The 133,064-nt window shown below is 41.9% G+C and overlaps 3 protein-coding genes and 143 non-coding genes across 151 annotated transcripts; all 146 read right to left on the reverse strand.

Moving 5' to 3' along the window:
• Nucleotides 1-13,516: 13,516 nt before the first annotated feature.
• On the reverse strand, nt 13,517-15,948 carry LOC124123462. Its single transcript, XM_046486662.2, has 2 exons — nt 15,579-15,948; nt 13,517-15,225 (listed from the first exon to the last, which is right to left on the reverse strand). Exon 2 carries the CDS (start codon nt 14,650-14,652, stop codon nt 13,882-13,884), a length of 771 nt encoding a protein of 256 aa, XP_046342618.1. The 5' UTR covers nt 14,653-15,225; nt 15,579-15,948; the 3' UTR covers nt 13,517-13,881.
• Nucleotides 15,949-22,239: 6,291 nt separating this feature from the next.
• Nucleotides 22,240-22,311, reverse strand: Trnaa-cgc. Its single transcript has one exon. It is a non-coding gene; the product is annotated as a tRNA-Ala (tRNA).
• A 205-nt stretch (nt 22,312-22,516) lies between these two features.
• On the reverse strand, nt 22,517-22,588 carry Trnaa-ugc. Its single transcript has one exon. It is a non-coding gene; the product is annotated as a tRNA-Ala (tRNA).
• A 375-nt stretch (nt 22,589-22,963) lies between these two features.
• On the reverse strand, nt 22,964-23,035 carry Trnaa-cgc. Its single transcript has one exon. It is a non-coding gene; the product is annotated as a tRNA-Ala (tRNA).
• A 205-nt stretch (nt 23,036-23,240) lies between these two features.
• Nucleotides 23,241-23,312, reverse strand: Trnaa-ugc. The gene has a single exon. It is a non-coding gene; the product is annotated as a tRNA-Ala (tRNA).
• Nucleotides 23,313-23,687: 375 nt separating this feature from the next.
• On the reverse strand, nt 23,688-23,759 carry Trnaa-cgc. Its single transcript has one exon. It is a non-coding gene; the product is annotated as a tRNA-Ala (tRNA).
• Nucleotides 23,760-24,410: 651 nt separating this feature from the next.
• Trnaa-ugc lies at nt 24,411-24,482 on the reverse strand. Its single transcript has one exon. It is a non-coding gene; the product is annotated as a tRNA-Ala (tRNA).
• Nucleotides 24,483-24,687: 205 nt separating this feature from the next.
• On the reverse strand, nt 24,688-24,759 carry Trnaa-ugc. Its single transcript has one exon. It is a non-coding gene; the product is annotated as a tRNA-Ala (tRNA).
• A 375-nt stretch (nt 24,760-25,134) lies between these two features.
• On the reverse strand, nt 25,135-25,206 carry Trnaa-cgc. The gene has a single exon. It is a non-coding gene; the product is annotated as a tRNA-Ala (tRNA).
• A 205-nt stretch (nt 25,207-25,411) lies between these two features.
• On the reverse strand, nt 25,412-25,483 carry Trnaa-ugc. Its single transcript has one exon. It is a non-coding gene; the product is annotated as a tRNA-Ala (tRNA).
• Nucleotides 25,484-25,858: 375 nt separating this feature from the next.
• On the reverse strand, nt 25,859-25,930 carry Trnaa-cgc. Its single transcript has one exon. It is a non-coding gene; the product is annotated as a tRNA-Ala (tRNA).
• A 205-nt stretch (nt 25,931-26,135) lies between these two features.
• On the reverse strand, nt 26,136-26,207 carry Trnaa-ugc. Its single transcript has one exon. It is a non-coding gene; the product is annotated as a tRNA-Ala (tRNA).
• A 375-nt stretch (nt 26,208-26,582) lies between these two features.
• On the reverse strand, nt 26,583-26,654 carry Trnaa-cgc. The gene has a single exon. It is a non-coding gene; the product is annotated as a tRNA-Ala (tRNA).
• Nucleotides 26,655-26,859: 205 nt separating this feature from the next.
• On the reverse strand, nt 26,860-26,931 carry Trnaa-ugc. Its single transcript has one exon. It is a non-coding gene; the product is annotated as a tRNA-Ala (tRNA).
• A 375-nt stretch (nt 26,932-27,306) lies between these two features.
• On the reverse strand, nt 27,307-27,378 carry Trnaa-cgc. The gene has a single exon. It is a non-coding gene; the product is annotated as a tRNA-Ala (tRNA).
• Nucleotides 27,379-27,583: 205 nt separating this feature from the next.
• On the reverse strand, nt 27,584-27,655 carry Trnaa-ugc. Its single transcript has one exon. It is a non-coding gene; the product is annotated as a tRNA-Ala (tRNA).
• A 375-nt stretch (nt 27,656-28,030) lies between these two features.
• On the reverse strand, nt 28,031-28,102 carry Trnaa-cgc. The gene has a single exon. It is a non-coding gene; the product is annotated as a tRNA-Ala (tRNA).
• A 205-nt stretch (nt 28,103-28,307) lies between these two features.
• On the reverse strand, nt 28,308-28,379 carry Trnaa-ugc. Its single transcript has one exon. It is a non-coding gene; the product is annotated as a tRNA-Ala (tRNA).
• Nucleotides 28,380-28,754: 375 nt separating this feature from the next.
• Trnaa-cgc lies at nt 28,755-28,826 on the reverse strand. The gene has a single exon. It is a non-coding gene; the product is annotated as a tRNA-Ala (tRNA).
• A 205-nt stretch (nt 28,827-29,031) lies between these two features.
• Trnaa-ugc lies at nt 29,032-29,103 on the reverse strand. The gene has a single exon. It is a non-coding gene; the product is annotated as a tRNA-Ala (tRNA).
• A 375-nt stretch (nt 29,104-29,478) lies between these two features.
• Nucleotides 29,479-29,550, reverse strand: Trnaa-cgc. Its single transcript has one exon. It is a non-coding gene; the product is annotated as a tRNA-Ala (tRNA).
• Nucleotides 29,551-29,755: 205 nt separating this feature from the next.
• On the reverse strand, nt 29,756-29,827 carry Trnaa-ugc. Its single transcript has one exon. It is a non-coding gene; the product is annotated as a tRNA-Ala (tRNA).
• A 375-nt stretch (nt 29,828-30,202) lies between these two features.
• Nucleotides 30,203-30,274, reverse strand: Trnaa-cgc. Its single transcript has one exon. It is a non-coding gene; the product is annotated as a tRNA-Ala (tRNA).
• Nucleotides 30,275-30,479: 205 nt separating this feature from the next.
• Trnaa-ugc lies at nt 30,480-30,551 on the reverse strand. The gene has a single exon. It is a non-coding gene; the product is annotated as a tRNA-Ala (tRNA).
• A 375-nt stretch (nt 30,552-30,926) lies between these two features.
• Trnaa-cgc lies at nt 30,927-30,998 on the reverse strand. Its single transcript has one exon. It is a non-coding gene; the product is annotated as a tRNA-Ala (tRNA).
• Nucleotides 30,999-31,203: 205 nt separating this feature from the next.
• Trnaa-ugc lies at nt 31,204-31,275 on the reverse strand. The gene has a single exon. It is a non-coding gene; the product is annotated as a tRNA-Ala (tRNA).
• Nucleotides 31,276-31,650: 375 nt separating this feature from the next.
• On the reverse strand, nt 31,651-31,722 carry Trnaa-cgc. The gene has a single exon. It is a non-coding gene; the product is annotated as a tRNA-Ala (tRNA).
• Nucleotides 31,723-31,927: 205 nt separating this feature from the next.
• On the reverse strand, nt 31,928-31,999 carry Trnaa-ugc. Its single transcript has one exon. It is a non-coding gene; the product is annotated as a tRNA-Ala (tRNA).
• A 375-nt stretch (nt 32,000-32,374) lies between these two features.
• Nucleotides 32,375-32,446, reverse strand: Trnaa-cgc. The gene has a single exon. It is a non-coding gene; the product is annotated as a tRNA-Ala (tRNA).
• Nucleotides 32,447-32,651: 205 nt separating this feature from the next.
• Trnaa-ugc lies at nt 32,652-32,723 on the reverse strand. Its single transcript has one exon. It is a non-coding gene; the product is annotated as a tRNA-Ala (tRNA).
• Nucleotides 32,724-33,098: 375 nt separating this feature from the next.
• Nucleotides 33,099-33,170, reverse strand: Trnaa-ugc. Its single transcript has one exon. It is a non-coding gene; the product is annotated as a tRNA-Ala (tRNA).
• Nucleotides 33,171-33,375: 205 nt separating this feature from the next.
• Nucleotides 33,376-33,447, reverse strand: Trnaa-ugc. Its single transcript has one exon. It is a non-coding gene; the product is annotated as a tRNA-Ala (tRNA).
• Nucleotides 33,448-33,822: 375 nt separating this feature from the next.
• Nucleotides 33,823-33,894, reverse strand: Trnaa-cgc. Its single transcript has one exon. It is a non-coding gene; the product is annotated as a tRNA-Ala (tRNA).
• Nucleotides 33,895-34,099: 205 nt separating this feature from the next.
• On the reverse strand, nt 34,100-34,171 carry Trnaa-ugc. Its single transcript has one exon. It is a non-coding gene; the product is annotated as a tRNA-Ala (tRNA).
• A 375-nt stretch (nt 34,172-34,546) lies between these two features.
• Trnaa-cgc lies at nt 34,547-34,618 on the reverse strand. Its single transcript has one exon. It is a non-coding gene; the product is annotated as a tRNA-Ala (tRNA).
• Nucleotides 34,619-34,823: 205 nt separating this feature from the next.
• On the reverse strand, nt 34,824-34,895 carry Trnaa-ugc. Its single transcript has one exon. It is a non-coding gene; the product is annotated as a tRNA-Ala (tRNA).
• Nucleotides 34,896-35,270: 375 nt separating this feature from the next.
• Nucleotides 35,271-35,342, reverse strand: Trnaa-cgc. The gene has a single exon. It is a non-coding gene; the product is annotated as a tRNA-Ala (tRNA).
• Nucleotides 35,343-35,547: 205 nt separating this feature from the next.
• Trnaa-ugc lies at nt 35,548-35,619 on the reverse strand. The gene has a single exon. It is a non-coding gene; the product is annotated as a tRNA-Ala (tRNA).
• A 375-nt stretch (nt 35,620-35,994) lies between these two features.
• On the reverse strand, nt 35,995-36,066 carry Trnaa-ugc. Its single transcript has one exon. It is a non-coding gene; the product is annotated as a tRNA-Ala (tRNA).
• A 205-nt stretch (nt 36,067-36,271) lies between these two features.
• On the reverse strand, nt 36,272-36,343 carry Trnaa-ugc. The gene has a single exon. It is a non-coding gene; the product is annotated as a tRNA-Ala (tRNA).
• A 375-nt stretch (nt 36,344-36,718) lies between these two features.
• On the reverse strand, nt 36,719-36,790 carry Trnaa-cgc. Its single transcript has one exon. It is a non-coding gene; the product is annotated as a tRNA-Ala (tRNA).
• A 205-nt stretch (nt 36,791-36,995) lies between these two features.
• Nucleotides 36,996-37,067, reverse strand: Trnaa-ugc. The gene has a single exon. It is a non-coding gene; the product is annotated as a tRNA-Ala (tRNA).
• Nucleotides 37,068-37,442: 375 nt separating this feature from the next.
• Trnaa-cgc lies at nt 37,443-37,514 on the reverse strand. Its single transcript has one exon. It is a non-coding gene; the product is annotated as a tRNA-Ala (tRNA).
• A 205-nt stretch (nt 37,515-37,719) lies between these two features.
• Nucleotides 37,720-37,791, reverse strand: Trnaa-ugc. Its single transcript has one exon. It is a non-coding gene; the product is annotated as a tRNA-Ala (tRNA).
• Nucleotides 37,792-38,166: 375 nt separating this feature from the next.
• Trnaa-cgc lies at nt 38,167-38,238 on the reverse strand. The gene has a single exon. It is a non-coding gene; the product is annotated as a tRNA-Ala (tRNA).
• A 205-nt stretch (nt 38,239-38,443) lies between these two features.
• On the reverse strand, nt 38,444-38,515 carry Trnaa-cgc. Its single transcript has one exon. It is a non-coding gene; the product is annotated as a tRNA-Ala (tRNA).
• A 205-nt stretch (nt 38,516-38,720) lies between these two features.
• On the reverse strand, nt 38,721-38,792 carry Trnaa-ugc. The gene has a single exon. It is a non-coding gene; the product is annotated as a tRNA-Ala (tRNA).
• Nucleotides 38,793-38,997: 205 nt separating this feature from the next.
• Nucleotides 38,998-39,069, reverse strand: Trnaa-ugc. The gene has a single exon. It is a non-coding gene; the product is annotated as a tRNA-Ala (tRNA).
• A 375-nt stretch (nt 39,070-39,444) lies between these two features.
• Trnaa-cgc lies at nt 39,445-39,516 on the reverse strand. Its single transcript has one exon. It is a non-coding gene; the product is annotated as a tRNA-Ala (tRNA).
• A 205-nt stretch (nt 39,517-39,721) lies between these two features.
• Nucleotides 39,722-39,793, reverse strand: Trnaa-ugc. The gene has a single exon. It is a non-coding gene; the product is annotated as a tRNA-Ala (tRNA).
• Nucleotides 39,794-40,168: 375 nt separating this feature from the next.
• On the reverse strand, nt 40,169-40,240 carry Trnaa-cgc. Its single transcript has one exon. It is a non-coding gene; the product is annotated as a tRNA-Ala (tRNA).
• Nucleotides 40,241-40,445: 205 nt separating this feature from the next.
• Nucleotides 40,446-40,517, reverse strand: Trnaa-ugc. Its single transcript has one exon. It is a non-coding gene; the product is annotated as a tRNA-Ala (tRNA).
• A 375-nt stretch (nt 40,518-40,892) lies between these two features.
• On the reverse strand, nt 40,893-40,964 carry Trnaa-cgc. The gene has a single exon. It is a non-coding gene; the product is annotated as a tRNA-Ala (tRNA).
• A 205-nt stretch (nt 40,965-41,169) lies between these two features.
• Trnaa-ugc lies at nt 41,170-41,241 on the reverse strand. Its single transcript has one exon. It is a non-coding gene; the product is annotated as a tRNA-Ala (tRNA).
• Nucleotides 41,242-41,616: 375 nt separating this feature from the next.
• Trnaa-cgc lies at nt 41,617-41,688 on the reverse strand. The gene has a single exon. It is a non-coding gene; the product is annotated as a tRNA-Ala (tRNA).
• A 205-nt stretch (nt 41,689-41,893) lies between these two features.
• Trnaa-ugc lies at nt 41,894-41,965 on the reverse strand. The gene has a single exon. It is a non-coding gene; the product is annotated as a tRNA-Ala (tRNA).
• A 375-nt stretch (nt 41,966-42,340) lies between these two features.
• Nucleotides 42,341-42,412, reverse strand: Trnaa-cgc. Its single transcript has one exon. It is a non-coding gene; the product is annotated as a tRNA-Ala (tRNA).
• Nucleotides 42,413-42,617: 205 nt separating this feature from the next.
• Nucleotides 42,618-42,689, reverse strand: Trnaa-ugc. Its single transcript has one exon. It is a non-coding gene; the product is annotated as a tRNA-Ala (tRNA).
• Nucleotides 42,690-43,064: 375 nt separating this feature from the next.
• Trnaa-cgc lies at nt 43,065-43,136 on the reverse strand. The gene has a single exon. It is a non-coding gene; the product is annotated as a tRNA-Ala (tRNA).
• Nucleotides 43,137-43,341: 205 nt separating this feature from the next.
• Trnaa-ugc lies at nt 43,342-43,413 on the reverse strand. The gene has a single exon. It is a non-coding gene; the product is annotated as a tRNA-Ala (tRNA).
• A 375-nt stretch (nt 43,414-43,788) lies between these two features.
• On the reverse strand, nt 43,789-43,860 carry Trnaa-cgc. The gene has a single exon. It is a non-coding gene; the product is annotated as a tRNA-Ala (tRNA).
• A 205-nt stretch (nt 43,861-44,065) lies between these two features.
• Trnaa-ugc lies at nt 44,066-44,137 on the reverse strand. Its single transcript has one exon. It is a non-coding gene; the product is annotated as a tRNA-Ala (tRNA).
• Nucleotides 44,138-44,512: 375 nt separating this feature from the next.
• On the reverse strand, nt 44,513-44,584 carry Trnaa-ugc. The gene has a single exon. It is a non-coding gene; the product is annotated as a tRNA-Ala (tRNA).
• Nucleotides 44,585-44,789: 205 nt separating this feature from the next.
• Trnac-gca lies at nt 44,790-44,860 on the reverse strand. The gene has a single exon. It is a non-coding gene; the product is annotated as a tRNA-Cys (tRNA).
• Nucleotides 44,861-45,235: 375 nt separating this feature from the next.
• Trnaa-cgc lies at nt 45,236-45,307 on the reverse strand. Its single transcript has one exon. It is a non-coding gene; the product is annotated as a tRNA-Ala (tRNA).
• Nucleotides 45,308-45,512: 205 nt separating this feature from the next.
• Nucleotides 45,513-45,584, reverse strand: Trnaa-ugc. Its single transcript has one exon. It is a non-coding gene; the product is annotated as a tRNA-Ala (tRNA).
• A 375-nt stretch (nt 45,585-45,959) lies between these two features.
• Nucleotides 45,960-46,031, reverse strand: Trnaa-cgc. Its single transcript has one exon. It is a non-coding gene; the product is annotated as a tRNA-Ala (tRNA).
• Nucleotides 46,032-46,236: 205 nt separating this feature from the next.
• Trnaa-ugc lies at nt 46,237-46,308 on the reverse strand. Its single transcript has one exon. It is a non-coding gene; the product is annotated as a tRNA-Ala (tRNA).
• Nucleotides 46,309-46,683: 375 nt separating this feature from the next.
• Trnaa-cgc lies at nt 46,684-46,755 on the reverse strand. The gene has a single exon. It is a non-coding gene; the product is annotated as a tRNA-Ala (tRNA).
• A 205-nt stretch (nt 46,756-46,960) lies between these two features.
• Nucleotides 46,961-47,032, reverse strand: Trnaa-ugc. The gene has a single exon. It is a non-coding gene; the product is annotated as a tRNA-Ala (tRNA).
• Nucleotides 47,033-47,407: 375 nt separating this feature from the next.
• Trnaa-cgc lies at nt 47,408-47,479 on the reverse strand. Its single transcript has one exon. It is a non-coding gene; the product is annotated as a tRNA-Ala (tRNA).
• Nucleotides 47,480-47,684: 205 nt separating this feature from the next.
• On the reverse strand, nt 47,685-47,756 carry Trnaa-ugc. The gene has a single exon. It is a non-coding gene; the product is annotated as a tRNA-Ala (tRNA).
• A 375-nt stretch (nt 47,757-48,131) lies between these two features.
• Nucleotides 48,132-48,203, reverse strand: Trnaa-cgc. The gene has a single exon. It is a non-coding gene; the product is annotated as a tRNA-Ala (tRNA).
• Nucleotides 48,204-48,408: 205 nt separating this feature from the next.
• Nucleotides 48,409-48,480, reverse strand: Trnaa-ugc. Its single transcript has one exon. It is a non-coding gene; the product is annotated as a tRNA-Ala (tRNA).
• Nucleotides 48,481-48,855: 375 nt separating this feature from the next.
• Trnaa-cgc lies at nt 48,856-48,927 on the reverse strand. The gene has a single exon. It is a non-coding gene; the product is annotated as a tRNA-Ala (tRNA).
• A 205-nt stretch (nt 48,928-49,132) lies between these two features.
• On the reverse strand, nt 49,133-49,204 carry Trnaa-ugc. The gene has a single exon. It is a non-coding gene; the product is annotated as a tRNA-Ala (tRNA).
• Nucleotides 49,205-49,579: 375 nt separating this feature from the next.
• On the reverse strand, nt 49,580-49,651 carry Trnaa-cgc. Its single transcript has one exon. It is a non-coding gene; the product is annotated as a tRNA-Ala (tRNA).
• Nucleotides 49,652-49,856: 205 nt separating this feature from the next.
• On the reverse strand, nt 49,857-49,928 carry Trnaa-ugc. Its single transcript has one exon. It is a non-coding gene; the product is annotated as a tRNA-Ala (tRNA).
• A 375-nt stretch (nt 49,929-50,303) lies between these two features.
• On the reverse strand, nt 50,304-50,375 carry Trnaa-ugc. The gene has a single exon. It is a non-coding gene; the product is annotated as a tRNA-Ala (tRNA).
• A 205-nt stretch (nt 50,376-50,580) lies between these two features.
• Nucleotides 50,581-50,652, reverse strand: Trnaa-ugc. The gene has a single exon. It is a non-coding gene; the product is annotated as a tRNA-Ala (tRNA).
• A 375-nt stretch (nt 50,653-51,027) lies between these two features.
• Trnaa-cgc lies at nt 51,028-51,099 on the reverse strand. Its single transcript has one exon. It is a non-coding gene; the product is annotated as a tRNA-Ala (tRNA).
• A 205-nt stretch (nt 51,100-51,304) lies between these two features.
• Nucleotides 51,305-51,376, reverse strand: Trnaa-ugc. The gene has a single exon. It is a non-coding gene; the product is annotated as a tRNA-Ala (tRNA).
• A 375-nt stretch (nt 51,377-51,751) lies between these two features.
• On the reverse strand, nt 51,752-51,823 carry Trnaa-cgc. Its single transcript has one exon. It is a non-coding gene; the product is annotated as a tRNA-Ala (tRNA).
• A 205-nt stretch (nt 51,824-52,028) lies between these two features.
• Trnaa-ugc lies at nt 52,029-52,100 on the reverse strand. Its single transcript has one exon. It is a non-coding gene; the product is annotated as a tRNA-Ala (tRNA).
• A 375-nt stretch (nt 52,101-52,475) lies between these two features.
• Trnaa-cgc lies at nt 52,476-52,547 on the reverse strand. The gene has a single exon. It is a non-coding gene; the product is annotated as a tRNA-Ala (tRNA).
• Nucleotides 52,548-52,752: 205 nt separating this feature from the next.
• Trnaa-ugc lies at nt 52,753-52,824 on the reverse strand. The gene has a single exon. It is a non-coding gene; the product is annotated as a tRNA-Ala (tRNA).
• Nucleotides 52,825-53,199: 375 nt separating this feature from the next.
• Trnaa-cgc lies at nt 53,200-53,271 on the reverse strand. The gene has a single exon. It is a non-coding gene; the product is annotated as a tRNA-Ala (tRNA).
• A 205-nt stretch (nt 53,272-53,476) lies between these two features.
• Trnaa-ugc lies at nt 53,477-53,548 on the reverse strand. The gene has a single exon. It is a non-coding gene; the product is annotated as a tRNA-Ala (tRNA).
• Nucleotides 53,549-53,923: 375 nt separating this feature from the next.
• Trnaa-cgc lies at nt 53,924-53,995 on the reverse strand. The gene has a single exon. It is a non-coding gene; the product is annotated as a tRNA-Ala (tRNA).
• A 205-nt stretch (nt 53,996-54,200) lies between these two features.
• Nucleotides 54,201-54,272, reverse strand: Trnaa-ugc. Its single transcript has one exon. It is a non-coding gene; the product is annotated as a tRNA-Ala (tRNA).
• A 375-nt stretch (nt 54,273-54,647) lies between these two features.
• Trnaa-cgc lies at nt 54,648-54,719 on the reverse strand. The gene has a single exon. It is a non-coding gene; the product is annotated as a tRNA-Ala (tRNA).
• A 205-nt stretch (nt 54,720-54,924) lies between these two features.
• Nucleotides 54,925-54,996, reverse strand: Trnaa-ugc. Its single transcript has one exon. It is a non-coding gene; the product is annotated as a tRNA-Ala (tRNA).
• Nucleotides 54,997-55,371: 375 nt separating this feature from the next.
• On the reverse strand, nt 55,372-55,443 carry Trnaa-cgc. The gene has a single exon. It is a non-coding gene; the product is annotated as a tRNA-Ala (tRNA).
• A 205-nt stretch (nt 55,444-55,648) lies between these two features.
• Trnaa-ugc lies at nt 55,649-55,720 on the reverse strand. The gene has a single exon. It is a non-coding gene; the product is annotated as a tRNA-Ala (tRNA).
• Nucleotides 55,721-55,925: 205 nt separating this feature from the next.
• On the reverse strand, nt 55,926-55,997 carry Trnaa-ugc. The gene has a single exon. It is a non-coding gene; the product is annotated as a tRNA-Ala (tRNA).
• Nucleotides 55,998-56,372: 375 nt separating this feature from the next.
• Nucleotides 56,373-56,444, reverse strand: Trnaa-cgc. The gene has a single exon. It is a non-coding gene; the product is annotated as a tRNA-Ala (tRNA).
• A 205-nt stretch (nt 56,445-56,649) lies between these two features.
• On the reverse strand, nt 56,650-56,721 carry Trnaa-ugc. The gene has a single exon. It is a non-coding gene; the product is annotated as a tRNA-Ala (tRNA).
• A 375-nt stretch (nt 56,722-57,096) lies between these two features.
• Nucleotides 57,097-57,168, reverse strand: Trnaa-cgc. The gene has a single exon. It is a non-coding gene; the product is annotated as a tRNA-Ala (tRNA).
• A 205-nt stretch (nt 57,169-57,373) lies between these two features.
• Trnaa-ugc lies at nt 57,374-57,445 on the reverse strand. The gene has a single exon. It is a non-coding gene; the product is annotated as a tRNA-Ala (tRNA).
• Nucleotides 57,446-57,820: 375 nt separating this feature from the next.
• On the reverse strand, nt 57,821-57,892 carry Trnaa-cgc. The gene has a single exon. It is a non-coding gene; the product is annotated as a tRNA-Ala (tRNA).
• Nucleotides 57,893-58,097: 205 nt separating this feature from the next.
• Trnaa-cgc lies at nt 58,098-58,169 on the reverse strand. Its single transcript has one exon. It is a non-coding gene; the product is annotated as a tRNA-Ala (tRNA).
• A 205-nt stretch (nt 58,170-58,374) lies between these two features.
• On the reverse strand, nt 58,375-58,446 carry Trnaa-ugc. The gene has a single exon. It is a non-coding gene; the product is annotated as a tRNA-Ala (tRNA).
• Nucleotides 58,447-58,651: 205 nt separating this feature from the next.
• Nucleotides 58,652-58,723, reverse strand: Trnaa-ugc. The gene has a single exon. It is a non-coding gene; the product is annotated as a tRNA-Ala (tRNA).
• Nucleotides 58,724-59,098: 375 nt separating this feature from the next.
• Nucleotides 59,099-59,170, reverse strand: Trnaa-cgc. The gene has a single exon. It is a non-coding gene; the product is annotated as a tRNA-Ala (tRNA).
• Nucleotides 59,171-59,375: 205 nt separating this feature from the next.
• Trnaa-ugc lies at nt 59,376-59,447 on the reverse strand. Its single transcript has one exon. It is a non-coding gene; the product is annotated as a tRNA-Ala (tRNA).
• A 375-nt stretch (nt 59,448-59,822) lies between these two features.
• Nucleotides 59,823-59,894, reverse strand: Trnaa-cgc. The gene has a single exon. It is a non-coding gene; the product is annotated as a tRNA-Ala (tRNA).
• A 205-nt stretch (nt 59,895-60,099) lies between these two features.
• Trnaa-ugc lies at nt 60,100-60,171 on the reverse strand. Its single transcript has one exon. It is a non-coding gene; the product is annotated as a tRNA-Ala (tRNA).
• A 375-nt stretch (nt 60,172-60,546) lies between these two features.
• Nucleotides 60,547-60,618, reverse strand: Trnaa-cgc. The gene has a single exon. It is a non-coding gene; the product is annotated as a tRNA-Ala (tRNA).
• A 205-nt stretch (nt 60,619-60,823) lies between these two features.
• On the reverse strand, nt 60,824-60,895 carry Trnaa-ugc. The gene has a single exon. It is a non-coding gene; the product is annotated as a tRNA-Ala (tRNA).
• Nucleotides 60,896-61,270: 375 nt separating this feature from the next.
• On the reverse strand, nt 61,271-61,342 carry Trnaa-ugc. The gene has a single exon. It is a non-coding gene; the product is annotated as a tRNA-Ala (tRNA).
• A 205-nt stretch (nt 61,343-61,547) lies between these two features.
• Nucleotides 61,548-61,619, reverse strand: Trnaa-ugc. Its single transcript has one exon. It is a non-coding gene; the product is annotated as a tRNA-Ala (tRNA).
• Nucleotides 61,620-61,994: 375 nt separating this feature from the next.
• Nucleotides 61,995-62,066, reverse strand: Trnaa-ugc. The gene has a single exon. It is a non-coding gene; the product is annotated as a tRNA-Ala (tRNA).
• A 205-nt stretch (nt 62,067-62,271) lies between these two features.
• On the reverse strand, nt 62,272-62,337 carry Trnaa-ugc. The gene has a single exon. It is a non-coding gene; the product is annotated as a tRNA-Ala (tRNA).
• A 3,174-nt stretch (nt 62,338-65,511) lies between these two features.
• Trnaa-ugc lies at nt 65,512-65,583 on the reverse strand. Its single transcript has one exon. It is a non-coding gene; the product is annotated as a tRNA-Ala (tRNA).
• Nucleotides 65,584-65,788: 205 nt separating this feature from the next.
• Trnaa-ugc lies at nt 65,789-65,860 on the reverse strand. Its single transcript has one exon. It is a non-coding gene; the product is annotated as a tRNA-Ala (tRNA).
• Nucleotides 65,861-66,235: 375 nt separating this feature from the next.
• Nucleotides 66,236-66,307, reverse strand: Trnaa-cgc. Its single transcript has one exon. It is a non-coding gene; the product is annotated as a tRNA-Ala (tRNA).
• Nucleotides 66,308-66,682: 375 nt separating this feature from the next.
• Trnaa-ugc lies at nt 66,683-66,754 on the reverse strand. The gene has a single exon. It is a non-coding gene; the product is annotated as a tRNA-Ala (tRNA).
• Nucleotides 66,755-66,959: 205 nt separating this feature from the next.
• Trnaa-ugc lies at nt 66,960-67,031 on the reverse strand. The gene has a single exon. It is a non-coding gene; the product is annotated as a tRNA-Ala (tRNA).
• A 375-nt stretch (nt 67,032-67,406) lies between these two features.
• Trnaa-ugc lies at nt 67,407-67,478 on the reverse strand. Its single transcript has one exon. It is a non-coding gene; the product is annotated as a tRNA-Ala (tRNA).
• Nucleotides 67,479-67,683: 205 nt separating this feature from the next.
• Trnaa-ugc lies at nt 67,684-67,755 on the reverse strand. The gene has a single exon. It is a non-coding gene; the product is annotated as a tRNA-Ala (tRNA).
• A 205-nt stretch (nt 67,756-67,960) lies between these two features.
• On the reverse strand, nt 67,961-68,032 carry Trnaa-ugc. The gene has a single exon. It is a non-coding gene; the product is annotated as a tRNA-Ala (tRNA).
• A 375-nt stretch (nt 68,033-68,407) lies between these two features.
• Nucleotides 68,408-68,479, reverse strand: Trnaa-cgc. The gene has a single exon. It is a non-coding gene; the product is annotated as a tRNA-Ala (tRNA).
• Nucleotides 68,480-68,684: 205 nt separating this feature from the next.
• On the reverse strand, nt 68,685-68,756 carry Trnaa-ugc. Its single transcript has one exon. It is a non-coding gene; the product is annotated as a tRNA-Ala (tRNA).
• A 205-nt stretch (nt 68,757-68,961) lies between these two features.
• Nucleotides 68,962-69,033, reverse strand: Trnaa-ugc. Its single transcript has one exon. It is a non-coding gene; the product is annotated as a tRNA-Ala (tRNA).
• Nucleotides 69,034-69,408: 375 nt separating this feature from the next.
• Nucleotides 69,409-69,480, reverse strand: Trnaa-cgc. The gene has a single exon. It is a non-coding gene; the product is annotated as a tRNA-Ala (tRNA).
• Nucleotides 69,481-69,685: 205 nt separating this feature from the next.
• Nucleotides 69,686-69,757, reverse strand: Trnaa-ugc. Its single transcript has one exon. It is a non-coding gene; the product is annotated as a tRNA-Ala (tRNA).
• A 375-nt stretch (nt 69,758-70,132) lies between these two features.
• Nucleotides 70,133-70,204, reverse strand: Trnaa-cgc. Its single transcript has one exon. It is a non-coding gene; the product is annotated as a tRNA-Ala (tRNA).
• A 205-nt stretch (nt 70,205-70,409) lies between these two features.
• Nucleotides 70,410-70,481, reverse strand: Trnaa-ugc. Its single transcript has one exon. It is a non-coding gene; the product is annotated as a tRNA-Ala (tRNA).
• Nucleotides 70,482-70,686: 205 nt separating this feature from the next.
• On the reverse strand, nt 70,687-70,758 carry Trnaa-ugc. Its single transcript has one exon. It is a non-coding gene; the product is annotated as a tRNA-Ala (tRNA).
• A 375-nt stretch (nt 70,759-71,133) lies between these two features.
• Nucleotides 71,134-71,205, reverse strand: Trnaa-cgc. The gene has a single exon. It is a non-coding gene; the product is annotated as a tRNA-Ala (tRNA).
• Nucleotides 71,206-71,410: 205 nt separating this feature from the next.
• On the reverse strand, nt 71,411-71,482 carry Trnaa-ugc. Its single transcript has one exon. It is a non-coding gene; the product is annotated as a tRNA-Ala (tRNA).
• Nucleotides 71,483-71,857: 375 nt separating this feature from the next.
• Trnaa-cgc lies at nt 71,858-71,929 on the reverse strand. Its single transcript has one exon. It is a non-coding gene; the product is annotated as a tRNA-Ala (tRNA).
• A 375-nt stretch (nt 71,930-72,304) lies between these two features.
• On the reverse strand, nt 72,305-72,376 carry Trnaa-ugc. The gene has a single exon. It is a non-coding gene; the product is annotated as a tRNA-Ala (tRNA).
• A 205-nt stretch (nt 72,377-72,581) lies between these two features.
• Nucleotides 72,582-72,653, reverse strand: Trnaa-ugc. Its single transcript has one exon. It is a non-coding gene; the product is annotated as a tRNA-Ala (tRNA).
• A 375-nt stretch (nt 72,654-73,028) lies between these two features.
• Nucleotides 73,029-73,100, reverse strand: Trnaa-ugc. The gene has a single exon. It is a non-coding gene; the product is annotated as a tRNA-Ala (tRNA).
• A 205-nt stretch (nt 73,101-73,305) lies between these two features.
• Trnaa-ugc lies at nt 73,306-73,377 on the reverse strand. Its single transcript has one exon. It is a non-coding gene; the product is annotated as a tRNA-Ala (tRNA).
• Nucleotides 73,378-73,582: 205 nt separating this feature from the next.
• Nucleotides 73,583-73,654, reverse strand: Trnaa-ugc. The gene has a single exon. It is a non-coding gene; the product is annotated as a tRNA-Ala (tRNA).
• Nucleotides 73,655-74,029: 375 nt separating this feature from the next.
• On the reverse strand, nt 74,030-74,101 carry Trnaa-cgc. Its single transcript has one exon. It is a non-coding gene; the product is annotated as a tRNA-Ala (tRNA).
• A 205-nt stretch (nt 74,102-74,306) lies between these two features.
• Nucleotides 74,307-74,378, reverse strand: Trnaa-ugc. Its single transcript has one exon. It is a non-coding gene; the product is annotated as a tRNA-Ala (tRNA).
• Nucleotides 74,379-74,583: 205 nt separating this feature from the next.
• Trnaa-ugc lies at nt 74,584-74,655 on the reverse strand. Its single transcript has one exon. It is a non-coding gene; the product is annotated as a tRNA-Ala (tRNA).
• A 375-nt stretch (nt 74,656-75,030) lies between these two features.
• Trnaa-cgc lies at nt 75,031-75,102 on the reverse strand. The gene has a single exon. It is a non-coding gene; the product is annotated as a tRNA-Ala (tRNA).
• A 205-nt stretch (nt 75,103-75,307) lies between these two features.
• Nucleotides 75,308-75,379, reverse strand: Trnaa-ugc. The gene has a single exon. It is a non-coding gene; the product is annotated as a tRNA-Ala (tRNA).
• Nucleotides 75,380-75,754: 375 nt separating this feature from the next.
• On the reverse strand, nt 75,755-75,826 carry Trnaa-cgc. Its single transcript has one exon. It is a non-coding gene; the product is annotated as a tRNA-Ala (tRNA).
• A 205-nt stretch (nt 75,827-76,031) lies between these two features.
• On the reverse strand, nt 76,032-76,103 carry Trnaa-ugc. Its single transcript has one exon. It is a non-coding gene; the product is annotated as a tRNA-Ala (tRNA).
• Nucleotides 76,104-84,461: 8,358 nt separating this feature from the next.
• LOC124121937 lies at nt 84,462-89,712 on the reverse strand. The gene is made up of 2 exons (XM_046485075.2): nt 89,402-89,712; nt 84,462-86,965 (listed from the first exon to the last, which is right to left on the reverse strand). The coding sequence occupies exon 2, from the start codon at nt 86,961-86,963 to the stop codon at nt 85,242-85,244; it is 1,722 nt and encodes a 573-aa protein (XP_046341031.1). The 5' UTR covers nt 86,964-86,965; nt 89,402-89,712; the 3' UTR covers nt 84,462-85,241.
• A 12,453-nt stretch (nt 89,713-102,165) lies between these two features.
• Nucleotides 102,166-119,294, reverse strand: LOC124121932. 6 transcript variants are annotated; one of them, XM_048385153.1, is made up of 2 exons: nt 119,196-119,294; nt 102,166-105,246 (listed from the first exon to the last, which is right to left on the reverse strand). In XM_048385153.1, the coding sequence occupies exon 2, from the start codon at nt 105,194-105,196 to the stop codon at nt 104,063-104,065; it is 1,134 nt and encodes a 377-aa protein (XP_048241110.1). In that variant the 5' UTR covers nt 105,197-105,246; nt 119,196-119,294; the 3' UTR covers nt 102,166-104,062. The 6 variants fall into 6 exon arrangements, with proteins under 6 accessions (XP_048241110.1, XP_046341024.1, XP_046341022.1 ...); XM_046485068.2 differs by lacking the exon at nt 119,196-119,294 and adding an exon at nt 119,091-119,187; XM_046485066.2 differs by lacking the exon at nt 119,196-119,294 and adding an exon at nt 115,315-115,526.
• Between the last annotated feature and the right edge of the window lie 13,770 nt (nt 119,295-133,064).

A 133,064-nucleotide genomic window follows, 5' to 3' on the forward strand; every position in this document is an offset into this window, starting at 1 on the left:
ACATGGTCACGTGTACATATGACACATTCAATGCATTTGTGGTTAAATTGTATTGTGGTGTATATATTTACGACAGAACAACAGCACAACAACAGTAACGATATGTAAATAGGAAATTGACGTCAGTCACACACGTATTAGTGACAAGATTCTTTCAGTTCAATCCGAATATGGCACATATATTTGGATAGCTTATATGTTTAGTTTTGGCCACTTACATTCAATAATTATACCACATAATAATCAGATCATATTTTTAATACTTAAATTATTACACAGATTGTAGTGCTGTAAATGTTGTTTAAAGGTGTATGTCAGTGCTGCAAATGTTGTTTATGGGTGTATGGCGGTGCTGTAAATGTTGTTTGTGGGTGTATGTCAGTGCTGTAAATGTTGTTTAAGGATGCATGGCAGTGCTGTAACTATTGTTTGTGGATGTATGTCAGTGCTGTAAATGTTGTTTAAGGGTGCATGGCAGTGCTGTAACTGTTGTTTGTGGATGTATGTCAGTGCTGTAAATGTTGTTTAAGGGTGCATGGCAGTGCTGTAACTGTTGTTTGTGGGTGTATGTCAGTGCTGTAAATGTTGTTTAAGGGTGCATGGCAGTGCTGTAACTGTTGTTTGTGGGTGTATGTCAGTGCTGTAAATGTTGTTTAAGGGTGTATGGCGGTACTGTAACTGTTGTTTGTGGGTGTATGGCGGTACTGTAACTGTTGTTTGTGGGTGTATGGCGGTACTGTAACTGTTGTTTGTGGGTGTATGGCGGTGCTGTAAATGTTGTTTAAGGTTGTATGGCGGTGCTGTAAATGTTGTTTGTGGGTGTATGGCGGTGCTGTAAATGTTGTTTTTGGGTGTATGGCGGTGCTGTTAATGTTGTTTGTGGGTGTATGGCGGTGCTGTAAATGTTGTTTGTGGGTGTATAGCGGTGCTGTAAATGTTATTTGAGGGTGTTTGGCGGTGCTGTAAATGTTGTTTGTGGGTGTATGGCGGTGCTGTAAATGTTGTTTGAGGGTGTATGGCGATGCTGTAAATGTTGTTTGATGGTGTATGGCGGTGCTGTAAATGTTGTTTGTGGGTGTATGGCGGTACTGTAATTGTTGTTTATGGGTGTATGGCGGTGCTGTAAATGTTGTTTAAGGGTGTATGGCGGTGCTGTAAATGTTGTTTGTGGGTGTATAGCGGTGCTGTAAATGTTGTTTGAGGGTGTATGTCTGTGCTGTAAATGTTGTTTAAGGGTGTATAGCAGTGCTGTGCTGTAAATGTTGTTTGAGGGTGTATGGCGATGCTGTAAATGTTTTTTGAGGGTGTATGTCAGTGCTGTGCTGTGAATGTTGTTTGAGGGTGTATGTCAGTGCTGTGCTGTGAATGTTGTTTGTGGGAGTGCTGTAAATGTTGTTTAAGGGCGTATGTCAGTGCTGTAAATGTTGTTTAAGGGTGTATGTCAGTGCTGTAAATGTTGTTTCAGGGCGTATGTCAGTGCTGTAAATGTTGTTTAAGGGTGTATGGCAGTGCTGTAAATGTTGTTTAAGGGTGTATGGCAGTGCTGTAAATGTTGCTTCAGGGTGTATGTCAGAGCTGTAAATGTTGTTTAGGGGGTTTGGCGGCGCTGTAAATGTTGTTTGTGGGCGTATGGCAGTGCTGTAAATGTTGTTTAAGGGTGATTTACAGTGCTATAAATGCTGGATAAGGGTGTATGTCAGTGCTGTAAATGTTGTTTAAGGGTGTATGACAGTGCTATAAATGTTGGATAAGGGTGTATGTCAGTGCTGTAAATGTTGTTTAAGGGTGTATGACAGTGCTATAAATGTTGGTTAAGGGTGTATGACAGTGCTATAAATGTTGGTTAAGGGTGTATGTCAGTGCTGTAAATGTTAGTTAAGGGTGTATGACAGTGCTATAAATGTTGGTTAAGGGTGTATGACAGTGCTGTAAATGTTGGTTAAGGGTGTATGACAGTGCTATAAATGTTGGTTAAGGGTGTATGACAGTGCTATAAATGCTGGATAAGGGTGTATGTCAGTGCTATAAATGTTGGTTAAGGGTGTATGTCAGTGCTGTAAATGTTGGTTAAGGGTGTATTGCAGTGCTATAAATGTTGGTTAAGGGTGTATGGCAGTGCTGTAAATGTTGTTTAAGGGTGTATGGCAGTGCTGTAAATGTTGGTTAAGGGTGTATGGCAGTGCTATAAATGTTGGTTAAGGGTGTATGACAGTGCTGTAAATGTTGTTTAAGGGTGTATGACAGTGCTATAAATGTTGGTTAAGGGTGTATGACAGTGCTGTAAATGTTGGTTAAGGGTGTATGACAGTGCTATAAATGTTGGTTAAGGGTGTATGACAGTGCTATAAATGCTGGATAAGGGTGTATGACAGTGCTGAAAATGTTGGTTAAGGGTGTATGGCAGTGCTATAAATGTTGGTTAAGGGTGTATGGCAGTGCTGTAAATGTTGTTTAAGGGTGTATGGCAGTGCTGTAAATGTTGGTTAAGGGTGTATGACAGTGCTATAAATGCTGGATAAGGGTGTATGTCAGTGCTATAAATGTTGGTTAAGGGTGTATGACAGTGCTGTAAATGTTGGTTAAGGGTGTATGACAGTGCTGTAAATGTTGGTTAAGGGTGTATGGCAGTGCTGTAAATGCTGTATAAGAAGGTAAGGCGGTGCAGTTAATGTTGTTTAAGCAGTGATGGATGTACACTATGATGTTTTCCACTATATGGCAGTACTGCATGTCTTTGTTTAAATATATAGGCAAAGGTATTAGTGTGCTAGATACTGATAATACTGTATAACTATATATGACACTGCTGTAAATGTTATATAACTACATATAGTTATGACACTACTTTTATTTAACAAGCTATGACACTGCTGTAGATGTTATATAACTACATGTAGTTATGACACTACTTTAGCTTTTATTTAACAAGCTATGACACTGCTGTAGATGTTATTTAACTAGTAATGACACTGTTGTAGATGTCATATAACTAGTTATGACACATCTGTAGATGTTACAAATTATGACACTACTGTAGATACTATTTAACAAGTAATGGCACTGCTGTAGATGTTAGTGAACAAGTTAAAACACAGTTGTAGATGTTATTTAACTACTTATAACACTGCTTAAGATGTCATTTAACAGGTTATGAACAGCTGTAGATATTACTTAACTTGTTATGATGGATGTAATTTTATAAGTTATAACACTTCTTAAGATGTCATTTACCAAGTTATGACACTGCTGTATATGTAATTTAACAAAATATGACATCGGTGAATATGTTCTAGTTATGAAAGGTCTGTAGCTGTTACCAAACAAACAAGTTATGACACTACTGTAGATGTTATTGAACAAGTTATGACACTGCTTTAGATGTTATTTAACAAGTTATGACAATGCTGTATATGTTATTGAACAAGCTATGACACTGCTGTATATGTTATTGAACACGTTATGACACTGCTGTATATGTTATTGAACAAAGTATGACACTACTGTAGATGATATTTAGCAAGATATGACACTGCTGTATATGTTATTTAGCAAGATATGACACTGCTGTAGATGTTAGTAAAAATGTCTGACACAGCTGTAGAAGTGATCTAACAATAGATCTATGTTATTGAACAAGTTATGACACTCCTGCATATGTTATTGAACAAGTTATGACGCTGCGGTATATGTTAATTAACATGTTATGACACTGCTGTAGATGATATTTAACAAGTTATGACACTGCTGTAGATGATATTTAACTAGTTATGACACTGCTGTATATGTTATTTAGCAAGATATGACACTGCTGTAGATGATATTTAACAAGTTATGACACTGCTGTAGATGATATTAAACTAGTTATGGCACTGCTGTAGATGTTATTTAGCAAGATATGACACTGCTGTAGATGATATTTAACAAGTTATGACACTGCTGTAGATGATATTAAACTAGTTATGACACTGCTGTAGATGTTATTTAGCAAGATATGACACTGCTGTAGATGTTATTTAACAAGATATGACACTGCTGTAGATGATATTAAACTAGTTATGACACTGCTGTAGATGTTATTTAGCAAGATATGACACTGCTGTAGATGTTATTTAACAAGATATGACACTGCTGTAGATGTTATTTAGCAAGATATGACACTGCTGTAGATGCTATTTAGCAAGATATGACACTGCTGTAGATGATATTTAACAAGTTATGACACTGCTGTAGATGATATTAAACTAGTTATGACACTGCTGTAGATGTTATTTAGCAAGATATGACACTGCTGTAGATGTTATTTAACAAGATATGACACTGCTGTAGATGATATTAAACTAGTTATGACACTGCTGTAGATGTTATTTAGCAAGATATGACACTGCTGTAGATGTTATTTAACAAGATATGACACTGCTGTAGATGTTATTTAGCAAGATATGACACTGCTGTAGATGTTATTTAGCAAGATATGACACTGCTGTAGATGTTATTTAACAAGATATGACACTGCTGTAGATGATATTAAACTAGTTATGACACTGCTGTAGATGTTATTTAGCAAGATATGACACTGCTGTAGATGTTATTTAACAAGATATGACACTGCTGTAGATGTTATTTAACAAGATATGACACTGCTGTAGATATTAGTGAAAAAGGTCCGACACAGATGTAGAAGTGATCTAACAATAGATCTATGTTATTTAATAAGTTATAAAACTGCGTAAGATGTAATTTAACAACTTATGACACTGTCGTTATTTAACTAGTTGTGACACTGCTGTGCATGCTATTTAACAAGATATGACACTGATGAATGTGTCATATAACTAGTTATGACACATCTGTATATGTTACCAAACAAACAAGTTATGGCACTGTTGTAGATGTTACTTAACAAGTTATGACACTGCTGTTGATGTTATATAAGTAGTTATGACACAGCGATAGATGTTATTACAAGTTATGACACTGCTTAAGATGTCATTTAACAAGTTATGACAATGTCGTAGATGTTATTCAACTAGTTATGACACATCTGTAGATGTTACTAAATAAACAAGTTATGACACTACAGTAGATATTATTTAACTTGTTATGACACTGCTGTAGATGTTATTTAACAAATTATGACACTGCTGTAGATGTTATATAAGTAGTTATGACATAGCTGTAGATGTTACTTAACTAGTTATGACACAGTGATGGATGTTATTTTATAAGATATAACACTGCTTTAGATGTCATTTGACAAGTTATGACACAGATCGGGTTATAGCGAAAACGGCACCTCAGCAAAACGTCACCAGGCGAAAACGGCACCGATGTATATGTTATATAACTAGTTATGAAACGTCTGTAGATTTTACCAAACAAACAAACTATGACACTATTGTAGATATTATTTAACAAGTTATGACACTGCTGTAGATAATATTGAACAAGTTATGACACTGCTGTAGATGTTATTGAACAGGTTATGACACTGCTGTAGATGTTATTGAACAAGTTATGACACTGCTGTAGATGTTATTGAACAATGACACTGCTGTAGATGTTATTGAACAGGTTATGACACTGCTGTAGATGTTATGTAACAAGTTGTGACACTTCTGTAGATGTTATTTAATAATTTGTGACACTTCTGTAGATGTTATTTAATAAGTTATAACACTGTTTTAAATGCTTTTTACAAGTTATGACACTGCTGTAGATGTTATTGAACAAGTTATGACACTGCTGTAGATGTTATTGAACAAGTAATGACACAGCTGTATATATTATTGAACAAGTTGGGACACTACTGTATATGTTATTGAACAAGTTATGACACTGCTGTAGATGTTATTGAACAAGTTGTGACACTGCTGTAGATGTTATAGAACAGATTATGACACTGCTGTATATGTTATTGAACAAGCTATGACACTGTTGTAGACGTTATTGAACAAGTTATGACACTTCTGTAGATGTTATATAACAAGTTATGACACTGCTGTATATGTTATTGAACTAGTAATGACACTGCTGTATATGTTATTTAACAAGATATGACACTGCTGTATATGCTATTGAACAAGTTATGACACTGCTGTATATGTTATTGAACAAGGTATGACACTGCTGTATATGCTATTGAACAAGTTATGACACTGCTGTATATGTTATTGAACAAGTTATGACACTGCTGTAGATGTTATTGAACAAGTTGTGACACTTCTGTAGATGTTATTTAATAAGTTATAACGCTGCTTTAAATGCAATTTACAAGTTATGACACTGCTGTAGATGTTAGTGTACAAGTTATGACACTGCTGTAGATGTTATAGAACAGATTATGACACTGCTGTATATGTTATTGAACAGGTTATGACACTCTTGTAGACGTTATTGAACAAGTTATGACACAGCTGTATATGTTATATAACAAGTTATGACACTGCTGTATATGTTATATAACAAGTTATGACACTTCTGTAGATGTTATGGAACTAGTAATGACACTGCTGTATATGTTATTGAACTAGTTATGACACTGCTGTATATGTTATTTAACAAGATATGACACTGCTGTATATGTTATTGAACAAGTAATGACACTCCTGTATATGTTATTGAACAAGGTATGACACTGCTGTATATGTTATTTAACAAGTTAAGACAATGCTGTATATGTTATATAACAAGTTATGACACTGCTGTAGATGTTATTTAACTAGTAATGACACTGCTGTAGATGTTATTGAACACGTTATGACACTACTGTATATGTTATATAACAAGACTGCTGTATATGTTATTGAACTAGTAATGACACTGCTGAAGATGTTATTTAACAAAATATGACGCTGCTGTATATGTTATTGAACACGTTACGACACTACTGTATATGTTATTGAACTAGTAATGACACTGATGTATATGTTATTAAACACGTTATGACACTGCTGTATATGTTATTGAACACGTTATGACACTGCTGTATATGTTATTGAACAAGGTATGACACTGCTGTATATGTTAATGAACATGTTTTTGCACTGCTGTTTATGTTATTGAACACGTTATGACACTGCTTTATATGTTATTGAACAAGGTTTGACACTGCTGTATATGTTATTGAACAAGTTATGACACTGCTGTATATGTTATTGAACAAGGTTTGACACTGCTGTATATGTTATTGAACAAGGTTTGACACTGCTGTATATGTTAATTAACATGTTATGGCACTGCTGTATATGTTATTGAACAAGTTATGACACTGCTGTATATGTTATTGAACAAGGTTTGACACTGCTGTATATGTTATTGAACAAGGTTTGACACTGCTGTATATGTTATTTAACAAGTTATGACACTGCTGTTTATGTTATTGAACAAGTTATGACACTCCTGTATATGTTAATTAACATGTTATGGCACTGCTGTTTATGTTATTGACGAGTTATGACACTCCTGTATATGTTATTGAACAAGGTTTGACACTGCTGTATATGTTATTGAACAAGGTTTGACACTGCTGTATATGTTAATTAACATGTTATGGCACTGCTGTATATGTTATTGAACAAGTTATGACACTGCTGTATATGTTATTGAACAAGGTTTGACACTGCTGTATATGTTATTGAACAAGGTTTGACACTGCTGTATATGTTAATTAACATGTTATGGCACTGCTGTATATGTTATTGAACAAGTTATGACACTGCTGTATATGTTATTGAACAAGGTTTGACACTGCTGTATATGTTATTGAACAAGGTTTGACACTGCTGTATATGTTATTGAACACGTTATGACACTGCTGTATATGTTATTGACCAAGGTTTGACACTGCTGTATATGTAAAATAACATGTTATGACACTGCTGTATATGTTATTGAACAAGGTTTTACACTGCTGTATATGTTATTGAACACGTTATGACACTGCTGTATATGTTATTGAACAAGGTTTTACACTGCTGTATATGTTATTGAACACGCTATGACACTGCTGTATATGTTATTGAACAAGGTTTGACACTGCTGTATATGTTAATTAACATGTTATGACACTGCTGTATATTTTATTGAACACGTTACGACACTGCTGTATATGTTATTGAACTAGCAATGACACTGCTGTATATGTTTTTAACAAGATATGACACTGCTGTATATGTTATTTAACAAGTTATGACACTGCTGTTTATGTTATTGACGAGTTATGACACTCCTGTATATGTTATTGAACAAGTTATGACACTGCTGTATATGCTAATTAACATTTTATGACACTGCTGTAGATGATATTTAACTAGTTATGACACTGCTGTATAGGTTATTTAACAAGATATGACACTGCTGTAGATATTATTGAAAAAGGTCGACACAGATGTAGAAGTGATCTAACAATAGATCTATGTTATTTAATAAGATATAACACTGCTTAAGATGTCATTTAACAAGTTATGACACTGCTGTAGATGTTATTTAACCTGTAGTGTCACTGCTGTTGATGTTATTGAACAAGCTATGACACTGCTGTATATGTTATTGAACACGTTATGACACTGCTGTAGATGTTATTGAACAAGGTTTGACACTGCTGTATATGTTAATTAACATGTTATGGCACTGCTGTATATGTTATTGAACAAGTTATGACACTGCTGTATATGTTATTGAACAAGGTTTGACACTGCTGTATATGTTATTGAACAAGGTTTGACACTGTTGTATATGTTATTGAACACGTTATGACACTGCTGAATATGTTATTGAACAAGGTTTGACACTGCTGTATATGTTAAATAACATGTTATGACACTACTGTATATGTTATTGAACAAGGTTTGACACTGCTGTATATGTTATTGAACTAGTAATGACACTGCTGTATATGTTATTTAACAAGATATGACACTGCTGTATATGTTATTTAACAAGTTATGACACTGCTGTTTATGTTATTGAACAAGTTATGACACTCCTGTATATGTTAATTAACATGTTATGGCACTGCTGTATATGTAATTGAACAAGTTATGACACTGCTGTATATGTTATTGAACAAGGTTTGACACTGCTGTATATGTTATTGAACAAGGTTTTACACTGCTGTATATGTTATTTAACAAGTTATGACACTGCTGTTTATGTTATTGACGAGTTATGACACTCCTGTATATGTTATTGAACAAGTTATGACACTGCTGTATATGCTAATTAACATTTTATGACACTGCTGTAGATGATATTTAACTAGTTATGACACTGCTGTATAGGTTATTTAACAAGATATGACACTGCTGTAGATATTATTGAAAAAGGTCGACACAGATGTAGAAGTGATCTAACAATAGATCTATGTTATTTAATAAGATATAACACTGCTTAAGATGTCATTTAACAAGTTATGACACTGCTGTAGATGTTATTTAACCTGTAGTGTCACTGCTGTTGATGTTATTGAACAAGCTATGACACTGCTGTATATGTTATTGAACACGTTATGACACTGCTGTAGATGTTATTGAACAAGGTTTGACACTGCTGTATATGTTAATTAACATGTTATGGCACTGCTGTATATGTTATTGAACAAGTTATGACACTGCTGTATATGTTATTGAACAAGGTTTGACACTGCTGTATATGTTATTGAACAAGGTTTGACACTGTTGTATATGTTATTGAACACGTTATGACACTGCTGAATATGTTATTGAACAAGGTTTGACACTGCTGTATATGTTAAATAACATGTTATGACACTGCTGTATATGTTATTGAACAAGGTTTGACACTGCTGTATATGTTATTGAACTAGTAATGACACTGCTGTATATGTTATTTAACAAGATATGACACTGCTGTATAAGTTATTTAACAAGTTATGACACTGCTGTTTATGTTATTGAACAAGTTATGACACTCCTGTATATGTTATTGAACAAGTTATGACACTGCTGTATATGCTAACTCACATTTTATGACACTGCTGTAGATGATATTTAACTAGTTATGACACTGCTGTGTAGGTTATTTAACAAGATATGACACTGCTGTAGATATTAGTGGAAAAGGTCCGACACAGATGTAGAAGTGATCTAACAATAGATATATGTTATTTAATAAGATATAACACTGCTTAAGATGTCATTTAACAAGTTATGACACTGCTGTAGATGTTATTTAACCTGTAGTGTCACTGCTGTTGATGTTATTTAACAAGATGTATATGTTTTATAACTAGTTATGACACATCTGTAGATGTTACCAAACAAACAAGTTATGGCACAATTGTAGATATTATTTAACAAGTTATGCCACTGCTGTAGCTGTTATGTTACTGAACAAGTTATGACACTGCTGTAAATGTTAGTGAACAAGTAATAACAGAGCTGTATATGTTATTTAACTAGTTATAACACTACTTAAGATGTCATTTAACAAGTTATGACACTGCTTTAGATGTTATTTAACAAGATATGGCACTGCTGTAGTTGTTAGTGAACAAGTTATAACACAGCTGTATATGTTATTTAACAAGTTATGACACTGCTGTATATGTTATTTAACAAGTTATGACACTGCTGTAGAAGTTATCTAACAAACAAGTTATAACGCTGCTTTAGATAGTATTTAACAAGATATGGCACTGTTGTAGATGTTATTTAACGAGTAATGGTACTGCTGTAGATGTTGGACAAGTAATAACACAGCTGTAGATGTTATATAACTAGTTATAACACAGCTGTAGATGCTGTTTAATCTAGTTATGACACTTCAAGTTGTTTTCTTCTATAACTAAATTTAGGGTGTAAGTGAACTGTTACCTAAATTTAGGGTGTAAGTGAACAATATATATACATATATACCTGTGATGTTCGATTATATGTACAAAAATACACATTACATTCGTACATGATAACTGACTGTTTTGGTTGATTGCACTGTAAGTCTCTGTCTCACATTCCCCAGTAAATGGTCTCCATGGTCTAGTGGATAAAGCCTTTACTCGGAGACCTGTGGTTCTATACCGGCCAACTGAACTTGTTGTTGTCCTGTCTGGTGCTCAGCATTAAGGTGGATATAACAAAAACTGGTCAGCTCGGTATCAGTATATTGTGTCAATGTTAAAACTGTGGTATCTCAGTGGGCTGGCAGTATAAACATGTCTCACATCCAAATAACAGTCTCCAGTCAGTCACTGGTGTGTCTGTAATGTCAGTCAGATGTGTGTGTACAGTGTCAGGAAGATGTGTACAGTGTCAGGAAGATGTGTACAGTGTCCGAAGATGTGTACAGTGTCAGGAAGATGTGTGTAATGTCAGTCAGGTGTGTACAGTGTCAGTCAGGTGTTTGCAGTGTCAGTCAGATGTGTGTGTAGTGTCAGTCAGATGTGTGTAGTGTCAGCTAGATGTGTTCAGTGTCAGTCAGATGTGTGTAGTGTCAGCTAGATGTGTGTGTATTATCAGTCAGACGTGTGTAGTGTCAGCTAGATGTGTGTGTATTATCAGTCAGATGTGTACAGTGTCAGTTGGGTGTGTGTAGTGTCAGTCAGATGTGTACAGTGTCAGTCGGGTGTGTGTAGTGTCATTCAGTTGTGTGTAGTGTCAGCTAGATGTGTGTGTATTATCAGTCAGATGTGTACAGTGTCAGTCGGGTGTGTGTACTGTCAGTCAGATGTGTGTGTATTATCAGTCAGATGTGTGCAGTGTCAGTCAGAAGTGTGTAGTGTCAGTCAGATGTGTGTAGTGTCAGCTAGATGTGTGTGTATTTTCAGTCAGATGTGTACAGTGTCAGTCTGGTGTGTGTAGTGTGTGTATTATTAGTCAGATGTGTGCAGTGTAAGTCAGATGTGTATAGTGTAAGTCAGGTGTGTGTGCAGTGTAAGTCAGATGTGTATAGTGTAAGTCAGGTCTGTGTGCAGTGTAAGTCAGATGTGTATAGTGTAAGTCAGGTGTGTGTGCAGTGTCAGTCAGATGTGTGCAGTGTAAGTCAGATGTGTATAGTGTAAGTCAGGTCTGTGTGCAGTGTAAGTCAGATGTGTATAGTGTCAGTCTGGTGTGTGTAGTGTGTGTATTATTAGTCAGATATGTGCAGTGTAAGTCAGATGTGTATAGTGTAAGTCAGGTGTGTGTGCAGTGTCAGTCAGATGTGTATAGTGTAAGTCAGGTGTGTGTGCAGTGTAAGTCAGATGTGTATAGTGTAAGCCAGGTGTGTGTGCAGTGTCAGTCAGATGTGTATAGTGTAAGTCAGGTCTGAGTGCAGTGTAAGTCAGATGTGTATAGTGTAAGTCAGGTGTGTGTGCAGTGTCAGTCAGATGTGTATAGTGTCAGTCAGATGTGTATAGTATAAGTCAGATGTGTATAGTGTAAGTCAGGTGTGTGTGCAGTGTCAGTCAGATGTGTATAGTGTAAGTCAGATGTGTGTGTGTATTATCAGTCAGACGTGTGCAGTGCCAGTCAGATGTGTGTGTATTATCAGTCAGATGTGTGCAATGTCAGTCAGATGTGTGCAGTGTAGGCCAGGTGTACACTGTCAGTCAGATGTGTGTAGTGTCGGCTAGATGCGTGTGCATTATCAGTCAGATGTGTGCAGTGTCACTCAAATGTGTGTAGTGTCAGCTAGATGTGTGTGTAGTGTCAGTCAGATGTGTGTAGTGTAAGTCAGGTGTGTGTGCAGTGTCAGTCAGATGTGTACACTGTCAGTCAGATGTGTGTGTATTGTCAGTCAGATGTGTGCACTGTCAGTCAGATGTGTGTAGTGTCGGCTAGATGCGTGTGCATTATCAGTCAGATTTGTGTGCATTATCAGTCAGATGTGTGTAGTGTCAGTCAGATGTGTGTGTATTATCAGTCAGATGTGTGTATGTGTGTATTATCAGTCAGATGTGTGTGTAGTGTCAGTCAGATGTGTGTAGTGTCCGCTAGATGTGTGCAGTGTCAGTCAGATGTGTGCAGTGTCAGTCAGATGTGTACACTGTCATTCGAATGTATGTAGTGTCATTCAGTTGTGTGTAGTGTCAGTCAGAGGTGTGTGTGTGTGTGTGTGTGTGTGTATTATCAGTCAGATGTGTGTGTAGTGTCAGTCAGATGAGTGTAGTGTCTGCTAGATGTGTGCAGTGTCAGTCAGATGTGTGTAGTGTCGGCTAGATGTGTGTGTATTATCAGTCAGATGTGCAGTGTCAGTCGGGTGTGTGTAGTGTCAGTCAGATGTGTGTAGTTTCACCTTGATGTGTGTGTACTGTCAGGCAGATGTGTGTGTAGTGTCAGTCAGTTGTGCATATCAGTTAGAAATGCTTGTCACCCAATGAACCAGATGAAAGGAACCTAGGATTTGACCCGAGAGATTGCACAGTTAGATCAATTTATGAAATGTCACATTCATCCATAGTTATATTCATCTGTGATCAAGTGTAGTGAGTTAAGGGTGAAGGCTATCACAGTCACATCTGGGATGACAAAAGAATGAGATCCTTGTACTAGTCGATACAGAGAACAGTCAAATATTTACCTACTTTCAACTCAACGTTTTATTTTGGCTAAAATCCCCGATACTCTCCAACTGGGTTTCCCTTGATTTAGCAATATACATACCAAATGTATGACACAAACAGAGGAGATATTTGTTGACTTCTACCGGAGCAGACGACAGTCAGCAGACGATAGTCCTCAGTTTCTCAGTTCACAACGCTTTAGAGCAGAGGTGTCACTCAAACAGGGCCATACACCAGTAATCTCCAGTACCAAACACAAAGATGCACCACGGGGCGCCTGCTGTCTCGTTCACATCACTGTTTAAACCTTCAACACAACAAATATACATCCAATAACAGTGACAAAAATATATATTTTTACCCAGTTTTGCATAAGCAGAAAATCATTCAAGCCCCGTGTCTTCTGAGATTGGCAACGTTTTCTTTCTTATCAGTTTATCATGCATACAAGTTGATGAGGAGGATTTTAATAATTTATCCGTTCTCAGGGATTGGGGGGAACCAACCGATAGCCCTGGGACAAGGGTCTCTCGTGTGGGGTACGTCTCATACTCTTCCCCCTCGGAGCTGGACGCGCTGGTGTTGAAGGGGGGCCTGAGAGGCTCTCCATCCTCACTCCACCTCGTCTCCTCCGGAACCTCAACGTCCACCCCTTCCTCTCCCGCACCCTCGGTGTAAGCTATTTCATCTAAAGGCACACATTTTTCAATACTTTCCAACCAGATTTGACACCGACGAGCGTTCTCCTCTTTATAAGACCTATCGTCAAGCACCTGTCTATTTCGAAGCCCGAATTCTTGAGGTTTGGTTTCGGCAAGACTCATAGTCAATGCGCCATCAGGCAGATCCTCCTCGTCTATCACATGTTGACTACGGGTCCGGTGTATTTTGGCACGCACCCGCTTTAACCCTTTACATGTTCTGCTCCCACCCTGAGGATGAGGGGTGGGGATTTTGCTCTCCCCCGAATCATGCACACCTGACTTGGCACAGTATGTTTTACCCGAATCACCATGATCCTGTGTTTTATTCAAGTCTTTACTATGAGATGAAGGTGCTGGGTCGACGAAGTCCCTCCAACGAGGTGGTTTTGGCGGTTTCAGAATGCTAGCTCCGACCGCCATACTACTAGGTTTCATGGAGCTTCTTTGCATTCTATTTTCCGCTAATCTCTTGGGTTTGGGTAAAACAAACACTCAAGTCATAAATAAAATTTGCAAGAAAACTTTAAACTGTACACCAGAAGCCGTATGTATCCACGCGAATCAACCACCAACAGGCGACCTCGGAAGGCAAAGGTCATAACCTCTCGACCACATTTTGAAAAGCTCACCTTACTGCGATAATCGCTCACATTCTCGATAGCACCACTGAAACACAGACACGGTATCAACTTGGCAGGGAAGAACAATGTAGAGTGGGCGCCATGTTTCTGTACCACACAATAGATCCGTACAGTTGGAAGAAGCATCCGCCCCGCCGACGATGTGGTAAAACAATACGTGTTTCCTGACTGTTTCCTAACTGTCTAAATACGCCAAATCTGAGCAACACATGAGATGGTTGCGTCGCCTTGTCCCATTTACACACCCAGCACACATATATCCACCGTATCCTTCATTATATCCTGTGAGTGGCCGGGGTTGACCCCCCTGCCTTATAAAGGGGCACGTATGGCTACTTCAAAACATCTCTTCAAAGGCAGGCCACATCTCAGTCGGAGAAACCTGTAAGCAAAATGGCGAAAGGGATTTGGCAGATTCTCAACTTACAGACAGAGCTTGCGGTAAAAAAACGAGCTGTAAATATCAATTGTATATTTACCGTACTATTACCTAGAGTTTAATCTGACCTGGCGAGTTTATAAGCCCCTCGTATCGAGAATATCAACTGCTGGCATTTCTACTGAATAGGCGAAACGGTAGGGGAGCGTATGAGGTGCCGAGCGCACTGAAGTCCGAGGTCACTTATTTACAGCTATAGACTCAACTGTTCCACTGCCGATCAAACATTGGTAGATGTTCACAGTTGTCATAATCTACCCCGAATTCAAAAAAGGGCAAATGGAGAGCGGGCTTACCTTGTTTAAATGTGTTTAGTCCACGTAAACCAGACTTCCCACCACCTATCGGCAGTAACTGGAGTATATCAATTCAAGATGCGGTGCCTCCGAGAGTCGGAATTAGGTCATAATGGGAAGAGATGCGAGTTGATGGTCCTCCCTTAGTTCAGGCAAAGTGAGAGCGGCGACGGCACCGACACCTAATCTTGAGTGTACATCCCTACGGATTCATTTCTAGACAATTCTGGGAAGTACAATCACTCTGGAGCCACAGACAAAGCAGGCAAGCCCGACAGGTTCACACATGCGCACGCCAGTATTACAAGAACTAGGAGCAGAAGAAAGCTTGGCTCATCGGACCTATGCCTAAGCGGTGTCTATCTGTGGGGGGAGGGGAGGGGAAGGAGGGTGTGGGTGGGGGGAGGCACAGATAATTGACACCGAAATCTCTCCAGTTTCCGCTAACAGTGCCTATGTGGGCAGTAAGCGTTGTTTTCGTGTGGAGGGGGATTGTGATGGGGTTGATGGTGCAGCGTGCAAGCTTCGTGCACTTTAAGTAACGGTTCTCGTCGGGAGAAAATTGTGTCGTACTTTACGTAAGTCGAGACGCTCGTGTCATTTAGTACACCGAAGCTCAAGTAATAGAAAATATGATTAAATTCCAAAATCTTGACTGAGAGCGATTACTTCCGTTTCGCTGACGGAAGATTTATGACTGTGAAACGTCTTTAGAAATTTCAAAACACTAGCTGCGATTGTCTGTAGCCGAGAGATAGATACAATTATCAGTAAATAGGAAAAAGTATCGTGATATAAAGTGGGACTCAAAGAACTCTTTGGAAAGATTGTTTTGGCGTGTCGCTGGCGATAAGTCGCTTATTACATGTTTTGCAATTGTTTTGAATTAAAATAGATAATTATTTACAGTGGGAAAAGAAAGAGAATACACAATAGGGTCATTTTTTAAAGTTACTGTTTACGAAATATCTTTGTTCGGTATATCCGGTGTTGACTGCTGATCAATGCAGTGTGCAATGTTTTTGACACATATCATTAATCATACTGTATCAGTAACGTGTGACGCATGCAGCAATATGACATACCACGTGACATTCACACATCTTCTTCATGACAACTCGGATATTGGTGATGTGTCACGTGTAACAGTGCCAGATACAGACGTGACAACAAAACAACAAGTTCGGTATGCTCCGGTTATCAATAAAGAAGTGTCCGTATTTTAAAACATTTAGTTTCTTCCGGTTTGATTGTTTTGTACATGTCATTCGGAACACGCTTTCCAATATCGATGTCATGCTGTAAACATTCAGAGCGTTTCAACAATATTTGGGCCGTTATGCGGTGATGTTTCTTTTTCTCTGGTGGAGGTTTTGGGATGATTTTCGGAAAAATCATGAATTCGGCTCCATATTTGACCCCTAAAAACGTTCTTGTACAGAGAGACTTTCACAAGTTCACAGATGCTACCGATTTGGGGATGTCAATAATTTATTTTCTGATATCTTATGAATCGAATTACTGATATCAGTAAATACGAATCGAATTTGTGATGCCAAAAAAGCCTATTTGGTAATATAAAAAAGTGGTTTTGTGATATAAATATATAATTGATATAACAAAATAGGGAATAGATATTAAAACGGCGCCCTATACATGATTGTTCTGATGAGTTTTGCTGACCAGCTGATGGTTCGTGCAGGTCATCAAATCCTGGAAATGTCATAAAATCTTAGCTTGAGGTTTTCAGGTCCGGAATAGTTTTGAAAATAGAAAATTGTTATAGCGTCATGGAAAATAATATTTTTATAGCGGTAATTCTATTTGTGGTGATATATTAGTGGCAGGAAAAAATAGTAAACCTAGTACTACCCACGACTATGCATGAGTACTGCATGGTTTATTACTACAAACATCGGTGTATGTAGCTTTAGGGTCTTCTCTTGTTAGGTGATTTGTAGTTCTCTAATATCATGGAAAAGTGGCTTGGAAAAGTCATCACAGCTTGTCAGACAAATAGTCTGTGAACCCTTTTGGCGTAAAACGTCTGCTTTAATTTTATCGCTTATTTAAGCGCTAAACGGGCGAGAAAAACTGTAAACAGAATTAACTGCTTATCATGAAAGTTGGAAAACAAAAGGTGGGCGAAAACAGACTCGTTATTGGTCACTTTAAACCTAGTTACTAAATAACAACCATACGTTTTATTCCAACGTCATACGAGGCATTTTGGAGTGGGGGTAGTTTCCCCGATACAAATAGCCACCGAGAAACGCTGACGTCACAACAAGACAAACACAATACCCTCCCGCAAGACCGAGCCATCCGCTTCCGGAATCGGTGGCTTCGGCTGTACATTGCACTGCGAAATATTCAAATAATTCTACCGAGGAGAAACAAAATACACATTTTCCATTCCTGAGTGACGAACCATGTGCACACGATGTGAATAAAACACCCTGTTCTCAATGACGTTGTCGTCGTCGACGGCGGAGAATGTCGCTGTTTTGTCTGCGCAGGACCAGAAATCATTTACAGTTTGCGACACCTCAATCATTTAGGAGTGAGTAAGTGGGTATGGTTTTACACCGCTGTTAGCAATATTAGATCAGTATCACAGCGGGGAACACCTCAAATGGACTTAACACTTTGCACAAATGTGTAGGGAATCGAACCCTGGTCTTCGGCGTAATGAGCGAACGCTTGACAACCATTGGTCTACCCCACCGCGCCCTAACATTTAACATATTCTGAATGTATTTTTGGGATGGTAAATATCCTTTATTGGGACTAAACGTTGTATTTAGAAAGCCTTGGCGTCATACAGGATCTTTACCATCCCAAAACACACTCTTCTTCATAGGGTCCTTAAATCTCGTCATTGAAAAAAACCAAACTACTCTTATTTCTCACAAACGGTACCTCACCACACTCTTCAGACCATTATTTCATCAGTTTCGGGATATTTCCTCGTAAAATTGGAAGGGAAAGAATTGTATGTGATGCAATATCCCTATATGAGGAAGATCTCACTAAAGGGAGCATCTCGTCAGATACAGGTCCACACTTAAACTACATGTATGATCTACATTAGCACTAACTTAACCTAATCCTAGATATTGCATCCAGTACTATCTTAAGATACCTTCTAGACCTGTTATATCTAGACAAGGTTCTAAATGTGGGAGACATACCTTTGATGACAGACATGTATTTTTAGATTGTGAGTATTTTGTCAATGATGGAAATGAATCTTCTCCACCCTCACTGACAAACTGGATGTTGAAAGTTTTGTTCAATTTGAACTATTGGAAGAGAATCATATGCTTGCACTATTTTGGGGTCAGTTCTAATACAACCTGCAATTGTGAATCTGAGTACTTGGGAAAGCATATAATTAATGTATTGTGAACACATCTTAAGTTTGACCAATGTATCAGACTGTCCCCTGGTTGCATCTGTTGTATGGCAATAGCTCTCACTCTGTGTATATATCTGATGATGAATATATAGTTTATATTTATGTAAAAACTAGCGCTATACATTAGCTCTGGGAAGTATCGGAGGTATTGTAAATCTTCCCTTTAAATTCTGGGGGAGATTCATTCATTCATACTTTCAGTATATAATTGTTTCTTTTCGTGTTAAGATTAATAAAGTATATTTATTCTTAGTCGATTCATTACTATAAGTAATATTCCGTGAATTTTAAAAACGGTTTATATATATCCCACACGCCAAATGTTCAGTTTCTTGCTTCAGGTCCGTGTTATGAACAAATGAAAAGATATAACAAGATGATTCCCCTCAAAAGAAGATGTGATTAGGCTTACAGATAGAGACAGCGGACGTTTTCTTCATTTGCTGGACATCTATGTTTTAGCCTTGACTAACATTTTGTCCCTGAAAATATTTTAAGATGTCGTAAATATATGAAAAAGGAAGCCCAGACAATCTCTTCATTTCAACCGAAGAACTCTAGACTGTCCAAATCATTGTAGACTTGCTAGGGAAATTTCGGATATTTCGGATCCAGGGTTTATAGGCGATGTAGACTGTTCCACGTGAAAATGAATGATCTGCTAACATCACTAAGGAAGATACACCAAACAGTCTCCGCTGACAGACAATGGCAGGGGGATGTGTAGAAACACAACAGGTGAGCCTTCCGTCTTAAGTCGGCAGGGGAATACCATCACATGCGTGGGTGGATGCTTGCGGGTTCTCTTGGCGGCAGACAGCGTGCTGCGAAGACGCGCCAAAATCTTCTGATGGACGAAATGTCGGGAGTTGTGGTATGGAATCTTCACTCGCTGGGCGTGTCTTCGGCCATACGTAAAAAAACCGCGATCTACACAACATGTACGCTTACGCCTTGTTTGTTTTTCTGCTATTTATTTTCGTTGTAGCGCGTTACGATGGTATGTCAATGAGCGGTAACGCAGGGATCAGGCCTCGGCGTATTTGTGCGACCTCAGCAGATACAACCATGGCCCATCAAAGTGGTTTGTTTTGCCACAATGTCCATCCAGTATGGTTAATTCACAAAGAACGTACGTAACGCTGATTGCGTTGGTGTTGTGAAACATGTTTGACGTAGACACGTAACTGTGGCACCTACGCGTGTTTACTAAAGGAAGCGAAGGTCGGAAACTGACATTAGGCGCCTTGGCTTGTATATCACCGTGTCCTTGAATACCCGACTTGTTTCGTACACTGTTGCTGGGGGTTAAGATGGTGAATTGGTACTATTGAGGAACGTAATTTAAATTTTCTTCTTTTTCTTGCGACAATTGTCTTTTGGACTCTTTTGGAGAGACAAACAAAATTTCGGCTTCAAGACATACAATTGTCTCTCAAAGGTGACAATAATCATTTTGCAAAACATTTTTCAGGACATGTCCAGCCACAAAATAGGTATTGGTACCACCCCCTAGGTCCAACAGGCCACCCCTAGCTCCAGCAGGCCACCCCCTAGCTCCAGCAGACCACACCTAGCTCCAGCAGGCCAACCCCTAGCTCCAGCAGGCCACCCCCTAGCTCCAACAGGCCACACCTAGCTCCAGCAGGCCAACCCCTAGCTCCAGCAGGCCACACCTAGCTCCAACAGGCCACCCCCTAGCTTCAACAGGCCACCCCTAGCTCCAGCAGGCCACACCTAGCTCCCACAGGCCACACCTAGCTCCAACAAACCACCCCTAGCTCCAGCAGACCATCCCCTAGCTCCAGCAGGCCACCCCTAGCTCGAACAAAAAAACAACCCCTAGCTCCAGCAGGCCACCCCTTAGCTCTATCAGACCACCCCTTAGCTCAAGCAGACAACCTCCTTCCTCCACCAGAACAACCGTAGCTCCACCAGATCACCCTTGACACCTCAACACCAGCCCTAGGTCCACCTGACCACCAGTTCGACCCGACCACCCTTGACACCTCAACACCAGCCCTAGGTCCACCTGACCAACAGTTCCACCAGACCACCCTTGACACCTCAACACCAGCCCTAGGTCCACCTGACCACCAGTTCCACCAGACCACCCTTGACACCTCAACACCAGCCCTAGGTCCACCTGACCACCAGTTCCACCAGACCACCCTTGACACCTCAACACCAGCCCTAGGTCCACCTGACCACCAGTTCCACCAGACCACCCTTGACACCTCAACACCAGTCCTAGGTCCACCTGACCACCAGTACCACCAGACCACCCTTGACACCTCAACACCAACCCTAGGGCCACCTGACCACCCATAGCTAGGCCTCAGTCATACCATCCTTCAGCTTCGTCAGACCATTCCACACCCCGACCCCTATAAATACAAGGCTACCCATTAACCCTCGTCACACTCCCTCATCTCCCAATATGTGACACTTTGCCTCGAGCATCCCTTAAATATACCCTTTCACACACGGAAGCACACAAGACCTACACACCCACTCTGAGGGAGTCCATTCCCCTCGGCTAACTGTAAGCTTCAGAAACGTCTCAGCAGTCGCAGGTTAGGACAAAGACTCGGGGAACGCGGCCAGACGATGCCATGTGGTTGCTTTCTGTCGAAGATCGTTTATTTTGCCTCCCCATGTATTTATCAGCAAAGATGTCCAAGTTGGCCCTCGGGCTGACTGCTTGCTGACAGACTGCCTGAGCAGGTTCAGGTAAAGCCGACTGTTAAGATTAAAGATTCTGCCTGAAAGATTTGCGCCAGATTGTGCCAGGCTGCGGCTCAGGCTGCGGCGTGCCACGGTGAAGATAACTCGTAACAAGTTACTCGAGATAACTGTAACAAACTTTGTTGGCTTTCATATTGAATTATTTATTCACTATTTGGTAAATCACATTACCTGATGCATTACTTGCACAGGTATTTTCACAGTTGGAAATCTCTGTCTCATACACACACTCGAGTCCAACAAATAAACCTCCATATGTATGTGTAATATATATGTTTGGAATGCACGACAGATATACATTGTCGTGTATTTCGATCGATGTTTGGAGCAATCTAACTTGTTTGGCTACTTCCAAAAGCAGAAACCTTCGGGTAAGAAGAAAATATATAACAACAAAAAGGTTCATGGAGATGCCGGGGATCGATTACATAATCCGGGTGGGGCAGAAAAAGCTTGCAGCGTCATTAATTTCAGGTTCCTTCAGCAAAAACGTGGAGATGCCGGGGATCGAATCCGGGGCCTTTCACATGCGAAGCGAACGCTCTACCACTGAGCTACATCCCCTACTCCTACTGTGTTGATTACAGGAGTTGTTAGACTCATCTGTTGCATGCATTGAGTACCCGTGAAGGTGGAAAACGTAACTACTAGATGTAGACTATTTAGAAAGTCGTAATGATGACAACTGTATAGGTAGTGAAAATCCTTTGAATGCACGATATGGAATGTCATTGTCCCGTATGATAATGTAAAACACTAAAAAGATACATGGAGATGCCGGGGATCGAACCCGGGGCCTTTCACATGCAAAGCGAACGCTCTACCACTGAGCTACATCCCCAAGCTGACAGATGTGGCGGAAAGAATATGAATTGTTCCCTTGAACACTTGCACGGGCATTTTCACAGCCAGACATCATTGTCATACACACTCTCGAGCCCATCAAACGAACCTTCATACATATATCCGTGGCAAGACGACATTAGAATGTTCCACCCAACATGAAAAACGTGCTGTATTGGTTGTCAAGACGGCATATATTGCTTTTGAGCCCTTGAACAAAGGAAGGATTTTGTCAGGCCAATCTTCCCGATTGTGCTCAGCTTGGCATGTTGTAATGCGTCGTTATTTCCATGCAGTGTGGCTTCTTACATAATCCGGGTGGGGCAGAAAAAGCTTGCAGCGTCATTCATTTCAGGTTCCTTCAGCAAAAACGTGGAGATGCCGGGGATCGAACCCGGGGCCTTTCACATGCGAAGCGAACGCTCTACCACTGAGCTACATCCCCTACTCCTACTGTGTTGATTACAGGAGTTGTTAGACTCATCTGTTGCATGCATTGAGTACCCGTGAAGGTGGAAAACGTAACTACTAGATGTAGACTATTTAGAAAGTCGTAATGATGACAACTGTATAGGTAGTGTAAATCCTTTGAATGCACGATATGGAATGTCATTGTCCCGTATGATAATGTAAAACACTAAAAAGATACATGGAGATGCCGGGGATCGAACCCGGGGCCTTTCACATGCAAAGCGAACGCTCTACCACTGAGCTACATCCCCAAGCTGACAGATGTGGCGGAAAGAATATGAATTGTTCCCTTGAACACTTGCACGGGCATTTTCACAGCCAGACATCATTGTCATACACACTCTCGAGCCCATCAAACGAACCTTCACACATATATCCGTGGCAAGACGACATTAGAATGTTCCACCCAACATGAAAAACGTGCTGTATTGGTTGTCAAGACGGCATATATTGCTTTTTAGCCCTTGAACAAAGGAAGGATTTTGTCAGACCAATCTTCCCGATTGTGCTTAGCTTGGCATGTTGTAATGCGTCGTTATTTCCATGCAGTGTGGCTTCTTACATAATCCGGGTGGGGCAGAAAAAGCTTGCAGCGTCATTCATTTCAGGTTCCTTCAGCAAAAACGTGGAGATGCCGGGGATCGAACCCGGGGCCTTTCACATGCGAAGCGAACGCTCTACCACTGAGCTACATCCCCTACTCCTACTGTGTTGATTACAGGAGTTGTTAGACTCATCTGTTGCATGCATTGAGTACCCGTGAAGGTGGAAAACGTAACTACTAGATGTAGACTATTTAGAAAGTCGTAATGATGACAACTGTATAGGTAGTGTAAATCCTTTGAATGCACGATATGGAATGTCATTGTCCCGTATGATAATGTAAAACACTAAAAAGATACATGGAGATGCCGGGGATCGAACCCGGGGCCTTTCACATGCAAAGCGAACGCTCTACCACTGAGCTACATCCCAAGCTGACAGATGTGGCGGAAAGAATATGAATTGTTCCCTTGAACACTTGCACGGGCATTTTCACAGCCAGACATCATTGTCATACACACTCTCGAGCCCATCAAACGAACCTTCACACATATATCCGTGGCAAGACGACATTAGAATGTTCCACCCAACATGAAAAACGTGCTGTATTGGTTGTCAAGACGGCATATATTGCTTTTGAGCCCTTGAACAAAGGAAGGATTTTGTCAGACCAATCTTCCCGATTGTGCTTAGCTTGGCATGTTGTAATGCGTCGTTATTTCCATGCAGTGTGGCTTCTTACATAATCCGGGTGGGGCAGAAAAAGCGTGCAGCGTCATTCATTTCAGGCTCCTTCAGCAAAAACGTGGAGATGCCGGGGATCGAACCCGGGGCCTTTCACATGCGAAGCGAACGCTCTACCACTGAGCTACATCCCCTACTCCTACTGTGTTGATTACAGGAGTTGTTAGACTCATCTGTTGCATGCATTGAGTACCCGTGAAGGTGGAAAACGTAACTACTAGATGTAGACTATTTAGAAAGTCGTAATGATGACAACTGTATAGGTAGTGAAAATCCTTTGAATGCACGATATGGAATGTCATTGTCCCGTATGATAATGTAAAACACTAAAAAGATACATGGAGATGCCGGGGATCGAACCCGGGGCCTTTCACATGCAAAGCGAACGCTCTACCACTGAGCTACATCCCCAAGCTGACAGATGTGACGGAAAGAATATGAATTGTTCCCTTGAACACTTGCACGGGCATTTTCACAGCCAGACATCATTGTCATACACACTCTCGAGCCCATCAAACGAACCTTCACACATATATCCGTGGCAAGACGACATAAGAATGTTCCACCCAACATGAAAAACGTGCTGTATTGGTTGTCAAGACGGCATATATTGCTTTTGAGCCCTTGAACAAAGGAAGGATTTTGTCAGGCCAATCTTCCCGATTGTGCTCAGCTTGGCATGTTGTAATGCGTCGTTATTTCCATGCAGTGTGGCTTCTTACATAATCCGGGTGGGGCAGAAAAAGCTTGCAGCGTCATTCATTTCAGGTTCCTTCAGCAAAAACGTGGAGATGCCGGGGATCGAACCCGGGGCCTTTCACATGCGAAGCGAACGCTCTACCACTGAGCTACATCCCCTACTCCTACTGTGTTGATTACAGGAGTTGTTAGACTCATCTGTTGCATGCATTGAGTACCCGTGAAGGTGGAAAACGTAACTACTAGATGTAGACTATTTAGAAAGTCGTAATGATGACAACTGTATAGGTAGTGTAAATCCTTTGAATGCACGATATGGAATGTCATTGTCCCGTATGATAATGTAAAACACTAAAAAGATACATGGAGATGCCGGGGATCGAACCCGGGGCCTTTCACATGCAAAGCGAACGCTCTACCACTGAGCTACATCCCCAAGCTGACAGATGTGGCGGAAAGAATATGAATTGTTCCCTTGAACACTTGCACGGGCATTTTCACAGCCAGACATCATTGTCATACACACTCTAGAGCCCATCAAACGAACTTTCACACATATATCCGTGGCAAGACGACATTAGAATGTTCCACCCAACATGAAAAACGTGCTGTATTGGTTGTCAAGACGGCATATATTGCTTTTGAGCCCTTGAACAAAGGAAGGATTTTGTCAGACCAATCTTCCCGATTGTGCTTAGCTTGGCATGTTGTAATGCGTCGTTATTTCCATGCAGTGTGGCTTCTTACATAATCCGGGTGGGGCAGAAAAAGCTTGCAGCGTCATTCATTTCAGGTTCCTTCAGCAAAAACGTGGAGATGCCGGGGATCGAACCCGGGGCCTTTCACATGCGAAGCGAACGCTCTACCACTGAGCTACATCCCCTACTCCTACTGTGTTGATTACAGGAGTTGTTAGACTCATCTGTTGCATGCATTGAGTACCCGTGAAGGTGGAAAACGTAACTACTAGATGTAGACTATTTAGAAAGTCGTAATGATGACAACTGTATAGGTAGTGTAAATCCTTTGAATGCACGATATGGAATGTCATTGTCCCGTATGATAATGTAAAACACTAAAAAGATACATGGAGATGCCGGGGATCGAACCCGGGGCCTTTCACATGCAAAGCGAACGCTCTACCACTGAGCTACATCCCCAAGCTGACAGATGTGACGGAAAGAATATGAATTGTTCCCTTGAACACTTGCACGGGCATTTTCACAGCCAGACATCATTGTCATACACACTCTCGAGCCCATCAAACGAACCTTCACACATATATCCGTGGCAAGACGACATTAGAATGTTCCACCCAACATGAAAAACGTGCTGTATTGGTTGTCAAGACGGCATATATTGCTTTTGAGCCCTTGAACAAAGGAAGGATTTTGTCAGACCAATCTTCCCGATTGTGCTTAGCTTGGCATGTTGTAATGCGTCGTTATTTCCATGCAGTGTGGCTTCTTACATAATCCGGGTGGGGCAGAAAAAGCTTGCAGCGTCATTCATTTCAGGCTCCTTCAGCAAAAACGTGGAGATGCCGGGGATCGAACCCGGGGCCTTTCACATGCGAAGCGAACGCTCTACCACTGAGCTACATCCCCTACTCCTACTGTGTTGATTACAGGAGTTGTTAGACTCATCTGTTGCATGCATTGAGTACCCGTGAAGGTGGAAAACGTAACTACTAGATGTAGACTATTTAGAAAGTCGTAATGATGACAACTGTATAGGTAGTGTAAATCCTTTGAATGCACGATATGGAATGTCATTGTCACGTATGATAATGTAAAACACTAAAAAGATACATGGAGATGCCGGGGATCGAACCCGGGGCCTTTCACATGCAAAGCGAACGCTCTACCACTGAGCTACATCCCCAAGCTGACAGATGTGGCGGAAAGAATATGAATTGTTCCCTTGAACACTTGCACGGGCATTTTCACAGCCAGACATCATTGTCATACACACTCTCGAGCCCATCAAACGAACCTTCACACATATATCCGTGGCAAGACGACATTAGAATGTTCCACCCAACATGAAAAACGTGCTGTATTGGTTGTCAAGACGGCATATATTGCTTTTGAGCCCTTGAACAAAGGAAGGATTTTGTCAGGCCAATCTTCCCGATTGTGCTCAGCTTGGCATGTTGTAATGCGTCGTTATTTCCATGCAGTGTGGCTTCTTACATAATCCGGGTGGGGCAGAAAAAGCTTGCAGCGTCATTCATTTCAGGTTCCTTCAGCAAAAACGTGGAGATGCCGGGGATCGAACCCGGGGCCTTTCACATGCGAAGCGAACGCTCTACCACTGAGCTACATCCCCTACTCCTACTGTGTTGATTACAGGAGTTGTTAGACTCATCTGTTGCATGCATTGAGTACCCGTGAAGGTGGAAAACGTAACTACTAGATGTAGACTATTTAGAAAGTCGTAATGATGACAACTGTATAGGTAGTGAAAATCCTTTGAATGCACGATATGGAATGTCATTGTCCCGTATGATAATGTAAAACACTAAAAAGATATATGGAGATGCCGGGGATCGAACCCGGGGCCTTTCACATGCAAAGCGAACGCTCTACCACTGAGCTACATCCCCAAGCTGACAGATGTGACGGAAAGAATATGAATTGTTCCCTTGAACACTTGCACGGGCATTTTCACAGCCAGACATCATTGTCATACACACTCTCGAGCCCATCAAACGAACTTTCACACATATATCCGTGGCAAGACGACATTAGAATGTTCCACCCAACATGAAAAACGTGCTGTATTGGTTGTCAAGACGGCATATATTGCTTTTGAGCCCTTGAACAAAGGAAGGATTTTGTCAGGCCAATCTTCCCGATTGTGCTCAGCTTGGCATGTTGTAATGCGTCGTTATTTCCATGCAGTGTGGCTTCTTACATAATCCGGGTGGGGCAGAAAAAGCGTGCAGCGTCATTCATTTCAGGTTCCTTCAGCAAAAACGTGGAGATGCCGGGGATCGAACCCGGGGCCTTTCACATGCGAAGCGAACGCTCTACCACTGAGCTACATCCCCTACTCCTACTGTGTTGATTACAGGAGTTGTTAGACTCATCTGTTGCATGCATTGAGTACCCGTGAAGGTGGAAAACGTAACTACTAGATGTAGACTATTTAGAAAGTCGTAATGATGACAACTGTATAGGTAGTGAAAATCCTTTGAATGCACGATATGGAATGTCATTGTCCCGTATGATAATGTAAAACACTAAAAAGATATATGGAGATGCCGGGGATCGAACCCGGGGCCTTTCACATGCAAAGCGAACGCTCTACCACTGAGCTACATCCCCAAGCTGACAGATGTGACGGAAAGAATATGAATTGTTCCCTTGAACACTTGCACGGGCATTTTCACAGCCAGACATCATTGTCATACACACTCTCGAGCCCATCAAACGAACCTTCACACATATATCCGTGGCAAGACGACATTAGAATGTTCCACCCAACATGAAAAACGTGCTGTATTGGTTGTCAAGACGGCATATATTGCTTTTGAGCCCTTGAACAAAGGAAGGATTTTGTCAGACCAATCTTCCCGATTGTGCTTAGCTTGGCATGTTGTAATGCGTCGTTATTTCCATGCAGTGTGGCTTCTTACATAATCCGGGTGGGGCAGAAAAAGCTTGCAGCGTCATTCATTTCAGGCTCCTTCAGCAAAAACGTGGAGATGCCGGGGATCGAACCCGGGGCCTTTCACATGCGAAGCGAACGCTCTACCACTGAGCTACATCCCCTACTCCTACTGTGTTGATTACAGGAGTTGTTAGACTCATCTGTTGCATGCATTGAGTACCCGTGAAGGTGGAAAACGTAACTACTAGATGTAGACTATTTAGAAAGTCGTAATGATGACAACTGTATAGGTAGTGAAAATCCTTTGAATGCACGATATGGAATGTCATTGTCCCGTATGATAATGTAAAACACTAAAAAGATACATGGAGATGCCGGGGATCGAACCCGGGGCCTTTCACATGCAAAGCGAACGCTCTACCACTGAGCTACATCCCCAAGCTGACAGATGTGACGGAAAGAATATGAATTGTTCCCTTGAACACTTGCACGGGCATTTTCACAGCCAGACATCATTGTCATACACACTCTCGAGCCCATCAAACGAACCTTCACACATTTATCCGTGGCAAGACGACATAAGAATGTTCCACCCAACATGAAAAACGTGCTGTATTGGTTGTCAAGACGGCATATATTGCTTTTGAGCCCTTGAACAAAGGAAGGATTTTGTCAGGCCAATCTTCCCGATTGTGCTCAGCTTGGCATGTTGTAATGCGTCGTTATTTCCATGCAGTGTGGCTTCTTACATAATCCGGGTGGGGCAGAAAAAGCTTGCAGCGTCATTCATTTCAGGTTCCTTCAGCAAAAACGTGGAGATGCCGGGGATCGAACCCGGGGCCTTTCACATGCGAAGCGAACGCTCTACCACTGAGCTACATCCCCTACTCCTACTGTGTTGATTACAGGAGTTGTTAGACTCATCTGTTGCATGCATTGAGTACCCGTGAAGGTGGAAAACGTAACTACTAGATGTAGACTATTTAGAAAGTCGTAATGATGACAACTGTATAGGTAGTGTAAATCCTTTGAATGCACGATATGGAATGTCATTGTCCCGTATGATAATGTAAAACACTAAAAAGATACATGGAGATGCCGGGGATCGAACCCGGGGCCTTTCACATGCAAAGCGAACGCTCTACCACTGAGCTACATCCCCAAGCTGACAGATGTGGCGGAAAGAATATGAATTGTTCCCTTGAACACTTGCACGGGCATTTTCACAGCCAGACATCATTGTCATACACACTCTCGAGCCCATCAAACGAACTTTCACACATATATCCGTGGCAAGACGACATTAGAATGTTCCACCCAACATGAAAAACGTGCTGTATTGGTTGTCAAGACGGCATATATTGCTTTTGAGCCCTTGAACAAAGGAAGGATTTTGTCAGACCAATCTTCCCGATTGTGCTTAGCTTGGCATGTTGTAATGCGTCGTTATTTCCATGCAGTGTGGCTTCTTACATAATCCGGGTGGGGCAGAAAAAGCTTGCAGCGTCATTCATTTCAGGTTCCTTCAGCAAAAACGTGGAGATGCCGGGGATCGAACCCGGGGCCTTTCACATGCGAAGCGAACGCTCTACCACTGAGCTACATCCCCTACTCCTACTGTGTTGATTACAGGAGTTGTTAGACTCATCTGTTGCATGCATTGAGTACCCGTGAAGGTGGAAAACGTAACTACTAGATGTAGACTATTTAGAAAGTCGTAATGATGACAACTGTATAGGTAGTGAAAATCCTTTGAATGCACGATATGGAATGTCATTGTCCCGTATGATAATGTAAAACACTAAAAAGATACATGGAGATGCCGGGGATCGAACCCGGGGCCTTTCACATGCAAAGCGAACGCTCTACCACTGAGCTACATCCCCAAGCTGACAGATGTGACGGAAAGAATATGAATTGTTCCCTTGAACACTTGCACGGGCATTTTCACAGCCAGACATCATTGTCATACACACTCTCGAGCCCATCAAACGAACCTTCACACATTTATCCGTGGCAAGACGACATAAGAATGTTCCACCCAACATGAAAAACGTGCTGTATTGGTTGTCAAGACGGCATATATTGCTTTTGAGCCCTTGAACAAAGGAAGGATTTTGTCAGGCCAATCTTCCCGATTGTGCTCAGCTTGGCATGTTGTAATGCGTCGTTATTTCCATGCAGTGTGGCTTCTTACATAATCCGGGTGGGGCAGAAAAAGCTTGCAGCGTCATTCATTTCAGGTTCCTTCAGCAAAAACGTGGAGATGCCGGGGATCGAACCCGGGGCCTTTCACATGCGAAGCGAACGCTCTACCACTGAGCTACATCCCCTACTCCTACTGTGTTGATTACAGGAGTTGTTAGACTCATCTGTTGCATGCATTGAGTACCCGTGAAGGTGGAAAACGTAACTACTAGATGTAGACTATTTAGAAAGTCGTAATGATGACAACTGTATAGGTAGTGTAAATCCTTTGAATGCACGATATGGAATGTCATTGTCCCGTATGATAATGTAAAACACTAAAAAGATACATGGAGATGCCGGGGATCGAACCCGGGGCCTTTCACATGCAAAGCGAACGCTCTACCACTGAGCTACATCCCCAAGCTGACAGATGTGGCGGAAAGAATATGAATTGTTCCCTTGAACACTTGCACGGGCATTTTCACAGCCAGACATCATTGTCATACACACTCTCGAGCCCATCAAACGAACTTTCACACATATATCCGTGGCAAGACGACATTAGAATGTTCCACCCAACATGAAAAACGTGCTGTATTGGTTGTCAAGACGGCATATATTGCTTTTGAGCCCTTGAACAAAGGAAGGATTTTGTCAGACCAATCTTCCCGATTGTGCTTAGCTTGGCATGTTGTAATGCGTCGTTATTTCCATGCAGTGTGGCTTCTTACATAATCCGGGTGGGGCAGAAAAAGCTTGCAGCGTCATTCATTTCAGGTTCCTTCAGCAAAAACGTGGAGATGCCGGGGATCGAACCCGGGGCCTTTCACATGCGAAGCGAACGCTCTACCACTGAGCTACATCCCCTACTCCTACTGTGTTGATTACAGGAGTTGTTAGACTCATCTGTTGCATGCATTGAGTACCCGTGAAGGTGGAAAACGTAACTACTAGATGTAGACTATTTAGAAAGTCGTAATGATGACAACTGTATAGGTAGTGTAAATCCTTTGAATGCACGATATGGAATGTCATTGTCACGTATGATAATGTAAAACACTAAAAAGATACATGGAGATGCCGGGGATCGAACCCGGGGCCTTTCACATGCAAAGCGAACGCTCTACCACTGAGCTACATCCCCAAGCTGACAGATGTAGCGGAAAGAATATGAATTGTTCCCTTGAACACTTGCACGGGCATTTTCACAGCCAGACATCATTGTCATACACACTCTCGAGCCCATCAAACGAACCTTCACACATATATCCGTGGCAAGACGACATTAGAATGTTCCACCCAACATGAAAAACGTGCTGTATTGGTTGTCAAGACGGCATATATTGCTTTTGAGCCCTTGAACAAAGTAAGGATTTTGTCAGGCCAATCTTCCCGATTGTGCTCAGCTTGGCATATTGTAATGCGTCGTTATTTCCATGCAGTGTGGCTTCTTACATAATCCGGGTGGGGCAGAAAAAGCTTGCAGCGTCATTCATTTCAGGTTCCTTCAGCAAAAACGTGGAGATGCCGGGGATCGAACCCGGGGCCTTTCACATGCGAAGCGAACGCTCTACCACTGAGCTACATCCCCTACTCCTACTGTGTTGATTACAGGAGTTGTTAGACTCATCTGTTGCATGCATTGAGTACCCGTGAAGGTGGAAAACGTAACTACTAGATGTAGACTATTTAGAAAGTCGTAATGATGACAACTGTATAGGTAGTGTAAATCCTTTGAATGCACGATATGGAATGTCATTGTCACGTATGATAATGTAAAACACTAAAAAGATACATGGAGATGCCGGGGATCGAACCCGGGGCCTTTCACATGCAAAGCGAACGCTCTACCACTGAGCTACATCCCCAAGCTGACAGATGTGGCGGAAAGAATATGAATTGTTCCCTTGAACACTTGCACGGGCATTTTCACAGCCAGACATCATTGTCATACACACTCTCGAGCCCATCAAACGAACCTTCACACATATATCCGTGGCAAGACGACATTAGAATGTTCCACCCAACATGAAAAACGTGCTGTATTGGTTGTCAAGACGGCATATATTGCTTTTGAGCCCTTGAACAAAGGAAGGATTTTGTCAGGCCAATCTTCCCGATTGTGCTCAGCTTGGCATGTTGTAATGCGTCGTTATTTCCATGCAGTGTGGCTTCTTACATAATCCGGGTGGGGCAGAAAAAGTTTGCAGCGTCATTCATTTCAGGTTCCTTCAGCAAAAACGTGGAGATGCCGGGGATCGAACCCGGGACCTTTCACATGCAAAGCGAACGCTCTACCACTGAGCTACATCCCCTACTCCTACTGTGTAGATTACAGGAGTTGTTAGACTCATCTGTTGCATGCATTGAGTACCCGTGAAGGTGGAAAACGTAACTACTAGATGTAGACTATTTAGAAAGTCGTAATGATGACAACTGTATAGGTAGTGTAAATCCTTTGAATGCACGATATGGAATGTCATTGTCACGTATGATAATGTAAAACACTAAAAAGATACATGGAGATTCCGGGGATCGAACCCGGGGCCTTTCACATGCAAAGCGAACGCTCTACCACTGAGCTACATCCCCAAGCTGACAGATGTGGCGGAAAGAATATGAATTGTTCCCTTGAACACTTGCACGGGCATTTTCACAGCCAGACATCATTGTCATACACACTCTCGAGCCCATCAAACGAACCTTCACACATATATCCGTGGCAAGACGACATTAGAATGTTCCACCCAACATGAAAAACGTGCTGTATTGGTTGTCAAGACGGCATATATTGCTTTTGAGCCCTTGAACAAAGGAAGGATTTTGTCAGGCCAATCTTCCCGATTGTGCTCAGCTTGGCATGTTGTAATGCGTCGTTATTTCCATGCAGTGTGGCTTCTTACATAATCCGGGTGGGGCAGAAAAAGCTTGCAGCGTCATTCATTTCAGGTTCCTTCAGCAAAAACGTGGAGATGCCGGGGATCGAACCCGGGGCCTTTCACATGCGAAGCGAACGCTCTACCACTGAGCTACATCCCCTACTCCTACTGTGTTGATTACAGGAGTTGTTAGACTCATCTGTTGCATGCATTGAGTACCCGTGAAGGTGGAAAACGTAACTACTAGATGTAGACTATTTAGAAAGTCGTAATGATGACAACTGTATAGGTAGTGAAAATCCTTTGAATGCACGATATGGAATGTCATTGTCCCGTATGATAATGTAAAACACTAAAAAGATATATGGAGATGCCGGGGATCGAACCCGGGGCCTTTCACATGCAAAGCGAACGCTCTACCACTGAGCTACATCCCCAAGCTGACAGATGTGGCGGAAAGAATATGAATTGTTCCCTTGAACACTTGCACGGGCATTTTCACAGCCAGACATCATTGTCATACACACTCTCGAGCCCATCAAACGAACTTTCACACATATATCCGTGGCAAGACGACATTAGAATGTTCCACCCAACATGAAAAACGTGCTGTATTGGTTGTCAAGACGGCATATATTGCTTTTGAGCCCTTGAACAAAGGAAGGATTTTGTCAGACCAATCTTCCCGATTGTGCTTAGCTTGGCATGTTGTAATGCGTCGTTATTTCCATGCAGTGTGGCTTCTTACATAATCCGGGTGGGGCAGAAAAAGCTTGCAGCGTCATTCATTTCAGGTTCCTTCAGCAAAAACGTGGAGATGCCGGGGATCGAACCCGGGGCCTTTCACATGCGAAGCGAACGCTCTACCACTGAGCTACATCCCCTACTCCTACTGTGTTGATTACAGGAGTTGTTAGACTCATCTGTTGCATGCATTGAGTACCCGTGAAGGTGGAAAACGTAACTACTAGATGTAGACTATTTAGAAAGTCGTAATGATGACAACTGTATAGGTAGTGTAAATCCTTTGAATGCACGATATGGAATGTCATTGTCCCGTATGATAATGTAAAACACTAAAAAGATACATGGAGATGCCGGGGATCGAACCCGGGGCCTTTCACATGCAAAGCGAACGCTCTACCACTGAGCTACATCCCCAAGCTGACAGATGTAGCGGAAAGAATATGAATTGTTCCCTTGAACACTTGCACGGGCATTTTCACAGCCAGACATCATTGTCATACACACTCTCGAGCCCATCAAACGAACCTTCACACATATATCCGTGGCAAGACGACATTAGAATGTTCCACCCAACATGAAAAACGTGCTGTATTGGTTGTCAAGACGGCATATATTGCTTTTGAGCCCTTGAACAAAGTAAGGATTTTGTCAGGCCAATCTTCCCGATTGTGCTCAGCTTGGCATATTGTAATGCGTCGTTATTTCCATGCAGTGTGGCTTCTTACATAATCCGGGTGGGGCAGAAAAAGCTTGCAGCGTCATTCATTTCAGGTTCCTTCAGCAAAAACGTGGAGATGCCGGGGATCGAACCCGGGGCCTTTCACATGCGAAGCGAACGCTCTACCACTGAGCTACATCCCCTACTCCTACTGTGTTGATTACAGGAGTTGTTAGACTCATCTGTTGCATGCATTGAGTACCCGTGAAGGTGGAAAACGTAACTACTAGATGTAGACTATTTAGAAAGTCGTAATGATGACAACTGTATAGGTAGTGTAAATCCTTTGAATGCACGATATGGAATGTCATTGTCACGTATGATAATGTAAAACACTAAAAAGATACATGGAGATGCCGGGGATCGAACCCGGGGCCTTTCACATGCAAAGCGAACGCTCTACCACTGAGCTACATCCCCAAGCTGACAGATGTGGCGGAAAGAATATGAATTGTTCCCTTGAACACTTGCACGGGCATTTTCACAGCCAGACATCATTGTCATACACACTCTCGAGCCCATCAAACGAACCTTCACACATATATCCGTGGCAAGACGACATTAGAATGTTCCACCCAACATGAAAAACGTGCTGTATTGGTTGTCAAGACGGCATATATTGCTTTTGAGCCCTTGAACAAAGGAAGGATTTTGTCAGGCCAATCTTCCCGATTGTGCTCAGCTTGGCATGTTGTAATGCGTCGTTATTTCCATGCAGTGTGGCTTCTTACATAATCCGGGTGGGGCAGAAAAAGTTTGCAGCGTCATTCATTTCAGGTTCCTTCAGCAAAAACGTGGAGATGCCGGGGATCGAACCCGGGACCTTTCACATGCAAAGCGAACGCTCTACCACTGAGCTACATCCCCTACTCCTACTGTGTAGATTACAGGAGTTGTTAGACTCATCTGTTGCATGCATTGAGTACCCGTGAAGGTGGAAAACGTAACTACTAGATGTAGACTATTTAGAAAGTCGTAATGATGACAACTGTATAGGTAGTGTAAATCCTTTGAATGCACGATATGGAATGTCATTGTCACGTATGATAATGTAAAACACTAAAAAGATACATGGAGATTCCGGGGATCGAACCCGGGGCCTTTCACATGCAAAGCGAACGCTCTACCACTGAGCTACATCCCCAAGCTGACAGATGTGGCGGAAAGAATATGAATTGTTCCCTTGAACACTTGCACGGGCATTTTCACAGCCAGACATCATTGTCATACACACTCTCGAGCCCATCAAACGAACCTTCACACATATATCCGTGGCAAGACGACATTAGAATGTTCCACCCAACATGAAAAACGTGCTGTATTGGTTGTCAAGACGGCATATATTGCTTTTGAGCCCTTGAACAAAGGAAGGATTTTGTCAGGCCAATCTTCCCGATTGTGCTCAGCTTGGCATGTTGTAATGCGTCGTTATTTCCATGCAGTGTGGCTTCTTACATAATCCGGGTGGGGCAGAAAAAGCTTGCAGCGTCATTCATTTCAGGTTCCTTCAGCAAAAACGTGGAGATGCCGGGGATCGAACCCGGGGCCTTTCACATGCGAAGCGAACGCTCTACCACTGAGCTACATCCCCTACTCCTACTGTGTTGATTACAGGAGTTGTTAGACTCATCTGTTGCATGCATTGAGTACCCGTGAAGGTGGAAAACGTAACTACTAGATGTAGACTATTTAGAAAGTCGTAATGATGACAACTGTATAGGTAGTGAAAATCCTTTGAATGCACGATATGGAATGTCATTGTCCCGTATGATAATGTAAAACACTAAAAAGATATATGGAGATGCCGGGGATCGAACCCGGGGCCTTTCACATGCAAAGCGAACGCTCTACCACTGAGCTACATCCCCAAGCTGACAGATGTGACGGAAAGAATATGAATTGTTCCCTTGAACACTTGCACGGGCATTTTCACAGCCAGACATCATTGTCATACACACTCTCGAGCCCATCAAACGAACCTTCACACATATATCCGTGGCAAGACGACATTAGAATGTTCCACCCAACATGAAAAACGTGCTGTATTGGTTGTCAAGACGGCATATATTGCTTTTGAGCCCTTGAACAAAGTAAGGATTTTGTCAGGCCAATCTTCCCGATTGTGCTCAGCTTGGCATGTTGTAATGCGTCGTTATTTCCATGCAGTGTGGCTTCTTACATAATCCGGGTGGGGCAGAAAAAGCTTGCAGCGTCATTCATTTCAGGTTCCTTCAGCAAAAACGTGGAGATGCCGGGGATCGAACCCGGGGCCTTTCACATGCGAAGCGAACGCTCTACCACTGAGCTACATCCCCTACTCCTACTGTGTAGATTACAGGAGTTGTTAGACTCATCTGTTGCATGCATTGAGTACCCGTGAAGGTGGAAAACGTAACTACTAGATGTAGACTATTTAGAAAGTCGTAATGATGACAACTGTATAGGTAGTGTAAATCCTTTGAATGCACGATATGGAATGTCATTGTCACGTATGATAATGTAAAACACTAAAAAGATACATGGAGATGCCGGGGATCGAACCCGGGGCCTTTCACATGCAAAGCGAACGCTCTACCACTGAGCTACATCCCCAAGCTGACAGATGTGGCGGAAAGAATATGAATTGTTCCCTTGAACACTTGCACGGGCATTTTCACAGCCAGACATCATTGTCATACACACTCTCGAGCCCATCAAACGAACCTTCACACATATATCCGTGGCAAGACGACATTAGAATGTTCCACCCAACATGAAAAACGTGCTGTATTGGTTGTCAAGACGGCATATATTGCTTTTGAGCCCTTGAACAAAGGAAGGATTTTGTCAGGCCAATCTTCCCGATTGTGCTCAGCTTGGCATGTTGTAATGCGTCGTTATTTCCATGCAGTGTGGCTTCTTACATAATCCGGGTGGGGCAGAAAAAGCTTGCAGCGTCATTCATTTCAGGTTCCTTCAGCAAAAACGTGGAGATGCCGGGGATCGAACCCGGGGCCTTTCACATGCGAAGCGAACGCTCTACCACTGAGCTACATCCCCTACTCCTACTGTGTTGATTACAGGAGTTGTTAGACTCATCTGTTGCATGCATTGAGTACCCGTGAAGGTGGAAAACGTAACTACTAGATGTAGACTATTTAGAAAGTCGTAATGATGACAACTGTATAGGTAGTGTAAATCCTTTGAATGCACGATATGGAATGACATTGTCACGTATGATAATGTAAAACACTAAAAAGATACATGGAGATGCCGGGTATCGAACCCGGGGCCTTTCACATGCAAAGCGAACGCTCTACCACTGAGCTACATCCCCTACTCCTACTGTGTTGATTACAGGAGTTGTTAGACTCATCTGTTGCATGCATTGAGTACCCGTGAAGGTGGAAAACGTAACTACTAGATGTAGACTATTTAGAAAGTCGTAATGATGACAACTGTATAGGTAGTGTAAATCCTTTGAATGCACGATATGGAATGTCATTGTCCCGTATGATAATGTAAAACACTAAAAAGATACATGGAGATGCCGGGGATCGAACCCGGGGCCTTTCACATGCAAAGCGAACGCTCTACCACTGAGCTACATCCCCTACTCCTACTGTGTTGATTACAGGAGTTGTTAGACTCATCTGTTGCATGCATTGAGTACCCGTGAAGGTGGAAAACGTAACTACTAGATGTAGACTATTTAGAAAGTCGTAATGATGACAACTGTATAGGTAGTGTAAATCCTTTGAATGCACGATATGGAATGTCATTGTCCCGTATGATAATGTAAAACACTAAAAAGATACATGGAGATGCCGGGGATCGAACCCGGGGCCTTTCACATGCAAAGCGAACGCTCTACCACTGAGCTACATCCCCAAGCTGACAGATGTGGCGGAAAGAATATGAATTGTTCCCTTGAACACTTGCACGGGCATTTTCACAGCCAGACATCATTGTCATACACACTCTCGAGCCCATCAAACGAACCTTCACACATATATCCGTGGCAAGACGACATTAGAATGTTCCACCCAACATGAAAAACGTGCTGTATTGGTTGTCAAGACGGCATATATTGCTTTTGAGCCCTTGAACAAAGGAAGGATTTTGTCAGACCAATTTTCCCGATTGTGCTCAGCTTGGCATGTTGTAATGCGTCGTTATTTCCATGCAGTGTGGCTTCTTACATAATCCGGGTGGGGCAGAAAAAGCTTGCAGCGTCATTCATTTCAGGTTCCTTCAGCAAAAACGTGGAGATGCCGGGGATCGAACCCGGGGCCTTTCACATGCGAAGCGAACGCTCTACCACTGAGCTACATCCCCTACTCCTACTGTGTTGATTACAGGAGTTGTTAGACTCATCTGTTGCATGCATTGAGTACCCGTGAAGGTGGAAAACGTAACTACTAGATGTAGACTATTTAGAAAGTCGTAATGATGACAACTGTATAGGTAGTGTAAATCCTTTGAATGCACGATATGGAATGTCATTGTCCCGTATGATAATGTAAAACACTAAAAAGATACATGGAGATGCCGGGGATCGAACCCGGGGCCTTTCACATGCAAAGCGAACGCTCTACCACTGAGCTACATCCCCAAGCTGACAGATGTGACGGAAAGAATATGAATTGTTCCCTTGAACACTTGCACGGGCATTTTCACAGCCAGACATCATTGTCATACACACTCTAGAGCCCATCAAACGAACCGTCACACATATATCCGTGGCAAGACGACATTAGAATGTTCCACCCAACATGAAAAACGTGCTGTATTGGTTGTCAAGACGGCATATATTGCTTTTGAGCCCTTGAACAAAGGAAGGATTTTGTCAGGCCAATCTTCCCGATTGTGCTCAGCTTGGCATATTGTAATGCGTCGTTATTTCCATGCAGTGTGGCTTCTTACATAATCCGGGTGGGGCAGAAAAAGCTTGCAGCGTCATTCATTTCAGGTTCCTTCAGCAAAAACGTGGAGATGCCGGGGATCGAACCCGGGGCCTTTCACATGCGAAGCGAACGCTCTACCACTGAGCTACATCCCCTACTCCTACTGTGTTGATTACAGGAGTTGTTAGACTCATCTGTTGCATGCATTGAGTACCCGTGAAGGTGGAAAACGTAACTACTAGATGTAGACTATTTAGAAAGTCGTAATGATGACAACTGTATAGGTAGTGAAAATCCTTTGAATGCACGATATGGAATGTCATTGTCCCGTATGATAATGTAAAACACTAAAAAGATACATGGAGATGCCGGGGATCGAACCCGGGGCCTTTCACATGCAAAGCGAACGCTCTACCACTGAGCTACATCCCCAAGCTGACAGATGTGGCGGAAAGAATATGAATTGTTCCCTTGAACACTTGCACGGGCATTTTCACAGCCAGACATCATTGTCATACACACTCTCGAGCCCATCAAACGAACCTTCACACATATATCCGTGGCAAGACGACATTAGAATGTTCCACCCAACATGAAAAACGTGCTGTATTGGTTGTCAAGACGGCATATATTGCTTTTGAGCCCTTGAACAAAGGAAGGATTTTGTCAGGCCAATCTACCCGATTGTGCTCAGCTTGGCATGTTGTAATGCGTCGTTATTTCCATGCAGTGTGGCTTCTTACATAATCCGGGTGGGGCAGAAAAAGCTTGCAGCGTCATTCATTTCAGGTTCCTTCAGCAAAAACGTGGAGATGCCGGGGATCGAACCCGGGGCCTTTCACATGCGAAGCGAACGCTCTACCACTGAGCTACATCCCCTACTCCTACTGTGTTGATTACAGGAGTTGTTAGACTCATCTGTTGCATGCATTGAGTACCCGTGAAGGTGGAAAACGTAACTACTAGATGTAGACTATTTAGAAAGTCGTAATGATGACAACTGTATAGGTAGTGAAAATCCTTTGAATGCACGATATGGAATGTCATTGTCCCGTATGATAATGTAAAACACTAAAAAGATACATGGAGATGCCGGGGATCGAACCCGGGGCCTTTCACATGCAAAGCGAACGCTCTACCACTGAGCTACATCCCCAAGCTGACAGATGTGACGGAAAGAATATGAATTGTTCCCTTGAACACTTGCACGGGCATTTTCACAGCCAGACATCATTGTCATACACACTCTCGAGCCCATCAAACGAACCTTCACACATATATCCGTGGCAAGACGACATTAGAATGTTCCACCCAACATGAAAAACGTGCTGTATTGGTTGTCAAGACGGCATATATTGCTTTTGAGCCCTTGAACAAAGGAAGGATTTTGTCAGACCAATCTTCCCGATTGTGCTTAGCTTGGCATGTTGTAATGCGTCGTTATTTCCATGCAGTGTGGCTTCTTACATAATCCGGGTGGGGCAGAAAAAGCTTGCAGCGTCATTCATTTCAGGTTCCTTCAGCAAAAACGTGGAGATGCCGGGGATCGAACCCGGGGCCTTTCACATGCGAAGCGAACGCTCTACCACTGAGCTACATCCCCTACTCCTACTGTGTTGATTACAGGAGTTGTTAGACTCATCTGTTGCATGCATTGAGTACCCGTGAAGGTGGAAAACGTAACTACTAGATGTAGACTATTTAGAAAGTCGTAATGATGACAACTGTATAGGTAGTGAAAATCCTTTGAATGCACGATATGGAATGTCATTGTCCCGTATGATAATGTAAAACACTAAAAAGATACATGGAGATGCCGGGGATCGAACCCGGGGCCTTTCACATGCAAAGCGAACGCTCTACCACTGAGCTACATCCCCAAGCTGACAGATGTGGCGGAAAGAATATGAATTGTTCCCTTGAACACTTGCACGGGCATTTTCACAGCCAGACATCATTGTCATACACACTCTCGAGCCCATCAAACGAACCTTCACACATATATCCGTGGCAAGACGACATTAGAATGTTCCACCCAACATGAAAAACGTGCTGTATTGGTTGTCAAGACGGCATATATTGCTTTTGAGCCCTTGAACAAAGGAAGGATTTTGTCAGGCCAATCTACCCGATTGTGCTCAGCTTGGCATGTTGTAATGCGTCGTTATTTCCATGCAGTGTGGCTTCTTACATAATCCGGGTGGGGCAGAAAAAGCTTGCAGCGTCATTCATTTCAGGTTCCTTCAGCAAAAACGTGGAGATGCCGGGGATCGAACCCGGGGCCTTTCACATGCGAAGCGAACGCTCTACCACTGAGCTACATCCCCTACTCCCACTGTGTTGATTACAGGAGTTGTTAGACTCATCTGTTGCATGCATTGAGTACCCGTGAAGGTGGAAAACGTAACTACTAGATGTAGACTATTTAGAAAGTCGTAATGATGACAACTGTATAGGTAGTGAAAATCCTTTGAATGCACGATATGGAATGTCATTGTCCCGTATGATAATGTAAAACACTAAAAAGATACATGGAGATGCCGGGGATCGAACCCGGGGCCTTTCACATGCAAAGCGAACGCTCTACCACTGAGCTACATCCCCAAGCTGACAGATGTGGCGGAAAGAATATGAATTGTTCCCTTGAACACTTGCACGGGCATTTTCACAGCCAGACATCATTGTCATACACACTCTCGAGCCCATCAAACGAACCTTCACACATATATCCGTGGCAAGACGACATTAGAATGTTCCACCCAACATGAAAAACGTGCTGTATTGGTTGTCAAGACGGCATATATTGCTTTTGAGCCCTTGAACAAAGGAAGGATTTTGTCAGACCAATCTTCCCGATTGTGCTTAGCTTGGCATGTTGTAATGCGTCGTTATTTCCATGCAGTGTGGCTTCTTACATAATCCGGGTGGGGCAGAAAAAGCTTGCAGCGTCATTCATTTCAGGTTCCTTCAGCAAAAACGTGGAGATGCCGGGGATCGAACCCGGGGCCTTTCACATGCGAAGCGAACGCTCTACCACTGAGCTACATCCCCTACTCCTACTGTGTTGATTACAGGAGTTGTTAGACTCATCTGTTGCATGCATTGAGTACCCGTGAAGGTGGAAAACGTAACTACTAGATGTAGACTATTTAGAAAGTCGTAATGATGACAACTGTATAGGTAGTGTAAATCCTTTGAATGCACGATATGGAATGTCATTGTCACGTATGATAATGTAAAACACTAAAAAGATACATGGAGATGCCGGGGATCGAACCCGGGGCCTTTCACATGCAAAGCGAACGCTCTACCACTGAGCTACATCCCCAAGCTGACAGATGTGGCGGAAAGAATATGAATTGTTCCCTTGAACACTTGCACGGGCATTTTCACAGCCAGACATCATTGTCATACACACTCTCGAGCCCATCAAACGAACCTTCACACATATATCCGTGGCAAGACGACATTAGAATGTTCCACCCAACATGAAAAACGTGCTGTATTGGTTGTCAAGACGGCATATATTGCTTTTGAGCCCTTGAACAAAGGAAGGATTTTGTCAGGCCAATCTTCCCGATTGTGCTCCGCTTGGCATGTTGTAATGCGTCGTTATTTCCATGCAGTGTGGCTTCTTACATAATCCGGGTGGGGCAGAAAAAGCTTGCAGCGTCATTCATTTCAGGTTCCTTCAGCAAAAACGTGGAGATGCCGGGGATCGAACCCGGGGCCTTTCACATGCGAAGCGAACGCTCTACCACTGAGCTACATCCCCTACTCCTACTGTGTTGATTACAGGAGTTGTTAGACTCATCTGTTGCATGCATTGAGTACCCGTGAAGGTGGAAAACGTAACTACTAGATGTAGACTATTTAGAAAGTCGTAATGATGACAACTGTATAGGTAGTGTAAATCCTTTGAATGCACGATATGGAATGACATTGTCACGTATGATAATGTAAAACACTAAAAAGATACATGGAGATGCCGGGGATCGAACCCGGGGCCTTTCACATGCAAAGCGAACGCTCTACCACTGAGCTACATCCCCAAGCTGACAGATGTGGCGGAAAGAATATGAATTGTTCCCTTGAACACTTGCACGGGCATTTTCACAGCCAGACATCATTGTCATACACACTCTCGAGCCCATCAAACGAACCTTCACACATATATCCGTGGCAAGACGACATTAGAATGTTCCACCCAACATGAAAAACGTGCTGTATTGGTTGTCAAGACGGCATATATTGCTTTTGAGCCCTTGAACAAAGGAAGGATTTTGTCAGGCCAATCTTCCCGATTGTGCTTAGCTTGGCATGTTGTAATGCGTCGTTATTTCCATGCAGTGTGGCTTCTTACATAATCCGGGTGGGGCAGAAAAAGCTTGCAGCGTCATTCATTTCAGGTTCCTTCAGCAAAAACGTGGAGATGCCGGGGATCGAACCCGGGGCCTTTCACATGCGAAGCGAACGCTCTACCACTGAGCTACATCCCCTACTCCCACTGTGTTGATTACAGGAGTTGTTAGACTCATCTGTTGCATGCATTGAGTACCCGTGAAGGTGGAAAACGTAACTACTAGATGTAGACTATTTAGAAAGTCGTAATGATGACAACTGTATAGGTAGTGTAAATCCTTTGAATGCACGATATGGAATGTCATTGTCACGTATGATAATGTAAAACACTAAAAAGATACATGGAGATGCCGGGGATCGAACCCGGGGCCTTTCACATGCAATGATACGCTCTACCACTGAGCTACATCCCCAAGCTGACAGATGTGGCGGAAAGAATATGAATTGTTCCCTTGAACACTTGCACGGGCATTTTCACAGCCAGACATCATTGTCATACACACTCTCGAGCCCATCAAACGAACCTTCACACATATATCCGTGGCAAGACGACATTAGAATGTTCCACCCAACATGAAAAACGTGCTGTATTGGTTGTCAAGACGGCATATATTGCTTTTGAGCCCTTGAACAAAGGAAGGATTTTGTCAGGCCAATCTTCCCGATTGTGCTCAGCTTGGCATGTTGTAATGCGTCGTTATTTCCATGCAGTGTGGCTTCTTACATAATCCGGGTGGGGCAGAAAAAGCTTGCAGCGTCATTCATTTCAGGTTCCTTCAGCAAAAACGTGGAGATGCCGGGGATCGAACCCGGGGCCTTTCACATGCGAAGCGAACGCTCTACCACTGAGCTACATCCCCTACTCCTACTGTGTTGATTACAGGAGTTGTTAGACTCATCTGTTGCATGCATTGAGTACCCGTGAAGGTGGAAAACGTAACTACTAGATGTAGACTATTTAGAAAGTCGTAATGATGACAACTGTATAGGTAGTGTAAATCCTTTGAATGCACGATATGGAATGACATTGTCACGTATGATAATGTAAAACACTAAAAAGATACATGGAGATGCCGGGGATCGAACCCGGGGCCTTTCACATGCAAAGCGAACGCTCTACCACTGAGCTACATCCCCAAGCTGACAGATATGGCGGAAAGAATATGAATTGTTCCCTTGAACACTTGCACGGGCATTTTCACAGCCAGACATCATTGTCATACACACTCTCGAGCCCATCAAACGAACCTTCACACATATATCCGTGGCAAGACGACATTAGAATGTTCCACCCAACATGAAAAACGTGCTGTATTGGTTGTCAAGACGGCATATATTGCTTTTGAGCCCTTGAACAAAGGAAGGATTTTGTCAGGCCAATCTTCCCGATTGTGCTCAGCTTGGCATGTTGTAATGCGTCGTTATTTCCATGCAGTGTGGCTTCTTACATAATCCGGGTGGGGCAGAAAAAGCTTGCAGCGTCATTCATTTCAGGTTCCTTCAGCAAAAACGTGGAGATGCCGGGGATCGAACCCGGGGCCTTTCACATGCAAAGCGAACGCTCTACCACTGAGCTACATCCCCTACTCCTACTGTGTTGATTACAGGAGTTGTTAGACTCATCTGTTGCATGCATTGAGTACCCGTGAAGGTGGAAAACGTAACTACTAGATGTAGACTATTTAGAAAGTCGTAATGATGACAACTGTATAGGTAGTGTAAATCCTTTGAATGCACGATATGGAATGACATTGTCACGTATGATAATGTAAAACACTAAAAAGATACATGGAGATGCCGGGGATCGAACCCGGGGCCTTTCACATGCAAAGCGAACGCTCTACCACTGAGCTACATCCCCAAGCTGACAGATGTGGCGGAAAGAATATGAATTGTTCCCTTGAACACTTGCACGGGCATTTTCACAGCCAGACATCATTGTCATACACACTCTCGAGCCCATCAAACGAACCTTCACACATATATCCGTGGCAAGACGACATTAGAATGTTCCACCCAACATGAAAAACGTGCTGTATTGGTTGTCAAGACGGCATATATTGCTTTTGAGCCCTTGAACAAAGGAAGGATTTTGTCAGGCCAATCTACCCGATTGTGCTCAGCTTGGCATGTTGTAATGCGTCGTTATTTCCATGCAGTGTGGCTTCTTACATAATCCGGGTGGGGCAGAAAAAGCTTGCAGCGTCATTCATTTCAGGTTCCTTCAGCAAAAACGTGGAGATGCCGGGGATCGAACCCGGGGCCTTTCACATGCGAAGCGAACGCTCTACCACTGAGCTACATCCCCTACTCCCACTGTGTTGATTACAGGAGTTGTTAGACTCATCTGTTGCATGCATTGAGTACCCGTGAAGGTGGAAAACGTAACTACTAGATGTAGACTATTTAGAAAGTCGTAATGATGACAACTGTATAGGTAGTGAAAATCCTTTGAATGCACGATATGGAATGTCATTGTCCCGTATGATAATGTAAAACACTAAAAAGATACATGGAGATGCCGGGGATCGAACCCGGGGCCTTTCACATGCAAAGCGAACGCTCTACCACTGAGCTACATCCCCAAGCTGACAGATGTGGCGGAAAGAATATGAATTGTTCCCTTGAACACTTGCACGGGCATTTTCACAGCCAGACATCATTGTCATACACACTCTCGAGCCCATCAAACGAACCTTCACACATATATCCGTGGCAAGACGACATTAGAATGTTCCACCCAACATGAAAAACGTGCTGTATTGGTTGTCAAGACGGCATATATTGCTTTTGAGCCCTTGAACAAAGGAAGGATTTTGTCAGACCAATCTTCCCGATTGTGCTTAGCTTGGCATGTTGTAATGCGTCGTTATTTCCATGCAGTGTGGCTTCTTACATAATCCGGGTGGGGCAGAAAAAGCTTGCAGCGTCATTCATTTCAGGTTCCTTCAGCAAAAACGTGGAGATGCCGGGGATCGAACCCGGGGCCTTTCACATGCGAAGCGAACGCTCTACCACTGAGCTACATCCCCTACTCCTACTGTGTTGATTACAGGAGTTGTTAGACTCATCTGTTGCATGCATTGAGTACCCGTGAAGGTGGAAAACGTAACTACTAGATGTAGACTATTTAGAAAGTCGTAATGATGACAACTGTATAGGTAGTGTAAATCCTTTGAATGCACGATATGGAATGTCATTGTCACGTATGATAATGTAAAACACTAAAAAGATACATGGAGATGCCGGGGATCGAACCCGGGGCCTTTCACATGCAAAGCGAACGCTCTACCACTGAGCTACATCCCCAAGCTGACAGATGTGGCGGAAAGAATATGAATTGTTCCCTTGAACACTTGCACGGGCATTTTCACAGCCAGACATCATTGTCATACACACTCTCGAGCCCATCAAACGAACCTTCACACATATATCCGTGGCAAGACGACATTAGAATGTTCCACCCAACATGAAAAACGTGCTGTATTGGTTGTCAAGACGGCATATATTGCTTTTGAGCCCTTGAACAAAGGAAGGATTTTGTCAGGCCAATCTTCCCGATTGTGCTCAGCTTGGCATGTTGTAATGCGTCGTTATTTCCATGCAGTGTGGCTTCTTACATAATCCGGGTGGGGCAGAAAAAGCTTGCAGCGTCATTCATTTCAGGTTCCTTCAGCAAAAACGTGGAGATGCCGGGGATCGAACCCGGGGCCTTTCACATGCGAAGCGAACGCTCTACCACTGAGCTACATCCCCTACTCCTACTGTGTTGATTACAGGAGTTGTTAGACTCATCTGTTGCATGCATTGAGTACCCGTGAAGGTGGAAAACGTAACTACTAGATGTAGACTATTTAGAAAGTCGTAATGATGACAACTGTATAGGTAGTGTAAATCCTTTGAATGCACGATATGGAATGACATTGTCACGTATGATAATGTAAAACACTAAAAAGATACATGGAGATGCCGGGGATCGAACCCGGGGCCTTTCACATGCAAAGCGAACGCTCTACCACTGAGCTACATCCCCAAGCTGACAGATGTGGCGGAAAGAATATGAATTGTTCCCTTGAACACTTGCACGGGCATTTTCACAGCCAGACATCATTGTCATACACACTCTCGAGCCCATCAAACGAACCTTCACACATATATCCGTGGCAAGACGACATTAGAATGTTCCACCCAACATGAAAAACGTGCTGTATTGGTTGTCAAGACGGCATATATTGCTTTTGAGCCCTTGAACAAAGGAAGGATTTTGTCAGGCCAATCTTCCCGATTGTGCTTAGCTTGGCATGTTGTAATGCGTCGTTATTTCCATGCAGTGTGGCTTCTTACATAATCCGGGTGGGGCAGAAAAAGCTTGCAGCGTCATTCATTTCAGGTTCCTTCAGCAAAAACGTGGAGATGCCGGGGATCGAACCCGGGGCCTTTCACATGCGAAGCGAACGCTCTACCACTGAGCTACATCCCCTACTCCTACTGTGTTGATTACAGGAGTTGTTAGACTCATCTGTTGCATGCATTGAGTACCCGTGAAGGTGGAAAACGTAACTACTAGATGTAGACTATTTAGAAAGTCGTAATGATGACAACTGTATAGGTAGTGTAAATCCTTTGAATGCACGATATGGAATGTCATTGTCACGTATGATAATGTAAAACACTAAAAAGATACATGGAGATGCCGGGGATCGAACCCGGGGCCTTTCACATGCAAAGCGAACGCTCTACCACTGAGCTACATCCCCAAGCTGACAGATGTGGCGGAAAGAATATGAATTGTTCCCTTGAACACTTGCACGGGCATTTTCACAGCCAGACATCATTGTCATACACACTCTCGAGCCCATCAAACGAACCTTCACACATATATCCGTGGCAAGACGACATTAGAATGTTCCACCCAACATGAAAAACGTGCTGTATTGGTTGTCAAGACGGCATATATTGCTTTTGAGCCCTTGAACAAAGGAAGGATTTTGTCAGGCCAATCTTCCCGATTGTGCTCAGCTTGGCATGTTGTAATGCGTCGTTATTTCCATGCAGTGTGGCTTCTTACATAATCCGGGTGGGGCAGAAAAAGCTTGCAGCGTCATTCATTTCAGGTTCCTTCAGCAAAAACGTGGAGATGCCGGGGATCGAACCCGGGGCCTTTCACATGCGAAGCGAACGCTCTACCACTGAGCTACATCCCCTACTCCTACTGTGTTGATTACAGGAGTTGTTAGACTCATCTGTTGCATGCATTGAGTACCCGTGAAGGTGGAAAACGTAACTACTAGATGTAGACTATTTAGAAAGTCGTAATGATGACAACTGTATAGGTAGTGTAAATCCTTTGAATGCACGATATGGAATGACATTGTCACGTATGATAATGTAAAACACTAAAAAGATACATGGAGATGCCGGGGATCGAACCCGGGGCCTTTCACATGCAAAGCGAACGCTCTACCACTGAGCTACATCCCCAAGCTGACAGATATGGCGGAAAGAATATGAATTGTTCCCTTGAACACTTGCACGGGCATTTTCACAGCCAGACATCATTGTCATACACACTCTCGAGCCCATCAAACGAACCTTCACACATATATCCGTGGCAAGACGACATTAGAATGTTCCACCCAACATGAAAAACGTGCTGTATTGGTTGTCAAGACGGCATATATTGCTTTTGAGCCCTTGAACAAAGGAAGGATTTTGTCAGGCCAATCTTCCCGATTGTGCTCAGCTTGGCATGTTGTAATGCGTCGTTATTTCCATGCAGTGTGGCTTCTTACATAATCCGGGTGGGGCAGAAAAAGCTTGCAGCGTCATTCATTTCAGGTTCCTTCAGCAAAAACGTGGAGATGCCGGGGATCGAACCCGGGGCCTTTCACATGCAAAGCGAACGCTCTACCACTGAGCTACATCCCCTACTCCTACTGTGTTGATTACAGGAGTTGTTAGACTCATCTGTTGCATGCATTGAGTACCCGTGAAGGTGGAAAACGTAACTACTAGATGTAGACTATTTAGAAAGTCGTAATGATGACAACTGTATAGGTAGTGTAAATCCTTTGAATGCACGATATGGAATGACATTGTCACGTATGATAATGTAAAACACTAAAAAGATACATGGAGATGCCGGGGATCGAACCCGGGGCCTTTCACATGCAAAGCGAACGCTCTACCACTGAGCTACATCCCCAAGCTGACAGATGTGGCGGAAAGAATATGAATTGTTCCCTTGAACACTTGCACGGGCATTTTCACAGCCAGACATCATTGTCATACACACTCTCGAGCCCATCAAACGAACCTTCACACATATATCCGTGGCAAGACGACATTAGAATGTTCCACCCAACATGAAAAACGTGCTGTATTGGTTGTCAAGACGGCATATATTGCTTTTGAGCCCTTGAACAAAGGAAGGATTTTGTCAGGCCAATCTTCCCGATTGTGCTCAGCTTGGCATGTTGTAATGCGTCGTTATTTCCATGCAGTGTGGCTTCTTACATAATCCGGGTGGGGCAGAAAAAGCTTGCAGCGTCATTCATTTCAGGTTCCTTCAGCAAAAACGTGGAGATGCCGGGGATCGAACCCGGGGCCTTTCACATGCGAAGCGAACGCTCTACCACTGAGCTACATCCCCTACTCCTACTGTGTTGATTACAGGAGTTGTTAGACTCATCTGTTGCATGCATTGAGTACCCGTGAAGGTGGAAAACGTAACTACTAGATGTAGACTATTTAGAAAGTCGTAATGATGACAACTGTATAGGTAGTGTAAATCCTTTGAATGCACGATATGGAATGTCATTGTCCCGTATGATAATGTAAAACACTAAAAAGATACATGGAGATGCCGGGGATCGAACCCGGGGCCTTTCACATGCAAAGCGAACGCTCTACCACTGAGCTACATCCCCAAGCTGACACATGTGACGGAAAGAATATGAATTGTTCCCTTGAACACTTGCACGGGCATTTTCACAGCCAGACATCATTGTCATACACACTCTCGAGCCCATCAAACGAACCTTCACACATATATCCGTGGCAAGACGACATTAGAATGTTCCACCCAACATGAAAAACGTGCTGTATTGGTTGTCAAGACGGCATATATTGCTTTTGAGCCCTTGAACAAAGGAAGGATTTTGTCAGGCCAATCTTCCCGATTGTGCTCAGCTTGGCATGTTGTAATGCGTCGTTATTTCCATGCAGTGTGGCTTCTTACATAATCCGGGTGGGGCAGAAAAAGCTTGCAGCGTCATTCATTTCAGGTTCCTTCAGCAAAAACGTGGAGATGCCGGGGATCGAACCCGGGGCCTTTCACATGCGAAGCGAACGCTCTACCACTGAGCTACATCCCCTACTCCTACTGTGTTGATTACAGGAGTTGTTAGACTCATCTGTTGCATGCATTGAGTACCCGTGAAGGTGGAAAACGTAACTACTAGATGTAGACTATTTAGAAAGTCGTAATGATGACAACTGTATAGGTAGTGTAAATCCTTTGAATGCACGATATGGAATGTCATTGTCCCGTATGATAATGTAAAACACTAAAAAGATACATGGAGATGCCGGGGATCGAACCCGGGGCCTTTCACATGCAAAGCGAACGCTCTACCACTGAGCTACATCCCCAAGCTGACAGATGTGGCGGAAAGAATATGAATTGTTCCCTTGAACACTTGCACGGGCATTTTCACAGCCAGACATCATTGTCATACACACTCTCGAGCCCATCAAACGAACTTTCACACATATATCCGTGGCAAGACGACATTAGAATGTTCCACCCAACATGAAAAACGTGCTGTATTGGTTGTCAAGACGGCATATATTGCTTTTGAGCCCTTGAACAAAGGAAGGATTTTGTCAGACCAATCTTCCCGATTGTGCTTAGCTTGGCATGTTGTAATGCGTCGTTATTTCCATGCAGTGTGGCTTCTTACATAATCCGGGTGGGGCAGAAAAAGCTTGCAGCGTCATTCATTTCAGGTTCCTTCAGCAAAAACGTGGAGATGCCGGGGATCGAACCCGGGGCCTTTCACATGCGAAGCGAACGCTCTACCACTGAGCTACATCCCCTACTCCTACTGTGTTGATTACAGGAGTTGTTAGACTCATCTGTTGCATGCATTGAGTACCCGTGAAGGTGGAAAACGTAACTACTAGATGTAGACTATTTAGAAAGTCGTAATGATGACAACTGTATAGGTAGTGAAAATCCTTTGAATGCACGATATGGAATGTCATTGTCCCGTATGATAATGTAAAACACTAAAAAGATACATGGAGATGCCGGGGATCGAACCCGGGGCCTTTCACATGCAAAGCGAACGCTCTACCACTGAGCTACATCCCCAAGCTGACAGATGTGACGGAAAGAATATGAATTGTTCCCTTGAACACTTGCACGGGCATTTTCACAGCCAGACATCATTGTCATACACACTCTCGAGCCCATCAAACGAACCTTCACACATATATCCGTGGCAAGACGACATTAGAATGTTCCACCCAACATGAAAAACGTGCTGTATTGGTTGTCAAGACGGCATATATTGCTTTTGAGCCCTTGAACAAAGGAAGGATTTTGTCAGGCCAATCTTCCCGATTGTGCTCAGCTTGGCATGTTGTAATGCGTCGTTATTTCCATGCAGTGTGGCTTCTTACATAATCCGGGTGGGGCAGAAAAAGCTTGCAGCGTCATTCATTTCAGGTTCCTTCAGCAAAAACGTGGAGATGCCGGGGATCGAACCCGGGGCCTTTCACATGCGAAGCGAACGCTCTACCACTGAGCTACATCCCCTACTCCTACTGTGTTGATTACAGGAGTTGTTAGACTCATCTGTTGCATGCATTGAGTACCCGTGAAGGTGGAAAACGTAACTACTAGATGTAGACTATTTAGAAAGTCGTAATGATGACAACTGTATAGGTAGTGTAAATCCTTTGAATGCACGATATGGAATGTCATTGTCCCGTATGATAATGTAAAACACTAAAAAGATACATGGAGATGCCGGGGATCGAACCCGGGGCCTTTCACATGCAAAGCGAACGCTCTACCACTGAGCTACATCCCCAAGCTGACAGATGTGACGGAAAGAATATGAATTGTTCCCTTGAACACTTGCACGGGCATTTTCACAGCCAGACATCATTGTCATACACACTCTCGAGCCCATCAAACGAACCTTCACACATATATCCGTGGCAAGACGACATTAGAATGTTCCACCCAACATGAAAAACGTGCTGTATTGGTTGTCAAGACGGCATATATTGCTTTTGAGCCCTTGAACAAAGGAAGGATTTTGTCAGGCCAATCTTCCCGATTGTGCTCAGCTTGGCATGTTGTAATGCGTCGTTATTTCCATGCAGTGTGGCTTCTTACATAATCCGGGTGGGGCAGAAAAAGCTTGCAGCGTCATTCATTTCAGGTTCCTTCAGCAAAAACGTGGAGATGCCGGGGATCGAACCCGGGGCCTTTCACATGCGAAGCGAACGCTCTACCACTGAGCTACATCCCCTACTCCTACTGTGTTGATTACAGGAGTTGTTAGACTCATCTGTTGCATGCATTGAGTACCCGTGAAGGTGGAAAACGTAACTACTAGATGTAGACTATTTAGAAAGTCGTAATGATGACAACTGTATAGGTAGTGTAAATCCTTTGAATGCACGATATGGAATGTCATTGTCCCGTATGATAATGTAAAACACTAAAAAGATACATGGAGATGCCGGGGATCGAACCCGGGGCCTTTCACATGCAAAGCGAACGCTCTACCACTGAGCTACATCCCCAAGCTGACAGATGTGGCGGAAAGAATATGAATTGTTCCCTTGAACACTTGCACGGGCATTTTCACAGCCAGACATCATTGTCATACACACTCTCGAGCCCATCAAACGAACTTTCACACATATATCCGTGGCAAGACGACATTAGAATGTTCCACCCAACATGAAAAACGTGCTGTATTGGTTGTCAAGACGGCATATATTGCTTTTGAGCCCTTGAACAAAGGAAGGATTTTGTCAGACCAATCTTCCCGATTGTGCTTAGCTTGGCATGTTGTAATGCGTCGTTATTTCCATGCAGTGTGGCTTCTTACATAATCCGGGTGGGGCAGAAAAAGCTTGCAGCGTCATTCATTTCAGGTTCCTTCAGCAAAAACGTGGAGATGCCGGGGATCGAACCCGGGGCCTTTCACATGCGAAGCGAACGCTCTACCACTGAGCTACATCCCCTACTCCTACTGTGTTGATTACAGGAGTTGTTAGACTCATCTGTTGCATGCATTGAGTACCCGTGAAGGTGGAAAACGTAACTACTAGATGTAGACTATTTAGAAAGTCGTAATGATGACAACTGTATAGGTAGTGAAAATCCTTTGAATGCACGATATGGAATGTCATTGTCCCGTATGATAATGTAAAACACTAAAAAGATACATGGAGATGCCGGGGATCGAACCCGGGGCCTTTCACATGCAAAGCGAACGCTCTACCACTGAGCTACATCCCCAAGCTGACAGATGTGACGGAAAGAATATGAATTGTTCCCTTGAACACTTGCACGGGCATTTTCACAGCCAGACATCATTGTCATACACACTCTCGAGCCCATCAAACGAACCTTCACACATATATCCGTGGCAAGACGACATTAGAATGTTCCACCCAACATGAAAAACGTGCTGTATTGGTTGTCAAGACGGCATATATTGCTTTTGAGCCCTTGAACAAAGGAAGGATTTTGTCAGGCCAATCTTCCCGATTGTGCTCAGCTTGGCATGTTGTAATGCGTCGTTATTTCCATGCAGTGTGGCTTCTTACATAATCCGGGTGGGGCAGAAAAAGCTTGCAGCGTCATTCATTTCAGGTTCCTTCAGCAAAAACGTGGAGATGCCGGGGATCGAACCCGGGGCCTTTCACATGCGAAGCGAACGCTCTACCACTGAGCTACATCCCCTACTCCTACTGTGTTGATTACAGGAGTTGTTAGACTCATCTGTTGCATGCATTGAGTACCCGTGAAGGTGGAAAACGTAACTACTAGATGTAAACTATTTAGAAAGTCGTAATGATGACAACTGTATAGGTAGTGTAAATCCTTTGAATGCACGATATGGAATGACATTGTCACGTATGATAATGTAAAACACTAAAAAGATACATGGAGATGCCGGGGATCGAACCCGGGGCCTTTCACATGCAAAGCGAACGCTCTACCACTGAGCTACATCCCCTACTCCTACTGTGTTGATTACAGGAGTTGTTAGACTCATCTGTTGCATGCATTGAGTACCCGTGAAGGTGGAAAACGTAACTACTAGATGTAGACTATTTAGAAAGTCGTAATGATGACAACTGTATAGGTAGTGTAAATCCTTTGAATGCACGATATGGAATGTCATTGTCCCGTATGATAATGTAAAACACTAAAAAGATACATGGAGATGCCGGGGATCGAACCCGGGGCCTTTCACATGCAAAGCGAACGCTCTACCACTGAGCTACATCCCCAAGCTGACAGATGTGACGGAAAGAATATGAATTGTTCCCTTGAACACTTGCACGGGCATTTTCACAGCCAGACATCATTGTCATACACACTCTAGAGCCCATCAAACGAACCGTCACACATATATCCGTGGCAAGACGACATTAGAATGTTCCACCCAACATGAAAAACGTGCTGTATTGGTTGTCAAGACGGCATATATTGCTTTTGAGCCCTTGAACAAAGGAAGGATTTTGTCAGGCCAATCTTCCCGATTGTGCTCAGCTTGGCATGTTGTAATGCGTCGTTATTTCCATGCAGTGTGGCTTCTTACATAATCCGGGTGGGGCAGAAAAAGCTTGCAGCGTCATTCATTTCAGGTTCCTTCAGCAAAAACGTGGAGATGCCGGGGATCGAACCCGGGGCCTTTCACATGCGAAGCGAACGCTCTACCACTGAGCTACATCCCCTACTCCTACTGTGTTGATTACAGGAGTTGTTAGACTCATCTGTTGCATGCATTGAGTACCCGTGAAGGTGGAAAACGTAACTACTAGATGTAGACTATTTAGAAAGTCGTAATGATGACAACTGTATAGGTAGTGTAAATCCTTTGAATGCACGATATGGAATGTCATTGTCCCGTATGATAATGTAAAACACTAAAAAGATACATGGAGATGCCGGGGATCGAACCCGGGGCCTTTCACATGCAAAGCGAACGCTCTACCACTGAGCTACATCCCCAAGCTGACAGATGTGACGGAAAGAATATGAATTGTTCCCTTGAACACTTGCACGGGCATTTTCACAGCCAGACATCATTGTCATACACACTCTCGAGCCCATCAAACGAACCTTCACACATATATCCGTGGCAAGACGACATTAGAATGTTCCACCCAACATGAAAAACGTGCTGTATTGGTTGTCAAGACGGCATATATTGCTTTTGAGCCCTTGAACAAAGGAAGGATTTTGTCAGGCCAATCTTCCCGATTGTGCTCAGCTTGGCATGTTGTAATGCGTCGTTATTTCCATGCAGTGTGGCTTCTTACATAATCCGGGTGGGGCAGAAAAAGCTTGCAGCGTCATTCATTTCAGGTTCCTTCAGCAAAAACGTGGAGATGCCGGGGATCGAACCCGGGGCCTTTCACATGCGAAGCGAACGCTCTACCACTGAGCTACATCCCCTACTCCTACTGTGTTGATTACAGGAGTTGTTAGACTCATCTGTTGCATGCATTGAGTACCCGTGAAGGTGGAAAACGTAACTACTAGATGTAGACTATTTAGAAAGTCGTAATGATGACAACTGTATAGGTAGTGTAAATCCTTTGAATGCACGATATGGAATGTCATTGTCCCGTATGATAATGTAAAACACTAAAAAGATACATGGAGATGCCGGGGATCGAACCCGGGGCCTTTCACATGCAAAGCGAACGCTCTACCACTGAGCTACATCCCCAAGCTGACAGATGTGGCGGAAAGAATATGAATTGTTCCCTTGAACACTTGCACGGGCATTTTCACAGCCAGACATCATTGTCATACACACTCTCGAGCCCATCAAACGAACTTTCACACATATATCCGTGGCAAGACGACATTAGAATGTTCCACCCAACATGAAAAACGTGCTGTATTGGTTGTCAAGACGGCATATATTGCTTTTGAGCCCTTGAACAAAGGAAGGATTTTGTCAGACCAATCTTCCCGATTGTGCTTAGCTTGGCATGTTGTAATGCGTCGTTATTTCCATGCAGTGTGGCTTCTTACATAATCCGGGTGGGGCAGAAAAAGCTTGCAGCGTCATTCATTTCAGGTTCCTTCAGCAAAAACGTGGAGATGCCGGGGATCGAACCCGGGGCCTTTCACATGCGAAGCGAACGCTCTACCACTGAGCTACATCCCCTACTCCTACTGTGTTGATTACAGGAGTTGTTAGACTCATCTGTTGCATGCATTGAGTACCCGTGAAGGTGGAAAACGTAACTACTAGATGTAGACTATTTAGAAAGTCGTAATGATGACAACTGTATAGGTAGTGAAAATCCTTTGAATGCACGATATGGAATGTCATTGTCCCGTATGATAATGTAAAACACTAAAAAGATACATGGAGATGCCGGGGATCGAACCCGGGGCCTTTCACATGCGAAGCGAACGCTCTACCACTGAGCTACATCCCCTACTCCTACTGTGTTGATTACAGGAGTTGTTAGACTCATCTGTTGCATGCATTGAGTACCCGTGAAGGTGGAAAACGTAACTACTAGATGTAAACTATTTAGAAAGTCGTAATGATGACAACTGTATAGGTAGTGTAAATCCTTTGAATGCACGATATGGAATGACATTGTCACGTATGATAATGTAAAACACTAAAAAGATACATGGAGATGCCGGGGATCGAACCCGGGGCCTTTCACATGCAAAGCGAACGCTCTACCACTGAGCTACATCCCCTACTCCTACTGTGTTGATTACAGGAGTTGTTAGACTCATCTGTTGCATGCATTGAGTACCCGTGAAGGTGGAAAACGTAACTACTAGATGTAGACTATTTAGAAAGTCGTAATGATGACAACTGTATAGGTAGTGTAAATCCTTTGAATGCACGATATGGAATGTCATTGTCCCGTATGATAATGTAAAACACTAAAAAGATACATGGAGATGCCGGGGATCGAACCCGGGGCCTTTCACATGCAAAGCGAACGCTCTACCACTGAGCTACATCCCCAAGCTGACAGATGTGGCGGAAAGAATATGAATTGTTCCCTTGAACACTTGCACGGGCATTTTCACAGCCAGACATCATTGTCATACACACTCTCGAGCCCATCAAACGAACCTTCACACATATATCCGTGGCAAGACGACATTAGAATGTTCCACCCAACATGAAAAACGTGCTGTATTGGTTGTCAAGACGGCATATATTGCTTTTGAGCCCTTGAACAAAGGAAGGATTTTGTCAGGCCAATCTTCCCGATTGTGCTCAGCTTGGCATGTTGTAATGCGTCGTTATTTCCATGCAGTGTGGCTTCTTACATAATCCGGGTGGGGCAGAAAAAGCTTGCAGCGTCATTCATTTCAGGTTCCTTCAGCAAAAACGTGGAGATGCCGGGGATCGAACCCGGGGCCTTTCACATGCGAAGCGAACGCTCTACCACTGAGCTACATCCCCTACTCCTACTGTGTTGATTACAGGAGTTGTTAGACTCATCTGTTGCATGCATTGAGTACCCGTGAAGGTGGAAAACGTAACTACTAGATGTAGACTATTTAGAAAGTCGTAATGATGACAACTGTATAGGTAGTGTAAATCCTTTGAATGCACGATATGGAATGTCATTGTCCCGTATGATAATGTAAAACACTAAAAAGACACATGGAGATGCCGGGGATCGAACCCGGGGCCTTTCACATGCAAAGCGAACGCTCTACCACTGAGCTACATCCCCAAGCTGACAGATGTAGCGGAAAGAATATGAATTGTTCCCTTGAACACTTGCACGGGCATTTTCACAGCCAGACATCATTGTCATACACACTCTAGAGCCCATCAAACGAACCTTCACACATATATCCGTGGCAAGACGACATTAGAATGTTCCACCCAACATGAAAAACGTGCTGTATTGGTTGTCAAGACGGCATATATTGCTTTTGAGCCCTTGAACAAAGGAAGGATTTTGTCAGGCCAATCTTCCCGATTGTGCTCAGCTTGGCATATTGTAATGCGTCGTTATTTCCATGCAGTGTGGCTTCTTACATAATCCGGGTGGGGCAGAAAAAGCTTGCAGCGTCATTCATTTCAGGTTCCTTCAGCAAAAACGTGGAGATGCCGGGGATCGAACCCGGGGCCTTTCACATGCGAAGCGAACGCTCTACCACTGAGCTACATCCCCTACTCCTACTGTGTTGATTACAGGAGTTGTTAGACTCATCTGTTGCATGCATTGAGTACCCGTGAAGGTGGAAAACGTAACTACTAGATGTAGACTATTTAGAAAGTCGTAATGATGACAACTGTATAGGTAGTGTAAATCCTTTGAATGCACGATATGGAATGTCATTGTCACGTATGATAATGTAAAACACTAAAAAGATACATGGAGATGCCGGGGATCGAACCCGGGGCCTTTCACATGCAAAGCGAACGCTCTACCACTGAGCTACATCCCCAAGCTGACAGATGTGACGGAAAGAATATGAATTGTTCCCTTGAACACTTGCACGGGCATTTTCACAGCCAGACATCATTGTCATACACACTCTAGAGCCCATCAAACGAACCTTCACACATATATCCGTGGCAAGACGACATTAGAATGTTCCACCCAACATGAAAAACGTGCTGTATTGGTTGTCAAGACGGCATATATTGCTTTTGAGCCCTTGAACAAAGGAAGGATTTTGTCAGGCCAATCTTCCCGATTGTGCTCAGCTTGGCATATTGTAATGCGTCGTTATTTCCATGCAGTGTGGCTTCTTACATAATCCGGGTGGGGCAGAAAAAGCTTGCAGCGTCATTCATTTCAGGTTCCTTCAGCAAAAACGTGGAGATGCCGGGGATCGAACCCGGGGCCTTTCACATGCGAAGCGAACGCTCTACCACTGAGCTACATCCCCTACTCCTACTGTGTTGATTACAGGAGTTGTTAGACTCATCTGTTGCATGCATTGAGTACCCGTGAAGGTGGAAAACGTAACTACTAGATGTAGACTATTTAGAAAGTCGTAATGATGACAACTGTATAGGTAGTGTAAATCCTTTGAATGCACGATATGGAATGTCATTGTCACGTATGATAATGTAAAACACTAAAAAGATACATGGAGATGCCGGGGATCGAACCCGGGGCCTTTCACATGCAAAGCGAACGCTCTACCACTGAGCTACATCCCCAAGCTGACAGATGTGGCGGAAAGAATATGAATTGTTCCCTTGAACACTTGCACGGGCATTTTCACAGCCAGACATCATTGTCATACACACTCTCGAGCCCATCAAACGAACCTTCACACATATATCCGTGGCAAGACGACATTAGAATGTTCCACCCAACATGAAAAACGTGCTGTATTGGTTGTCAAGACGGCATATATTGCTTTTGAGCCCTTGAACAAAGGAAGGATTTTGTCAGGCCAATCTTCCCGATTGTGCTCAGCTTGGCATGTTGTAATGCGTCGTTATTTCCATGCAGTGTGGCTTCTTACATAATCCGGGTGGGGCAGAAAAAGCTTGCAGCGTCATTCATTTCAGGTTCCTTCAGCAAAAACGTGGAGATGCCGGGGATCGAACCCGGGGCCTTTCACATGCAAAGCGAACGCTCTACCACTGAGCTACATCCCCTACTCCTACTGTGTTGATTACAGGAGTTGTTAGACTCATCTGTTGCATGCATTGAGTACCCGTGAAGGTGGAAAACGTAACTACTAGATGTAGACTATTTAGAAAGTCGTAATGATGACAACTGTATAGGTAGTGTAAATCCTTTGAATGCACGATATGGAATGACATTGTCACGTATGATAATGTAAAACACTAAAAAGATACATGGAGATGCCGGGGATCGAACCCGGGGCCTTTCACATGCAAAGCGAACGCTCTACCACTGAGCTACATCCCCAAGCTGACAGATGTGACGGAAAGAATATGAATTGTTCCCTCGAACACTTGCACGGGCATTTTCACAGCCAGACATCATTGTCATACACACTCTCGAGCCCATCAAACGAACCTTCACACATATATCCGTGGCAAGACGACATTAGAATGTTCCACCCAACATGAAAAACGTGCTGTATTGGTTGTCAAGACGGCATATATTGCTTTTGAGCCCTTGAACAAAGGAAGGATTTTGTCAGGCCAATCTTCCCGATTGTGCTCAGCTTGGCATGTTGTAATGCGTCGTTATTTCCATGCAGTGTGGCTTCTTACATAATCCGGGTGGGGCAGAAAAAGCTTGCAGCGTCATTCATTTCAGGTTCCTTCAGCAAAAACGTGGAGATGCCGGGGATCGAACCCGGGGCCTTTCACATGCAAAGCGAACGCTCTACCACTGAGCTACATCCCCTACTCCTACTGTGTTGATTACAGGAGTTGTTAGACTCATCTGTTGCATGCATTGAGTACCCGTGAAGGTGGAAAACGTAACTACTAGATGTAGACTATTTAGAAAGTCGTAATGATGACAACTGTATAGGTAGTGTAAATCCTTTGAATGCACGATATGGAATGACATTGTCACGTATGATAATGTAAAACACTAAAAAGATACATGGAGATGCCGGGGATCGAACCCGGGGCCTTTCACATGCAAAGCGAACGCTCTACCACTGAGCTTTTTTTTTTTTTTTTTTCTTGATAAAATTTATTCACGGGAACTTATTACAGTCGCAGACAGTGCTGCCACTGCCACCACATTAATAAAAAGGTTATCACAGAAGTAGGGTGGCAGTGGATAACATTCCGATTCTAGAGACAGAAAATATGAGAAATAGTTTTTTACATTTGATTATCTAAACACGTCTTTACATATACAAAAAGAGGATTGCAGATTGAACATGCTCTTTACACGTTACATGTTACATGTTTCTATTCTAGAGGAGGTTTGAGAACAATCTCATTTCCATCTAATGTGATAAATGTATTGGTCATTATATATCTTTGAATAAAGATATGTAATTGATTCATTTTTGAATAGTGAAACAACAAAAGGCTGAAATGACGCTTAATCAAAGATTTGAAAAAAGCTTTCATGTGAAATGAGATTGTTTCCTGACTCATAATAACTCTTCTTTTAAATACAGCAATTCGATATATTGACAATACAATGTTCATGAAGGGTTTACATGACAACTTCTTTTCTGGCAGGAATCCAAACAGTAACCAGAGGTATAACTGTCCAAGACTAAACCCTGAATCTTGACAAACGTCTGTCAACATGTCAATTAATAGAGATTGCAAGGAAGATAACTCTTGGCAGAAGATAAACAAATGTAAAATGTCCTCTGTTTCATTTTGACATACAGGACAAACATCAGTGTTTGACAATCCAATTTTGCACAGTTTATCATATGTAAAGATAATATTGTGAGCAATTTTAAAATCCAACTGTATAGAGTCTGTTGATTTATCTTTCTGCCACACATTCAGCCAAATATCTTTCCAATTAATGTCCAAAGCAATATTATTCCAAAAAGAAATAGCAACTGGCTTTTTGAAGTGTTTTTGTCTGAATATTTCGTAGCAAAATTTAGCTGTTAAAACTTCAACTGACATGTCCTGTCCATCAATCGTGCAGAAGATGTCTCCCGAGGGAAGGTTTTTGCCAACATCAGACAAAATGATATTTTTCCATTCTGATGGAAGCGCGTATAAAATGATTGCATAGCATTGTTGTATAGTGTTTATGTCCATTTCAGGTAAAGTATCATGTACAATGTCTACAATAATTTGTGAGGACATGAATTTTGGAATAACTTCAAAACAAATATGTTTAATACAAATAATTCCACTTGAAACAAACGATTGAAACATCAGAGTTTTTCCATTGAAAGTAATTAATGGATTTTTGAAAAGTGGTTGATTCATGATATCATCTACATTTTGAAGCAAGGGTCTTTTCCCTCCAGTAATTTCATTCCATGCAGATAATAGCTCAGCATAAAATGGGCTTTTGTCTTGTAAATCACCCTTATTATGTTCAAGAGATAAAACATGAATTCCCAAGTTCATTTTCAGAAGATGTGACATAAAATATAGCATTGTTTGTTTCCAAATACAATTAAGCTGGGAATTAGCAAAAGCCCTCAGCAACTTAAGTCTCAGTGCATATTTTTTAAAACACAACTTTGGTATATTCAGACCACCATCTAAACAAATACCAATACAGGTATCTGATGTTATTTTGGCAGTTTTATTGTGCCACAAGAATTTACTAAACATCTGAGTAAATCTATGCTCAACCCATTGTGGGACAGGTAGTACAGTAAACGCATACCATAAGCGGGAACTCATAAGGATATTTATTACAACTGCTCTACCCTGTAGAGTAAGTTGTCTACGTAACCATGAATTTAACAATGTTTGAATTTTGTCCATTTTCTTTCTCCAATTCAACGTTTCACACATTGCTTTATCCTTGCCGAAATAAATGCCTAATATTTCAACACAATCTTTTTTGATTTTAACCGGGACGTTGATTGAACAGCCACGAAGGTTATTTTTACCCAATAACAAAACTTCTGATTTTTCGATGTTGATTTTTGCTCCCGTTCCTTCACAGTATGAGTTAACTGTGCTAAATGTTTCTTCGACGGAGTTGACATCTGAAACAGTGATTGAAGTGTCATCAGCATGTCGATATATCAAAGAATAAATGTCATTGTTGATACTTATTCCGTGGATTTCAGGATTGTTCTTAACTAGGAGATTAAGTGGCTCTGACACCAAAACGTACAGCATGGAGCTCATTGGATCTCCTTGACGAACACCACGAGTTAAAGGAAAATAAGGCGACAAATGGCCATTGCATTTAACAGAACTATGCATATCAGTATAGAGAATTTTAATCCATGAAATGAAGGAATCTCCAAAGTTAAATTTTCTGAGAATTTGAAATAAGTATTGATGTGAGACCCTGTCAAATGCTTTCTCTTGATCTATTTTGATGAGATATGAATCATCATCATCACGATTATTTACAATGTCAATAACATCTCTTAGGGAGTGAAGGTTGTTAGCTATGTCTCTTCCTGGTACACAGCAAGATTGTTCAGGGGAGACAATTGAGGACATGACATTTCGTAATCTTAATGACAACACTCTGGATATTAGTTTACAATCTACATTTATCAATGAAATAGGCCTGTAACATTTAATGTCTCTCTTGTCACCTTTCTTTTTATAAAATAAACTAATTATACTCTTTTTCATGGTACGTGAAAGACTGTTTTCTTTGTGTACACAATCGACAACTTGTATGAAGAAGGGGCATAAAATGTTCCAAAACTTCAAATAAAACTCAACTGTTAGACCATCTGGGCCTGGTGATTTATTTTTCTGCATACGTTTGAGTGCCACGGTAAGCTCACTCTGAGAAATATGTACTTCGCATGACTCTACCACTGAGCTACATCCCCAAGCTGACAGATGTGACGGAAAGAATATGAATTGTTCCCTTGAACACTTGCACGGGCATTTTCACAGCCAGACATCATTGTCATACACACTCTAGAGCCCATCAAACGAACCTTCACACATATATCCGTGGCAAGACGAAAAAAGAATGTTCCACCCAACATGAAAAACGTGCTGTATTGGTTGTCAAGACGGCATATATTGCTTTTGAGCCCTTGAACAAAGGAAGGATTTTGTCAGGCCAATCTTCCCGATTGTGCTCAGCTTGGCATGTTGTAATGCGTCGTTATTTCCATGCAGTGTGGCTTCTTACATAATCCGGGTGGGGCAGAAAAAGCTTGCAGCGTCATTCATTTCAGGTTCCTTCAGCAAAAACGTGGAGATGCCGGGGATCGAACCCGGGGCCTTTCACATGCAAAGCGAACGCTCTACCACTGAGCTACATCCCCTACTCCTACTGTGTTGATTACAGGAGTTGTTAGACTCATCTGTTGCATGCATTGAGTACCCGTGAAGGTGGAAAACGTAACTACTAGATGTAGACTATTTAGAAAGTCGTAATGATGACAACTGTATAGGTAGTGTAAATCCTTTGAATGCACGATATGGAATGTCATTGTCCCGTATGATAATGTAAAACACTAAAAAGATACATGGAGATGCCGGGGATCGAACCCGGGGCCTTTCACATGCAAAGCGAACGCTCTACCACTGAGCTACATCCCCAAGCTGACAGATGTGGCGGAAAGAATATGAATTGTTCCCTTGAACACTTGCACGGGCATTTTCACAGCCAGACATCATTGTCATACACACTCTCGAGCCCATCAAACGAACCTTCACACATATATCCGTGGCAAGACGACATTAGAATGTTCCACCCAACATGAAAAACGTGCTGTATTGGTTGTCAAGACGGCATATATTGCTTTTGAGCCCTTGAACAAAGGAAGGATTTTGTCAGGCCAATCTTCCCGATTGTGCTCAGCTTGGCATGTTGTAATGCGTCGTTATTTCCATGCAGTGTGGCTTCTTACATAATCCGGGTGGGGCAGAAAAAGCTTGCAGCGTCATTTATTTCAGGTTCCTTCAGCAAAAACGTGGAGATGCCGGGGATCGAACCCGGGGCCTTTCACATGCGAAGCGAACGCTCTACCACTGAGCTACATCCCCAAGCTGACAGATGTGACGGAAAGAATATGAATTGTTCCCTCGAACACTTGCACGGGCATTTTCACAGCCAGACATCATTGTCATACACACTCTCGAGCCCATCAAACGAACCTTCACACATATATCCGTGGCAAGACGACATTAGAATGTTCCACCCAACATGAAAAACGTGCTGTATTGGTTGTCAAGACGGCATATATTGCTTTTGAGCCCTTGAACAAAGGAAGGATTTTGTCAGGCCAATCTTCCCGATTGTGCTCAGCTTGGCATGTTGTAATGCGTCGTTATTTCCATGCAGTGTGGCTTCTTACATAATCCGGGTGGGGCAGAAAAAGCTTGCAGCGTCATTCATTTCAGGTTCCTTCAGCAAAAACGTGGAGATGCCGGGGATCGAACCCGGGGCCTTTCACATGCAAAGCGAACGCTCTACCACTGAGCTACATCCCCTACTCCTACTGTGTTGATTACAGGAGTTGTTAGACTCATCTGTTGCATGCATTGAGTACCCGTGAAGGTGGAAAACGTAACTACTAGATGTAGACTATTTAGAAAGTCGTAATGATGACAACTGTATAGGTAGTGTAAATCCTTTGAATGCACGATATGGAATGTCATTGTCCCGTATGATAATGTAAAACACTAAAAAGATACATGGAGATGCCGGGGATCGAACCCGGGGCCTTTCACATGCAAAGCGAACGCTCTACCACTGAGCTACATCCCCAAGCTGACAGATGTGGCGGAAAGAATATGAATTGTACCCTTGAACACTTGCACGGGCATTTTCACAGCCAGACATCATTGTCATACACACTCTCGAGCCCATCAAACGAACCTTCACACATATATCCGTGGCAAGACGACATTAGAATGTTCCACCCAACATGAAAAACGTGCTGTATTGGTTGTCAAGACGGCATATATTGCTTTTGAGCCCTTGAACAAAGGAAGGATTTTGTCAGGCCAATCTTCCCGATTGTGCTCAGCTTGGCATGTTGTAATGCGTCGTTATTTCCATGCAGTGTGGCTTCTTACATAATCCGGGTGGGGCAGAAAAAGCTTGCAGCGTCATTCATTTCAGGTTCCTTCAGCAAAAACGTGGAGATGCCGGGGATCGAACCCGGGGCCTTTCACATGCAAAGCGAACGCTCTACCACTGAGCTACATCCCCTACTCCTACTGTGTTGATTACAGGAGTTGTTAGACTCATCTGTTGCATGCATTGAGTACCCGTGAAGGTGGAAAACGTAACTACTAGATGTAGACTATTTAGAAAGTCGTAATGATGACAACTGTATAGGTAGTGTAAATCCTTTGAATGCACGATATGGAATGACATTGTCACGTATGATAATGTAAAACACTAAAAAGATACATGGAGATGCCGGGGATCGAACCCGGGTCCTTTCACATGCAAAGCGAACGCTCTACCACTGAGCTACATCCCCTACTCCTACTGTGTTGATTACAGGAGTTGTTAGACTCATCTGTTGCATGCATTGAGTACCCGTGAAGGTGGAAAACGTAACTACTAGATGTAGACTATTTAGAAAGTCGTAATGATGACAACTGTATAGGTAGTGTAAATCCTTTGAATGCACGATATGGAATGTCATTGTCCCGTATGATAATGTAAAACACTAAAAAGATACATGGAGATGCCGGGGATCGAACCCGGGGCCTTTCACATGCAAAGCGAACGCTCTACCACTGAGCTACATCCCCAAGCTGACAGATGTGGCGGAAAGAATATGAATTGTCCCCTTGAACACTTGCACGGGCATTTTCACAGCCAGACATCATTGTCATACACACTCTCGAGCCCATCAAACGAACCTTCACACATATATCCGTGGCAAGACGACATTAGAATGTTCCACCCAACATGAAAAACGTGCTGTATTGGTTGTCAAGACGGCATATATTGCTTTTGAGCCCTTGAACAAAGGAAGGATTTTGTCAGGCCAATCTTCCCGATTGTGCTCAGCTTGGCATGTTGTAATGCGTCGTTATTTCCATGCAGTGTGGCTTCTTACATAATCCGGGTGGGGCAGAAAAAGCTTGCAGCGTCATTCATTTCAGGTTCCTTCAGCAAAAACGTGGAGATGCCGGGGATCGAACCCGGGGCCTTTCACATGCGAAGCGAACGCTCTACCACTGAGCTACATCCCCTACTCCTACTGTGTTGATTACAGGAGTTGTTAGACTCATCTGTTGCATGCATTGAGTACCCGTGAAGGTGGAAAACGTAACTACTAGATGTAGACTATTTAGAAAGTCGTAATGATGACAACTGTATAGGTAGTGTAAATCCTTTGAATGCACGATATGGAATGACATTGTCACGTATGATAATGTAAAACACTAAAAAGATACATGGAGATGCCGGGGATCGAACCCGGGGCCTTTCACATGCAAAGCGAACGCTCTACCACTGAGCTACATCCCCTACTCCTACTGTGTTGATTACAGGAGTTGTTAGACTCATCTGTTGCATGCATTGAGTACCCGTGAAGGTGGAAAACGTAACTACTAGATGTAGACTATTTAGAAAGTCGTAATGATGACAACTGTATAGGTAGTGTAAATCCTTTGAATGCACGATATGGAATGTCATTGTCCCGTATGATAATGTAAAACACTAAAAAGATACATGGAGATGCCGGGGATCGAACCCGGGGCCTTTCACATGCAAAGCGAACGCTCTACCACTGAGCTACATCCCCAAGCTGACAGATGTGGCGGAAAGAATATGAATTGTTCCCTTGAACACTTGCACGGGCATTTTCACAGCCAGACATCATTGTCATACACACTCTCGAGCCCATCAAACGAACCTTCACACATATATCCGTGGCAAGACGACATTAGAATGTTCCACCCAACATGAAAAACGTGCTGTATTGGTTGTCAAGACGGCATATATTGCTTTTGAGCCCTTGAACAAAGGAAGGATTTTGTCAGGCCAATCTTCCCGATTGTGCTCAGCTTGGCATGTTGTAATGCGTCGTTATTTCCATGCAGTGTGGCTTCTTACATAATCCGGGTGGGGCAGAAAAAGCTTGCAGCGTCATTCATTTCAGGTTCCTTCAGCAAAAACGTGGAGATGCCGGGGATCGAACCCGGGGCCTTTCACATGCGAAGCGAACGCTCTACCACTGAGCTACATCCCCTACTCCTACTGTGTTGATTACAGGAGTTGTTAGACTCATCTGTTGCATGCATTGAGTACCCGTGAAGGTGGAAAACGTAACTACTAGATGTAGACTATTTAGAAAGTCGTAATGATGACAACTGTATAGGTAGTGTAAATCCTTTGAATGCACGATATGGAATGTCATTGTCCCGTATGATAATGTAAAACACTAAAAAGACACATGGAGATGCCGGGGATCGAACCCGGGGCCTTTCACATGCAAAGCGAACGCTCTACCACTGAGCTACATCCCCAAGCTGACAGATGTAGCGGAAAGAATATGAATTGTTCCCTTGAACACTTGCACGGGCATTTTCACAGCCAGACATCATTGTCATACACACTCTCGAGCCCATCAAACGAACCTTCACACATATATCCGTGGCAAGACGACATTAGAATGTTCCACCCAACATGAAAAACGTGCTGTATTGGTTGTCAAGACGGCATATATTGCTTTTGAGCCCTTGAACAAAGGAAGGATTTTGTCAGGCCAATCTTCCCGATTGTGCTCAGCTTGGCATGTTGTAATGCGTCGTTATTTCCATGCAGTGTGGCTTCTTACATAATCCGGGTGGGGCAGAAAAAGCTTGCAGCGTCATTCATTTCAGGTTCCTTCAGCAAAAACGTGGAGATGCCGGGGATCGAACCCGGGGCCTTTCACATGCGAAGCGAACGCTCTACCACTGAGCTACATCCCCTACTCCTACTGTGTTGATTACAGGAGTTGTTAGACTCATCTGTTGCATGCATTGAGTACCCGTGAAGGTGGAAAACGTAACTACTAGATGTAGACTATTTAGAAAGTCGTAATGATGACAACTGTATAGGTAGTGTAAATCCTTTGAATGCACGATATGGAATGACATTGTCACGTATGATAATGTAAAACACTAAAAAGATACATGGAGATGCCGGGGATCGAACCCGGGGCCTTTCACATGCAAAGCGAACGCTCTACCACTGAGCTACATCCCCTACTCCTACTGTGTTGATTACAGGAGTTGTTAGACTCATCTGTTGCATGCATTGAGTACCCGTGAAGGTGGAAAACGTAACTACTAGATGTAGACTATTTAGAAAGTCGTAATGATGACAACTGTATAGGTAGTGTAAATCCTTTGAATGCACGATATGGAATGTCATTGTCCCGTATGATAATGTAAAACACTAAAAAGATACATGGAGATGCCGGGGATCGAACCCGGGGCCTTTCACATGCAAAGCGAACGCTCTACCACTGAGCTACATCCCCAAGCTGACAGATGTGGCGGAAAGAATATGAATTGTTCCCTTGAACACTTGCACGGGCATTTTCACAGCCAGACATCATTGTCATACACACTCTCGAGCCCATCAAACGAACCTTCACACATATATCCGTGGCAAGACGACATTAGAATGTTCCACCCAACATGAAAAACGTGCTGTATTGGTTGTCAAGACGGCATATATTGCTTTTGAGCCCTTGAACAAAGGAAGGATTTTGTCAGGCCAATCTTCCCGATTGTGCTCAGCTTGGCATGTTGTAATGCGTCGTTATTTCCATGCAGTGTGGCTTCTTACATAATCCGGGTGGGGCAGAAAAAGCTTGCAGCGTCATTCATTTCAGGTTCCTTCAGCAAAAACGTGGAGATGCCGGGGATCGAACCCGGGGCCTTTCACATGCGAAGCGAACGCTCTACCACTGAGCTACATCCCCTACTCCTACTGTGTTGATTACAGGAGTTGTTAGACTCATCTGTTGCATGCATTGAGTACCCGTGAAGGTGGAAAACGTAACTACTAGATGTAGACTATTTAGAAAGTCGTAATGATGACAACTGTATAGGTAGTGTAAATCCTTTGAATGCACGATATGGAATGTCATTGTCCCGTATGATAATGTAAAACACTAAAAAGACACATGGAGATGCCGGGGATCGAACCCGGGGCCTTTCACATGCAAAGCGAACGCTCTACCACTGAGCTACATCCCCAAGCTGACAGATGTAGCGGAAAGAATATGAATTGTTCCCTTGAACACTTGCACGGGCATTTTCACAGCCAGACATCATTGTCATACACACTCTCGAGCCCATCAAACGAACCTTCACACATATATCCGTGGCAAGACGACATTAGAATGTTCCACCCAACATGAAAAACGTGCTGTATTGGTTGTCAAGACGGCATATATTGCTTTTGAGCCCTTGAACAAAGGAAGGATTTTGTCAGGCCAATCTTCCCGATTGTGCTCAGCTTGGCATGTTGTAATGCGTCGTTATTTCCATGCAGTGTGGCTTCTTACATAATCCGGGTGGGGCAGAAAAAGCTTGCAGCGTCATTTATTTCAGGTTCCTTCAGCAAAAACGTGGAGATGCCGGGGATCGAACCCGGGGCCTTTCACATGCGAAGCGAACGCTCTACCACTGAGCTACATCCCCAAGCTGACAGATGTGACGGAAAGAATATGAATTGTTCCCTCGAACACTTGCACGGGCATTTTCACAGCCAGACATCATTGTCATACACACTCTCGAGCCCATCAAACGAACCTTCACACATATATCCGTGGCAAGACGACATTAGAATGTTCCACCCAACATGAAAAACGTGCTGTATTGGTTGTCAAGACGGCATATATTGCTTTTGAGCCCTTGAACAAAGGAAGGATTTTGTCAGGCCAATCTTCCCGATTGTGCTCAGCTTGGCATGTTGTAATGCGTCGTTATTTCCATGCAGTGTGGCTTCTTACATAATCCGGGTGGGGCAGAAAAAGCTTGCAGCGTCATTCATTTCAGGTTCCTTCAGCAAAAACGTGGAGATGCCGGGGATCGAACCCGGGGCCTTTCACATGCAAAGCGAACGCTCTACCACTGAGCTACATCCCCTACTCCTACTGTGTTGATTACAGGAGTTGTTAGACTCATCTGTTGCATGCATTGAGTACCCGTGAAGGTGGAAAACGTAACTACTAGATGTAGACTATTTAGAAAGTCGTAATGATGACAACTGTATAGGTAGTGTAAATCCTTTGAATGCACGATATGGAATGTCATTGTCCCGTATGATAATGTAAAACACTAAAAAGATACATGGAGATGCCGGGGATCGAACCCGGGGCCTTTCACATGCAAAGCGAACGCTCTACCACTGAGCTACATCCCCAAGCTGACAGATGTGGCGGAAAGAATATGAATTGTTCCCTTGAACACTTGCACGGGCATTTTCACAGCCAGACATCATTGTCATACACACTCTCGAGCCCATCAAACGAACCTTCACACATATATCCGTGGCAAGACGACATTAGAATGTTCCACCCAACATGAAAAACGTGCTGTATTGGTTGTCAAGACGGCATATATTGCTTTTGAGCCCTTGAACAAAGGAAGGATTTTGTCAGGCCAATCTTCCCGATTGTGCTCAGCTTGGCATGTTGTAATGCGTCGTTATTTCCATGCAGTGTGGCTTCTTACATAATCCGGGTGGGGCAGAAAAAGCTTGCAGCGTCATTCATTTCAGGTTCCTTCAGCAAAAACGTGGAGATGCCGGGGATCGAACCCGGGGCCTTTCACATGCAAAGCGAACGCTCTACCACTGAGCTACATCCCCTACTCCTACTGTGTTGATTACAGGAGTTGTTAGACTCATCTGTTGCATGCATTGAGTACCCGTGAAGGTGGAAAACGTAACTACTAGATGTAGACTATTTAGAAAGTCGTAATGATGACAACTGTATAGGTAGTGTAAATCCTTTGAATGCACGATATGGAATGACATTGTCACGTATGATAATGTAAAACACTAAAAAGATACATGGAGATGCCGGGGATCGAACCCGGGTCCTTTCACATGCAAAGCGAACGCTCTACCACTGAGCTACATCCCCTACTCCTACTGTGTTGATTACAGGAGTTGTTAGACTCATCTGTTGCATGCATTGAGTACCCGTGAAGGTGGAAAACGTAACTACTAGATGTAGACTATTTAGAAAGTCGTAATGATGACAACTGTATAGGTAGTGTAAATCCTTTGAATGCACGATATGGAATGTCATTGTCCCGTATGATAATGTAAAACACTAAAAAGATACATGGAGATGCCGGGGATCGAACCCGGGGCCTTTCACATGCAAAGCGAACGCTCTACCACTGAGCTACATCCCCAAGCTGACAGATGTGGCGGAAAGAATATGAATTGTCCCCTTGAACACTTGCACGGGCATTTTCACAGCCAGACATCATTGTCATACACACTCTCGAGCCCATCAAACGAACCTTCACACATATATCCGTGGCAAGACGACATTAGAATGTTCCACCCAACATGAAAAACGTGCTGTATTGGTTGTCAAGACGGCATATATTGCTTTTGAGCCCTTGAACAAAGGAAGGATTTTGTCAGGCCAATCTTCCCGATTGTGCTCAGCTTGGCATGTTGTAATGCGTCGTTATTTCCATGCAGTGTGGCTTCTTACATAATCCGGGTGGGGCAGAAAAAGCTTGCAGCGTCATTCATTTCAGGTTCCTTCAGCAAAAACGTGGAGATGCCGGGGATCGAACCCGGGGCCTTTCACATGCGAAGCGAACGCTCTACCACTGAGCTACATCCCCTACTCCTACTGTGTTGATTACAGGAGTTGTTAGACTCATCTGTTGCATGCATTGAGTACCCGTGAAGGTGGAAAACGTAACTACTAGATGTAGACTATTTAGAAAGTCGTAATGATGACAACTGTATAGGTAGTGTAAATCCTTTGAATGCACGATATGGAATGACATTGTCACGTATGATAATGTAAAACACTAAAAAGATACATGGAGATGCCGGGGATCGAACCCGGGGCCTTTCACATGCAAAGCGAACGCTCTACCACTGAGCTACATCCCCTACTCCTACTGTGTTGATTACAGGAGTTGTTAGACTCATCTGTTGCATGCATTGAGTACCCGTGAAGGTGGAAAACGTAACTACTAGATGTAGACTATTTAGAAAGTCGTAATGATGACAACTGTATAGGTAGTGTAAATCCTTTGAATGCACGATATGGAATGTCATTGTCCCGTATGATAATGTAAAACACTAAAAAGATACATGGAGATGCCGGGGATCGAACCCGGGGCCTTTCACATGCAAAGCGAACGCTCTACCACTGAGCTACATCCCCAAGCTGACAGATGTGGCGGAAAGAATATGAATTGTTCCCTTGAACACTTGCACGGGCATTTTCACAGCCAGACATCATTGTCATACACACTCTCGAGCCCATCAAACGAACCTTCACACATATATCCGTGGCAAGACGACATTAGAATGTTCCACCCAACATGAAAAACGTGCTGTATTGGTTGTCAAGACGGCATATATTGCTTTTGAGCCCTTGAACAAAGGAAGGATTTTGTCAGGCCAATCTTCCCGATTGTGCTCAGCTTGGCATGTTGTAATGCGTCGTTATTTCCATGCAGTGTGGCTTCTTACATAATCCGGGTGGGGCAGAAAAAGCTTGCAGCGTCATTCATTTCAGGTTCCTTCAGCAAAAACGTGGAGATGCCGGGGATCGAACCCGGGGCCTTTCACATGCGAAGCGAACGCTCTACCACTGAGCTACATCCCCTACTCCTACTGTGTTGATTACAGGAGTTGTTAGACTCATCTGTTGCATGCATTGAGTACCCGTGAAGGTGGAAAACGTAACTACTAGATGTAGACTATTTAGAAAGTCGTAATGATGACAACTGTATAGGTAGTGTAAATCCTTTGAATGCACGATATGGAATGTCATTGTCCCGTATGATAATGTAAAACACTAAAAAGACACATGGAGATGCCGGGGATCGAACCCGGGGCCTTTCACATGCAAAGCGAACGCTCTACCACTGAGCTACATCCCCAAGCTGACAGATGTAGCGGAAAGAATATGAATTGTTCCCTTGAACACTTGCACGGGCATTTTCACAGCCAGACATCATTGTCATACACACTCTCGAGCCCATCAAACGAACCTTCACACATATATCCGTGGCAAGACGACATTAGAATGTTCCACCCAACATGAAAAACGTGCTGTATTGGTTGTCAAGACGGCATATATTGCTTTTGAGCCCTTGAACAAAGGAAGGATTTTGTCAGGCCAATCTTCCCGATTGTGCTCAGCTTGGCATGTTGTAATGCGTCGTTATTTCCATGCAGTGTGGCTTCTTACATAATCCGGGTGGGGCAGAAAAAGCTTGCAGCGTCATTCATTTCAGGTTCCTTCAGCAAAAACGTGGAGATGCCGGGGATCGAACCCGGGGCCTTTCACATGCGAAGCGAACGCTCTACCACTGAGCTACATCCCCTACTCCTACTGTGTTGATTACAGGAGTTGTTAGACTCATCTGTTGCATGCATTGAGTACCCGTGAAGGTGGAAAACGTAACTACTAGATGTAGACTATTTAGAAAGTCGTAATGATGACAACTGTATAGGTAGTGTAAATCCTTTGAATGCACGATATGGAATGACATTGTCACGTATGATAATGTAAAACACTAAAAAGATACATGGAGATGCCGGGGATCGAACCCGGGGCCTTTCACATGCAAAGCGAACGCTCTACCACTGAGCTACATCCCCAAGCTGACAGATGTGGCGGAAAGAATATGAATTGTCCCCTTGAACACTTGCACGGGCATTTTCACAGCCAGACATCATTGTCATACACACTCTCGAGCCCATCAAACGAACCTTCACACATATATCCGTGGCAAGACGACATTAGAATGTTCCACCCAACATGAAAAACGTGCTGTATTGGTTGTCAAGACGGCATATATTGCTTTTGAGCCCTTGAACAAAGGAAGGATTTTGTCAGGCCAATCTTCCCGATTGTGCTCAGCTTGGCATGTTGTAATGCGTCGTTATTTCCATGTTGTGGAAAGCGAACGCTCTACCACTGAGCTATATCCCCAAGCTGACAGATGTGGTGGAAATCCCTATTGTTTAGGGGATTTGCATGTGTGGGTGGTTTTATAATTAGAACAATAGAGTTGGGCAATGTGAAAACACCCCGTTTAGCCGTCACTTCAAACCAGTGGTCTCTCATAGCCTGTAACGTGTGTGTTTGACGGAGGTGTAGGTGTATCCTGCATGTGCGTTATCTGAGCTGTTGTAATTGATTGCGGTTTGTTCCCACTCTGAGTGTTGTTTTAGTGACGGATTAGATGTGAGTCGGTCAATTTTGGCTTGGCACACTTATTTTATGTTGAACGGTGATATCTGTTTGGCTTTTTGTGAGTGTGACACGTAAGTCATTACACTATCTAATAAATAAGGGCCGCCTCCGTGGTCTAGTGGTAGAGCGTCCGTCCGGAGAGCGGAAGGTCCGGGATCGATCCCCGGCCGCGTCATACCAAAAGACGTTAAAAGATGGTTCTTGTTGTTACCCTGTCTGGCGCTCGCCATTAAGGGGCTAAAACAAGGACTGGACGGCTCGGAGTCAGTATACTGTGTCTGAGTGGGGTATTCATGTTAAACTGCGTCATGGTATCTCAGTGAGCTAGCACTATAAATCGGCATCAGTCCGGACTAGTACAAGCAGCTACACAAACACACACACGTAGATGCACGTCGCTATTTAAGTGCATTAATCTTGGACGCGACGTTAAACCCCATTTCACCTCACCTCACCTAATAAATAAGTCTCATTTCTGTGGTGGACGTGTGATTGTTTTTAAACGAAAGTACAAAGTGCGAAACTATTTAATTTTCGCACGTATACAAATTCGAATAAACATAATAAAAGTTAATGTTTCGTCTTCGACAATTTCCTTACAGTTTCACTTAGAACCGTTTAGGCGTAAGGTCGTTTTCACTTAGTACCTTTTTGGTGTAATGTCGTTTTCACTTGGTGCCGTTTTGACGCAGCGCTGCTTTATATAAACATTTTCGGACACAACTGATTAAGACACGATTTTATTACAAAATCTAAACATTTGTAAAAAGAAAAAAATCATAAGTGTCTCAAGATTATTTCACGGCTACTGAGTTAATAACGAATAACTTTCGCCACCCAAAACATGTTACAAAGGTAAACGTGTGCCAGTGAAGAGTTCCGACTTATTTGAACATAAATTAAAGGGGAAACGTAAGTCTGTTTGTCTATCCCCATTAAGCTTCTGAAGGCGGAACGAATACCGTCTTATCACTATGTGCGTCTGATCACCATGGAGTAGCCAACCTCACGTGGAATTCGATCTCACACATATGTTAAATACCAGTTATCTTAAATGAGTTTTTCAAACATAGGTCTGTGAGATGCTCAATGACGAGTCAGCGAGTAGTTTTACGCAGTTCTGACAACATTCTATATATATCACGGCGGGTGACACCATGACGGGGTTTCACATATTGTATCCCCTTATGTGACAAGTTTTCGGGCCTCACCCCTTTTTTGAGTCCCTAAACAATACGTAGCCATTTAATCAATGTAGTCGCTTCAAAGCTCACCGAACGCATCAAAGTGTTCGCCACTTGTCGCTGCAGTTATGTTACGAATTAAAAGGGGCACTGATCTAAAGCAATTCCCCGGGACTGGTTGTTGCCTTTGTTATTGTTTCCCCCCGTGAGTACCCGGATGATATAGCAGAAACCTAGACTAGTTCGCAACCTGTGCTGCGCAATTCGTAAGCGCATTTGTCACTTTTATTGATAGTATAAGGGCGTATGGTCACATTGATCAACAAAATGAAATACAGTTTTGGAAATAATAAGGAAATGTAGGTATCTTTGTGGGTAGCATCGGTAATGGTGACGAAGTTTTGATAAGTCACTTGCTTGGTAATTGTGCGATTTTCGTTTACACTATTTTGACTTGCAACACAAAGTAAATATTTCTCCTGAGCATTGCTTATTTTATAGTGTTTATATTTTTGCAGTCAAAATGTGCAAAATTTTCACTTAGGGAATTTATTAAACGCCTGAATATTCAGTTATTTTTCAAATTGACTGAAAAATATGTCCATCTGTATTATCATGACAACGAATTCCAAACATTTTTATGTTTAATATCATCACCAAGAGACTGAAAATGTTACGATGAAAAGTACATTTCTATATTGTTTGGCTTCTAATCCTACATAATAATCTATTGTGGTGTTTTTAGGCCCTATTGATCGTCTTAATCAATTTTGGTCAATCTGTTAAAATGGACAGATTTTTCAGTCAAAATGACTGAAATATTTACACATTTTATAAATTGGCTTAGAGAATCACATTTTACAAATTTACTGTTATATACAGAGGAAAAGACTTGTGAAAACAACGTCTATCGCGCATCGAAGAATTTCCCAACCAAGACGTAGTGGAACAAGAATGAATCTGTCCAATGCTACAGCAAATGAAGGAAAACAATGCGAATATCATAATTACAACCTACCAAATTTATGTGTATAATTTTAGGCAGCTTCCTTGTTCGAGGAATGTATCCGTGAATATCCACACAAAGGAACAATACCCCAAACGTCTGCAGCTGTACAAAGAAACGTATTCGATGTCACGTGTCTCTGTAACAATCAAATTTAAAAAATATATATATATCGTTTCAGGATATTATAACCCGTGTTCGTTTCTCAACTGATCACTTAGATTGTTTCAGGTGTTTCACATAGGTGTCAAGTCTCAAAGGTCGGCTGAGAAAGCCCACGTGACAACTATTTTCATAACGTCCACGGTTCCTAAAAAATCCATTGAGTTAGATAACAATGAGCAATTAATCAACGTATTATCGGTTAACCCTTTGAACAAAGTATGTTGTTTTTACATCGGCACTTCACGAAGGATATGAGTGTATTCCCTTTGTTTTAGTAAATCTAGACATGTAAACACTCACTTTTGACATATCCACTGTCCAAGATAACAGTCATTAATCAATCAATGTATTTTCTGTTAATCCTTTGATGACTACGAACGATCCGCTGATTTACAAAAAAAGTAAATCAACTGATCATTCATCTCTTGCTGGGCTGCCACGTGCATATTACATAACGCACATTTCACCTCACTTCAAACCTGGATTTAGATTGAATAATTACCCCAGACACAATAAAAGCCAAATGGGAACCTTCGTCAGCTACCACTAATTATACCTGTAATAAATTCATTAACTGAGAATCATGTGAATGACGACAAATACACAAGTGTAGGGTTATAGCAGAAAACGTGGGTGACAACAAGGGAGTAGTAATCGTACTATCGACGCCATCCGAAATCCGAAAATGCTTTCACTGCATGGATACTTTTTAAAACTAAACTGACGTCCAAAAGAAACTTTACCAGAGTTTGAAATCACTCTTGCTCAAAAACAACAAAACATACATGCATGAAGTAAAGTGTATTGAGAAGATCAATATATCAACATAATCAACACTGAAAAAAACAATCATACCGCGACCGAGAATGACGTCAGAGCCTCCAAAAGTTGGGTCTGGTACAAAACTCGAGCTTTCAGAATCATGGACAATAGGCAGAGTACATAAACCATCGCTCACGTTCAATAACAAGTCATTAGTAGCGTGTGACCACCAAATGCCTCAATACACGCAAAAACTCTTAGACGCAAATAAAAAATCAGTCGTCTGATGAGGTCACGTGGGATTTGACGCCATTCTTCTTGGAGGGCCAAGATCAGTTCTTGCCGGTTGGCCGGAGAGTGTGGTCGTTGTCGAACGACGATCCATCAAGTCCCAGAGATGTTCTATGGGGGACATGTCGGGTGAGCGTGCAGGCCACGGCAGGACGTTAGTGACAATTCTGGCTGTATGGGCTCTAGCGTTGTCATGCTGATAAATGACACCACGTGGCTGCTGTTGGAGAAATGGTAGGACAACTGGACGAAGAATGTTATCCATGTAACGCTGAGCTGTCAAGTTTCCGTCAACGATGACCAGCGGTGTCCTCTCCTGCCCACAGATCCCTCCCCACACCATGACACTCCCTCCACCATATGGTACGACCTCCTGCACGCAACACGCCGCCGTTCGTTCACCCCTTCGGCGGTAAACACGTTGTGAGTCGTGGCATTTCTTTTGTGTTTTTTTTTATCACTGTGGATGTCTGACTTGCCGTTGCAATCGTTTTATACCCTTACTTGCACGTGCATTTGCAGTTGTCCGTGGTGCACGTGTTTTTCACTTTTTCGCGTTTTATCTCGCAAACATGTAACAGACGATTAACATTTTCTGCATAAACTATTGTTGTATTTAGGTTATGTGTTTTAGATAGACTTCATCGAATTTTTTTTTTCTTTGTCTGAAATTTATATTTTCAGTTGGTAAAGTTTCTTTTGGACGTCAGTTTATAACATTAGGGGTATTTCCAAATGACGACAACCGATGAGCTCCGCCGTTCTTTTTGTCTGTTTGTTTAGGCTGAAGAAATTAATTAACATGTGCCCTTTGTCGAAATCTTTATAGATCACACTTAACCAATCAGTATTCAAAAATATTGTCCCAAGTTTATTTCGCTGTCCTTGCAGACGGTAGCCCAGTCTCTTGTCACGCTCGGTTGCGTTGCGTATCATCCGGGTACTCACGGGAAAACAACCAATAACAAAGGCAACAACCAGTCCCAGGGAATTGCTTTAGAAGTGCCCCTTTTAAAATTAAAGCTACAAGAGGTAAGATATTCAATAAGTAATGAAAACATACCTGAAAACTTACTTTTTTACAATGCACATTTTAATGAAACTTGATCTGATGATAATTTTGCATCAGAACAATTGTATGCACTGATGATGTATCGGCTGTTGTTTGTAAACATCCTGCCTCTCGTGTCATGTGACTGATCATGTTGTGCATCTATTTTTAACTCGACTGTAATGGCCTCAGACCACAATTAATTTCCTTCTTTGCTATCTACAGTGACATGACAGCCCACCATAATTATTATCGGTCGTAGGCCGTTCTCCTGTTGCATGCTGACCAACCTGCCACTTGTCACTTAAAACGCAAAGTTTCGGCCTGCTTTGACCAGCCCCCTTTCTCGGTAACCACTGTCAACAGTGCTCGCCGGAAGTTTCGAGCCGAAACACACAGAGCGGCCTTCAACTTGGGGGTCAAGTCATGGGAGGCTGGAATCAATACCTTCACAGATTGTGGCTAACAAAAAATTGGCAACATACTACAATGTCTAATCTTTCATGTAAGCTATCACAAGTCACTCCCCCCAAAAAATGGCACAGGCTGAACAGCCCATTTGAACAGGGCACTATTTTCTCCTATTTTCCTTCCGGTTCATGGTAAAACTTAGGGGGGATAACTGTGGTCGGAGGCCATAATGGAGGGGCTCGAAATCACGTGACGGTAACAAGATGGCGCCTGATTGACTCATCTCGCTTGGCGAGGCAATATCCCGATTATATTGACAATATGTGGTCTTTTGGCTATCCAATTGTAAACAGAAATAAATGTTCTCAAAGGTAAGACTTAATTTAGTGTGTTGCGATTGTTATTAGACAGGTAATGAGAAATACTTCTTAGGCGCTCGGTAACACAGTACGCGAGGATCCACGTGTGAAATCGAACCCGGGTCGTCGTCGTGAAAAAGCGTACACTTTAACTATTAGCCTACCCATCTTCTCCTACCCACGAATAACTCACTGATTCCTCCAGGTGGGAAAGTATGACGGAGAGGATTATTAACACACATTTCCACATTTCCAAACTTCCACATGTTCAAGCTGCTAATCCATGTCGCCGATCTTGTGCTGAGATATTCCCGATGCGACGTTTATATTGAACTCCCTGCATTCAAAAGTTTAAAAAGGAATATGTTGATTGTAATTGTTAATCTAACGTAACTCCACTTTGTTGCTCCAGATTGTGTTGAACCTCCACATTGGATGAACTAATTCTTTTATGTTACAACAATTATTTGTGTCAGTAGTTTTGAAAACAAAATAGCGCTCAAACATGACGCAAAGCAACTTCGGGCATAAAAGAATCCCTAATTCCCCGACAGTGTGTCTTACTGAAGTGTATTCTGTGAATAACGAATTTATTACTACATTTGAAAATCCCGTTATTCTGCTTCTCATTTAAAGGGGCACTGATCTAACGCAATTCCCCGGACTGGTTGTTGCCTTTGTTATTGTTTTTCCCCCGTGAGTACCCGGATGATACGCAACGCAACTGAGCGTGACCAGAAACTGGGCTACCGTCTGCAAGGACAGCTTAATAAACTTGGAGGCTGGAGGCAATATTTGTTTTACGCATTTTTGAACACTGATTAGTTTAACCGTGATCTATAAAGATTTCGACAAAAGGCGCATGTTAATTAATTTCTTCAGCCTAAACAAACAGACAAAAAGAATGGCGGAGCTCATCGTATGTCGTCATTTGGAAATACCCCAGATGGTTATAGTTTAATATTAAAAAAAAGTATCCATGCAATGAAAGCATTTTCGGATTTCGGATTGCGTCGATAATACGATTACTACTCACTTGTTGTCATCCACGTTTTCTGGTATAACCCTACACTTGTATATTTGTCGTCATTCACTTGATGCTCTGTTAATGAATTTATTACAGGTACAATTAGTGGTAGCACCACTTAGATTACCTGACAAAGGTTCCCATTTGGCATTTATTGTGTCTGGGGTAATTATTCAATCTAAATCCAGGTTTGAACTGAGGTGAAATGTGTGTTATGTAATATGCACGTGGCAGACCAGCAAGAGGTGAATGATCAGTTGATTTACTTTTTTTTGTAAATCAACGGATTGTTCCTAGTCATCAAAGGATTAACAGAAAATACGTTGATTGATTAATCACTGTTATCTTGCACAGTGGATATGTCAAAAGTGAGTGTTTACATGTCTAGGTTTACTAAAACAAAGGGAATACACTCATATCATGGCGTGAAGTGTCGATGTAAAAACAACATACTTTGTTCAAAGGGTTAACTAATAATACGTTGATTGATTGCTCATTGTTATCTATCACTCAATGGATTTTTTAGGAACCGTGGACGTTATGAAAATAGTTGTCACGTGGGCTTTTTCAGCCGACCCTTGAGACTTGACACCTATGTGAAACACCTGAAACAATCTAAGTGATCAGTTGAGAAAGGACCACAGGTTATGATATCCCGAAACGATATATATCTTTAAAAATATTTGATTGTTACAGAGACACGTGACATCGAATAAGTTTCTTTGTACAGCTGCAGACGAGTGGGATATTGTTCCTTTGTGTGGATATTCACGGATACATTCCTCGAACAAGGAAGCTGCCCAAAATTTATACACATAAATTTGGTAGGTTGTAATTATGGTATTTGCATTTTGTTTTCCTTCATTCGCTGTAGCACTGAACCGATTCGTTCCTGTTCCTCTACGTCTTGGTTGGGAAATTCTTCAGATTGACTAAAATTGATTAAGACGATCAAAAGGGCCTAACAACATCACAACAGATTATGATGTTGGATTAGAAGCCAAACAACATAGAAATGTACTTTTCAACGTAACATTTTCAGTCTCTTGGTGATGACATTAAACATCAAAATGTTTGGAATTCGTTATCATAATAATACAGATGGAAATGTTTTTCAGTCACTTTGTAACATAACTGAATATTTAGGCGTTTAATAAATTTGAAAATGTTACACATTTTGACAGTAAAAAAATATACACACTATAAAAAAAAGCAATGCTCAGGTGAAATATTTACTTTGTGTTGCAAGTCAAAATAGTGTAAACGAAAATCGCAAAATTACCAAGCAAGTGACTTATCAAAATTTCGTCACCATTACCGATGCTACCCGCAAGGATACCTACATGTCCTTATTATCTCGAAAACTGTATTTCATTTTGTTGATCAATGTGACCATACGCCCTTATTACTACCAATAAAAGTGACTAATGCGCTTACGAATGGCGCAGCAGAGGTCGCGAACTAGTCTAGATTTCTTCTATACATCCGGGTACTCACTGGGAAAAAACAATAACAAAGGCAACAACCAGTCCCGGGGAATTGCGTTAGATCAGTGCCCCTTTAATGTATTTATTACTGTATGCGATATGTATGAAAACAAACACGTACATCAGTTTATCACAAAACACACACAAGCCTGAAAGACAAGCGAATTTATATATCCGTCACAAAAACCAAGGCCATCGCCGATTATCCATTTGTTACCAGCCTTTTATAGATAATATAAAAAAAACCGGATGAGTTCTACACAAATACATAGATAATATTAAACCAGTACCCATCAAATACCGTTTGCATGACAACGAGAGTGTTTCAAAACGTATTTGACGAACGAAAGGACCCAGAAACTGTTTTACCATAACTCATTAGAAAGTCTAGACGACTGATTAGCATGCTGCCATCTTGTAAAAATCCGTACATGTCAGTAGCGGCCCTGTACCATCATTATGTATCATGACGTCATGATGGTGGATGTGGCGTCACTTGATTGAAACGTCACAACTGAGCCTGTTCGCCAAACTGAGAGTCGGATAGCGAGCACACTAACTGGCACAAACAATAATTTCACTGAGATGAACGTTTCTGTACCCATGGTATACAAGCTCATCCAGCTCGGACACTCCCGTACACTCCGCTTAGGACACGTTCTAGCTTATAAGGATCTATATGCCAGACACAGACTGGGCTTTCCTGACCCACACGTGTATAACAAATACTGGTATCGAACTGAAACCAGAAGGCTCTTCTTATGCCTGTTCCCACCCACAGCGACAATACATCTGCCTCATGGACAGGTTTCAGCTGTCACTGTTTCCACGTGTTCTGAGACAGTCGAGGCTTCAGGCTCCTTGGGTAATTCCCGAGTAGTGACAGCCGGTTCACCTGGACCACATGCTTTGTCAGATGTAGACACTACCTCAGAACTATTCACCATATTCTGTGCAGCACCTTCTTTCTTTGTGGAACAATCACCTGACACATTTGTCCCATTTCGATCTGTGTTCCGATAGGTTGCTAGTGAACTGACGTCAGACGTTTCTTCGGTAATTTCTGGAAGTTTGATGGTCAAGAGTTCGCCATTTTGTTTGACACATGGCTGATGATTCGGTATTGGGTCAGAATCTAATAGGACATTTTGTTTATCGATTTCATTTGCTGCGGAATTTGGTCTCCCGGGACATTCCACTTCCGGTGGTATAGGTGGGCTTAACGGTTTTGACGTCATGTTGTTTGGTATCTCAATGCCCATCTCGTTCATTTGTGCAATGACGGATAGTTCCATCTCAACACGGCACAGACGGCACTTGCAACTTGACACATCGCTAGGTGTGATATTCTGAACACCCGGAATAAGTACACGTATTCCAGGAGTTCTCAGATAAAACTGCTTCTCATGAAGAACCGAGCGTTGGTTCAGTTTAAAATACAAGCTCCACTCCTCGAACGGATCAACAGGACCAACACAGCTTCGAGTACTAGGTGGAGTCTGGGCGACCGGGGTCGACAACAACGACCGTAAGCGTGCACTTGAGGACCTGATGCGCTGGCGAGGACTTCCGGTCCTTACTGGCTGAACTGGAGTCTTCCTGCTTTCGTCACACTGTCTTCCTTTCTGACATACGTTACCAGAGTAGTAGTCTAATATATGCCCCACCCTCTTATCATAGTCACTCCTCTCTCTTTGAATGGTGTGTATGTCTGGTTCGGCTTCCTTTGTTTTGGCAAGATCCCGCGGATTTTTCAAATACGCCTTTCTGAGGTGGGCAATGTAACTACCATCGTTCCTCTTCGCAGAATACGCCCCTATGCTCCCTATAACCGACTGCGTCATGTTCGGTTTGGTTTTTCTGAAGTATATAATCTTGTCATTGTCAATAAACATGGTTGCATCATCAAGTTCATTGACAACGTATTTCTTGCTTTGGTCCTTAGATTGTCTCGCCAACGATTTGGTATCGTCAAACGGGAATATGTTATGCACAGCTACAACCTTGTGAGAGCCAGAGTCAGGTTTTACAGGGTAAAAGTTGTTCCTGGAACTGAGAGTGTATTCTCTTGTCTCCACGGTTGCTCTCTGAAGGTTGGAAAGTTTGGTCACAGGAAAAGCAGGCAGCGTTTTCGTTCTCATGGAAGGCACATAGGTGACAGTAGAAGGATCACTCGTAATCTTCTGCCGAGCAGAGTTCACACGTTGGAGGGTCTTCATATTGTGCAAGTATCTAGAGTTCCTTAACGGGAATGCTAGCTTTTTCCGATCCAGAAACGCCCTTAAACGGTCATCGGTTGTGTGCGGAGCAATTCCTGCAAAAGTAGTTCCAGGAAAATGGGGATTGGCGGAAGGATAACGCGGCGATTCACGACGGGAGGAGGCCGAACGTGGTGTAGGACTACCAACCCTTGACCCCATGACCCCCATTATTTCGTCTTCTTCTGCCATCTCCTGTGTCGTGAGCTGGTAACGCGGAGGGAGACGTTGCCACAACGTCCAACAGTTTTCCGTCGCCATATCTGTAACAGAAAATAACTCTGTCTGACCGTAGACCTATGTTTGGTCATTACTCAATTAATGTAATGATTGATAGCATGGCCTTTCGTGTTCTGATTGCCTTAACCATTCTCATGGGACAAAATGAATTCCTGCCAATATTGGCAATTTTCATTTCGTTCGACGATGTGTCACATTCCTTCCCAAACATGACCACTGACACAAAATTGTCAAGGGGAAACATGGCTTCGCTCAACGCACATGAAAAAACAGAAATGTTGCGTTAGATAATGGAGCACTACAGTGAGAAATCGAATAAAGCCTACAGTGATTCTGGCATTGTCATTAAAATGTAATTCGTTACTAGGTTGATGAGAGTTAATCAAGTCGTGCCACCGATATCCGGCTTCATTCATCATCCGGGCTCTATACAATAGCTGCTGTCGTGCTGTAATCTACCAAGCCTGGCAAACAACACAGTCAAGGCCGACGGGGCTACATGCGACCATATAGCGCAGAGAAGTGGTCTGGGAATTCTGATGGTCACAAAGTAATATTTCTGTCACTGCTATAAGAACTATGATATTTTTTCTCTGAAAGGATGAGGTTAAACACTTTCTTTAGGAACCATGAAACGTTTTTTTGCAGAATATCAAATGGACTGTTCCCGATAAGCATGACGTGTTAACAGTGTCCCTAACCTTAGGTCACATGTGTTTCCGTCAGTAACTGCTCGAGGTCATGTACATGTATACTGTGGACAGTAACAGTCAGTTAGTCAGTTACAAAATGTTACTAGATAATCGATTTAGATTTATGTATTTCAATATGGGTATTTTCCATTGTAAAGAAAATAAATGTTATCGTAAGAGAATTACAACAGATTACACATTAAGACCAGGTGGATACACAAAGAGTACCGTCGTTCCGTTAACCCGAAAAGGTCCTTACTGCCCTTCTACATCAGCATGATTTAAGAAATTAGGAAATATTTCACATTGTTCGTATGAATGACTTTTAGATCGCGTTCTTTTCAACACTTGCATATTTGATTTTAAACACAGATTGTTGTGTGAGAAAGTCCTTTATTAGAGACACTCAGCGGGGTATTTGTGTACATCAGTATGTAATGGGTCTTGTGACCCAAACTGGTATTCTGTGAAGATGAAAGTAAACAAAAGCGATAACGCTCTTTAGATAATCCATAAATACAAATGGATCAAGTACTTTTCTCCAGAAAATCTAAAAACTTCTCGTTTTAGCGTTAGGCTGCTACATTATTCGTCTACTGCGATACATGTAAAGCTGCTCCATAACAGAAACATAATCTTTTTAAAAAATAAATAGACAAAAACAGTCAAATAAAACCAAAGATTAGTTCGTACGCCAGTTTAAGGGTTATGGATGCCAAATGACTCTCGAAGTAATATCATGTCGACTCGGTATCCTGGCAATAAGGTAGATACCTGTGTTTACACAGTCGGGGTAGCACTTGTACATTCTCTGACATTGTGGAGTGTGCTGTGTGTGTGGACGTTAATCCAGCCACCAGTACACTTTGGCGTCCTCAACACGAACCGACACTTGGAGACATATGACGTGTTTCCCCCTTAGTCTCAAGTTGAGGAATGACAAGGCTGTAGGATTAGGCAGGAAAAAATGTTGGCTTTGTAAGTATTGAAAGAATATTGTTTTGGCAAAGACTTTGGTTTTGGATACTGGTGAATAATATCTGCATTGGAAATTCATTATTGCTTTTTGCTGGCGAATGTATGTGTTTCTAAAATTTAAGGTAAGGCTGTCTGTAGGTTATGTTTGTTTAATGTATGAAATCAGAATTAAATAAATCAACTATCATACATAAGAGGCGAATTTCCTATTTCAGCGTGTTGTTTCGCTAAGAAACTTTAGTGTTTTTGCTGGTGTACACAATAATCAGCATTAGTAAGTATGTTTTTACGCGCCGTTATCAACACTACTCATGTGTGTTTATTCGTTATTGCTGATTACAAGAATAATTGAATAATTTTTCTTAAATAGATTGGTTACCCTTTTCGCGAACACCTGGTGTCATGAAGGAGTTTTAGCGATCCATTCACGTAATTGTCAGCACTGTATTACATTGTGCGCCCTGTGGAATATGTTTCCTTAGATGGTGGAAACTGATTATTCTCTGGCGTTTACGTTTTATATGGGAATAGCAGGATAGCCATACAGACCATCCAGACAATACAAGCACATCATGCCGAGTAGTCAGTTACTTGTAAGTGACTGCTCATTAATTAATCATGTCATGTCATCGTAAACTCGATTCGATATCCCTCGTATATTACGCCTTGCTGCTTTATTGTTTACTTTTCAAATTAAAGTTTAAATAGACTTAAAGTTATAATACATGATTGAATTGTAACCTTTTCAATAATTAACAAAGACCTTGCTATATGAGGAAAAGGGCTTACCTTAGATTCAGCAGACCGTTGTCCTTAGACATCAAACATATTTCCATGGATACATATTTCTTTCTTGAATTTGTTCATTCCTGTCCATCTATACCTTAACACAAGACTTCGTCTGGAACTGGTCCCCGAATGCCAGGTACACCAGACAGTCTGAGAGAATGGTCAAGAATGGCGCCGACAACTCCTGCTATTGGTTTGTATGCGTAGCGTAATTGATGATATTTTGAAACGTGAGGGCAGATAAACGCCACTGTTGGCTTCACCCCTCTTGGGACCTGACCCAGTCCCCCAAGTGTGGGTAGGCTTTCATTATGTACCTAGCAACTCGAGGGGTGGCGCACTTCTTCGGTAGCTGGTAACACGCCATAACGTTCACAGCAGAAGCCGCGTCTTGTGTCGTTATCGCTTATGATAAGCCAGTCTGAACAATTGCATTTCAATTGACTTCACAACCTAGATAAACAAACAAGCGTATCGGGTATTTGGGGGTAATGATTGTGCAGGAATATGCATGTATTGATTGGGGAGAGGGTGAATGCTATCGCCTTTAGGGTATAATGAGTGTATGTCAGCTGTCGGCGATACTAAGATTAAGTGACGTCTTGGTAGGGTGTCGACAATCAGCGTTAGGAAGTTGTGTTTGATATACAGTTGTGGCGTTTGTTCACTCGTATATATCTGGAGTGTTTTTGGATCAGAGTTTGATTTTTATAATGGTAGGTTTAATTGGTAAATAGGTAGAAATATTTGTCTGGATTATTTGTGTTGCGTGAAGCGGTTATATTCTATCGATGATATTAAGGTGGTGAATTGGTAGGGAGGAATGGGTGAGTGAGCTTTATATCACGGCGTGTCAGCTTGATGTGGAGGAAAGCCCGAAATGATGCAGATCTTAGACGTCCACCACTTTGGTGAAACCCGCGGACACCGGTATGGTGCTGACAAACCAAGATAAAAAAATAAGGATGGACATGGATTCGAACCCACAACGATAGGTTGCCCTAAGGGGCGACACAGCTCTGCATAGCGAAGAACTCAGTTGAAGCCTGGCTGACATAGTAAGACATCATACCCGATTATTTGGTCATACGTCCTCCCATGTCTTCACCCATTGAGGCAGTGGAATATACTGGTGGTTACACAGTTCGCTGGTGACGCCCAAGTCCCGGGTTCGATGCCCTAGCTGTGTATAATGCAATGTGTATTTGCCGCCCCGAACAGTAATATGACCAATCTGATGAGAGATGAGTTTGATGAGTTGAACGTCGCTTACACTATCGACCACTTGTTTGAGTCTATTATTTCTCAAAAACATTAAAATATATTTGTTCGTTGCTCCTGTATATAATCGAGACTAATCCTAACAAAAAAGCGAACCTGACCATCCGATCCATAAAGTCGTCTGCTACGACAAGCATCCCCGGTATCAGTCGAACCTGTTTTCTCGAACTCGGATGTGTCCATACCCCGGCTGTGTCGAACTCAGAGTTAGGTCCCTGTTGTTATATTTATCACTATTTTAATCCGGGGGTGTCGAACTGCATGTTGACTCGAACTCAAATTATAGCCACAGGAGTTAAAAATAAGTTAAAACTTACCCTGACAAGTTGGACTAATATCTTTTGAAAAACAGACATCCACTGTTTGCTGTTTTCTGTTGTCTGATGAAGCTCTTCTAAAATACACTGCCAGGCAAAAGAAAGCATACACTTGAAAACTGGATTTGACCAAAATATTATAAACGTTATGAAAACTGTCACAAGGCTGAAACTAGTCGTCGAAATACTGCAAACAAATGTGATACCCGTATCAAAGACAGCACCATCTACTACAACTACAACCATTTCTTGTTTGTTAGCCACCTTTATTGCGCTGGTCTGCAAATAGTTCCTCACACAGTAGTAGCAGTAGTAGTAGCAACAGCAGTACTAGTAGTAGTCGTAGTAGCAGCAACAACAGCAAATGCACAAGCAGAAGAAGTAAACGTAATATTCATAGTAGTAGCAGCAGCAGTAGGAGTCGTAGTCGTTATTGAAAAAGTATCAGTAGTAGCAGCAGTAGTACTGGTCGAAGTAGTCGTAATAGTAGTAGCAGCAGAAGTCGTTGTAGTATTAGTAGAAGCAGCAGAAGGAGTAGTAGTAATAGAAACAGCAACAGCAGAAGCAGCAGTGCTAGTAGTAACAGTAGTAGTAGGGGTTGTAGTAATAGTAGCAGCAGCAACAGCAGCAATAGTAGTCGTAGTAGTAGTCATAATAGAAGTGATAGTAGTAGTAGTCGTAGCAGTAGCAGCAGCAGCTGTCGTGGTCGTAATTTTAGTAGTGGTAGTCGTAGGAGTAGCAGTTGTCGTAATATACTCAACAACAAAAATTCCCGTGACACCAATATTTTAGTGTATTTTTCAAACAAGTAAAGTTTGTTTTTCAATATTGTAGTACATGTATGGAATCAAGTCACAAAAACGCAACTGCTACAGAAAAGCATGCATTCCATGCAAAAGTGGACTTTTATGCAAGCCCCATGCATTTCACTACCCAAGAATGGGTATAATAACATGTGCGTTAACGGGATTCCATATGCATTGTTTAGCATCGTGCTGACAACAACCACTCAGAAAAACAACAAAATTACGCAATTATTCAGCATTACGAAATGCCACGCCTGTCCGAAAATGAGCGTCTGCGAGCCATTGGTATGCTTGAAGCAGGATCGAGTCAACGTGATGTTGCAAGACAATTTAACGTCCACAGAAACACCATTTGGTGTTTAAGGCAACGTTGGCAACAGACGAATGCAGTCAGAGACCATCCTCGGAGTGGCAGGCTACGCGTAACCAATAATCGACAAGACAACTGGATTCGAACAACACACTTACGAAATCGATTCCAGCCAGCAACAGTGACTGCAAGAAGCATCCCTAGCCTTCGACGAATATCTTCACAAACCGTACGTCGTCTTCTCAGATGTGCAGGGATTGTCGCCAGAAGACCCACCAGACGTCCCATTTTGACAGGAAACCACCGTCAAGCACGACTACAGGCCCGTCACGGCACGTCACGGCCCAGGCATTACCTTTCAACATGATAACGCCCGGCCTCATATTGCTCGACTTGTTTAGGATACTCTTCAATAAAAGAACGTGAATGTCATCCCCTGGCCGACTCGCTCCCTTGATCTCTTACCAATCGAGCACATGTGGGATGAGATGGATCGGCGCCTTCGACGTCAACCACGTGTTCCACAGGCACTCCAGGAACTTCGAAACATGGACATATATCCCACAGGACTTTGTGCGGCGCCTGGTCCATTCTATGAGACGAAGATGTGTTGCTTGCATCGCAACCAGAGGTGGACACACACGCTATTGATTTGTAAATTGACATTTTGGCATGTTCATGTTTTTTTTAATGAAATCACGCATTTTCTGAAGTCAGTATGGCAAATTAAACCATTTGAACACTTAAAGGAGTCTTTTATTTGTTGCAAACCGAAATTGTTTCAGATTTGGTAAAAAACATAACTTTGCATTAAATCTTATTCAATGTCACAGGAACTTTTGTTGTTCAGTATACTAGTAGTAGTAGTAGCAGCAGCAGCAGTAATAGTCGTAGTAGTAGTAGCAGCATCAGCAGTAGTAGTAGTAGTAGTAGAAGTAGTAGCAGCAGCAGTAGTAGTAGTAGTAGTAGTAGAAGTAGTAGTAGTAGCAGTATCAGCAGTAGTAGGAGTAGTAGCAGCAGCACTAGTAGTCGTAGTAGTTGTAATAGTAGCAGTAGCAGTAGTCGTAGTAGTAGCAGTTGTCGCAATAGTAGTAGTTGTAGTAGCAGCAGCAGTAGTAGCAGGAATGGTCATTGTAGTATTGATAGCAGCAGCAGTAGTAGTAGTGATAGTAGTAGAATTAGCAACAACACCAGCAGTAGTAGTATCCGTCGTAATAGTAGTCGTGGTAGTAGCCGCAGTAGTAGTAGTCGTAATAGTAGCAGCAGTGGTAGTAGTAGTCATAATAGTGGTCGTAGTAGTAATAGTAGAAATAGCAACAACAGCAGTAGTAGTCGTAGTCGTACTTGAAGTAGTAATATTAGTAGCAACAGTAGCAGCACTAATAGAAATAGAAATAGCAACAGCAGCAGCAGAGGTAGTAGTAGTAGTCGTAACAGTAGTAGTAGTAGTGGTGGTAGTAGTAGTCGTAGTGAAGTAGCAGTAGCAGTACTAGGAGTCGTAATAGTAGTAGCAGCAGCAGTAGCAGGAGTAGCCGTTGTAGTATTAGTACCAGCAGCAGTAGTAGTAGTAGTAGTAGCAGTCGTAATCGTAGTCGTAGTAGTAGAAACAGCAGTAGTAGTTGTAGTAGTTGTAGCAGCAGCAAGAGTAGTAGTAATAGTAGTAGTAATAGTGAGGTGAAATGGGTTTAAACGTCGCGTCAAAGATTATTGCACTTATATAGCGACGTGCATGCACCTCTGTGTGTGTTTTTGTGGCTGCTTGTACTAATCCTGAGTGATGCAGATTAAAAGTGCTAGCACATTGAGATACCATGCCGTCATGAGATATCTTTTAACGTCTTTTAGTATGAGTGAGTGAGTGTGTATGGTTTTAGCAATATTCCAGCCATATCACGGCGGGGGACACCAGAAATGCAAATCACATATTCTACCCATGTTGGGAATCGAACCCGGGTCTTCGGCGTGACGAGCGAACGCTGTAACCACTAAGGTACCCGACCGCCCCTCTTTTAGTATGACGCGGCCGGGGATCGAACCCACGATCTTCCGCTCTCCTGGCGGACGCTCAACCTTTAGACCACGGAGACGGTCATTAGTAATATTAGTAGTGATAGTAGTAGTAATCGTTATAGTAGCAGAAGCAGTAGTAGCAATCGTCATAATAGTTTTCGTAGTAGCAGCAGCAGCAGTAGTAGTAGTAGTAGTAGTAGCACTAGTAGTAGTCGTAGTAGAAGCAGCAGCAGTAGCAGCTGCAACAGCAACTGCACCAGCAGAAGTAGTATTCGTGGTATTTGTATAAGTAGTAGCAACAACAGTAGTCGTCGTAGTAGTAGTAATAGCAACAGTAGTAGTAGTAGTAGTAGTAGTAGTAGTAGTAGTAGTAGTAGTAGTAGTAGTAGATGCAACAGTAATATTAGTAGTAGGAGTAGTACAGTAGCAGCAGCACTAAAAGGTCTATTAGCGCCCATTTAGTCAATGTTCAGTTTCGCCCACGATTTCCTCATTATGAGTATCACAGTATCAATATATTACATATGGTCATCGGTATGGAAATATGCTGACTGCAACCAAGAGCCAGATCAATCTCATCGTTACATCGACTTGATTATTATTATTATTATGACGCATCTGCCGAAAGAGTAAAGATGCATTAAAATTAATTAAAACTGCTGAACTATATAACATTGCATTTATGGTGTTAGTGAAAGTTAGTGAAAGGCTTTGTCAATTTGTATTCCAAAAGGAAAGAAGAAACTGTTTCATGACGGTTTGTTTCACAATGCCCAAAGCAAAGTCGGGTAAGGATGACTTCATCGAGTCGCTTGAGCAAACGAATCTTCAGGTGAGTCTCAACTGATGGGCCAAAGAATGTATGTGTCGACGTTTACTGACATTAACTCACAACGCTGAGGAAATTGTATTGTTTCAATCATTTGGCGATGGATTAACCTCTGCCAACGTATCACATATATGTCGGAAAGAGTTGCGTCCCTTGGGAGTGTGTTCTGTTCACAATTTTGACGGACAAATAAAGCCACAAAGATATTGTTTGTTTTTTTAAAATGACACTTTAAAATGAGACAGGAGTTACGCCGCTCTTCTTGTTAAAACTTTGTTAAATGATATATTGACAATATTTTGACATTTTATCTTAACAGATGAATCGCGTCATGTGATGATATATCAAATATCAGAGATTATTTATACAGAATACATATAGCAGTAAAAAAGTCGATGGTGTTAGAGCACTGGGATATAAAAAACACACTGAAATCCGAACATCATTACGATTTGTATTACAAGAGTGAGTGAGTGAGTGAGTTGAGTTGAACATTATTCCAGTTGCATCACGGCGTGTCAGCTTAATGTGGTGGGAAAACCCGAAGTGATGAAAGCCACGAGAACGGATATGGTGCTGACAAACCTAGTGTAATATCCTCGAATTCTGATCCACGACCATAGGTTTCTGACACGCCTAAGGGACGCAACTCTGCACAGTGAAATCGACGTTAAACTGGCCATCTGTAGCCCCGCTTTTGCAATACGCGTATCATACCATGCTTGGGACAGTGGTTTATACTTCTGGCTTGTCGTTGACCATTTCGTACATTATCAAGAGTGATGCAGCTACCTATGTCGCTAGTCTCCTACACCTTGACACGTGGAACAAGTCCCTGTGCATATTCCGGGGCAGAACAGGTCCCTGGATGTGTCTCATCGTCCCCACGGAAATGAAAAAACACCACATCCTTACTCGGCAGATGCAGCCAGCCAACAGATTGCTATGGCAACCTCATGATTCAGTTCTAAAGGTTCTCCGACAGTCAACAGGTAAAAGATGTGGATTTCCCTACACAGTCTCTCTATAGTCATCCTGGTACTTTCATCCCATGGTGATTCGCTCTTTTAACGAGGCATTTCACCTATATCGTGACCGTCCTTTCGACCAACTGGCGCGCACGAGGGGCCCGGCGTCTAAGGCAATGTGTGTATGTTGTTTAACGCCGCACTCAATAATATTCCAGCTATATGACGGCGGTCTGTAAATAATCGAGTCTGGACCTGACAATCCAATGATTGACATCATGAGCATCGATCCACGCAATTGGGGTACGATGACATGCATCAACCAAGTCAGCGAGCCTGACAATCCGATCCCGTTAGCCGCCTCTTACGACAAGCATAGTCGTGCAGTTGTGGCACTAAGCGGGCCCTAATGTTATATCGTAGGTTCGAATCCCAAATATATCGCCGTGACATAACGGAAATACAGTTCAAGACGCCGTTAGACCAAAGTCACTCACTCATCCACATTTCCCTGTTCTGTCCAAGTCCATAACTGGCATAAAGTAAATATGGAATAAAAACGCTTGTCCTCTTTACAATGTGTAGTCTCTCCAATGACGCCAAATACATTATTCAGGAGGTCTGAACTGTTATTCACACGCCACATAGCGCCGAGCTTTATGTTTCGTGTGCAAGTTGCCCTACATGAAAAGATACGCTTGTCTGTTTTTAATGTCACGCGATTTTGGATATACACAACTGCTGTCATGTCTTTGTGGTCATTGCTTGGGTGTAAAATTGTAATGAACGTGGGGCACGAATTGTGAGAAGCATTCGTAAAATGAACAGGGTTTTCCCATTAAGAAGCAGTCACCCTCACCCTGCAGACAACTTCAGCAGTACGTGCACCAACAGTCAGACGAGGCGTTGTAGTTGCAGCTGTCGTAGTGACCGGAATCTTGTATCCCTACTGCTTGTTAGTAGATCTTGGCAGTATTTAACATAGTTTTATTCCAGGCAAATGTCTGGTGTGTTAGGACACCACAGTGACTACTACTACTACTACTACTACTAGTACTACTACTACTACTACTACTACTACTACTACTACTTCTACTACTACTACTACTACTACTACTACTACTACTACTACTGTTACTACCACTACCACTACTACTACTATTACTGTTACTACTACTACTACTACTGCTACTACTACTACTACTACTACTACTACTACTACTACTACTACTACTACTGTTACTACTACTACTACTACTACTGTTACTACTACTACTACCACTACTACTGTTACTACTACTACTACTACTACTTCTACTACTGTTACTACTACTACTACTACTACTACTGTTACTACTACTACTACTACTACTACTACTACTGTTACTACTACTACTACTACTACTACTATTACTACTTCTACTACTACTACTACTACTACTGTTACTACTACTACTACTACTACTACTACTACTGTTACTACTACTACTACTACTACTACTATTACTACTTCTACTACTACTACTACTACTACTGTTACTACTACTACTACTACTGTTACTACTACTACTACTACTACTACTATTACTACTTCTACTACTACTACTACTACTGTTACTACTACTACTACTACTGTTACTACTACTACTACTACTACTACTACTACTACTACTGTTACTACTACTACTACTACTACTATTACTACTTCTACTACTACTACTACTACTACTGTTACTACTACTACTACTACTGTTACTACTACTACTACTACTACTACTACTACTACTACTACTACTGTTACTACTACTACTACTACTGTTACTACTACTACTACTACTGTTACTACTACTACTACTACTATTACTACTTCTACTACTACTACTTCTACTACTGTTACTACTACTACTACTACTGTTACTACTACTACTACTACTGTTACTACTACTACTACTACTTCTACTACTACTACTACTACTACTACTACTACTACTGTTACTACTACTACGACTACTACTGTTACTACTACTACTGTTACTACTACTACTACTACTGTTACTACTACTACTACTACTACTACTACTACTACTACTGTTACTACTACTACGACTACTACTGTTACTACTACTACTACTGTTACTACTACTACTACTACTTCTACTACTACTACTACTACTACTACTACTACTACTACTGTTACTACTACTACGACTACTACTGTTACTACTACTACTGTTACTACTACTACTACTGTTACTACTACTACTACTACTGTTACTACTACTGTTACTACTACTACTACTACTACTACTTCTACTACTGTTACTACTAATACTACTACTACTACTACTGTTACTACTACTACTACTACTACTACTGTTACTACTACTACTATTACTACTGTTACTACTACTACTACTACTACAACTACTGTTACTACAACTACTACTAGTACTGTTACTACAACTACTACTACTACTGTTACTACTACTACTACTACTACTGTTACTACTACTACTACTACTGCTACTACTACTACTGCTACTGTTACTACTACTACTACTAGTTCTACTACTACTACTGCTACTACTACTGTTACTACTACTACTACTAGTACTACTACTACTACTACTGTTACTGCTACTACTACTACTACTACTACTGTTACTACTACTACTACTGTTACTACTAATACTACTGTTACTACTACTACTACTAGTACTACTGCTACTACAACTACTACTACTACTACTACTACTACTACTACGACTGCATCTACTACGACTGCATCTACTACGACTGCATCTACTACTACTTGTAATGCCCGTCACTATGAACTTTCCACCCACATTAAAGTTGTACAGGAGATATAACTGAAATACTGTAAGACCCGTTGCCTGACACATTTTGATAGAACGGGTATATTCCAGTTTTCAAGCACGGAGGTAACAACCCACACCGATACAATGTAATCACGTTTGTCTCCTCACACACAGTCCCCCTGTGAGGTGTTTGGAGGGTTAGCATGCGGCACTTGATGTGTGTGCCGGGTAGCTGCTAAGCCTTAGACTCACACAGGTAAAACAGAGCATGTTGGAGAGCAATTGACTCCAGCGCACTATTGGGTTGATCAGGTTAACACTGCACGTGTTGGACAGTAACTGAATAGATGCAGATACATTGCCATTTGGAGGTTACAATTTAAAACTGACATCATGGGGCCCTCGTTAATCCGGACATACGAATTTAATACTACCGTAAGGGTATGGATGAACGGGTTTTTAACGGTCAGTGCGCGTTTACATTGCATTCTCAACTCTCTGGGAATTATGCAACCCAAGGTGCCTGTAAAGTGGGGTGAAATTGGGCTTAACGACGCGTCCAAGATTATTGCACTTATTTAGCACACTTAGTCCGGACTAATGCCGATTTTATAATGCTAACCGACTGAGATACCATACCGCAGTTGAATACCCTACTCAGACATTCAATGCCGATCGCCAGGTAGGGTAACAACAAGTACCACCTACGGTGCCTGTAGGACGCTTAAAGACTTGCATTCCGTCCTGCTGGGTACCCATTCGCTGCTTAAACAACAAATGGCAACAAAGGGACATGTTGAAATCGAATGAATTATTACACAGTTTAGTGGATCAGCGTGCAGTGCTTTATGCAATAGAACCCAAGCTGACATATCGGGGCGGTGGGGTAGCCTATTGGTCATCAGGTTCGATTACTTACATGGGTACAATGTATGAAGCCCATTCCCAGTGTCCCAGTCGTGTGTTTGCTGGAATGTACCTATTCACTGCTGGGAAACAGAGGTGAGCATTTCTCGAGGGGGACACGGGGGCACGGGTGGCCCAGTCGTCTAAGGCGCCGCGATTCGCTGTGCAGAGTTGCGTCCCTTGAACACGCCAGAAACATATGATTGTGGGTACGAATCCCGGTCCGCCCCGATTATGTTTCTAGGTTTGTCAGCACCATACCCGTGCTCTTGGGTGTCACCGAAGTGGTAAACGTCTGAGACCTGCATCACTTCGCGCTTTCCTGCCACATTAAGCTGGCACGCCGTGATATAACTGGAATACTGTTAAAAGCGGCGTTAAACCAAACTCACTCACTCACTCACTCGAGGGGACACCACCTGTTTTACAACCAGTCTATCCGTGTGGGGAGTCAAGGGCGCGAGAACCTATCTGCATGCTCTCAGCCGCCGTTAGTTGTTCTGCGCACGGGATCCGCCTCCTGGGTTTCTGGTTAGAATAGGTCCCCGGAGCCCCGTGTATATCGTCAGAGTGGAATGAAATGTCTGTCTGTCTGTCATGCTATCAACCATGTGTTTTGCGACCCGGTCTCGATTGTTTATAGGTCGACCTAATATAAGTCGACTTTTGCGGACTGCGGCGTAAAACAACATTCACTCATTCACATGCCGGAACCGACTTAACTGAGAACGATAACTGTATCAAAATATATAGATTCATATTAATATTATAGGCGTGGCATTACATTCATTCCCACATGAAACAGCCTTGCTCCTAATTGTATGTCACAAAATGTCATTACATATTAACACCGAAAAACCATTTTTTTATTCACCTGTTATAGATGTGACATGCAGCGTTCACAAATTTACAATAATCTTGATTGATTTATCGACTATCGATCAGGCCGGGTCTCCGTTCAAAGAGCAACGGCCGCTAAACCCGCCTTATCAGGGTTTAAATTGTCGATATGAATTTACATGCTTCTACACACGCGAAAAACATGGCTTAGCCTGCCCCATGTTTCGAGTTACACCGCTATGGATCTAGGTCGCCCCCTTGTCCTGCAGATCTAATATTTATACAGCTGATGTTCGCTCACCTCAAGTCGATCTGCAGATGGCAGGTCGACTGAGGAGAACGTGGTTGACCTTGTTGGTATAACTCATGAATTAAACGTGAATGAACTATAATATATGAGTGGAAATTGTTATGGTGCTGATTATAATCACAATCATAATCTGGACAAACCCTCAAACAGCCTGCATGGCAATTTATGGACAGAAAAAGGTGGCTCTGTGGTTAAAGTGTTCGCTCGTCACGCCGCAAGACCCGGGTTCTAATCCCCACAAGTTCATGTGATATGGCTGGATGTAACACTGCGGTAGGTGCAATGGTCATACCCACTCACACAGTGTGACTTGATTCACAAAGAGCTATTAGCAGCGACCGAACATTTGACCCGCTAATATTCTGTATAATATATGCATCGGCATCAGCAAGGCATCAGTAGATCAAAATAGGGGGCTGATTGGTCCCTGGATACAGGGAGTTGGTGGTATTTGTTCTGGAATAGACTTGGAAATATACTGTCTTTCATCTGTCTGGTCGTGTTTTATCGTTCCCTGACGTCGTACATCGGTGCTATCCACCTCTGTTTAAAGAGGATGAGACTCGATCACGAGTCAAATGCATCAAATGATCTCTCCAATGGTTCTACAGCGCCCCCGTGATCACCTGCCAAATGCCGGGGTCCGAATCCCAGGTCGATCCCAAAAATTCTCCTTAAAATACCAGCCCCATATACGTTACTTATGATTTTCTCCAGTGGTGGTGGTGGAGGTGGTGGAGGTGGTGGTGGTGGAGGTGGTGGATGTGTATGGGTCGCCCAGTCGTCAAGGGCGCCGCAATTCACTGTACAGGGTTGCTTTCCTCTCACATCAAACTCACGATGGCAGAATTAGTATTGAGTGACTCAGGCTTGTGATCACCAACTAAAATAGTGTTCACAATATGTGATTCTGTGGATATGTATCATGGTGCCTCGGTGGTTCTTTGTTCATGCTATCAATCACTGGTTTGTTTGATTCGGTTACTCACAGACAGACGGCTGAAGTATACAAATGTAATATTGCTTACCGCAACGTAAAACAACAGTTACTCACTATCTGTGCATGCACGAGAGAGTGTGTGTGGGTGTTTTTACTTGTCGGGACACTCGGCCGCAGTTTTACATGGATACCTCACTCAGACGCAGTATACTGACTCAAAGCAGATCAGTCCGTGTTTTATTCCCTTATATCGAACGCCAGGCAGGATAACAACAAGTACCACTTTTTGACGTCTTTTGGTATGACGCGGCCGTGGATCGAACCCCCGACCTTCCGCTCTCCGCTCGGTCCGCTAGACCACGGAGGCGGTCTCACAACCAAAGCATCACTGTTAACCTTATAATGAACAAAAACAGAGTTTTACTATTGTTAATATTTTATTGACATTTAGGATGGAAACCAGCCAGTCCAACTGTACAAAACAAAACATACAAAAATACTTACTTTACATTCTCACTAGCTATAGGTCATTAACCTTTTGGACACATGTACTTCTGGTATGGCGACGACGTGATTTCAACTGGTTGTCAACACAGTAGTTGCGTAGTAATACATCTATTTGAGGATCCCGAATTTCATACCGGATACATGATGCCCTTGATGGCAGTTCCCTTACTTCTTTCCGTCAGTATATATATATTCATGAAATATTTCGTTTAATCTGAATTGATCACTTTGTTTCAAAAACATATATTGCCGTACTGAATTCGAAACGAAATTTGACAATATATGTTCGCAGTAACACTATTTTATCGTGCGACTTTTGGCGCGTTATTGATATTAACGCGCACCCGAGATGCTACGTAAACAATTCGTTTGTTGATTCACTGCACAAAGTGATAACATTCAAAAATAAAATAATTTGAAATTGAGATTAGACTATGAACAGGCAAATCACTGGTTTGGTATAAACACGACGGAGTTCTATCGACAAAGTCTAACACACGTTGTAGAAAGTTCAAGCCCTTTCAACGTTCAGTATCGTATATCTGTCATTTTGACAGTCGTCAAAGGCCCTACAATGCTTCCGTAGAAACTGTGAATAGTGGAAACGACATAGCACATTGATACTGAATACATAAACTTGAGACCCAGTGCGCCCAAACGAAATAAACAAAACCTCGTAGTTTCAACACGGTTGCCAGAGGGACAAACGTGTTCGTCGGAATCATGAAACGTAAAGGTATAAGTGCTTAAATTAGGCCAACTAGGACTGCGGCCATGTATGTTGCATAGGATGATGATGATGCTTTGATCAGCTTCTGTATCTAGTACATTGCTCGTTTTCATTGTGTTAACCTTCAAGCGCCCAACAGGCAGCTTGTGTTGCATACTCCACAGGGAGCTGAGAATAATTGTTGAGTGCGCACTGATCCAGTGACCGGGGTAATAATAGCGCTTTGAGCACGCCCCTGTGTGGTGTGGATATATGCGCAATGTAAACAGCCTGTTATTATTCATGAAATCACGAAAACTAAACTGCGGGCAAAAGAAAGCATACACCCATGTTTGATGACGACTAAAAATGAAACAAACAAGAAATGGTCATTTGATGGTGATGCATTTGATACCGGTATCACAGTTGTGTTTTGGACCTTACGTCTGACGTGTTTCGGCGGCTGTTTACCGCCCAGCAACGTTTTAATAACGTACATAATTTCTTGGTCAAATCCAATCTACAAGTGTATACTTTCTTTGCCCGGCGGTTTAGCATTTGCTCCATCTGTTTAATGAAGAATTACGTTGTTCATTTCCTTTTCCACGGTATTAATGTACTTTTCAGGGTATTAGTGAACTTTATGTAACACTTACATCGGTTTACAGGACACGTTCCCGTCTGGGGTCTCTTGGTGTACCTCATCTTGTAAATAAAAACCAATGTAAGCTAAAACTGTTCCTCGAATCAGATCCCACATTTGTCAATGATATTTAGTTGATCTACCTCGTGGTATTCGAGACAAAGGCAAGTTGTTTGCGAATGCTGAACACTACGTGAGCGCACCACTGCGTTCATTATCTGACACACGGTCCATGTCCCAGTCAGCAGAGCAGTGTTTAATGCCGAGGTTCCATACACCAGGCATGGCAAGCTCATGCATCACGCGTAGTGGGATTCGAACTCTTCTGTTCCGAACACAGACACCTTATCAACAATGTCAAAGTTAGTTCAGATGCCGATATGGATGTCATTAGTTGAACCACCTCTCTAAACCATTCGTCCCATGGAGGAATCTAGATGAGTTTATGTGCCCACCTCACTAAACCTCAAGGGTCTCGAAGCCCATGGGCACTCATTGTCAGAAGGACAGGACACCTTCCTTCTTTAGCCTGTGTGTCATTCACGTTCCTTAGCCATCTGACAATCTGACATGTTTTGTCATCATTACAGAAGTTTGTCCTATTCAAATGACTGCCATTGCTGACGTCAGATCTATCACTAGTTATTGAAGGGGCTTGGAAGATGATTCGTTGTCTTGAGCCACTCCCAGCGCTCTTGATGCTTCTGTTGGAGTGTCGGTCATCCGGGGTGCTGAGCTCCTGTCTGTATATGATAACATTCTGAGCAGATTTCCGGTGACATTTTTGAGAATACAACATGGGAGAGGTGTATGCCCGACACAGGCGTGGGTGTCCTCGGGGAACATTTCTGTCATATTCTATCACTTTGATATTTTCAGACCTGGCAGACGAGCCCCTAAAGTCTCGTTCATAAAACAACCGGGTTGGTTGCTTACTCTGTACGGGGAACCCACACGACGTGCCGCCGACACGGAGATCCGATGTTGTGGCAGATTTCACGAACGGATTTTGAACAGACGACCCTCTATGAATGCACATGGGAGCGTCATCCTCGACCTGACGATTGCCGTTAATTTCTCTGAGGGCTCGGGGTGGATCGACATTCGTTGATCTTTCATCAACGTCATCCCCGCTTGCACTTTCACCCGACGTCTTCGCTGCATACCGTCTGCCTATCTCGTGTAGTTTGACCAGCTTATCATCAAACTTGACCCGTTTGCCTGTTCGCTTTTTAGTATCCGCGCTGTCCCCCCTTTTCGTGAGAATCCCCCTAAGCTTCTTAGTTTCATCTGTTGAAGAAGAATCAGACTCGCTCTCTCGTGACCGACTGTTCTTCAAAATGCCCTTGACGAGACCGAGCGGTTTCGGATCGTCTGATCGCCTGCTGCTCAGACTCAAAGCTTTAGCGTGCTTGTATGAGAGAGGAGAGTTGATCTTCACCACCCCGTTGTAAGGCGACTTCCAGAAAGTGGTCATCCCTGACATCTTCAGCTCATGGCTTCCGAGGAGGACAGTGGAATTCTGGATGGGGCACATGAAAACCCCCTCCCCCTTCCTCAGGTCCAGGGAGGGCAGATGGGTGTGGTCAGTACAGTGCATGGCTGTATCTAATACTCCTCAGGACAACCGCAGCCTTTGTTAGCGTTAATCTGAAACACATAATTAAATCCTTGTTAATCCAAGTCAGTGCAAATGTTTCAATGTTACGCCTTACGTTAGATTTTGTGGGCATATTTATTATATGTGACAGTAATGGTCAGTCTGTATCTGCATTGAACACTAACTTATGCTATTTAAAGCTTTTAAATATCTAAATATTAGTGAGCGAGTGAGTTGCTCGAGTAGTCCAGGTTTTAGACGTTCACCACTTTGGTGAAACCCACGAGCACTTGTATGGTGGTGACACACCTAGAAACACAATCGGGGGGAACCGGGATTCGAATATCTGAAGATCAGTTATTGAAGAGCGAGTGGAGAGTTGGCTTAAATATGCACCAAAACGGATCAGTGTGGGTACATGAACAGTGGACCGGATGCCCTTAGCAAATGTGACGTTTTACACAAATTATGTATAATTAGCGAAAAAGGTATGTTGTATGTGTACAAATATTGATAATTGATATTTAGATGTAAACACAAAGATGCTACAGGGTCCATTGTTTGTCTGGACCGTCTCTGGGCTTTGCATCCCAGATTTGCATGTATGCAGTAAACCTAGGCCCAAGGCGTCTTTGCATCCTTTCAAACTACAACATCCATTAAACACTCCAAGCCGCTGGGACAGCCCTACTGAAAAGGGTATAAAATCATAGAAACCTGCACTTACTGAAAACTGGACAGTCAGGCAATCAGTCAGTCTGTGAATAAGTGAGTCACTGAGGTTTTACGCCAACTTTAGCAGTATTCCAGCAACATCACGACAGGTTAAATCGGACATTTGCTTCACATACTGCACCCATATGATCAATTAATCTGGGATTTTTGGTGTTAAGTGAGAACTCTTTGGTCGCCATTTTACGCCACAGTCCCAAAAAATACGTTAAATACTCTAACTCAATTATAATCAGAAACTGACCACAGTGCTACAGATACTGAGAATACTAATATCAGAGACGATACATGTATACAGTTACCTTATATCATATAAAACTATCCTCTTTCACATGTGTCATGGTGTTGTGGATTAACTATTTGACTAACGATTTACTGTTGTTCGATTCAGAGTAATCGCATGGCTATCAATTCAACAGACGAAACAAACATATGTACCAAAGCAAATGGGTTTATACATCAGAGACTAGTGATCAAGATCTAAGGCCTTCACACTGTTCGACAACGAGTGTACGTTTACGAAAATACTTACTTAATATAGAGTAAGCTAACAAGTGAATAAAACAAAATATGACGTAAACGATATCCTACCAAAAGATCCCAGCAACCGACACACAGAACAATCCTCTGGCCATTGTCCAATCCTAAAAGGCCTGTTTGCATATAGTATCTGTCTTAGACATATCACAGAAACAGACAACGAGACACGGGTAAATCAAGACGCATAACTTCTATGAACCTTAATCCCTTATGGCATCGAGGTATATTTAAATCTCCCACCCCACCGCTCGCACAGGTTCCCTTGAGCCATGACCACAGCAAGAGAGAGAGAGAGAAAGCCGAGTTGTTGATCAGCTCACGGCTAATCGAAACGGCAGAAGGAAATCCCGGCACGGTGAAGCATGCGATACCCGAGGTTGCGTGGCTAATACTGATCAGTCAAACAGGCCTATGTATGATCAGTCAAACGGGTCTTATGCACCGTTGTTGTGAGAACTGGTATGAGTGCATGGATGCTCATTCTGATAAGAACACAATTACTTCTATAAACGTCTTAACCTGCTGTGGATTCCAACCAGTGTATAATCTGTAAGATACATTTTCTTGAAGGTGTAAATCATCATGTGGCCTCTCCACTTTCTGTTGCTTCAATGTATCACTCGTCCTTTAAAGAAGTACCTTGAAATGTATGCTGTAACACATGATCCTATTTTCCCGGACGTTTAGGAACCAAGGACTTAGAATAATCAAGAGAGTCGAGTTAAAAATACAATATCCTCATATCATTGACCGAAAAATAAAGATGTTTATAAAAATATATAAATTATCGATGATTATCATTATTATGATGATCACTACCGCAATGATTTCAGTCAATTGTCAAATATGTGACACATGGTATGACAGTGGTATTTTCACTCAAGTCATTCAAATCAGATACCAATTTATCACATAAAGACAGGGTAATAAAATCATCAAATCCATCTCACCTTACAAAAGCTATTTGCATATAGGCAGTAAATGTAACTGTTATATGTTATTTATGCGCATATATATCCTGAGGATCTCTGCATATGTCCATATACATTATTAACATATAACTACCACCTAGGTACAATATGACATATATTCAACATACGTAATGTACCTTCATCTGAACGTTCGTGTCGTCAACTTTGTCAAACATTGCATTATCATATCTGCTATCAGTATCTATCGTTTATCATAACTACATGATAAATCACCTTTCTAAATTTAGTCCAATGACTATGTATCAAAGAGAGTTTGTTCAGTTAATGTGTTTGTACTGAATCTACCACTACCCTTGATCAATTAATAGATATGTCCGATATGTGTTATCGCTGAATTGAAAGTACACACATGTCGTGGTTAATAGAGTTGTGTTCTCACTATCTTCTCCATTGTATATATTGTTATCTTTGATCGTTACAGAAAAATTATAACAAACAAATCTGTTAATACTTCGGGTTTTTAAACGACCGGTATCCTAATCTTAAGATCTTAAAATAATTAAATGATCAACTTATGAACAAATTACGTTATCACGTAATCGAGAATTAAACAATATATCACAAGTCCTTGAGTAAGCAACGTATTAGCATTTCATAAAATTATCCCAAAATGAATGACGTGAACAATCAACATTAAACAATGTATTTGCAATCACACTGCCAGCACTGTATTTACATTGTGGCAAGACAAATGCAAATGTCATGAAAAAGATATGCCTGATAAGACAACCCTGCCTTACCTAGAATTTCACATCATGGAAACTGTGATCCTCCTGGAGAAATCTGACTCTTTTTTGTCACAGTTTCGTCATAAACCATCCCTGAAGTTGGCAACGATATGATCTATGCTACCTTCAACCACATTCACAGTTACAGTCTTGTAACACCACAGCCCGGGCACAACACGCCATTTTCAATCCACTGACAAATCAATTTCATGCTGATCCACAGGGCACGTGCGCTCTCCCGGTTTAGCTACACAGGTATGTCTCACTCTGACACCACAAGGAAGACATATAGTCGAGAGTCTAGCAACTACTGAAGAGGAAACGTCTTTTGTGTTTCGTAATCCATTTAACTCAACCGAACACTGAACTCTAGCATTTAATCTCTTTTACATGCATGAGTTGGTAAGCAAATAAATAACACCAACTCTCTCAAACATTTCATTATTGCCTTTCAACATAAGGCAAATAGATGTATCGCTGGTATAGCTCTGTGAGCTAATTCACTAGGCACACTGTAGAACTATGAATCCGACTTTGTGAAGGGCCTAATGCAGTAATGTTGTAGCCCTTTAGTAAAACATCGATGTATTGAGATATGAATATGTTTGTAATCTCCTGCACACAATAGCCTAGACTGTGATTGTATGGGACAAGTCATGTAAAGAGTTGGCAATATGACCATTCTCATTATAGTACCATTTCAGATATAGATCGCCGGCCTCGACTCTGACGTCATATCTTTACAGCAAACCGCCTTTAAGAATATTTACACTTTACACTACAGCACATTGACTTTATTGCCCATTTAATGACTGTTAACACGATGTATAATTCATAACACGTAGGTATATATCAAAAGTGCCCCTGCAAATATATGAACACAGTAAACAAATTGAAACATTCTATTGAGTTTTAAGCCGGCAATAAAGAAATACTCAAAGGTATACACATATAACTTATTCAACCGATACTGGAGTTATGACCACATTATAACTTAGAGTTCTTTATATTCCGCTGACACAAACAAGACAAGAAGAACTTTCCATTGCTTTGAAAGTAACGAAAAAGGTAACGGATATGTAACGTTGCCGTTGGTCGTCAGGCCCATGGAGAGACGTTGGGCTATTATTTACGTATAATCAGGGCACGATATTGAAATAGGCAAATCAGCTGGAACGGGTTGTCATGTTGTGTCACCTGTAGTTTTGAAAACTTACACGGTGCGTGTTACTGTGACAATGGAGGGTAAGTGTTCCACAGTTCTATAAGACAAGGTTAACATGTTAACTACTTGTCAACCTGACGCAACGCTCAAACTCGACTGAGATATTATATCACTTTCTGAAACATACACAATTTACATAGTAGATAAACTGAGGTGATATTTAATTGCATATTTTGATCAGGTTATTTGAAATGACCTGAAATTGAACTTTGTTGGCGCACATGCAATTCCTGTCATTTCAATCTCTGTATTCGGACATTCACGTTATGATAAACTCACTGTTCCGACAATAATCAACTTCGGTATATACAGAACAAAATAAGTTAGGGATCATGAATAAATTTGGGTTTTTTTTAAAGTGAAGACTGAACACACAATTTCATAAAAATATCCCCCAAAATATTCATGATCCCTAACATATTTGCTAAGTATATAAGAATTTTATTCATTATTGTATAGGCCCTTCTGAAACCGGTAAGTTTTAAAGAACCTGCTTGTTCTAGACTGAAGAACTCGTAGGTTCACATGAACCTAAATAAAAAAACTATTTGGTATTTTTCGACAATATTTTCTTAAGCATTAAACATTTAACATTAAACAATGATGAATGACGAATGAAGCATAATTGTCCAAATATCGTATTGTATCAACATCTTTCGTAAACCTCATATTTCACCATTGCCACAGTAGTGGCGTTTTTTGTGTACTTCATTGGATATATTTTTGTAATGTTAAATACTGACATATATGTTACAAATTTCCATGTATGTCATGTTATATTCATATTACAAAATTCAATTTTTATTTCCAGGTGTATAAACATGGCACTGTGTTTGGACAAGGATCTGTATGATCCAACATAACCAGCGAACACTACTAACCAAACAGCGATCCTCAGATCCTGGGGCTTCCTTGACAATGATTAATTCTTTTCCACAAAAGTCCCCCCTACAATGGTCAATCAATGATGAAGTGTCCAGTGACCAAAATGGCCATACCGGTATTCAAGGCACGCTGAAGCTCGACGTCAGGTATCAATGAATCGATACTCCAATATGTAGGTTACCTGACTTCTAATCCAGTTGAGGAGTCACCGTGTGATGTGCACCCCGACAAGGGATTAACTAACCCTTATCACCACCCAAGGATTATATCGCTCTTAGCACACACCCGGGGATAAGACCCATGAGTTGAGGGTGGTGACTTACTGGTTCTGTATACATCCTTAATATGACCTCATGATGACATCTACAATACTTCATGTACGCCTAGTTGAACTGTCTGTGTAAAATGTTTGTTTGACAGTCTTAGTGCAATTTTTTTTAAAGTAGACTAAGCATACACATATCTAGTTAATAGATTTATTTATGAACCAATACGTATTTACATGGTAGTGAAGCCTTTTATATAATTGGAATTATACAAATTCATATCCATATGAATTGTGCAATATGAAGAATGTGTACGAATGTGCTACGAATAAATGCCACATTCTTTCAAAGAGGCTCACTGCAATGTCAGTTGATATAGTGTCTGATGTGATACAATAGCATCTACAGTAAACTACCCTTATAACGAACACGCTTATAACGTATTGACATATGTAACAAACTGTTTTAGTACCGTCAATTTGCTGTAAGTATACTGTCAATATCATATTACTAACTACGGTTGTAACGAACTAAAATAAGTGGTCCCTTTGAGTTAGTTATTACCGCAGTTTACTGTGTTATATTTTACACAGCCTTTACATTGTACCGAATTCGAGTTTACGGATAATTGTTAACATTGTATGTTATGTCTTTCAGCGATGCTTGTGTCTGTACTTATAACGATCATGTACTAATGTACTGATTAATTCCTCTCCCAAACACTGTAAACAAGGAAATAAAATCTCCTCTTCATAAATCTATTTTCTATAAGTAAAGACAATTTGTTATCTGAAAAACATTCTGAGCGTACCTTTAGCACATAGTACGTAAAGTGCATCGACACGTTACTTCTTGTCAAATTCCTCAAAGTTCTAAAACGCTTGAATAGATTGATGTCCTGCACCATCGATCTATGCTGTCAATGCAGTATATTCAATATTTCAATCATACTAAAGTGTAAACATATAGGGTATGTTATACTGTAGCGACAATCACTCGACCTTTCAACGATATATGTCTAATCATCAATGCCTGTATGAAATGTAACACTGCATCAACACCTCATTGTTCATATGATATATACAAAATCAACGTGTTATCATGCCAAAGACGATATAACAATGTCTAAAGTATGTAACACTGACAGCGACCTCACCTTTCAATGAACTTTGTCCAACACCTAAATTCCGAATTGATATATACTACACCAACAAGTTATATTGCCAATGATATATACCCGATATAACACTGTCTAAAGTATTTAAGACCTACATTTCAATGATGCCTGAATCATCAATGCTCATATACAACTTCAACTAATTCTTCACATGATATATGCCCAATATAACAATGTATACAGTATGTAACACTGACAGCGCTACCTTTCAATGATGTATGTCCAATACATCAATTCTCTTATGACATAAAATGAATCAACTGTTATCTTGCCAATAATGTAAGCCCACATCTTCACTCATGCTACAATTCATATGTAAGTAACGCTGACAGCGACCCTACCTTCAAACGACATATGTCCAATACCTCAAGAGCGAGAGAGCCGTTTTTCTCCTGTCAGCCACCAGTTACTGGACCTGGCACTACACAGCGAGGTGGTGTGCTTCGACAAGGGACTACTCTTGGACCATAGGTATTTACATTCAGCTAGGAAGGAGGGGACTTGGTTGGCCCTTTCAGGTCTCGCACACACACCAAAAGCAAAATGAAGCTGGCTTCATCCCGATACACGATTTGTTTGTTTGTAGAGGCTTTGCTGTTGTCCCAAGTTGATTACGGTCTGCGGGCCACCAGCGTCCGACCTTGGGAAGACCATAACAGACTCGGGACTAGGAGGGGGTTAGCGTTAAGAAAATGGGGACTAAGGGCCTTTGGTTGTGACGGGGGCGAGGCGTCAATCAGCGGTATAAATAAGCAGTGACGTAAATTTTCGACTGAACACCCACACGATAATAAAAAATCACTTTGGATAGTGGGCTGTTTTTCTGAAGGTGGATTGAAAGGGTTTAGAGGCTGGGGTAAGAAAGACAGAGATGCGGTATCTGTTAAATATTTCATGACGTCATTCAATGGAGGGATTTACAGCACTGCCAGAAAATAAAAAAAGCTCTTATGTCTTGCTGCAGGCAGAGATTACGAGGAATGCGTTCGGAAACATTCAGAGAGTGTATCTTGCAGAATTTCTACGAAGCGCCAAAGCTGACAGTTGTACGGCGCCAACTCGCTTGTTGTATCGGACTCATGACTGATAGGCATGCTTAAGTAGGATACTTCTTGGATCAACTGTCCATTGGAACAGAATCATGGATGAAATGATAAATGGAACAGAATCATGGATATATATCTATATATGCCTTTGATGTATATATATGAATGAATAAGAAAGAAAGAATTAATTTATATAATACATATGATTTGTATGATAAATATAGAAATATATATCACATATATCGATAGTTGGATGATGGCTGGATAGATAAGGGAATGGACAGATGCATGTATGGATAGAAACGAAACAATAAACAATGTATTGTGAGAATGCGATGCACTATTACTTTTACTTTCTTCCTCCGACAACAACCCAACTGGTCACTTGTATAAATGCAAACACGTCGAAAAGACATCAAACAGGTAAACGTTAATTCAAACGAAGAAAGACTAAGAATAATTAACACAAAAACAATGGAATGTCGAAAACTGTTTGTTCTCTTGTTAGACGATTATCAGAAGAATGTTTAAAAGGTAAAGATTCCCACAGACACAAACAATGAGTGATGCAGAGCCGGTGTAACGATGAACACGGCGGACCAAATATTGATGGACAAACTCTGTGTCTTGGTATATAATTACGTTTGTTCGACAATGGAATGTACGGGAACCATTCTGCTTCATCTCAACCATGTGTACATTGTCTATGTTGTATATCGAGTGAAACATAGAACGAGGTAGGGTAAGGCCAGTTTAGCCCATCAGTAATAAACAATTTATAGTTGCAGATAACTTTGAAATATTGTTATGAAAATTATCAAACATGTTCAAATTGTCTATTTTTGTTTCTTACACTTGCAAGTTTTGGAGTCAGGACATTATTAAATACATAAATAAAAACATGGCTAAAATAACACGAGGCTGAATTTTCGAAATTCCAGAAATCTGTAAATAGGACCATGTCTGTGACAATTTGTGTTTTTTTTTACACATCTTGGCCTAACATAACCATTTCGCATACATAAATCTAGAACATTTCATGGAGCCAAACCCTTATGCAATGTGCCGAAATGAGTTTAAAGCGTATATATAGTGCCATAATTTATCTGTAGCTATAAAAACTGTTTTTTCGTGTCAACAAACATCAATGATATCAGACACGACGTTCGTGTAGTGGAGACAATGTAGACATTATAGGCAGATCTGAGGTTCTCATGCAAAATTCAAAGACATGTCTCGTCCATATTTCGGAGCCACGGTCTGCTTGTGTTGCCGCTGATCATCGGCTAGCTACATCTAGATACTACTACATCGAGATACTACCACACACAACAAAGACTCGTGTGATTAATCAGTTCATACACGGGTATTGACCACTGAACCCTTCTCGCAGAGGGGCGGTCGGGTAGCCTAGTGGTTAAAGCGTTCGCTCGTCACGCCGAAGACCCGGGTTCGATTCCCGACATTGGTAAATTGTGTGAAGCTTTTTTCTGGTGTCTCCCGCCGTGATATTGCTGGAATATTGCAAAAAGCGGCGTAAAACCATACTCACTTACTCTTCTCGCAGATATAGTCGCTTTCAAAATGCTCAATCCCCAAGAACTGGTTTTCACAGTATATATCACTTGTATACCTTTCATAACTTTTGTTAAGATATCCAGTTGGAAACTCGTGTCATATGTGATACAGTAGTTATACGAATAGTCGTATTTTATCACGTACTGATTCGAATGAGAGATAAACTCTTTGTTGCAATTCTATGTTGTTTTACGTGTCCATGGCTTGTAGACCTTTCAGACATTGCATAGTAATCAGGAATACGTTGGCGTTATATAGGGTTAGATAGCTCAGCATGGGAAAATATGAAATGGGATACCTGAAAAATGAATTATAAAATACATGTATTGTTTCTCATTAATTACCACTAAGAGGGGTCTGGACTCGAGAAAATTGCTGGTATGGTTTTAAATGTACGGAAGTTGGTGTGTTGTACGTCGCGGGGCGGTGTTATCAGTTTTCGGGTGTTGTGTGGCGTTGTGTTGTGTTGTGTGGTGTGGTGTGGTGTGGTGTGTGGTGTGGTGTGGTGTGGTGTGGTGTGGTGTGGTGGTGTGGTGGTGTGGTGTGTGGTGTGGTGTTGGGTTGGGTTGGTGTGGTTTCTTCATTCAGTACCGCATACGTTTATATCACATTACATTGAACAATATATTTTGTTCTTTTTGTAAATATTATTTTCCTGTTGTCTATTCTTCCTATTTGACAAAATTTGAATTCTGGGAGGTAGTTTCAAATGGGCGTTGAATTCCACAAACAGGCCTTATAAGATGACTGTACATGACACACTGTTGACATAAATATTTTCCCACAATGCACCACAGTGATCAAGGACAACGCCCACATCAGGACCTATCCTCTTGTGGGCATCCCAAACTATCTTCAATACTTAAAAGGAAGATGGCTTGGCCGTGCACCCTCAGAGATATATTTGCACAAAACTTCAGAAATGCTTTTGAAGGTAAATTTAACTCACCAGTAGAACGCAGGGCATTCTTCACTAAAATTCCCCTCACCCTTCGCGCAGCGAGAACCTCCGACGTAGCCGAGTTAGTTTACGTTGACAAACACAAACCAGCGTTCCTAAAACGGCTACAAGTTCAAAGCACGTATGCGTGCAATGAATGAAAAGAGGACCACCAAACACTCTCCGTTCCCTGCCCACAATAAACACGGTTTCTTAAGCCTCGTCAAATGTGTATGAATGATGCTGTCCTTGAGCTCTGTTACCATAAACCCAGTAAACGTCTTTATGACTATGATACGCCATACATGTATTCTGATAACCTCTGCCCCGGGCTAATGCATGTATAATGTTGCATTCCGTGTTTACACGGGCCATGGGAAAGACCCATGAAGCTCAGGTCAGTTCTCGTGGACAGGGAAACAAAGGGTGAAACAACTGTGACGACATTGCACGTGAGCGTTCTGATTATAACATCAACTTCGGCGGTTCTGTGACCTAAGAATAACGAGTACGATGAGCAGATATTGAGACTGAAGTGAAGGAATGAGGCACTTGGTTGTGCCAAGTGCTATTCGTGTTAGTAGTGATTATCGAAGCTATTCAAACGGTATCCAATTCATGCAGATTATCAGAAGGGTATTTAGATCGAAAAATGTCTCCAGGGACAGATTTGCCTCAAACGGATTAGTCAATAATCTTTGCATAATACACAGAAGGGCCAGTACATAATCAGGTATATGCCTTTCGTAATTGATCCAACAAAATAAATCTATTATCACTTTTATTGACACCAACATGACATCAGTATTGAGTTTATGTTATCGTATATAAGATTAATATTTAATGAAAATGGAAAAGCTGAGGTCATCGGAAGGTATAATCCATTAGCAGTCAGTAATCACATATTCAATACCGAAGAAAAATCAATGTGCATTTTTATGCTTGAACGAAAAACAGCCATCCATCAAACCGAGGTGCCTAAAATGAGTGAACATGCCTACCAGTCAGAGAGGTAGGTGGGCACACCTTATAATGACTGGCAAACAGGGTAGAAATTAAATACATACCACATCTATTTCAATGCTATCAGAATAATATATTTTTATTTTATTTTTTCATATACATGACAAAATTCCATACTGTGCAGGCTGCTTTGGTTCAGTGACCAAACAAAACAGCAGCCAGACCATGTAATGTATTTGGAAGCAAAACATACATAATCCAAACTGAACATACAAGGGTATTGCTGATCAATTAATCACAAAGTGGATTGGGACTGGTGGGATTAGGGGTGGATTGAGATTATAGGTTGGGTTTTCCTGTCAAAGTCAGGATATATTTTCGGTCACACCTTCATGATCAAAAGTACACAATTAATCTCTGTGGAATGAAGCGCCGAACAGTTAAAAAAGATTTTTTTACAAAATTATATTATTTTCATCGCTACCCTCAGCGAAAATTTGCTGTGGTAACGCCTGAGTGCAAATTATGTTTTCAGTTCCCTCTGGTACAATTTATTATTTTCAAATCATTTGTCGTCTTCTTAATGTTAGGTCTCATTACAGTGAAATTCCCTTTAAAACTGTAGAGAATGACCCTTTAAATATGCGGTGATCATGATAATGTATGCTGGGTCGATTAATGTTGTGGTTACGGAGTAATTAATACCATCAGTGAATAATGTTGGAATGTTTTCTGTTTTGTATTTCGGTAACCATTAATATCGAATATTCTTCATTAACAACCATTAATAATTCCTGAGTTTAGGAAATATTATATCTAACGAGCTATCAATCACGCCTGTCAACTTCTTGCTTTATAGGGTATAGTGACCTCATTGCAGAGCAGTACAATGCAGTTGTATATTGTATTTCAGTTATTCAACAGCATCAGCTGTTGGTTTCCATGAATCTGTTGTGGGGTGTGGGGCGGTCGGGTAGCCTAGTGGTTAAAGCGTTCGCTCGCACGCCGAAGAACTGGATTCGATTCCTGACATGGGTACAATGTGTGAAGCCCATTTCTGGTGTCCCCGCCGTGATATTGCTGGAATATTGCTAAAAGCGGCGTAAAACCATACTCACACACTGTTGTGGGGTGCTGTGCACCCTTGTTCATAAAACAATATACCATATGTGAAATGTTTGCATTATTTCGTGGACAAAATAATTGATTAATTGTATATTTAGGATTTCTGTATAAAGTCTAGGTTTATTCTGTATCGGATACATATTGTATGAGGAGGTCTTGGTCTATTGTTTACAGGGTTTTTATATACTGTAAGATGAAGTCTAGATCCATAGGGCGTCTATTCCGTATGAGGTCTAGATATATAGGTCTAGAGCTATTATATATGAGATATATTTGGTATGAAAACCCTTCTGTGAGGGTCTATACTGGACGTGGTTTAGAGTTACTCCACTTGGGGTATATTCCCAATATGGATATATACACACAGGTTGGGCACGGATTGGTCTTGGTGGGCTTAATGTGTGATGAAGCTGAGGGCGATAACGGTTACTCATACTATCAACCACAGGTTTATCTTTCACGGTGTCACAAAACAACATGCACTCTCTCATTCATTGTTCCATTAGGAGAGAGGGTGAATGCAGAAAGAAAAGGTTCATTTATATAAACAATAAGACATTACACAAAGACAATAGACAAATCATTTCAAACAAGATACAGTGCCACAAGAAACTCTACGAGGGCACCTATTGGCTGAGATGATCTGTTTTTATCCAAGTCATAAACACTCAATCCGACAGAAGTAAAATCTTTCAACAAAAACGTATCATCCAAGTTTTGACGAAATAAAACACTTTTTAGTCGCCCCTGTGTCTGACACCATTACGCTCTTAACACACGCCAATGGTACATCACAACACTCCATTACTTTCAAATATTCTTGATATGACATGATTATATTCTTATTGCATATACATTTGTAAAATGATACATACGAAACAGAAAACGAGTACATTGACGTTGAAACTATTTTTTCTAAAAGATATACTTGAAAAATCCCCATGTTTCGTGTTGTGGGGCTTGCGGAGCTACGCCACTCGAGGCAACGCGTTGATCTAGGAATGTAGTGGTCGTTGTTGAACAAATAAACCGGGTTTATAACGATCGATGACACAATGGGTCTAAATCCTAGTCTTGTTTATGGCAATTAAAGTTAAAGTCAAAAGAAATTACAACTCATATATCTGGCTGACACACTTGTAAATATCTGGTATGGCAATAATCTTACATGTTTAACAGAAGTTTTGTTTCTTTAACCATTACGCTGTTAATTAAAATACTTGAAGGAATGGGCTTAAGCGGCACAGGACTGACATGATGATATGAGGTGTGGTATTGGGGAAGATTTGTTACGAAAATGCGAGCAAGAAAAGAAAGCTATTAGTTTCTCATTTTTTTCTAGTAAATAATCTCCAAATAAGGAAAACTAAACTTTATGACAACCATTACATTTTACAGCAGAAATGAAAAATATAGTGACAATTAGTAAATTTAATAATGCATAACGGCCATATCAAGAAAATCTGTTGAAAACGTTTTGCCGTGTCTTTCTGTGGTTTGAATGTTATAATGTTATTACATTTCTGGTAAAGTCGGGTTTAAAAATCAAATTCCAATGTTAACTAAACTGTGGTCGGTGTTAAAGAGAGACATGTCAATGAGTTACAAAACCCAGTGCAAAGTAAATTTGTTATGCAACATTGAAATATCCATGAGCACAATAATGAGTATATGTTAAGTCAGACAATACCACCTACCTGTTTAAACGTTCTGTTAAAGGTTCGGGAAATAGAATAATTGTGTACTCCAGTGGAGCAAGTTCACCAGCTTGATCGCAATGAATAGTATATGCTAGCTTTTACCGTGAATGTATGAACTGGCCGGTCAACCTGTCCTTATATAGGATGGACTGTGTACCCATCAACGTTGACCAGTTACTCGATGTCGCGGACGTTACAGAACTCGGCTACACTGTCGCTATGTGGAGCTTTAGAATGTATGGAAGCGCGGCCGAGTCACATCCTGTCAATTGGCGCATCCGCTTACTGTTGGAGTTTCGAGTTTGTCACGCAACTGTATCGCGGGGGGTAGAGTACAGAGCGTGACATGTCACTATATGTTGATCAGGTGTGCCTTTAACTGTTTCTTCGCAACCTCGCTTCCTTTCTGCAACAATTTGTGCAAGTTGTCACTGAAACGGATTCGCTTTTTGACACGCTGTGCTGCAAGCTTCCAGCTTATACCACAACCTTGCCTCGGCACAGTGACACATGGTGGCGATATACTGTCGTGCTTCAGCACACCACGAACTATGCCTTAATGAACTTTTCACAAGATGATTCTCAGTGTTTCATGCACCGAAGAATGTGCATATATAGATATTTCCTTTACTTAATAAGTGCGAAGGGCAAATGGCACTATTGCGAGTTTATGTCATATTTACACAAACTTATCGTTCACATGTGCATTCACCTTGGCACATTAACAGTTTTGATGGTTTTTTTTACTGTTTGTGAGTAAAAGTTAATAACATCTGTATATACATATATCTATACTACCATTCTAGACTACAGAAGTTTTGGAAAGCCAAGAAATCGCGAAGCATAACGTTCCCTGCATTTGCTATAAATGCGGTTCTATTTCACTTTGTGTCCTCGTCACGACTGTTTGTTGTAAGGAGTGTTGTACTGTGTAAGTGTTCATGATTGTAACATCCGACACTCTTTATAATTATATATATCCACCTTTATTGTTGTTGTATCCGACTTGTTATATCCAGTTTCATATTGTTATATCCCACTTTGTTATTGTTAGATGGGACCTATTATTTTATATCCAACTTTTTTATTGTTTTTTCGACATATTATTGTTATATTCAGTTATTGCTGTAGCGTTTATTTATATTGTTATATCCGACTTTGTTATTGATGTCGATATCCTCATTATAACCGACATGTTATTTCCGTCATTGCAAATCAAAATGATATGAAATTTGATATCCTCGTATTTTATTCATATTGTAACTATACACGAGTATGGCCTTCAAAATACATTTCTTGAGGTCAGATCATTAATAAAGAATATTTACGCCTTAGCAGAATCGCATCTCAAAGAAATACGACTTGAATAAATAAGAAAATAAAAAAATGAACAAAATCAACTTTTTCTAGTAAGGGTATATCAACTCTCCATTGCACATTTTTCTTAAAGGATCAATATAAGATACCTACGGGATAAATAGCAAAGAGCGTGGTTTATTTCACGACAAAACATTTTTCAAATATGCGCTAGCAACGTGATGACGTCGTGTATTGGACGACGTTACTTTTTAGAGGGAAGTGTTTAGAAAGGTTTTTTTCCATCGATATAGCTAGGCTACGCAGATAAACGCAGTGACCGAATGATCGCATCCCTAAGTGGAAAAGATATGACAATCGGTATTAGGAGAAAAGGTACAGGTAATCTACGTGAGGATTGTGAATATATGCGGGAAATACCAATCTTAACACCCAACTGTTCGTAAAATGGATTTGTCCGACATTGCCGAGGTCGGAATCTATCCAGGGAGTCATCATTATAAACATTTGGGTAAATATGTTTAAGTTTGTACATTTTAAACATCCTTAAAGAGGCAGAACATAATGGTGATATCTCATATAAGAAATAAACGACTCGCGGTCGTTTATCTTACAATAAACACTGCTGGGAGAATAAATTACTCCGGGCTGCACCCATCATAGTTAACTCTCCCTGCAGTGTTGTATTGTCCGATAAACAACTCACTCCCGTCGTTTATGTCTTAATCAAAGGGTCGTTGAAATATACCCCGTGAGGATCCCGGGTTAGAGCTGCTCCCCGGCCACCTATGCTGGTCGTATGAGGCCACCAAGTAGATCGGGTGGTCAGGCTCGGTCAACAAGTTTATTACATGTCTTGTAACCTGACTTCGTGTATCGTTGCTCACAATATCAGTCACAGGATTGTGTGGTCCATATTCGATAATTTACAAGCCGCCTTCATATAGCTGAAAAATTGCTGAGTGCGGCGTTAAACAATAAACAAACAAACAATTGAAATAAAACATGCAACGCACATATTCGTTTTAACAACTACAAGGAACATGTGTTACAAACGATAATGACCTACCAGTCATAAGTACATTTGTACGGGATTACGTATTTGTGATATATATCAACAACATGATCGTCACAATAAATGTCTACTTTAGGAACATAATTTATGAATATATACCACTTCAAATACACTGATAGGAACAAAGCACAATATATCTTGATCAGTGTGCTGTATCCCAACCGGTGTACCTATGCTATGTACAACTCGTGTGATTGACATTTGTTTGACATTCCCACATGTAATACTGCTATAGACAACGTAATAAATATAAACACCGCGTTACACGGATACTATTGTACATAGCGACACGGCTGGCTGTAAACACCTACTTGACATGCATACTGATGATCGAATATGGTAAACCAATGGCCCTTGTTACATATTACCGCTACAGCTGGGCTTGTAAATAGCTGATTTATGAGGTTTCTGAGTCTACGACGAGGGAAGGCCTTCCGATTAAGGCATGAACTAAATACAATGGTGTTCACGTGAATTCATATCAGAAAAGGGTAGATCACAATACTTTTTGTTACATTTCACATCATCTGATGAAATGACGGGGTAAGGCAGTTACTTGCAGGAAATAGGACATTGACATTTGACCATCTATCTATCTATCTATCTATCTATCTCGGAGATACCCCTGAAACATGTATGAGAACAATTTGTGTTATATTTAAGAAATAAGCGACGAGAGGGAGTTAATTATCGCACAATAAAACACTGCAGGGAGAATAAATCAAGCTGCAGTAATTTATTGTACGATAAACAAGTACAACCAGTCGTTTATTTCTTATAAGAGCTATCGACATTATGTAAGCATCTTTAAGTATGTTGATAAGATGTACAAGCTAGCTATCTCATGTATGTATATCCATATCGATATCTGTATATTAGCTAGCTAATGGTTTCTATCTACATATACATATATATATACATGATACCCATTTACCATTCAACTCTCTTCCCTTATGTGTATGTTTATATGTATGTTTATAGTTACAGCATCTTTCTACCTAATTACCCATATATCTCCATCCTGCCTTCACGTGTGTATCTACTAGTTACTTGCGGTCGTACTGTTGCAATTTGCTACTTGTATCTATAGTAAAAAAAATTGTATATCAAACTATAATGCCAAACAATTATATTTTTCTTCATACATCTGCCTGTTCATACTACTCTTGTCAAGCGTGTGAAACACAGATTCAAAAATACATCGTAAGAGATTCTTTTTCTGGAAGAAGAGCTTTGTTGACTCCGGTGGACATTTTTTGATAAACAGTAACATCATCAGTCAATATTGGCACTGTATGATTCTATGTGCTGAGCGGGAGTGGGTTTCAAATCCAAATATGCCCACTGCACGTAGAAACAACGGCGCAGCTTTGCCTCTGAACATCTTCAGAGAATCTCACAACTAAAACGTACATTTGTTTACGTCTCGATTTGTTCGTGTGACGTTCGCAATCGCTATTTTGACCTCTGCTCAAAATGGCGGCCATTTTGCAACGCTAATATTTGCCGAGGTGTTTCGAGGCTATATGGTCAGCGACAGTGACCAAGGTTAGCAAGATTAGGTTTACCATCCCCCTCTTAGAGTTGCGGGCGCTGACAGTGACTCTTGTCCGTGGATCCGTTTGTTCCTTCTCCTCCCTCGCGTAAACCCCAATGTCTTCCGTGGAAAGCTTCTCTTGAACTTGCCGTTCGTGAAGGTCTCAAAACTGATTACGTCATTTAAACGGAAAGGAATGTAATTTATAACTCTATGAAAATTGTAAGAATTATAACTGCTTGTAAGTTTAAATAATGAATATTAACAAAGACTAAAGAAATTATACTACTCTATTCACTCTAATATGTCAAAGAACGTTAGTACATGACATTCAAATAAAATCCTAAGTGTGTATGATTACTTCACTATTTGAACTGTAGATACATAAGAGTTGGTTGAAGGTCTTGAGTGAGTGAGTGAGTTGGGTTTAACGCCGCTTTTAACAGTATTCCAGTTATATCACGGCGTGTCAGCTTAATGTGGGAGGAAAGCCCCAAGTGATGCAGGTCTCAGACGTTTACCACTTCGGTGAAACCCACGAGCACGGGTATGGTGCTGACAAATCTAGAAACATAATCGGGGCGAAATGGGATTCGAACCCACAATCATAGGTTTCTATTCGCGGCGCCATAGATGACTGGGCCACCCGTGCCCCCTTGAAGGTCTTGATAATTGTATCTATAATATGAGCTATTATCAAATATGATTGAGTTAGGTGTATCCTTAAAAACAACAACAACAAAACAATTACTATTGTTTATTTAAATACATATTTAATGTACGCTTATTTGCTGCCCAGAGAAATAATGGGTGGTTTTGAGCATATGTTGTGTTGTACAGCGCTATAAGCGTACACAACACTATCAATGCCACAGCCTTTGTACCGCATACCCGAAAAGGGACAAAGTGTGTTTTGAAACCGTCCCTGTCGCAAGGTAAACAGCTACACCGATTCCTTTTTTAGCTGTATTAGGTTCAGTTCATGTTGACAAGGCATCAGTGTTCTCTATTTCAGACAACAAAAAGACAATTGCCCATTTTTTTACAACAGAAAAGGAGGGCAACGCGAGTTTGTGGTTTGCACACTGCTATTGTGCTAGAGCATTACAGATGAACATGAAAGAGATGCCTTTGATAAGTAGGAGGTCTAGTGTATTTAAGGAAGAAGGTGGGGCTCTAGGCATGCATCTAAATCGGCTGTGGATAACAAATATATTTTAATTCATGTTGAATGTTTAATCCCAGGGAGGACACTGTCCTGTGTCAAGAAACGACTGCAGCATCTGTGCAAATGTAAACAGCTGCTACATAGGTTTGTGAAGCATCTTTGGGGTAATTATGCATTTAATTTGTCACGTGTTTGGTTTCAATTATCTCATTTTTTAATTTTTCATTATTATGGTTTGAAAATGGAACGAATTGGCGTGTCGGTGTGAAATTATTTTAAAATGAACAAATATTGCAATATAAAGTATGCTTTTTTAAATTCCTGTTTCAAAGATAATACAAAATGTGTGCAATTTGTTGCAAGCCGCTCGAGAAAGGAGAAAAAGCTGTGGAATTCCTCCCAAAACTCTCCTTCTGTTTAAATTTATTACAATTATTAACAAAGCAAAGAAATGATTATATTTCCTGTGAACACTTCCCTTATTGGGGATATATTTCTATACGAGAAACATTCAATTCATTCAATGTTAATACGTTCTATTGCCGGTAAACCGTCCATGTGTAATTATGGCCATACACGCTGCCATACTTGAACTGTTTACCCCCCAGAACACCCACAACCCCGAAAATGAATTCCTTTCAAAAGACAATTGTATTTAAAAACACTACTAAGTACTTGTTGTTTCACACACGGGTATTTCTTTTAGATAATTGTTTGGTTCGTGTTTAGGTTCGCTGACGGTCAAGATGGATTCTAAACCCTAAAGTGCTTTCTTTATCCGATGTTTAAATATACATTACTTCGTTGACACGCGTAGTTGGCCAGTTTTGAGAGATGTTGTATCTTGTTGTACTATAGTTAATCACCGTTACATCACTTTGACAACGGTTGTTTGATCGCAAGTATGATTGGCAAGGGTTCGATCCTCGAGTAGGTAATTGTGTGAAGTCATTGGAGCTTTCATAGTCAGTATTGACTAAAAAAGTTCAATCAGGGTGTATGAATTCGCTCATCTCGAAATTTGTTAACCCGTATGATTTGACTTTTCACTGTATAGACAATATCAGTATTGGTGCAGGGCATTTTTAAAGACTGTCAGTTGATGATAAATCTGCTCAACTATGAAAATCCTGATATAATCTGTGCTGTTGTTGAATTATCAGCGAAAAATGTGTAACTTAATTTAATCATGTACATCACGAGACAAAAGTTAATATGTAATCGGCATTGTGCTGTGGTCCTTGATGCCAAAGTTCTTGAAAAAGCTGTTTGTCTGTCTGTATAAACCGTCCGGTCAGTGGAAACATACAAAGGACTTTATCGCTTTGTTATTGAAACGAATTTTGAATGTTGCCAACCGATGTACAGGTTCGGAGTATATTTGTCTTTCAGCTAAAAAAAGGAGCGGTCGGTCAAATACCCTACCCACTCCAGAGGAACGTTTATGAATGGGTTGTTGGTGACATTTGACGAGCGGGAAAATGTTACGTGCTGTTCCGCAATCTTCACATATTTCCTGCCGGAGTCCGGTATTTTCAAACTTTTACAATGACATTTTTGGCTTGAATGTGTCCACAAGGGGGCGCTACTACACTCTGACATTTTGAAGCTGTGTCACAGTTACTTAAAACGTGCCCAAAGCCCGTCCTTCGTAGGTAGGGGTGAACAGTGCGCTCCCTCTCGCAACCTGTAAGCCGTTTTTCCGTTCCTGTACGTGCACCCATCACCTTCGCTACAGTAAATGATGCTCATGTGTAGTTCATTCATACAAACTGGCCTGAGAAGGTACGAGCTCAGGTTTATTGCATTTCACATCGGCTCAAAAACGGAACGAGCACGTTAGATTGAGTTACTCATCCTTACTTGTACACTTGTAGGATTAGACTATCAGACCATGAGACGATACATATATGTCTTTTTCACTCATTACTCGCTGATCGACCTACATATCGGCCCGACATTAACCTTCACAAAACAATTAGCAAGCTAGATGAGGTTATTGTTTCACTTTCGCATTTTTAGACTCATTGTCCATGCCATAGGTACACTTTTTGATATAACCCGGGCCCCCTGAGGAAATGCCGATCGTGTTTTGTAAATAGGGAATTTTTAGGAAAACGAAAAGAAAAAAGACTACACTTCGACCAACCTACAAAATCAGATTTAAAACAGTGACGAGAAACAGGATGTTTTCTATGTGACCTGAGCTAGGTTTGTTCTGGAGACAGATCACTGTTAGTATGGACTCCAATGCCATTCATTCAGTGTTTGAGTATTTCTGAATGTTAAACACTGTACAATGATGTATATGTTCAAATGTCGATGTCAAGGTAAATGTTGGCAATTACGTTTTGTGTGTGTATAAAGTCAGTCAATTTATTTTTGAAATTAAATATTCACATAACTCAGCAATTGTTTCGTCTTTAGTCCTACCTCTGTACAGAGGCCGCCAGTGTACCTTGCCAGTGTACACATACCACACCACTGTACGTGGCATTAAGTAGTCATACCTCCATACACGTCTTCTTATCATACCACTTTACATGCAAATAAAATAGCATACCACTGTATAAGTGACATTATTATCCTACCACTGTAGCTTGCCATTGTTATCAAACTGGACACGTCACGTGCTAAACTGTACATGTTATTATGACTACAACCCTCCACTAGCATCGCCACGAACCACTACTTCTCCTGCTGCTACTACTACTGCTACTACTACTACATCTACTATTACTATTTCTACTTCTACTAGTAATACTACTACTATTGCTACTCCTATGGCTTCTATTATTTCTGCTGCTTCTACTATTACTACATCTTCTACCCCAATCTACTACTACTACAACTACTGCTGCTTCTATTCCTCCTCCTCCTACTGCTACTACTGCTACTACTGCTGTGACAGCTACTGATACTGTTACATCTATTTCTACATCCTCATCATCTAATACTATTACTATCATAATAATTACTGCTATTAGACCTCTGTCACAACTATTTCAGCTACGACCACCACGACAATTACGACGATACGACGCAACCATGTAAACTGATACAGTCTCATTCGACCACCACGACAATTACGACGATACGACGCAACCATGTTAACTGATACAGTCTCATTCTACTTTCACAATTACTTGTACATTCGCTTTGATGTCGCAGCCTTCTTATATTAAATATTATTTTATCCCCAATATAAAAACAGTCAACATTTGTTAGACGCTACATGTCAACTCGACTATGCGACCCTGAACAAGGTCAGATTTCGAGGCCTTGACCCAACTTGTCAATAATGATATCCACGTTTTTGTTGATTGAAATTAACAAGAGTCAGTAAGTCAATTTCACTATGCCGCAGGGCGCTTACACTGAATCGTTGAACAAACGCCTAAATATTTAGCTGTTCGATGACGCTAAAAGATTAAATTGAGAAAGTAAATGGAACAATATTGATATAACTAATAAAATATCGCCAGTTGAGTTGATCACATCTATGAGGTGACCCGTAAACGGACTTTAATCTCAGAAATGTTAACTATATGATGGAATTGCCGTGTTGGGCGGAAGGTGTGTTTATACAATGCATTACTGTGAAGGTGTTATCGTAACGCAATCAAGAGTAAACAGCCTTCGTGTTTGAACTTCAGGAATTAGCCTTGAGTAGGGAAATTAAAAAATCGACATCGTCTTTAATATCAACACGACAATATATAAACATGGTGTTCTGTTGTTGCTTCTGCTGTTACTAATGCTACTGCTACAGTTACTGTTACTATTTCTACTACTATACTACTTCTGCTACTATTTCTACTACTGCTACTACCACTACTAATACAATTGCTGCTGCTACTATTAGAGGAGAGAGAGAGAGAGAGAGAGAGAGATAGAGAGAGAGAGAGAGAGAGAGAGAGAGAGAGAGAGGGGTAGATATCCACACACGCTGCCAATATGTTCTAAAGCATGAAGCAATGAGGTCGTTGAAAGGTATTAAGAATGCGTGTAAAATGTACGATTCATAACATATGTTTGCAAATCAAATCTGCTGATCTACATAACAAATTCTGGTTAACCGCCATGTATATGTGTGGAATTGACTTTGTTTCGAGTAAACGTGAACTGAGATATTTAAGATATGTTCCTGAGAGACCCCGACGGACATATTGACCTTGACATGAACTCCAGCGTGAAGGTGGCGTGTAACAAGCGGGTAGCCACCAATGTCAGATTCGTGACGGTAAAACAAACACATGTTCGTAAAAACGTCCATTTTAAAGGTGAACCCTTTTTATTCAATTGTGTCATTGTTTTATGTGAGCCTTCCGTTGTGTGACTTTCAGGCAAATAACGACCTTGTGACCGACATGCGAACTTGCCTTTGGAAAGCTGAATAACTTTATTGTCTCAAGATGGGATGAATCACGCTTGAGGGCGTTCGTATAACGACACTGATCCAAGACAGATTGAGGCTTCTTCAAACAAGTTAGATCCACCTGGTGTCCTATAAACGCCATAGGGCGACAAATAATGATCCGATGCATAATTTTAGACTTAATAGTCAAAATGGCCATCTGATGTGTTTTCGCCTGCTATATTTGCCGGAAGGGCGTGATGATGACTGAATTAGTAATATACCGAAACCTCATTAAACAGGACGACGACGTTCAAATGTACGGATAAAGGGTTGTGGGTGAAGGGGGGGTTGTTAACGCAATGTGTAGCAATATTCAGCAAAATCACGAAGGAGGACACCGGAAATGGTCCTCACATATTGTACCCATGTAGGAAATCGAACCCGGGTCTTCTGCGCGATGTGAGAAAGCGTTAACCACTACACTAACCCACCGCTCCTCAAGGAAAAAAATTGATTTCCCTTTGTTTGCAAGCATACGTCAGCAGATGTCCGGAAAATAGGGTTTCCAGAGTAACGGGGTTGCACCTATGTTTCCACATCAGCTTATTCGTGTTCCTAAACTCTGTGCAAACAAATGTTTGTTTCGATCTTGATGTGACAGATTTCGCTACAGACGCGGTCCGGAAGACGGGGACTCTGGACTGAGGAGGTTTGTTATACATATACTGGACGGTAGTTTGAGGAATTGGCAATAAACGTGTGTTGCTATTCCCTTATAAGAGGCGTGGAATGTTGATATGCATGTGCGTGTGCGAGTGCGTGTGTGTGTTTGACCGTTTTGTACTTAGGAGAATATCTGCAGGGTAAAGGGTCCTCTAAAGAAGTCGCCCAAGGAAATGGCTTTACAATTTCTTTACCTCCAAGGAATTCTGCGATGTGTGTGTATACACACACCGTGCACACAAACACACATGCGCAGTTACCAGGTGTGTACACTGTTGATCATCAGTTACCTTTGATTAGTTGACATTTATTCTGTTTTAATACTGACTTGAATATATTGATTTTGCTGTCGCTCTTGTTATATGATCGTATTGTTATTTTCCCTTAGTTATTAAAGAGATAAAATGTAAACAGAACATATATAAGCATAAGGACGTTATTGGTATGTAAATCAGAATATAAGGTCATGAAGTCATTAACATCAGTCCTATGCTGTGATCGAAATCAGATATCTTTGGTGCACTAAGTTTCCGGTGAATGAAGTTTATTTATTTCCCGACGGCAACCCCCAGAGTCCTGTCTCATCTTGATGTAAATGAAAATGCGCAGTACGATCGAGGCAAAGGTGAATTAGAACATATGACCGTGACCCAAACGCACTGTGTAGAGATCTGAAAGTTATGTGTGATGTTCCACGACATTGTACCTGTGCACAAGTCTGTTGTTGCCATGGCTTCAGTGCATGACTGTGGCTTTAGATTCACTGGATATCCTCCTACCAGCTTTTGCCCCGTCAGATATCCACCTCTTCCGAAATCTTGAAAAATGAACTGTCTGATCAGTGTCATGCGAATGGCGATGACGTCATTTCTCTTATGGAGGGCATCAGGAGGAACTCTCTACACCAGTGGGAACCAGACACACAAGCAGCGTTTGCAGAAAAGTGGGCCTTCGGGGGGGAGGGGGGGTATTATGTTGAAACTTGTTGACAACCAACGCAGTCAATGCAGTCACCGAGTCCATCACAGTTAGACTCAGAACGTTTCAGCCACCCCTAATACATCACGGCCTGTCAGCTTGGTGTGGGAGGAAAGCCCAAAGTGATGCAGGTCTCTCACGTTTACCTCTTTTAATGTTGGGAAATGCTGGTAAAAAAACATATACAGGTTGAACTAACGATCCTAGGTTTCCATAACACCAAAGGGATACAACTCTGCACAGCAAATTCCGGCGACGACTGGGCCACCCGTTTCATATGCTTATCAACCCTCAGTGCCGCCAGATACAATTTGTTTTCTGGTAACGTTGGATGGTAGGTTAACCTTGTGCTTAAGACGTTCACTTATTCCCCACAATATGTAAAGTCCATTCTGGTGTCCCTTACCGTAATATTGCTGGAATGTTGATAGCGGCGTTAAACCATACTCACTTTGAAAACATGTACCAATTGTTTTCCCCGACACAGCCTATCAAGGAGAAACGCGTTGCCCAGGAACAGTAAACTAACAAGCACCCATTCCCCTGGCTAATTACAAAATAAAACACGTTTGAGATCCATTGTAAACAAGATAAACCCTCCTCCTACAAACGTCTGGCTTTCCACATTTCTTCCCTGTCTCGGCTGACCACAGTCCGAGGGGTAATCCTCTCCCCCCGTCAAGTCCCAGCGTTCTGAAGTAGGGTCATCTCCGACTCTGCCTCGTGTTGGCTTAAGTACTTAGCGAGTGTAGCGTGTTCCCCTCCCACGACGATACGATGTGGCCACTTACTCTCGCAGTGTGGCTCTCTATAATCTCAGCTTGATATCTTAGGACAAATACTTCCTGGGTTGCAGTGTACCTTGTTACCCCCATTCAACTCGGCCCGGCGTCATCTTCAGTGGCGACTACGGCAGTGATGACCGACGTTTTGCCAGGAGCAACTCCGGCAGTGATGACCGTCGTTTTGGTCAGGAGCGACGTCGGCAGTGATGACCGACGTATTGGTCAGTAGAGACTCCGGCAGTGATGACCGACGTATTGGTCAGTAGCGACTCCGGCAGTGATGACCGACGTATTGGTCAGGAGCGACTTCGGCAGTGATGACCGACGTTTTGCCAGGAGCAACTCCGGCAGTGATGACCGTCGTTTTGGTCAGGAGCGACGTCGGCAGTGATGACCGACGTATTGGTCAGTAGAGACTCCGGCAGTGATGACCGACGTTTTGGGCAGTAGCAGTGATGATCCACCGGATCTACATAATTAAAGCAACGAACAGAATAAAAAAAACCCATCTTTACAAATAAAACATAGACGTTATTTTTCTCACAATTTGCATGTTTTCGAGTCATGTCAAGAAATATTGTTGTTTGCTGTCTTGTTTCAAAGTTGAAACTCAGTCTGGTTTTCTTTGGGTTTATTGGAGTGAGTGAGTTAGAATTTTACGTCACATCGGCAATATTTCAGCCATAAAGGTTGTTGAATCACTGCAGGAGGGCTGACAACACTCGACTAGACTGACTATATCTGCTGCACCGACTGACCTGCAAGTGTTTCAGACCTGGTAACACCTATAAGCATGTTCTTATCGTAAAAACTTGAAATCGGAAAGAAATGAATTTGAGTCAATCCTTTTTCGAACATAAATCTCGGTATAATGCGGAGTCTCCCAGTTACTGGTATCAGTAATGCTTATAAGATATAGCTGTAGTCTGTGCACTGGCGTGTAGCCCGGCGTCTTGAACCAGGCAACAGGAGGGTCAACACCTGGCCGCTTCCTTTTCCCCTGTCTTGTTGAAGTGAACATATTGTATACTTGGTATCACATAATTTTTTACATTTTTTGGGTTTGTTTTTGAGGTGGGTGGGGGGTGGGGGGCGTCTTTAACCTTAATCAATGTGAGTGAGTCACACATCTCAAACATATCACAGATGAGAGTTTTCTTCTCTTTTGCGCAACCATCTTACGACATTCGTCACCACGCCCCCCTGATTCGGCTTGTCCCGGAATGACACGAGTTGGATACGAATGATACCCGGCCGCCATTATGACCACCAAATTCCCATTTACTCAACAGCTTCAGTTAGCATTAGGGTTACAGAGACAAGAAGCTCGGTGCTCGTGGTAAGTTGCGAGGATATTCTGACACAGTTACAGGAGATTAAAGTGAACGCTGGTATAGAGGTTCAAAATCCCCGCCATATGTGATACATCAGAAATGCATAATTAGGATGTTACTGAGGTAAGGAATAAAATTAAATGCATGGCAAAATAAAGAGGAGAAAATGTATCTTGAATATACTATATTGAGGTTGTGCATGGCAGAAGTGAAGGCACGAATCTGCATAATTATATCTACCATGCACAAAAAAGTATGCAAAAACATATTATTTATTACCAGTCTTTCTCAATACAGTTGCTCCATTTGAATAGGGTCAATCGTATAACATGGTAGCACTTTCCTGCACAATAATAAATATGTGGTAAAAGCATAAAAAACTTCCAACAATAATGATAGATGCACATACTGAAATTATAATAATCACATTGTTTTTACACTTGGCAAAATGAGACATTTAGTTGTAATATTGTAAATGCAGATGATAATAAGGGCTACATATGCCAAAATAAGTCAAAAGGGCACAAAAAAACCCATCCCGCGCACTGCTAAAAGTGAACAGGCAATATTGTGAAAATAGGTTACCGGTCGTGATGTCTTACGTCATCATATGGTTGTACATATACTGGTATTTTCTTTGAGGTGCGGGAAGTACACAGCAAGTATTCACTTCATGAAGGAGTTTACAGTTTCA

Source organism: Haliotis rufescens, unplaced genomic scaffold, assembly GCF_023055435.1.
Source record: "Haliotis rufescens isolate VD_foot unplaced genomic scaffold, xgHalRufe1.0.p SCAF_54, whole genome shotgun sequence".
Lineage (NCBI taxonomy): Eukaryota > Metazoa > Mollusca > Gastropoda > Lepetellida > Haliotidae > Haliotis > Haliotis rufescens.

Coding starts and splice junctions, on each gene's coding strand:
- LOC124123462 (XM_046486662.2), bottom strand. CDS start 14,652: ATGCAAAGAAGCTCCATGAAACCTAGTAGTATGGCGGTCGGAGCTAGC.
- LOC124121937 (XM_046485075.2), bottom strand. CDS start 86,963: ATGGCGACGGAAAACTGTTGGACGTTGTGGCAACGTCTCCCTCCGCGT.
- LOC124121932 (XM_048385153.1), bottom strand. CDS start 105,196: ATGCACTGTACTGACCACACCCATCTGCCCTCCCTGGACCTGAGGAAG.